General features: G+C 45.8%; 1 protein-coding gene across 1 annotated transcript; it reads right to left on the minus strand.

The window, feature by feature from the left end:
• Positions 1-5,210: 5,210 nt before the first annotated feature.
• Positions 5,211-110,823, minus strand: TBX15 (T-box transcription factor 15). The gene is made up of 8 exons (XM_079960275.1): positions 110,306-110,823; positions 59,953-60,166; positions 40,242-40,343; positions 36,834-37,005; positions 34,723-34,890; positions 32,895-32,959; positions 22,733-22,830; positions 5,211-7,930 (listed from the first exon to the last, which is right to left on the minus strand). The coding sequence occupies exons 1-8, from the start codon at positions 110,508-110,510 to the stop codon at positions 7,146-7,148; spliced, it is 1,809 nt and encodes a 602-aa protein (XP_079816401.1). The 5' UTR covers positions 110,511-110,823; the 3' UTR covers positions 5,211-7,145.
• Positions 110,824-132,972: the final 22,149 nt, after the last annotated feature.

A 132,972-nucleotide genomic window follows, 5' to 3' on the forward strand; every position in this document is an offset into this window, starting at 1 on the left:
AGTATTTCTGGGCATTACACTCAACTTCAACTGAACTGCAACTGAAGATATACACTGACATATACAGTGAGGCTCAATGGAGTCTTTAGTCATGTTGCCTTGTCATGGAACAATTGAAGAGAGACCCCCCCGGCCATTTCCCTGCACATACAGAATTGGTCCCTTGAGAACACTTTCCAGGATTTAGAACAACATAGTTCGAACTCCCCGGTGAAATTCCGAAATTAACTATCCAACAGACTAATAAACTTTGTTGCTATGGGGTTTCCCCCTGGAATTGAGCTTATAGTTGTTCTGCTGATGGGCTCACACATTGGAAGCTGAAATTGACCCTCAGCGACTGCAGTCAACAAGTTTCAGCGATGCCAGCCACACAATTTGTGAAGCCCTGACGATATCCGCATGACGATATCTAGATTGGCAACCAGAGCCTATTCAGCGTTCATCTCTCAGATCGGGGAAATGACATTTGGCTTGCTAACATAACCAATAGTCTTAGGAATTGGTTGCAGCTGTGAGGGTATTGGCGGCAAGCCGTTTGGGCTCGGGTGGCGGTTAGGCATTGGAATATGTCGTTGGTGCTTGGGAGGGCTAGGTGTGGCCATCGCCTACCCTTAAATTTTGGGTATTCTGTTAAAGGAATCCGGCGGTCGTGGATCCTGTCCGATGCCTGTGTGGCGGGGGGGCATGGCACCACCCTTGGTGACATCAGGGGAGAGCTTATACAATGGTGCCCCGCAAGACGAATGCCTCGCAAGACGGAAAACTCGCAAGATGAAAGAGTTTTCCGTTTTGAAGGTGCTTCGCAAAACGAATTTCCTATGGGCTTGCTTCGCAAGACGAAAATGTCTTGCGAGTTCCTGCGGGGTTTTTTTCCTTTTCCCCCCTTTTTCTAAGCCGCTTATCCGCTTATCTGCTAAGCCGCTAAGCCGCTAAAAGCCGCTAAGCCGCTAATAGCACTAATCCGCTAAGCCATCAATGGGCTTGCTTCGCAAGACGAAAAAACCGCTAGACGAAGAGAATCGCAGAACGGATTCTTTTCGTCTTGCGAGGCACCACTGTAGTTGTATTAGCATCAACAGGCTCCCCCGACTGGTGGTTAACCCCTCTTCAGACTCACCCCTCACTGAGTGGGTGGAGTCTAATCTCCGTGGTCCAGTGCCTAAGCCAATACCTTCTCACATGCTGTAATCAATAATGTTGTGGCCTTTTCTTGCCCATTAACCTAATATACTGTGTTCACATGTCTTTATTCCCCAAGTGGGGATCGGGTCATCAAATCACAAGCTGATATTGACACTCAGCCACTGCAGTCAACAAGTTTCAGCGATGCCAGCCACACCATTTGAAGAGCCTGTTTGTTGCTGGAACTAATTTAAGGACTTTCCCCATGGCTGCACTACCCTGCTGTCTGACATTCTGCATTCTTAGAGAATATTGGGTCTCAGTGAAAAATAGAAGACCTGGTTCAGGACTCATAGACTGCAATATCTCAAGGACCGCCTCCCCCCCATATGAACCAACCCGGAACCTATGACCAACATCATCATCATTTGAGTCTGTTCTTTGTGTGCCTCCTCTGCAAGAGGCCTGGAGGGTAGGATCATGAGAATGGGTCTTTTCTGTGGTGGCTCCCTGCTTGTGGAATACTTTCCCCATGAAGGCTCACCTGGCCCCTTCATTGCATATCTTGAGGCGTCAGGCGAAAATGTTTCTCTATAGCCAAGTCTTTGGCTGATGGGCATTCTATGTCCTTTTAAATGTGTTTGTGAGAGGGAGCGTATTGTTTCGTTTTTGTTTTTATTATGCATTTTGTGTTCTCGTTTTGTATTTTTATGGTGCAAACCACCCTGTGATCATTTATTGTTTCATTTTCTCTTTTTGCAAATGCACAATGCTTAGAAATGATTAAGAAGTATAAAAACGTTTTAAAATAAAAAAGGATGGTGTACACCACCCTGCAATGAAGTCTAGTCAGTGTTACCATCCAGGAGCTGGCAGAGAAGTTGCAAGCAGCAGGAGCAGGGGAAGGAACGATTAACCCTTTCCTTGTGGACTTGTTTTTTGCTGCTAAAATCACACAGAGAGAGCAGGTTGATGTGTGTCATTCAAAATCCAGTAAGTCTATTGTTGGGGTGGCAGTATTCCCGTGGCAGTAGCTGCAAGACGTGGTTAGCATTGCAGAGGGCGAAAGGACGACGTGTGTTTGAGTTAGAACATTAGCAGCTGTCCTTTGGGATCCAGTGTCAAGGACCTGTGAGATGAGAAATGTCAAACTGGGATCCAAGCAGGGGCTGACTGGCAGTGACTGGGGTGGCCAGGGCATATGCAGCTGATGAAGACTTTGGGTAACTTAAACATGGCGGCTGTTGCATAGATCGGTTGATTGAATGAATAAGCAGCATGAGAAGGCAGAACTGAATATTAGCACAGAGAAGTTATCTTTATATCCATCCCTTTGTCATGATGAGTTTGTTCACAGCCCTTCTTATGAGCAATGATGCACCAAGTAGCCCCTTGAATTCAGCTACAGTTACTTTGAATAGCAGCTACTTTCGTTTCCATCTACTGTGTGAAGCTACGGTGGGTAGCTCTGTAACAGAGGTTGGGCTTGAAGGATCTCTTTGGGCACTTGCCATTTTATCTCCTAGTTTCGGCTGCGTTGATTCAGCCTTCACTTGGTCTACTTTCTTTTTTGTTGGAATCCCTGTGATCCAATGGCATATTTTAAATAGATGAAGCAGAATGCAGTCTCAATATCTCCAAACAGTCAAAGCATGAGCTAGTAAGTACTGAGTGATACTGATTGGATCAACTAGTTCAGTTAAGGTTCAACTACTCCAGCCTTCTTTGCAAGAATCCCACCAGTACAAGTTCCCCTCCCAAATGGAGAATGATCTAATTTCTTCTCCTCCACCCACCCACCCACCGTCCTAGGTGACACTCACTAAATGCTTCTATGTGGTGCTCTGACATGACATCCACTGAGGTCCAGCTCCAAGGGCCTTCTGGCAGTTCCCTCGCTGTGAGAAGTGAGGTTATGGGGAACCAGGCAGAGGGCCTTCTTGGCAGTGGCGCCCTCCCTGTGGAACACCGTCCCATCAGATGTCAAGGAGATATAGAACTACACAACTTTTAGAAGATATCTGAAGGCATGTCCTGTATCAGGAAGTTTTTAATGTTTGATGTTTTTGTATGTGTTAGAAGCTGTCCAGAGTGGCTGCGACAGATGGGTGACGTATAAATAATAAAAATATTTATTATTATTATTATTATTATTATTATTATTATTATTATTATTTATCCTGTGTAGGTACGGGCTTCATTTAGCTGGTGCAAACACATAGCAAAGGTCACCAGTCTAGATTTCCATTCCAGAATCAGCACCACAACAAGACAGTGTGTGTGTGTCGATTATTTATTTATTTTCACCCTTTTTTCCTAACATTTTTACCCTTCTGTTGCATCCTTCACAGACACAGCTTCCTGGACATGGAATAGATTCCCAAAGAGAGGTCCCTATGGGGCTGGAGACATGTTGTCATAGCACCAAAACCTTCCATTCCTCTCCTTAATTCCTCATGGCTGGATTTGTGTGTGCTGTCTTTTTCACGTTAGCCAGTCATATTCTCGGAACCTCTTGGAAGTGCCACAGCAATCAGAAACCCATTTTGCAACTATTTGGAAGAGGGCCTTTAAGGTGGTGGCACCCACCATGTGGAACAACCTTCCCTTGGAAATATGGAGTGAACTGACTGTTCTGTGCTTTCAGCATATCTGTTTGCTCAAGCATCTCTGGGCCATTTACACTGAATTGGCACAAATCACCAGCTATGGAGGATGCTCTGCTGGAGTGGATATTGTCTTGTTATGCATGTTTGTATTTTGGCTTTATGCTTTTTTAAATGTCATCTGTTGCTTTATGATTTCTGTACACCACTTTGCAATTTTCTAAACAGTATGGATAAGTGCTTTAAAACATATAAAGTGCATGTTATAAACTTAGACCTTATTACCAAGTGCTCGGTCAATTATAATACAGTGGTACCTTGGTTCTTGAACGTAATCCATTCCGGAAGTCCGTTCGACTTCTGAAAAATTTGGAAACCAAGGCACGGTTTCTGATGGGCTGCAGGAGCTTCCTGCACTCAAGTGGAAGCCGCGTTGGACGTTCAGCTTCTGAAAAATGTTCAAAAACCAGAACATTTACTTCTGGGTTTTTAGTGTTCAGGAGCCGATTTGTTTGTCAACTAAGCCGTTCAAGAACCAAGCTTCCACTGTATAGATATTCAAATCCAAATATTCAGCAATCTTCTCTCTTACAAATTATTTCAATTTAGAGGCTGCTCTTATTTCTTTGAAAGCAGTTGCCTTAACTGGTTTCCTGATTGCCGACCCCAACGCCAGCTTTCCTGTACTTTTCCAGACAAATGACTATGAATTTGGCCTATCTGCTTGTCCATCCACCCAGTCATAGGAAGAATAGGTGCACTGTCAGTTGTCCTGTACTGTGAAATTAATAGGAGCTGTGCAACCGCACATCTGCTAACGCACAGCTCCCATTCTTCATGCAGAAGATTGTCCTGAAAGAGAAAATATCATTTTAATGGCCTTTTTCAACCCTTTAAATTGCTCTGATCTGATGTTCTGTTACGAAAATAATTCTGCTTTATGGCTGGAATGGTGGCACTGTGGGTTAAACCACAGAGCCTAGGACTTGTCGATCAGAGGGTCAGCGGTTCGAATCCCTGTGACAGGGTGAACTCCTGTTGCTCAGTCCCTGCTCCTGCCAACCTAGCAGTTCGAAAGCACATCAAAGTACAAGTAGATAAATAGGTACCGCTCCGGCGGGAAGGTAAACGGTGTTTCCGTGCGCTGCTCTGGTTCGCCAGAAGCGGCTTAGTCATGCTGGCCACATGACCCGGAAGCTGTACACCGGCTCCCTCTGCCAATAAAGTGAGATGAGCACCGCAACCCCAGAGTTGGTCACGACTGGACCTAACGGTCAGGGGTACCTTTACCTTTACCTTTTATGCCCAGAGAAGGTCCATTTGAATGGTATGAAACCCACCCAACCATAGAGGTGTTTGACAGCTGTATTTAAAAGCTGCCTTTTTAAAAAATAAAAAGGGGAAAGGAGGATGAATTAGGTAAAACGATCCCAGCACTCTGGAACTGGACGCCTGCATTATTTCCAGACAGACAAAACACAAAAGGAACAAAGGTTTATTTTGCCTTAGTTATGTGCTTGGCACCTACAAACAGAGTCCCCTGCAGAGGGCAAATCTTTATACATTTTCTTTCTTAATATATATTTTACATACCCATTTATTACCCTCTTTAATATTCATAATATTGATTCCCCTCCCTCCCCCACACGCTAGAGACATAAATACATTTATCTACAACACATCAAAACAAATCTCTATACTGCAGTTTCTGTATTCTGTTGCTCGGCGTTTGGACTTCCACACGACTTTCAAACTTCTTAGCACGTGCTCAGCATCCCTTGTTTGCTTACTTTTAAAAGAGCTGAAGGAAAAGTAAAACCAGAAGAGAACAGTACTTTAGAAAGAAAGAATATTGGCCATGACTTGATGGTCCAATTGGCAAGCTGGGCAGGGGAAAAGAAGACTTTCCCCTGATGTTAATAACGAGCTTTCACCACTTCCCTGGTACATGCAAGATGGCTGGGGTTAGGCTGCATACTTTCACAGAACAGGCCTAGCCGCTTACAGAACTTGTCATTCGACATTATCACAGCCTGGAGACTTCCTTCCCTTCCAGTTGACTCCTCTGAGTGATATATATTTTAAGCATGCCTTGCTATGGCTTTGCTAATGTTACTTAGGCTATCAATAGCTCAAAGGCACTGAACGTACGTACAATTACCGTATTTTTCTGTGTATAAGACGGTGCCTATTGCTTTAAAAAAATAGGCAAAAATTGGGTGTCATCTTATACACAAATAGTGAATGCAGAGGGGGGACATGTGATTAATGGCAGCGGCAAGTAGGAGATTGGCAGCAACGAGGGGGCGGGTGATTGATGGCTGCGGCAAGGCCTGCTGGCGATTGGCTGTGGCTGTGGCAATTGGCCAGGCGATTGGCGCCTGCAGCAAGTGGGCGGGTGGACTGTTGGTGGTGGCGAGAGGGCAGAAAATTGGCGGCTGCGGTGAGGTGTGCGATCGGCAGTGGCTGTGGCAAGCGATCGGCAGTGGCGGGGCAGGCAGGTGAGCGATTGGCAGAAGTGACCCCCCGCAAAAGCTAAACAACTTAATTTCTTAATTTTGGGTTAAAAAAAATAGGGGTCGTCTTATACATGGGGGTGTCTTGTACACGGAAAAATACGGTAAACACCGTTTCCCCTTACGCAGCATTTTCAACATGGAATCTTGTGCAGCAGAGATCCTCCTCTTTTTTTGCTACCAACCATGTTTAACAGAAGCCTTTCCCTGCAAAGTTAAAGAAAACCATTTTTAATGGTTTAAATCCTCCCTCGCCCTCTTTTCGATGGCATGCTTTCGTTAGGAAAATTATTGTCATCTAGGGAGAGCGAAAGGCCCCCAACAGCAAGAACACCCAAAAAAATTACTCAAGGAAGAGAATGCCCACTTCAAACACAATGTTCTTTTCCTACAGTGGGCGAGAGAAAGCCGTAGATTCAACGTAATGACTGTAGATGACAAGATAGGGAAAGATGGTGATGTTACAAGAAGGGCCTCTTACTGGCAGTGCAGATCTAGGGAACGAAGTATTGTTGCTTGCAGCTGGGAAACAGAAGGAACAGCACACCCACACTGGACTTCCTCTGTTGTGAACAGTTCACACCAAGTTCAGATAGTTAATGCATATACTATATAGGTCTCCCCACCCCACCCCAGGTTTTCTGCAAACAATGCCATTTTCTTTGTTTATTTTTATTTTTAAAAATCCATTAGAAACAGAAGCCACTCAGTTACATGACGGTCTCGATTCCAGTCTGCTGCTATCAGGTTCTTTGGGATTTAGCTAAGGATGGCTTGTGTTTCCATTCATTGTTCACAAACAAGTCCTTTCTCAAAAGTTGAAAAGCAACAGGGATCTCCAATAGAAATGACGAGATCCTCGCTCCCTGTCGACCAGGATGGTGACTCCAAGCACCAGTTAAACCATGTGCACTGACATTTGTGAAGAGGACCCTGGTACAGCCCCATATTGTCTATTATCGCAAGCGTTGGCTGGGGGTTGGCTGTTGCCAGGAGGGCTGATCACATGCATCCCATGATCCATTCCTGTCGACAGATATGGCCTCTCTCCAAAAGCCCCGTTGGAAGGCGAAGAGCAGAGTAAAGTGCTTTGGGTGTTGGCCAGTTTCTCGGGGCTTCCTGCCAACCTCGGAGAAGCTGGGAAATTGTATCCATACAAGTTGTAAGGGTTGTGAAGGGAAAAGGCGTTGTAGGAGCTCTGTTGCATGTGGCCGCCGCTAAACATATGTGAGGAAGATGAAGCGGAGGCAGGGTTGCCAGCTTGCATGACATACTGGAACTGCGAAGTCGGGAATGACCCCAGTTGGCCACCGTAAGCTTCCATCTTGCCATTGCTGGGCAGCGAAGGAGGAGCCGGCATCCCTGAGATCAAAGATGGAGTCCGCTGAGGCATGAAGTTTTCAGAGGGCTGAGTGGCAGACGCACCACCACTTTGCAGCCGGTTGTATCCACTGTCGCCCAACCCTGGGTAGCTCTGCAGGGCGGCCATGTTGCTTCTTGCGCATGGAGGATAATCAGAGAGGTTTAGGTTGCACAGCTGGCTCTCCCGGCAGCCGACATTGAAAGAGTTGGGGGCCAAGTGGAAGGCAGGCGGCGAGCATGATGGAGAGAGAAGGTGAGAGGATGCAGAAGGGGAAGGTGTCCCTGTGCTGGATGTGGTGGGAGAAGTTCCTGTGCTGCCCCCTGGAAAACAAAAGTGACAACAAACATTTCTGAGGCATAATGCAGAACAACCACTAAGCATCATCATCATGGATAAGGTCCATGAATAATCATAGTTTAGAGGCCCTAAGGAAGTCAGACTATCCTCCACCAGGGCCAGGGCCTTCTCAGTGGTGGCTCCAACCTGGTGGAATGCTCTGTCCCATGAGACCAGGGCCCTGCAGGATTTAACTTCCTTCCGCAGGGCCTGTAAGACAGAGCTATTCTGCCTGGCTTTCAATTTGAACTTAGCCTGATCTTTTATTCCCCTTCCTTCCTTCCCTCCCCCTCCCCTGGGAAAGACAGGTTGGAGTCTTGCCTGTTTGCTCTCGAGCAACCACACCACCACCTGACAGGTTTGATGAGGCCCTAAGCTACTGAAGGCAATGGGGCCCTTTATATGTCCAGCTTTCCTTTGTCAACAACAAATTGTCACTGTTTTTTGTGTTGAATATATGCTATATAGCAATTTATGGACCTCATGGGTATCTAAAGCCATTTGCACTTGTTGCTATGCAACCAGTTCATGCAGAATGTAGGCACCCTATATATAGAAAGGAGCAAACCAGTGATATTTTATGGAGCAGGCTAGCAGGCGGGGCCCATTACTTACATCATAGGAGCCTACACAACACAAAACACTGTTGCTGTATGTAGGTTTTATATATTTTGGAAATGTAATCCAGTATTTTTCCTGTAATTTTTTTGGGGGGGCCCAAGAGAGTGGGGCCCTAAGCTATAGCTTGTTTAGCTTATACATAAATCTGGAACTGTTTCTGTCCTACTTTTGTTTACAGTCTCTGGGGTCTTTTGCCAAATATGTGCTATCTGCAAGTGAAAAACGCCTTTGATTAACAATGGACCCCATGGTTGCTTCCTTGTCACTCAGTTCTTATTAGAAGAAATTCTCACTAAAATGCTGGAGAATTTTCATAAGGATGTAAAAAGGAAAATTCATGAATTGCTCCAGAAATGTGAAGAAGTGGATTTAAGGTTAGAAAAATGGGAGAATGAGAGAACCATAATGGACATATTCTTCATCCCCTACTTCTGACCTCGCTGTAAAATGAAGCAGATGGGTGGAAACAGATGTAGCATTTTAAGCATGAAGGGAATTTTGGACACATCTTTGCTGCCGTGAAAACAAATGCCATGAAGACAATTAATGTGTTCTGAACTACTTCCACCACACTTATAAAGTGACATCTGTCTTCACGTTCCTTCTAGTTATCCCATATGACTTCCTCAAAAAGAACATTGATATAACTTGTCAGTTGACCAGTTCCCCATCGGCTTGTTGCAATAAGGACGCTTTGGGTGCATTCTCGCATTTCCAAGTTGAGTTTCTATGGAAGCTGCTCTCTGCAAGGGGAGGTGTAAATCCGTTAGAAGGGAGCCCAGATTCTGACCACTTTGCAGTGGACCTGTATAGCATTCATACCTGTATCTTCATTATTTCTAATTTTGTAAAACAATAATTTTACAGCAGATAAGAAAAGGGACAGGGGAGATGACAAGGGAAGATAATGCAAATTCATTAGGCATAAACTTATATTAGTTTAACATCAATCTATAAATAGCTGGCACTGAAACTGCTCCCCCGAGGAATAGCCCCACTGATTCTATGCAACCGGTTCAAGTCTGGCTGGCAGACAGAAGTTCTGAATACTCTCCAGAAATTGGGCTTTGCTCCTCAATCCCTTCTAAATTTGGGCCTGGGCCAAGCAAGATCTGTGGTCAGGCAAAGAATCATGGACACACAGAGACAACAGGACTGCTTGAGGCCCCCCGATTATGTAATCGTAGAAAATGAGGGGTATGTTGCGGTCCTGGCAGCATACCTCTATTTTCTCATATCAAGAAACATCAGAAGGGCCTTTGCTCTAGCCAGAAGCTCAGACTTGCGCTCACCGGTTTTGGAAGGAGCATTTGGAAAAGTCCCATATGCTCAGAGACTTTGCGCCTGCCCGTTAGGGGAAATAGGAGACCCCAAACATTTCTTTTTTAGATGTCCCTTTTATGATGAGGTACGCAGATATACCATTGACCCCCAGCTGGTGAGGCTTGCTGACCTTCCGGATAAGTCTAAACTCAATTTTCTCCTCTTAGGCAAAGCCCACAAGACGACCTGGATGGTCGCCAGATTCTTTGCGCAGATTTTCAGGCGCAGACCACCTCCGAAACAAATTAGTCCACTAGGAAAACAGTCAAAATCGGCCTCCAGGGTATCAGGGCCAATTTGTATGGTAGTCCAAATTTTTAGGTCTTTATGTGTATATGCACTTATCTTAGATATTCATCTTTAAGCTGTTGCTGTACACTGCTTTACATGTATATTTTATTCTTGTGAAAGCTGTCCCAGTTGTGCTTTTTGAGCTGGTCTTTGACCGTAATATTCACTGCACGCCACTGATAGGATTCTACTACATGTTTTGTTAGTGACATGTCAATTCCCCCCCCCCCCAGCATATTGATGTTGTATCTGGCTTTTGACATAATGGCAGGGGGAAATTGGCTTCATAATGATGTTTGTTAAAAATATTTTGCAGATGACTCTGGCAGATCAAAGACATGGATGAGAACCAGATTACTGCACAGAGGTAAGTGAAATGTTTGCTGCCTCTAATAAAGTCTCCAGTATATTATCTTGCATACAAGACCCAGCTAGCTTTCTATACAAAACACTTGCACCTTAGATAGTGCTGATACCTCTGAATTTCTGAACCTTGTGACTTGCTGTCCTGTTAACCTGTCAAAAATAAAGAAGAAGAAGAATAGGAGGAGGAGGAGGAGTTTGGATTTGATATCCCGCTTTATCACTACCCGAAGGAGTCTCAAAGCAGCTAACATTCTCCTTTCCCTTCCTCCCCCACAACAAACACTCTGTGAGGTGAGTGGGGCTGAGAGACTTCAAAGAAGTGTGACTAGCCCAAGGTCACCCAGCAGCTGCATGTGGAGGAGCGGGGAATCGAACCCGGTTCACCAGATTACGAGTCCGCCTCTCTTAACCACTACACCACACAGGATTAAGCCCTGAAGAAGCAAATTGAAAATAGGAAATGACATGTCTGTTCAGGAGCATCAAACAATGAATCCATACTAAGGTGCTCTGTGAAGTGTTGGCCACAGATCATTTATTCAGTGAGCAAGGTATTCTGAAAGTTATAGGAAAGACTAAGAGTTACTCATGGTGAAGGATGGAGGAGAAACTTGAATCTGTTCACATTTTAATGTGATCCAATGTAATTCACAGTACCCAAAACAATACTTGAACCAAAAAACAACTGTCCAAGACGTTTTTCAGCTACCTTGCCACAACTCAGTTCTGGCACCTCTCAGCTGGGTGCCATTGTAAGAAAACGAGGAAGGTGGTGAGTTCTGGCACCTCTTTTTCTAGAAAAATAGCCCTGCCGCTATCCTTCCACACTTCTCCAAATTTTGCAATGCAGTCCTCCAACCAAAAAATGCATACAAAAATGAACAGAGGATGGAAAACAGCTTGTATTGTCCAAAATTGCATAGAAAAATGCGTATATTTGGGGAGATATGTACTAATATGCCGACTGTTTTTTCCACAAGGACTTGTTTTGTTGAAATGTGGCAAACTGAGCTTAATATGGGGGGGGGGGGTTGGGGAACTGAAAGAAACCAACATTTTCAGAATGGTCTACTGCATGGGGCATACACTCAAACCACTGTTGCCTGTGTTCACAAGAGTTTGTGGGGTTCAGGGCTGCTGAGCTGCTGGCTTTTTAGCATTTCAAAACATGAAAATTCTATATGGCAGAAGGAAAGCAGGAGTAGAAAAGAAAGAAGCATGTACACCAGGGAGGATGCTGTGTCTGATCATTGTCTACGTCAAGCCTGAGATCCAGGAAAGGGAACTTCACAATGGGGAGTCCCATTCTGGACATTGCTAGAGAACCTCTAAGAAGAGCAAGAGGCAGCGTTTTCCCTGTCCTTCTGCACACCAGTGGAAGTGCAAGAAATTACACTGCAACCATCCATGCCTTTTCCTCTAACCTCATCAAACCCAGCAGGTGCAATCCCATATGACCAGAGGAATCAGCAAGGTTCACAAAAGCAGTAGCTGATGCTTATCACTTCCCTTCAGGCTGACATTCCTCCAGCAATTATCCACAGAATGCTGAGTATTGGATTTGGAAGTCGCTGGCATTCAGCCCCCACATTTCCTGTACACACAGTCCATGGAATTTTCCACCAGATGATTACAGAAGGTCACAAATTGGAGCTATTACACATATAACCTGGGAATTATAAAACACTTGTGAAATACCCATCACTGTGACAGGCACATGTATGTGCAGAAGGATGGCCAGCAATGTGCTTTGGAGAGCCAGAAGGGCAAAAGAATTAGATTTGGCTAAAGATACTTGGCTCCAAGTCCTTGCTCGGCCCAGTATACCTGAAGGAGCATCTCCACCCCTATCATTCAGCCCAGACACTGAGGTCCAGCTCCAAGGGCCTTCTGGCAGTTCCCCCACCGCAAGAAGTGAAGCTACAGGGAGCCAGGCAGAGGGCCTTCTCGGTAGTGGCACCCGCCCTGTGGAATGCCCTCTCATCAGATGTCAAGGAAATAACTATCTGACTTTTAGAAGTAATCTGAAGGCAGCCCTGTTTAGGGAAGTTTTTAGATGTTTTATCGCTTTACTATTATTATTATTATTCTGTTGGGAGCTGCCCAGAGTGGCTGGGGAAACCTAGCCAGATGGGTGGGGTATAAATAATAAATTATCATCATCCTCATTATTGCTTAGTCCATGAAGCCCACAGTGTAAACTTGAGCCAGCCATGGTTTTCTCAGCCTGGACTAGCTCCCAGGGTTGTTGTGAGGATAAAATTTGGGCAAGCCTGAAGGTGCGTTGATTTGGGCTCCTTGGAGGAAGAGCAGGATACAAATGGGAGAGATGAAGATTCCCTGCTGGAGGCAAAACTACCCATTGTCTTGGTCCTACTCCCATCGCAGTGCGAAAAGGGCTCAATGCACTCATGGATGCCACAGCACTGGAGAACTAAACCTGCTTGTCACAAGCTGAGAATTACCTGAGGATAGTAATTTTTCTCAGTCGTTTGTGAAAGCTGGACCATAAAGAAGGCTGATTGCTGAAGAATTGATGCTTTTGAATTCTGGTGCTGGAGGAGACTCTTGAGAGTCCCATGGACTGCAAGAAGATCAAACCTCTCCATTCTGAAGGAAATCAGCCCTGAGTGCTCACTGGAAGGACAGATCCTGACGCTGAGGCTCCAAGACTTTGGCCACCTCATGAGAAGAGAAGACTCCCTGGAAAAGACCCTGATGTTGGGAAAGATGGAGGGCCCAAGGAGAAGGGGACGACAGAGGACGAGATGGTTGGATAGTGTTCTCGAAGCTACCCACATGAGTTTGACCAAACTGCGGGAGGCAGTGGAAGACAGGAGTGCCTGGCGTGCTCTGGTCCAGGGGGTCACGAAGAGGCGGACACGACTAAACCACTAAACAACAACAAGTAATTATTCTCAATCATTTGTGCTTCAAAGTGAAGGATTCTAAACTAGTTGCTACAAATTTGTAAGGCTGGGGCTGGGGTTAATGAGTTTTGGCAAACCCTTTGCCCACAGAGCCATTGTTAGCATCTCCTATCTGTGTTGTTTGAGAAAAAGAATTGTGTCTAGGAGCCAGCAACAGCTTCTGCACTCTTGGAAAATGACATAGTACAGAGTTACTGGAACTCTTCTCCCTCCCTAAATGTTCTTCATTAAAGTCAAGAAGCAGAGCCAAATATTTTTAATAATGAGAATCTGGATCGGGTTCAACTTGGTTTCAAAAATACCCCCAAAACATTTAAAGTGTTTAATAGTTTTTTGGCTCTCCCCAGTCCATAACATCTCATTGCCATGTGCATTTAATTAATCTCAAACCTGCTTCGTCCCAAGCTCAGTGTTGGTGACGTCATTCATAAAGAGTTCAGCTCTTCCAGAGCCCTTATGTTTTGAAGTGTATCTCTATTATTTTGGCTGCTTTTTTTTTAAGCTGGGTAGAGCCTGGTTATTGGTTTAAACCAGCTAGATGCTTCTTTTTCTGTAAAACAAACAGGATTCTACACCTGTCATTTTCCTGATCTCTTTCGGCCAGAGAGATGACAGCTTTCTTAGGAGAAAGTCACAATGTCCTGGTCTGGCGAAATGCCACTTACTTGCTCAGTAATGTTATTGATGAGCAAGCCTTTAAAAATCAAACAAGCAGTCACACACAGAACACGATGTGCTGTTGTACACAAGTTAAAACCATTGCTCAGGGAACCTCAGCGTTCCTTGGAAGGTTTTTAGGGATGCCATAATGAGAATATCATCAAGGAGCTGATTTTACAATCCATTTTAGTACAGGCAGCAATATTTAGCCACGTCCAACTGATGAGCAACCGCCAATGTGGAGGCCCTTTTTGACTGGGAAGAAGACAGAATGGGGGCAGAACAGGGGGCGGAAGGGGGCTGAAAGGGAACCCCTCTGAAAATAGTCCTCTCCTGTAGTCATAGGGAAGGCATATTGGCATCTTAGAAACAAGGTTCTGGTTGTGTTTAGGGTTTAGAAATACTAAGTATTAAGTATTACTTGGTTCTGATTTAGTCCCCTGCTGCAACGACCTTTAATCTATTATCAAATTCCCTGGTTGTCCCAAAGTTATCTCTTTGTTTCAAAAAGTGTGAATAAAATCATTTTAAAAAATAATAATGGACAAGCTATACCCACAGGTCACTTGCTCAGCACTGTCATGCTTCCCTTCCTGTGTACGGCCACTGGAGATGATTAGATACATTCTACATAAGTCACACTCTTATTTCACACAGAGAAACTGTGAGGTCCAATAAATTTTGGCCTTGCTCTGGAAAATCCAAGAATGTCCAGAATCCTCTGCAGTGCTCTGCAGGGTGGGGTTCCACAGTAAGTACAGTGGTGCCCCGCAAGACGAAAAACTCGCAAGACGAAAAACTCGCTAGACGAAAGAGTTTTCCGTTTTTTAGACGAAAGAGTTTTCCGTTTTTGAGGTGCTTTGCAAGATGAATTTCCCTATGGGCTTGCTTCGCAAGACGAAAATGTCTTGCGAGTTCTTGCAAGTTTTTTCCCTTTTTTCCCCTTTTTCTAAGCCACCAAGCCGCTAATAGCCGCTAAGCTGCTAAGCCGCTAATAGCGCTAATCCGCTAAGCCGCTAATAGGCATGCTTTGCAAGACGAAGAAACCGCAAGACGAAGAGACTCGCGGAATGAATTAATTTCGTCTTGCGAGGCACCACTGTACAAGGTAAAGTTAAAGGGCCCCTGGATGGTTAAGTTTAGTCAAAGGCGACTATGGGGTTGTGGGGCTCATCTCGCTTTCAGGCTGAGGGAGCCAGTGTTTGTCCACTGACAACTTTCCGGGTTATGTGGCCAGCATGACTAAACTACTTCTGGCGCAACAAAACACCATGATGGAAACCAGAGCGCATGGAAATGCCGTTTACCTTCCCGCTGCAGTGGTACCTATTTATCTACTTGCACTGGCGTGCTTTCGAACTGCTAGGTTGGCAGGAGCTGGGACAGAGCAACGGGAGCTCACTCTGTCACAGGGATTTGCACCTCCAACCTGCTGATCGGCAAGCCCAAGAGGCTCAGTGGTTTAGACCACAGCGGCACCCGCGCCCCTTTTGGCTCTACAGTATATGGGCCACAACAGATGCACTAAGTCATAGGTGCCAACTTCCTGGGGCCCTGGGTGCCCAGGCACCCACAAAATTCCCCATGAAGGAGCTGGACACCCAAAAATTTAGGCACCAGGGCCATGCACTGGGACTAAGCCTGCATTCAGTCCAACTCTTATTCATCCTGAGGAAAAACCTATATTCTGGCATCTGTCCTTGGTCAATCACTGCCCACATTTTCTCCCCATTTTGCCTTCAGAGGAGATATTAGAATGCCTTTCAAAATGTCTGTTAATATAGCCAGGGAAGTTTTCAGATTTTTAGCTCTCTCCCCCACCCCCACCCCCAGTAACAGATCTGAGTAAGGGGACATTGTGGGTGGAGCTAACTTTTACTCAGAGAAAACCTATTGAAATTAGTAGACCTAATTTAGTCATGGTCGCTAATTTCAGTGGGTATAATCTGAGTAGGCCTAGCATTAATTTTCAGCCCTTTTGTAGTTACCTGTGTTTGCAGGTAACTACAAAAACATGGATGGACAGGAGCAGCACTCCCTGTGAAGGAACAGCAGTGACGTTTTGGGATCCTCCTAGAACTGATCCTGGAATCTCTTCCACCAAAGGGACTTTCTACTGTGTAACACAAATAGCTTTACTGTAGCCCGTTTTAATACGTATCGTTTCTTACGCTTTGCTGCTACAGTAATAGGCTTTAGGAGTTTCACAGCTGTTGCTTTTAAAGTGGCGGTTGTGTTTCTTACTGTTTCAAGAAACTGTTTGCTGAATCTTACAATTACTTTGTCTGCCACTCTGAGCGCTTCTAGAAGATGAGAAAAATATAGACAATGATAAATAAATAAAGGCTTGCGCCGGAGAATTTCTTAGTGAAACGGACGTGCTGAAATCTGTCATCTGGGCTGTGCTTCTCACACTGTTTCACGGCATAATCCTGCTAATGTCCTCCTAAGCCCCTCTAAAAAGAAAGAAGCCAAGTACAAAACATTTATAATGACTGAGATCTTAGTGGACTGGGACTTTCAGTTATGTAAAAAGCACAGAGGAAGTAAGGAAGGAAGGAAGGAAGGAAGGAAGGAAGGAAGGAAGGAAGGAAGGAAGGAAGGAAGATTGTGTTAATCTCATTTATTTATTTTTTTGGCAACAGCTTGCTTGTTTTTGTTTATTGAAATCAGTTTTGACTTTCTGACCTAATTCTCCTAAAGGAAAGTGACATAAATGGAAAACAACAATTATTTACAAGCTATTTGTAGGGATTACACTGGACAACCTCTCCCCATACATTGACCTGGACCCTGTGATCATCACCCCAGGCGTTAAGTGTGCCTCCTCTGCAAGAGGTCTGGAGAGTGACAACATGAGATCGGGCCTTTTCTGTGGTGGCCCCCTGCTTGTGGAATGCTCTCCCCAGAAAGGCTCTCTGGTGCCTTCAGTACATATATTTGGGCACCAGGCAAAAATGTTCCTCTTCTCCCAGGCTTTTGGGCTGATTAAACAACCATTTGTAACTGAAAACCAATGAAACACATTTTATTTTTTTAAATGGCCTGTTAAACTGGGGGAGGGCTATTGTTTTTGATTGCTACCATGTTATGCAATTTTGGGTTTTCATATTGTAAACTGCCCTGTGATCCTTGGGTGAAGGGAAGTATATAAATGTAATTAATAATAATAATTTATATATGTCAAAGAGCCTGTAAAATGCTGGCGAGTCCACAGATCAGCCCTGAACCTCTCTTGTTCAGCAACTCAGAAAGCACTGAGTTCATGTTTTGCACGGTGGTCATAAAATCGTAAGGAAGTTAGTCACAAAGAACATAATCTTCCACACATGAGCAGGAGTCCAGGGGGCAAACATTGTGTTGAGCCTGATTCTAGTTGTTTAGCAATGGGCCACAGGTCTTCAGTCGGTTCCTTATAAGATTCAGATGGTTGTTTCCAGGGCTAGCAACGTGGGCTAGCATAGGCAGCATTATTAAATTGCTCTTAGCTGTTGGTTCTACTGGTTCAATGTTTTAGGCAAAGGTAAAGGGACCCCTGACCACTAGGTCCAGTCGTGACCGACTCTGGGGTTGTGGCACTCATCTCGCTTTACTGGCCGAGGGAGCTGGCGTACAGCTTCCAGGTCATGTGGCCAGCAGGACTAAGCCGCTTCTGGCAAACCAGAGCAATGCACGGAAACGCCGTTTACCTTCCCGCCAGAGCGGTTCCTATTTATCTACTTGCACTTTGACATGCTTTCGAACTGCTAGGTTGGCAGGAGCAGAGACCGAGCAACGGGAGCTCACCCCATTGCAGGGATTTGAACCGCCGACCTTCTGATCGGCAAGTCCTAGGCTCTGTGGTTTAACCCACAGCGCCACCTGCATCAATGTTTTACATAGCTGGAAAAATGCAAAACTGCCTGTCTCTTCCAGGGTGTCAAATCCTTATGCCTTTAAAACTTCCCGTTTTGCTTGAGCTTAGCTATTCTTCAGGGTCTCTTCGGAAAGCTGCACACAAAATGAAGACCATAAAAGCTGTAGGTGTAAAGTCATTTATGACTTTGGCAAATGGGTCCTGAACGAGGGACAAATTTTAGTTGATGCCATCCTGAATGAGCAGCCAAGGCAACAGTTGGTAGTAAGTCCGCAGGGAGCTCACCGGTCACATGGTCTTGGCTTGCTTCCTGGTTTTTCAGCTGCCAAATTGCATTTAAAGAAGCTAAAAATACATGAAATATTTTCCTTTCCTTATATTACTTGACTGTGTCAGCAGTTGCTGCGGCTGATATGAACATGTCATTTGATAGCCACTGGGGCAGAAGGTTATCAGTGCAGCTATGGATTCAAGGCCTACTGGTCCATCTAATCACTGGAGCAGAAAATGCCACACTTGGCCTGATAATCCAAGGATGCTCACATACAAATGTGCGGCTAAAACATGCCCCAGGCTCTGAGTCAAAGCCTTTAGGCACAGGACTACCTTTCAGAGTCTTATAGTAGATAGATGGGATGAGGGAGATGTGTGATCTGATCTCCCAACATTTTATTTTAAAAACAGCTATGGGGCATTCTGAATTTGATCAGAGTAAATATATTGAGGAGGGGTGTCAACTTTTTACTCCCATGCCATTATAAAGTTCTATATTGACACCACCACCCCTCTAGAAAAAGGAAAAAGGAAAAAGGAAAAAAAAAAAGACTGCTATTAGCCTGGCCACACATGTAAGTTGTAGAAAGTACTATTTACTTACAACATTTTGACCAAGGGTATCAATCAAACAGAACAGATATTCCAGTCCTAGGCGGTTGAAATATACTCAGAGTTGAGTTTGAATTTCATGCTCTTTATTCAGCTCGTAGTAGCAATGAATGAAACTTCCCCCAAAACATCTGCTATATATACATTATTTACCCAATGGGCCACGTGTAATTGGCTAATTATGGGCTGCTCATGTAGGCCAATCAGGTTGTGGATTCACTTCCTCCAGAAGCCTGATTGGCTGCTCCTGCAGGCCAATCAGGTTGCTGATTCACTTCCACCTGGAGCTGGATTGGGTAGCTCCTGCGGACCAATCAAACTGCTGCATTCTGAATCCTATTGTTCTATAATTCAGCTCAGTACATAACAGGGGCAAATCACTAAAATCCATGGTCCCTGAGGTCTTTGTATGTAGCATTAATGGAACATAATCAGCAACAGAGATGGTATGCTTTTGGGTTTGGTCTTAAATTCTTGAAAGAGCTTTGGACTGGGTGAGAGAGAATTTTCAGCAGCACCCAGGAAATACCTCTGAAAATTGGATAGGTGCAGTGCTTTTTTCAGGGGGGGGTGTGCAGGGAGACGCCTACCCCTAAACATTTTGTGAATCTTTGCACTATGGTCCATTTACTGTATTTATTTCCCCCGATTTGAACGATAAAATGGAGGTTTTCTTGGGTCAAAATGAGAGTACCCCTAAACATTTTTTAGGGGGGGGAGCACTGGATAGGTCACAAATCTGACAAAACAGAATGATACAGAAGTTTCCTTCTCATACATTTAAATAAACTGTGGACTGAGGAAGCAGTAGTTAAATTATATCAGGACAGTGGGGGCCATGGGACTTAATGAATCTAAGAAGCACTTGCTGGCTCCTCCCAATTTTATCCAAATCGTGAATCACCCTCAGCCTCCAATAGCCTTCGAACACGGGAGCTAAGAAGAGGTCACAAAATGTAATGGTCCCCTCTGCCCACCCAACCCTCACAGTTCAGTCACTATGGATGAAGTGGGGAACTAGCTATTCTACTTATTTATTTCATAAAATCTATACACTGCTTTATTTTATTTTTTTAAAAAAATAATATTTCAAAGCAGTTTACAAAAAGATAAAACAAGAAAATAAGAACAATTTACAAGGGTACTTTAAAACACACAAAAGTAAAAAAAAAAAAAATACTTAAAGAGATTAAAATTACCGGTACCTCAACTTTTTAAGCACCTGGGTAAGGTAAAGGTAAAGGGACCCCTAACCATTAGGTCCAGTCGTGGCCGACTCGGGGGTTGCGGCACTCATCTCGCTTTACTGGCCGAGGGAGCCGGCATACAGCTTCCGGGTCATGTGGCCAGCATGACTAAGCTGCTTCTGGCAAACCAGAGCAGCACATGGAAATGCTGTTTACCTTCCCGCCGGAGCGGTACCTGTTTATCTACTTGCACTTCGTGCTTTCGAACTGCCAGGTTGCAGGAGCAGGGACCGAGCAACAGGAGCTCACCCTGTCACGGGGATTCGAACCACCGACCTTCTGATCAGCAAGCCCTAGGCACTGTGGTTTAACCCACAGTGCCACCCACACCTGGGTAGGCTCGCCTAAACAATAATGTTTTTAGCAGGTGCCAAAAACGCATACAGTGAAGGTGCCTGCTTGTTATCAATAGGCAGGGAGTTCCAAGTGGTTTAATAGCCATTCCTTCTCTCCCAGTAAATTCTTCCAATGAAATTTAGCACAAGAGAGCGGGCTGTTGTTTTTTTAAAAGCATGGTTTCCATTAGGTTTACTGCCACTGTTCGACTTTGGTTGCTGATGTTTATGCTGCTTATTGGTTTTATCTTTCATTTTGTTTTTTTGCTAATGGTTTTTGTGTGATTGTAAGCTGCCCTGCAGGGCAGAAAGGCATGGCATAATATTTTATCTCAACAAACTCTGAGAGGTCTAGTTCCATACAAGGAGCTGTGGCTCTCTTCTAGAGAATTCTTAACACCTCCATCAAACTGCCATTTCTAGGATTTCATTAAGGGAAACCATGATAATTAGGCTGGTATGGAACTGACAGAAGTTTATGGCATAAATGTGCCTTATATTTATTGACAAGGGAAGGCAGCAAAACAGTACAGCTCCTCCTGCTTTCTTGGGCACCTCCCAATCCTTGGCTCTGGGGAAGAACCTCCTGGTGATCCCTCAAAAGACCACCCTTGGGCATAGTTGCCTGGGAGAATGCAAACCACAGTGGTGGTATTGTGACAAGCACACTGGAAATGTTGCCACTTTCCCCAGGAAAAAATAACAGTGGAGGTTTATTTCAGCCCTGGCCTTTGCTAAAGGCAGGGATCGTCTATCAGGGCTCCATGTTCCTTGGCAGTGACGAGATGGAAAAAGCAGTGCAGGAACAGTAAACTTACAAACGAGGAGCTTCATCTCAACTGGCAGATGAACAAGGGAAGAAATAAGGAAGGCAGAAGAGAGCAAGAAGTCACCCACGTACAAGGAAACCCAATGCTGAACTGAAAATGCATTGATGTTCCCACCATTATGTTGACCAGACACCTTTCATTGTAAGTTCATTTAAGTAGGCATCCTCTTTCTCTATCAGAAAGAAACCGTATATTGGTTCAGCCCATGGGCTCCTGCAGCCTAGCATTGTCTGTTCCAGGGATAGGGAACCTATGGCCCTCCAGATATGTCAAGCTACAACTCCCATGTATGGGATGCTAGGGGAGGGGTAGTACCTGATGGGGGACACGTCATGTTCCTTCTCGGGTAGCTTGCCCACCTTTGGTCCCTACCTGCACTCAGCTCTCACCTGTGGCTCCTAAAAGCTGTTGGCATTTGACAGGGGCCACACCCCGGGAAATGGCTTCAACTGGCCGGATAAACCAGATTGAGGGTAGCCAATGGGGCTCAACCGCTCAGCGAGTTAAGGACTTCCTCCTGCATGTGAAGACAGGCTCTGACGGATTGAACGGACAAAACCAATAGTGGGCCCAATGGTCAAGAAGGCAGTTTCTGCACGTGTTGTAGAGGGAAATGGGAGGCAGATGGGGCTCGTCAACCTGAGAAGGTAGCCCATCGAGAAAAAAGGACCCTGAACCTCTGCTACCTTGTGGGATATCTTCAGGAGAAGAAAAGGCTAAGGAGTAAACCCTACACAAATCCAGAGTGGAGTCCCCAGGACGGCTGGAAGGCACCTTGTACACCTCCTTCCAGATACTACTGCAGCCAAGCTGGTACCAAGCGCATTGCTCTGCTTTCCTTTGGACCACATCAGTGAGGCCGAGAGGGAGGTCTTGTCACCTGGGCAGCCCATACACACTGCCCAGGCTTGTGCCCTGGGGAGGCCACTTCAACTTGTCTTCACCCTTTGAGGAGCACTCCATTGTCTCTCAAGACAGATGGACGACAACAACAAAGTGGTGTTGGGGTCCAACAACATCTGGGGGGATCCATATTCCCCCAGCCCTGTCCTACTCCAACTGGCTGCAATTCTCCCAAGTTTTCAGGCAAAGAGGTCTTTCCTAGGCCTTTTGCCTGAAATCTTGCTTACTTAAGTGGGAGGTTCAGCTTGAGATCTTCCAAACTCAAAGCACATGGTGCTGCTCTCTCCCGTACAGTAGGGGTGTTAGCCCAAATATGAACTACCCATACAGAGGGCTTTGCAATGGCTATAAAGTGCCCCTGTTACGAAACCTCCCCTGTTTCTGAAACTAGTAGCTGAACTTTTTCTGGTTTATATCTCTGCACGGCTGTCAAGAGTCCCAGGACTATCAGGGATTCAGCTGGATACCATATGCCCATTAGAGCGGCTCTGCAGTTGCTTCATTGCCACCATTCTGGTGCCCATTATAAAATGGCTCACCTTGCTGTTTTTGCATGGTGGTGAAATCTTCAAAGGTGAGCGTGCGCACGGGAGGCCTCCAGAATGCATATGTTTCCATAATGGCCTCCAGGCCAGTTCTGTGAAATGAAAACAGAGGGGGAGAGACAAGAGAGACAGAGAGAGAAATGTCAGTGAGTATGTATAGCCACTTTAATAAATGAGATTATTTCAGCTTTATTGTTCTCTCTGTCATCAGAAACTTTCTGAATTGCTATGTTGTGCACACCTGTGCTTTTTTATTTTATTTTTAATATCACCCATGCTTTTAACGATACAGGTTTTCCCCTTCATATTTTCTTGTTGGCTTCTAAATCATCCACTCCTTTGTGAGAAGCGGCTTTAGTGATTAATTTGGCACTGCTTCTTTGATCAGAAAAACTGATCTTTCCAAGCTGTGCCTCAGACTCTGAACTGGGAAAACCTCTGGAAGGGACATGAATAAATAAAAATTAAACAGCCCACGCAGAAAGTGAGGCAGAAGGTGATGAGACGGAGGCCAGATTCAAGGCCTGTAGCAGAGCTGGAGTTCAAACTCAGAGTTGGCTTGACAGCCTTCATTATTGTCTGCAAAGCTAAAGGAGAACTGGGGAAAGAAACAGCAAGAGAAGTGAGGAGGAATCAGGGGAGACCAGTTAACCTTCCTCCATTGCTCGCTCTTCCCTCTTTTGTTTTATTTCCTATCGCTGGCCTACTTTCTTATGGCTCATTAAATTTGAGAACCTGCTCATGTTCCATTTCTGCAGCCCTTGGGTCCCTAGAGACTCTTAAGGGAGCTTGTGTTGCTGCAGCTAAAAAGGTTTCCTGAACATGCATGCCATTGCTCAGTTGACTTTCCAAAGTCACCCCGGAAGTCTGGATGTTTAAAATATATAGTGCCTGGCAAAACTCTGTATTGTAATAGCAAGTTTCAGAGATGAGAAGTTGCTGTACTGTGTTTATTAGCTGCTAAGCTGCTGAGTGTAAGAACAGAAGATGTTTCCACCTTGCAGTTTCACAACAGCACAGGCTACAGCACCACAAAAAACCCCAAACCTTTCTGGTTCATGTGAAATCCACAGGAGTCACACAAGGCTCAAGTTGACAAAACAATGTGAACTTGCATTGTTAACGCTAACACAGTCCAGAAAGAAACTTTAAAAAGAGCTGCTTCACGCATTTGAAAACCAGAAATAATGTTTATTAGCAGTGTGGGGAAAATATGGCTTAAGAACCTCCTTCGGATAAGGAGCCTCTTCGCTTTGGATCACTTGAAACAAGCTCCACTTTGCTTCAGATCCAGGGCTTACTTCAGATTTCCAAACCTTAACTATAGCAAGGGAATAAGCATACAGATATAATGTAGTCCAAGAAAACATTTGGACAAGAGCACAAGGTCAGGGAATGTTGGACTGAAACGTCTCCTCTGTTGGAGACAGTAATGTTTCTGGAAATTCCAGAAAGGGATTTTCAGTTGTGCTCAGAACCTATTTGTGAGCATCTAGTTGGCCACTGTGAGAACAGGACGCTGGACTAATGGGCCTGATCCAGCAATGCTCCTCTTTTTGACAACTCACTTCAGACCCTACCACCAAGGGTACTTTAAAGTTAACCTCAGGTACCCATGTTTTCATGGGTTACTCTCAAGCAGTGGTGGACCTTGTGGTGGGATGGAGCAGGGCAAGGGCACATTTGGGGCTGAGTAGATGCACCAGGTCCGTATAGCTAAAGCTATGGTTTTCCCAGTAGTGATGTATGGAAGTGAGAGCTGGGCCATAAAGAAGGCTGATCGCCGAAGAATTGATGCTTTTGAGAGTCCCATGGACTGCAAGAAGATCAAACCTATCCATTCTGAAGGAAATCGGCCCTGAGTGCTCACTGGAAGGACAGATCCTGAAGCTGAGGCTCCAATACTTTGGCCACCTCATGAGAAGAGGAGACTCCCTGGAAAAGACCCTGATGCTGGGGAAAATGGAGCGTACAAGGAGAAGGGGACGACAGAGGATGAGATGGTGGGATAGTGTTCTTGAAGCTACCAGCATGAGTTTGACCAAACTGTGGGAGGCAGTGGAAGACAGGAGTGCCTGGCGTGCTCTGGTCCAGGGGGTCACAACTAAATGACTAAACAACAACAACAGATGCACCAGCAGAACCAACTGGGTGCTTCCACTCAGCCCAGACCTCACTGCTGCCCCACCTTGGCAAGCTCCATGGTCACCGGTCTCAGGAAGATGGCTCCATGGCTCTACCCTGCCAAATGCTACTGCATGGAGAACGAGTTTCACAAGATGATATCAGACTTGGATGAAATGGTTGCAGATTTGAATTCTTAACCAAGACTGAAGCTCTTATGCATGACCTGGTCCAAGTGGCCTGCCTGCCTGTCAGCTCAGGTTTCCTATTCTCTGCCCTCCCCGCAGTCCTATTGCGGACTAATGTTGTCTGTTCAATCACAAACTCTCATTTTTCTTTCTGTCGTTAATGATGGACTGGAAGGAGAAAGAGGGAAACTGTATAGGCTCCATTTCATTTTTAAAAACCTAGCCTCTTTAATAGGTCTTCAGAATTTACTGTCTCTTGTTTGATTTTCTTTTGGGGTTTTAGGGTTTTTTTTAGTGCCATTACATTTTATTAATAGGTAATATATTAAATGACCCCATTGTTCCCCCAAAATGGGAAAAGATGTTCCACGTATCTCTTTGTTTCAGTAACTCTTTCCATATGGGCAGTCTCCCCCCACCGCATCTGCTAGCATACAGTGTTTTTGCTGTCTTCTGAGTGTTCTTGCAAGAAGCCCATTTCTTGGCATCTGGAATATCTTGCTACATTTTCCACCCCACCTAGCTGATCTGTAAAGCTTTCCCCACCCCCAGCGTACACTACCAATCTCAGTTGTCAGAAAGCAACTGCATATCTAAAAGTTTCACTTCTGATTTGAGAACGCCAAACCGTCACTGATGGAAAGTAGCATCTCTCCAAGGCAAAACGGCCATGAGAGCAATCTGCCAAAGATTTGTTACAAAAATTGGGGAGGATTTGTTTTGTTTTGGCATATGTCGTAGAGCGTTTTCCAAATAAATTTGGGATTTTATATGAAATTAAGAATACACTTTGATAAAACACACATAGACTTTGTCCCTTTCAGCTTAACACTTTCAATACCATTTGAATAATCACAATATCCAGCATTCAGCTTAAGCTATGGGTTGGGTCTCACAGAAGCAAGTCAAGGATAGAGAACTGCTGTATTTTTAAGCACTTATAAAGAAAAGTTAGCTGGTGTAATATTTTTCTGCTTTTATTTGCAAAGTATCCCTAATGAGGGAATGGCAACAGTGAGGTGGAGCAAATTAGGGGAGCTGAGCAGGAGTGGGGTTAGAAGATGAACATTGTTAGGGAAGGGGCTAGAAAAGAGCACCCTAACAACTGTATTTTAAAACCAGATAGATGAATGACAACTCTCTGTAAGGATTCATAGCCTTATTTCTTCTGGTCTTTACATTCATCTCTCTAGAGACATTAAACAAAATGCATCGGAGAAAATGAGTGGTGTAAAAATCCCCAAAACAAAAACAAACTCCATTTCTGTTTCTCAAGACACAGACCAAAAAGGGGGGCATTATTGTTTTTGTTATTATCAGTGCTTTTTTCTATAAAAAAATGTTTAGGGGTACTCTAATTTCCCTACTCATATTGAAATACCGCCCCTCAATGAGGCCAAACTTAGATTCACAAAATGTTTAGGGGTATGCGTACCCCTGCGTACCCCCAGAAAAAAAGCACAGATGGTGATGATGATGATTAGGGTATGAAATATTCAAGGCACATTGAATGCATTTTGTAGAATTATTGCCTTACTTACTTATTGCCTTATTTTTCGCCCCATAGGACACACCAAGTTTTTTGGGGGGGAAATAAAGAAAAAAAATTATTCCCCCCCCCAGGCGCTTGTGGGGCCGGCAGCGGGGAGAAGCGCTCTTCTCCCTGCCGCCTGCCTGCAGACCAGATCTGGGGACAGCGGGAAGACGCGCTGCGCCTCCCAGCTGTCCCCAGAGCTTGTGGGGCAGGCAGCGGGGAGAAGCGCTCTTCTCCCCACCGCCCGCCTGCAGACCAGGTCCAGGGACAGCGGGAAGACGCGCTGCACCTCCCAGCTGTCCCCGGAGCTTGCGGGGCTGGCGGCAGGGAGAAGCACGCGTCTCCCCGCCATCAGCCTCCAAACCACATCGGGAGACAGCGGGATGGCGGCGTTCCGCCTCCCCGCTGTCCCCCGACCTTGTGGGGCTGGCTCTGCGGCTCTCCTGAAGCCTGGAGAGCGTGAGGGGTCGGTGCGCATCGACCCCTCTCGCTCTCCAGGCTTCAGCAAAAGCCTGCATTCGCCCCATAGGACGCACACACATTTCCCCTTCATTTTTGGAGGGGAAAAAATGCGTCCTATAGGGCGAAAAATACGATACTCAACAACTGTAACCTGTAGTTCACACTGGCTACCTAGTGCCTCATTATTTTGTAACTACTCATTTAACGAGAACCTGGGTTCAGATTTCTCCCCTAGCATATTAAATCCAGCCAAGCTGTGGCATTATCTATACTAGAGATATCTGGTAGAGATAATACCACAGCTTGGCTGGATTTAATATGCTAGAAGAGAAATCTGAACCTCTGGTTCTCTCTCCCTCCATCTCTCCCTCCCTTCAGGTCAAGCACCCCAGTGAACCACTATAGCACACTAGGTTAAGTTTGTTTTGTGGAGGAATACATTTCGGTTGGTGTTCCCAAGCCACCAATTAATTCAGCCAGGTTTTATAGGGTTGTGCAGGGTTCTACCCAGAAAAAAAGGGGGAGGGTTGAGGGTTGGTAGAATTTATGAGCAAATAAAAACCATGGCTTTAATCCAGTGCGCAGTTAAGCGTGCTTAAGCCCGTTGACACCAGTGGGAACCAGCATGCCTAACTCGGTGCTGGAGCCTGCCCCATAGGTTTCTAAATGGACAGCAAACTATGCTTTTAATTGCAATGTTACACCATGTGAATGCTGCAGTAGCTAATAAAAAGAAACAAAACCAGGAGACTGCGGGGGAGAGAAGGCCTCAATTATCCCAGGATAAAGTGCGAGGGAGAGACACAGTTTCTAAAAGGAAAGGCTTGGTGAAAGAGGATACCAATGTTGTAGTCCTTTTTGATTGTTTGCTACTTGTTTTTCAGCCCTGGAGGAGTTTTGAACAAAAGAAAGTTTGTAATGGAAGGCAAAAGTCATGTGTGCACCCCCAGAGTGGGGAAGGATAGCTGTTGATCCCCCTCAGATGGGACGCAATCCCCAGATTCCGAGCTTGCTTGCTTCAAATAATAATAATAATAATAATAATAATAATAATAATAATAATAATAATAATAATAATAATAGTTTTGCCCTTGTAATTATGGATATTTATTGCCACTTTTCCTTTGTGGTGATTAAGGGGGGACCCATGGTTCTCCACAACCCCATTTTACCCTCACAACAACAACCCCCGTGAGGTAACTTAGCTGATCAAACACTAGAGATTTTAATAGCTAGCATTTTGGTTGTTGAAAAATTGCTTTAGTGTTTGATCAGCTGAAACATTAGTAATAGTAATAAAAAAATATTATTTATACCCCACCCATCTGGCTGGGTTTCCCCAGCCACTCTGGGCGGCTTCCAAAAAAAAAATATTAAAAACACGATAAAACATCAAACATTAAAAACTTCCCTAAACAGGGCTGCCTTCAGATGCCTTCTAGAAGTCAGATACTATAGTTGTTTATTTCCTTGACATCTGGTGGGAGGGTGTTCCACAGGGCGGGCACCACTACCGAGAAGGCCCTCTGCCTGGTTCCCTGTAACCTCACTTCTTGCAGAGAGGGAACCACCAGAAGGACATGAACGATGGGGGTGGAGACGCTCCTTCAGGTATACTGGGCTGAGGCCATTTAGGGCTGTAAAGGTCAGCACCAACACTTTGAATTGTGCTTGGAAACGTACTGGGAGCCACTGTAGGTCTTTCAGGACTGGTGTTATATGTTAACATTCTGCATTTATGTTGCTGTGTTTTATTTATTTTTAATTAATCCAAAGCTTTGCTATGCTTTTGCAAATCATGGGTTGAAAACTGGGAACCCCAAGCAGTAAGAAGGTAGAGAGGGTGACTGCACATCCCTTTCTGCTGTCCACATGACAATATTTCTGGTCACTTTTTTGATAATGTTTACTGACGTTCTAGGGACGTGGGTGGTGCTGTGGGTTAAACCACAGAGCCTAGGACTTGCCAATCAGAAGGTCAGGAGTTCGAATCCCCGCGACGGGGTGAGCTCCCGTTGCTCGGTCCCTGCTCCTGCCAACCTACCAGTTCAAAAGCACGTCAAAGTGCAAGTAGATAAATAGGTACCGCTCCGGCAGGAGGTAAACGGCGTTTCCATGCGCTGCTCTGGTTTGCCAGAAGTGGCTTAGTCATGCTGGCCACATGACCCAGAAGCTGTACACTGGCTCCCTCGGCCAATAAAGTGAGATGAGTGCCGCAACCCCAGAGTCGGCCACGACTGGACCTAATGGTCAGGGGTCCCATTACCTTTACCTTTACTGGTGTTCTGTTTATGTATCTTTCATGTTACTTGTAAACTGCCTTGTGAGGATTTGTATCCAGAAAGGAAGGACATATATAATTACAATGAGGGAGAGAGTGTGTGTACATGTATGTACACACATACATACTAGGGTTGCCATATTTTGAAGAGCAAAAAGGAGGACACATTTGCCAACTTCTGCTTTTGACTATGGATCACTATGACGACTGTCATTTTACATACCCTAATACACACACTGTATGGTGATGGTGAGAAACATATAATAGTAGTAAAAAAAAAAAAAAAATCTGGGTGAATTGAGAATAATCACAGAGCCCTCTGCTGGTTCTGCACAAGGCTAAGTATGACGCTGAAAATTGTGGCGAAAGAAAGAAGACAAGAATAATTCAAAGTACACACTGGGGTTATCTATGCTTGAAATGTATATCAATTTTATAGCAATTAAGCTGTCATGGCTCTCCCACTGCCTCCCAAAATCCTGGGAACTGTAGTATGTCCTCCATTTGAGAGCCTTGCCATGCTCTTGGCTGATTTGATTGACATCCTACGCCCCTTTAAAATGGGGTGGTGGTGGAAGGGGAGCAATGGGTTGCTGTTTTTGGTTTAATTATATATTTTGTGGTTTTATATTTTGGGTTTGTTCTGTGAACGGCCCTGAGACCTCTGGGTATAGGGCGGTATTTAAATTCAATAAATCAAAATAATAAGAATGCTCCTCCCCCTATAGTCCCCCGATTCTACAGGTGAGGGAATGGCTGTTGAACAAAATTAATGTGTATGTAATGCAATAGAAAACCTCTTCAGGACAGCTTTATTCTGCCTTTCCCTTTAGCCCCTCCACCCAACTGCATTCGGTGTGCAATTTCTCCGCAGAAGGCCTCCGAGAATTACAGCATCTCGTTGGCTGAACCCTGCAACAAAATCTTGGCAGGGTCTTCATTAACGCTCACAACTATTTGTGTGGCTTTCCTGCAATAAACCCCCAGGGCAGCTTTCTTAAATGTGTAATACCTTAAAGATTTCAGTTCCGTTTGACGTTAGCAGAAAGCTGCGCTGAGCTCTCCGCAGCCACAGCCGTGTAGCAATTTCCTGCCCTATACCTAATGTTAATGAGCCACAAGTTTCTTGATTCCCAGAGTTTTGTTTTGGGAGGGGGAGTCCAACCGCACCAGGCCAAAACCTTGAGGATGTCTCATTCAGATGCTGGACTTCGGCCCCCCTGCCACATGTTCATGGACCACTCTCATCACTCACAAGCACCTTCAGACCTGCTGAATGCAGTTAATTTATTTACACAAAGTTCCCTGGCCCTTCCCAATTTTTCCCAAACAAGGCTCTTGAATCTATCAGTCCCCCTGAGACCCATGCTTCATCGGGGAAGGGACAAATCCCTCCAGCCCATCCTAGAAATTATTTTCAGAAATGACTAATTTCCCAGATGCGTGGGAAGTTCATCCAAACTCCAAACTGAGTTCAGATTGGACTCCTAGGCTAATAGTGATTATATCATCATCGTACACCAGAACTGTGGGATGTAATCCACTGGGAGCAGTCAAGTACAACATTCCTTGTTTTGCTAGAGTGGACATGCAAGGGAATGTTTGGTCCAGCCAGTCGAAACTTCCTGTTCCTCCTGGCCTGGAACATCCTTCCTTGCATGGGACTAGTGGGTGGGTGTGACCTTTCCAGACCTGGTAAAAGGACAAGTCATGCTGCCACCTTCCTTTCTTCTATCTTCTTTTTTGTTCTGCGAACATCCTGATTCACCTGCCAGCCAGCAGTCCCCCCGGTTATCTCCCATATGGGGTAAACCTGTTTGTACAGGTTTGTAACTTTAAGCCTAAAGGCTGCCTTCGGGGATCACACTGTGCTCTACCTGATCGTGAGTAAACTTACTTTTTATTGCTTATGAATAAGACTGTGGTGTCTTTATTATTTTAGGAGGGATTCAAGGGGTCTTACCAGGAAAATATTAGAACACATTTCAGTCTGGACAAGCCAGACTGAATTGCGTATTGTCTTAAGAAACTCACACGAGTTTGCAACTAGTTTTCTGCCGTGTAAAGGGGAATGGACTCTGCTGAGTAAAGGAACTTGCTAGCGCAAGTTAGGAAGGATACTGATAAACAATATATCCTCTCCTGCCACCCTGAACATTCCCACAAGAGCCAACTGATGAAGCCTTCCTTGGCCTTCAGACTATGACTTTCCTCGACACCACCTCTCATATTGTCTTGCGCTACTGGCTAGAAAGGGAAATGGGTGGCGCTGTGGTCTAAACGACAGAGCCTAGGGCTTGCTGATCAGAAGGTCGGTGGTTCGAATCCCCGCGACGGGGTGAGCTCCTGTTGCTCGGTCCCTGCTCCTGCCAACCTAGCAGTTCAAAAGCACGTCAAAGTGCAAGTAGATAAATAGGTACCGCTCTGGCGGGAAGGTAAACGGCGTTTCCGTGTGCTGCTCTGGTTCGCCAGAAGCGGCTTAGTCATGCTGGCCACATGACCCAGAAGCTGTACGCCGGCTCCCTCGGCCAATAAAGCGAGATGAGCGCCACAACCCCAGAGTCGGCCATGACTGAACCTTTACCTTTACTTGCTAGAAGGCAGCAAGGAGAGCTGCATCCATGGCAATGTGGGTTTCACCTGTACCAAGTCCTGGAGGCCTCTTATGGGCCTGGAGGGTCTGGTCCAGAATTGATCCCTGGGAGACGCTGCCTAAAATTCCAGAGTTGGACCTCCCCCCACAACACACACACTTCAAGAACTTCTAAACCATCCAGACTTGCCCAAATAAGAGAGGAAACCTGGCACCCTCCAGATGTTTGGGTCTGCAGTTCACATCAGTCCCAGTCGGCAGGGCCTATGGGAGTTGTAGTCCAAAATGTCTGAATTTAGGGAAGGGCATCCTCTGGTCTTGATCGCAGAAAGACCACACACATTTATGAGCCTACAAGATTCTGAGCAGCGAGGCTGCAGTCATTCTGCTCCCACTAGTGGGGTGGATGGCATAGCATGGTGAAGAGGAAAGCAATCACTGGGCTAGCAAATCAGTGCCTGTTTCCAAAAGCGTTGTGAAGAATTAGAACTATCAAGCTTGGACAACCTGATCAGAATCACCCACTGAAACCAGGGCAATTAAAGCAGCACGACAGCCTATATCTGTTCTGTACACTGCCCTCCCAAAAGCACATAACCTGGTCCAGCGATTCATGCACATGGCATTGGCTATGAACAAGGATCTGAGAGGGGGATCACCCAGCAGATTTATTTATTTCATAACATTTATATATTGCTTGATTGTAAAAAAGCAGAGCAAAGCAGATGGTAAGTGAAATTAGATTTTATATCAGTCATGTCTTGGGGAAGGGCGAATGTGACTGGTACAAATACAACTGACCACAGCCATGTTTGAAGATGCAAGTGAATCCATCTGCTGCTCCAGATGCTGATTCCAGGGTCTTTTAACTACACAAGGCACCACACTGTGCCTGGGGACCTGCTCCAGCACCGTGGCCAGAGAAGGATGATACAATAAAGGAAATCAGGGGTGATTAAAGGGACTCCTCTTACCTGTTTCTTCCAGAGTCCCTGAACCCTTTTGCAAATGGATTCCGGTCAATTTTTAATCGTGTAATCTGTAACAGAATGTAAATTAACTTAGATTCTATGGAGAATATTTCATTCCTTAACACTTTGCATAACTTTGATCATTCCACGATTACTCTTCTTTTCATTGGTACTTCATGCCATTTCACACTGCCCCCCAGTTAAACAGTTTGCAGTTGAGTTAGGGGCATGCGCAATGAATGATTGCTTCCATAAACGGTAAATTAACAGTTCTATGTCACTGTAAATTCTGGGTTGCGTTCAATTGCATTTTATTCAGAATTAAATTACACACACACCTTGTATTGCATATTGTGTGTGGTGTGTGCGTGTATTTGTTTCTTCAACTTGTAAATCAGCTATCCCTGATCAATACCCCTTGCTCTTCCTAAAATCCCATGTCGCTTATGAGACCTTTAGGAATCCCTGCCACCTTCATCTACAGCACTGTTTCCCAAACTTGGGCCTCCAGCTGTTTTTTGGACTACAAGTCCCATCATCCCTAGCTAGCAGGACCAGTGGTCAGTGATGATGGGAACTGTAGCCCAAAACAGCTGGAAACTCAAGTTTGGGAAACACTGATCTATAGCTAAAATGAAGACTGCATTTGCTCTCACCTAACCAGATTTAACCTTCCCTCCACTCCTTTTATCATTTCTCCTTGAGTTGAAATGCTGTGTCGGCTTTTAGGAGGTTATGATAGCAAATCTCAGAAAAGCATTCTATCTTCAAAGCTGCAATTGGTGTTTCTAGATTTCCATCTCTCTCATATCTTGGTATTTGTTTTTCCAACTACAGTGAGCTCAGGAAAGCAGGAAAGTACACTCAGTCCTTTGCACGTCAGCTGTTTCTGGGAGAATGGCAAAGTTCACAGACGGCAATTCCTACTTTAGCCTGTCCTGTTCAGGAATTTGCTGAACAATGCCCGATGGTGTTAAAACTGGAACCAACATACATTACTTTGTAGGATCTATAGTACAGGGCAAAGAGTTTTGATCTTGTCAGGGGACCGAGTAAAGAAAACAGATTGTGCTTTCATATGCTTTAAGCTACATACTATGTAATGACACTGTGCATCTTACATTGCAGCTGGTTGACCTCACAAGAGAGAGATTTCATGAAGAATTTGGGAGAAGAAAACAGATACCCATTATGAGGAAAGCCTGGTCTCAGCCCTTGAACACTTCTCTGTGTTTTCCTGAGTTCCTAACGCGAACAATTTTTTAATAGCTGTGTAAGTAGCTTAAAGTCATAAAGTTGCAGAAAGGGTTTCTTTGTCTTCTGCAAAATTCAGCGTGTATTTACGATTTTGAGATTTGAAATATACATATGTAGTCGAAACACTGTTGGGCTATCTTGACATTAATGTTAGCTCGGTTCCTACTGGAATTCTTCCAAAGACTTAATATTTCCATATCAACAGCCTGTAAACTCAACTGTCCATGTTGCAAATCTCCTTCTGTTCCTGATTTATGACAAATTCTGTTCCTCTGTGGAATTTGTGTGTGGGGTTTTTTTTCCACAAGTTGGGTTACACCACCTGTCTTTTCCTTCAAAGCTAACTTATGTTGTCATTTTCGCTTGCTCTGCTGACTTATTGCTGAGACCACCACTCTGCTCATGCATTGTAACAGCACTTGGCTTGTTGTGACATTTTTGCTGATAGACTTCTTTATAAATGTATTAATTAGTGGGCCATAGTTTGGCACAGACAGCATAGCTTTCATTTAAGAGCAGATCGAAACCTGTTTGGCGGTTAACAGATGGGCTGCTAGAGCATCTTTTCCATTACCTGCTGGTTTTGGTAAGCAGTGACGGTGGTAAAGACAGTCTCTGGGAAGTTGAAGGTTTTCACCCCATCACCTGTGGGAACTGGCTTCGTGGGAGACAGGTCACTGCTGAAGTCTTTGCGGATAACATGGACGCGGGGCTGATACTTGTGCATTGAGTGCAGGATTATCTTTGGGAAAACAGAGGAAAGGCAAGGGATATTTACCGTATTTTTTGCTCTATAAGACTCACTTTTTCCCTCCTGAAAAGTAAGGGGAAATGTGTGTGCATCTTATGGAGCGAATGCAGGCTGCGCGGCTATCCCAGAAGCTAGAACAGTGAGAGGGATCGATGTGCAGCGCTCCCTCTTGCTGTTCTAGCTTCTGGCTTAGCCCCTCAGTCCCTTCCCCCACCTCCCGGAAAAGCCCCCAAGAGCCGCGCTCCATTTAAAGAGCCGCGCGGAGCATGTGTGCGGCTCTTTGGGGCTTTTCCCCAAGGAAAAAAAGCCTGCAAGCGCTGCACACACGCTCCATGCGGCTTGTGAAAGAGAGCGCTGAGGAGAGCCTGGGATGCATACAGGCTCTGCTCAGCACTTCCTTTAAGGAATATTTTTTTCCTTGCATTTCCCCTCTAAAAAATAGGTGCGTCTTATGGAGCGAAAAATACGGTACTTGAAATGCATCATTCTAAAAATTTCAGAGCTGATATTTGGGGCTGGGTACTGAACAAATGACTCCCAAACTAGTAGCCTGATAAGGATATAATTATATAATAATAATCCCCCCACCCATCTGGCTGGGTTGCCCCAACCACTCTGGGCAGCTTCCAACACATATAAAAACATAGTAAAATATCAAACATTAAAAACTTCCTGATACAGGATGGCCACCTTCAGATGTCTTCTAAATGTCAGATAGTTGTTTATTTGCTTGACATCTGATGGGACGGCGTTCCACAGGGTGGGCGCCACTACCGAGAAGGCCCTCTGTCTTCTTGCAGTGAGAGAACCGCCAGAAGGCCCTCAGAGGTGGACCTCAGCGTCCGGGCTGAATGATGGGGGTGGAGACGCTTTAAAGGTCAGCACCAACACTTGGAATTGTGCTCAGAAACATACTGAGAGGCTGCATAGATCTTTTAGAACCGGTGTTTTATGTTCCCTGCAGTCACTCCCAGTCCCCAGTGGAGCTACAGTGGTACCTCTGGATGCAAACAGGATCCGTTCCGGAGCCCCGTTCGCATCCTGAAGTGAACGTAACACGCGACTGCACGTCTGTGCATGCACGGGTCATGTTTCGCCGCGTCTGCACATGCGCGAGCGGCAAAACCCAGAAGTAACGCATTCCATTTCTTCCAGGTTGCCGTGGAGCGCAACCCGAAAATGCTTAACCTGACATGTATTCATCCCGAGGTATGACTGTAGTCCCTAAACCTTCTTACCATTGGTTGCCAGTGTCCAGGGTGGGACAGCATGCATACACTGGGCAGGGGGACACCAGCCCAGTCCTCACTGCCAGAATGACCCCACCCCCACTGGAGCAAAGCAGGGCTTCCCTGAGCAACCTTCTCACCCATGCGGGGGGAGTCCAACCGGCTGACATAACCCTTGGTGGCTGGAAAGGAGCACTGGGCTAGGCCTGCATGGGGGCACCCCCCACATACACGCACACTGTGCTCCTGCCTTCCTATGGCCCTGCAAGAAGAGCAGAAAGCTGCACCTTGAAGGCAGTGGTAGAGCAAGCTGATCGGGCATCTGGGGTGGTGCATGTACCCACGGGGCTTCCAATGAGCCTGCCTGCCTCCTCCCACTCAGCCGCCCTACAGCTGAGGGAGAGGCAGTGGGGGGACCGTTTGGGGCAGTGCACAGCCTGCGGGCACCCAAGTCACCGCATCACTCCCAGGAGAGACGCATGGCTGGGGCATGCTGCAGGCCCCACGGTAAGTGCCGCCCGGCATTTTGTCATCTCAGTGGTGACACCCGGGGCGACCCGCCCCCACGCACCCCCTTCCTCTGCCCCTGCTTGGAGGAAGGGCTTTGCGCTAAGGAAGACATGTAATATGTGGTGCCCAGAGCTGAAAGGGGCAGGTCTGAAGCAAAAGGCTGGTGAAAAGGGAATGTGCTTCTTAATAACTTACATGGCCTTGGTCGTCTAGCTCGTTGTTGGTCAGTTTGAGTTTATCAAAACTGACAACCTGCCGCATCCAGGTGTCCCCAGATGCCAGCGAGTCGGGGTGAATATAAACCCTTGGAGGCACAGGGGAGTCCGCGTTGCCTGCTACCATCCACTTGGAGCTGTGATACACATACCTGCGAGAAACGAGGATGTGAGAAAGGAGGCTTTATTAGTCAAAGTGCAGACACAGACAACACCTGTAGTCCCCCTCCCGTTAAGAGCTTTCCTTCTGCACTCACCCAACAGCGTTCAGGCTCAGATTATACACACAGGAAGGAAACCGTGTGCTTCATCTTTAATGGAAACCAGATGATACCTGGAACCAGTTCCTCCCTTTTGGATCTCTATTAATCCTCTTTTCCAATTACTGTCCCTAGAAAACTTTGCACATGGGACAGACTAATTGGTTAACCCTACTAATCCACAGATGAAAGCCTTTAGAGATATAATAGGAATATTTCATTACTTGCAGATGACTCTTCTAACACACTCTGCACCTGCAAATGCCATTTGCTTCTCAGTTTACATGGCGGAGGTCCCATGATTTCATCTCTAAAAATCCTTAGTTCAGACTCCATTTCGGTGTGCTGCAACACTGGCCATGAACATTTTTGTGTCCACCCTGTTATCTTGATCGTAATCTGCCTCAACTGTTTTTAATATAGTATATTTAAATTGTTCTAACCCGCCCATAGATCTCAGGGTGAAGGGCGAGTAAAAATATATATAACTGATGAAGAGGATAGCAAGCTGAAAGTTTTCTATTCAGTGAAAGTTACTAACATCAGAATCCGCACCCAAAATCTGCTGGGATGAGAGAGATTGGAATTGGCAGGTCTTGGGCTTTCCCAGCTGAGCCAGAGCTCAGCCAAGCTTACACCAGAGTGAGACCCTCACACCAGTTGTGCTGGAGATAAGGTAAAGGTAAAGGTACCCCTGCCCGTACGGGCCAGTCGTGTCCGACTCTGGGGTTGCGCGCCCATCTCGCTTAAGAGGCCGGGGGTCAGCGCTGTCTGCAGACACTTCCGGGTCACGTGGCCAGCGTGACAAGCTGCATCTGGCGAGCCAGCGCAGCACACGGAAACGCCGTTTACCTTCCCGCTAGTAAGCGGTCCCTATTTATCTACTTGCACCCAGGGGTGCTTTTGAACTGCTAGGTTGGCAGGCGCTGGGACTGAGCAACGGGAGCGCACCCCGCCGCGGGGATTCGAACCGCCGACCTGACGATCGGCAAGCCCTAGGCGCTGAGGTTTTACCCACAGCGCCACCCGCGTCCCGTGCTGGAGATACACTTGTATAAATATACACCTTGGCTGAATGACGACTCAGCCAATGGAACTTAAGGCAACATGACCTATGCTGGTGTAAGTCCCCAAATAGGGGGCGTGGCTGGGATGGGACCAGGAGAAAATTACACCTGTTCCAAAGCCATACTCCTGATCAGAGTATGAAATCAAATCAAATCAAAATCTTTGCCAGCATAAGGTAAAAGCACCTACATACATAAGTAAAGGTAAAGGTAAAGGGACCCATTAGGTCCAGTCGTGACCGACTCTGGGGTTGCGGCACTCATCTCACTTTACTGGCCGAGGGAGCCGGCGTACAGCTTCCGGGTCATGTGGCCAGCAGGACTAAGCCACTTCTGGCGAAGCAGAGCAGCGCACGGAAGCGCCGTTTACCTTCCCGCCAGAGCAGTACCTATTTATCTACTTGCACTTTGATGTACTTTCAAACCGCTAGGTTGGCAGGAGGTGGGAAAGAGCAACGGGAGCTCACCCCGTCGCGGGGATTCGAAATCCTAGGCTCTGTGGTTTAACCCACAGCGCCACCTGAGAGCATGCTAAATAAGCAACAGGGCAACTATAGAGGTAGGGGGTACACATACCCGTTCTCTCAATTATGATAGTCCAGAATAAAATCAAAGCATGTAAGGTACATAAATCAAACAAAATATAATCTTCGTAGCGGTGAACCTTCAGTTGTGTGGCACACACCTTCCTCCGATATATGTCAATCATAGCAGCACAATATCTGGCGACGGGGTCTGTTATATCAGGGTTTACATCTTGGAACAGTAAAGAGATAGAGAACTGCTCTGTGTATCCTGGGAATTTGTGTATTATTGGCAGAATGAAGCTGGCACGTATATTTGTATAATACTGGCAGGTGGGGGGGGGGACATATTCAATTGTTTCTGTTTGCTCAGAGCCACAGGGGAGGAGAATGAATTAGGAGTTACTTGCAGCAAGGCAAGCAGTGCTATTTTCTTTAAAAAAATGTTTAGAGGTACTCTCATTTTCCTACTCATATTGAAATACTGCCCCTCAATGAGGCCAAACTTAGATTCACAAAATGTTTAGGGGTATGCGTACCCCTGTGTCCCCCCAGAAAAAAAGCACTGAAGTGTCAGGGAATGGGCAGAGGAGGAATGGTGGAGGAGGAAAAGGAAGACAGTATAGATTTATAACGGGGGTTTGAAGAAGGTTGCAGCTCAGAGGCAGATGAGGGGGAAAGTTGGGAAATCTTGGGAGAGCCAGAGGAACACCTGGGTGACACCTTGTCATTAGATAGCATCCCAGACCCTCTATCTCCCAGAATCTGGTGAGTCTTAAAAGTAGGAGATCAAAAAGCTCAAAGACAGAGGACAATTAGTGGCACCCGCAGAGGAGCTGATGAGGAAGTGGGAGAGACGGGGTGTGGAGATTCACTCAGGACAACTCCATTATCCAAGAGGCTGGGTTCTATAGCCTCTCTCTGTAAAGATTTAAATAAAAAAGGACTGTAAGAAACTTTCCCTTGTCTTTATACTTTCCCAGGCAACAAGCTGGGAGCTGCTGACGGCATCCTGACAGTAAGTTAGGACAATCTAAGGTCTGCCAGTTCCCTATAGTTAGAATTGTGTGTGTCAGGTCTACATTACTGGACCTAATGCTCCCTTAGGCCCAAATTTATATGGCTGTAAATCTATCTATCCATCTGTTGTTGTTGTTGTTAGTGCTTTTTTCTGGGGAGACGCAGGGGTACACATACCCCTAAACATTTTGTGAATCTAAGTTTGGCCTCATTGAGGGGCAGTATTTCAATATGAGTAGGAAAATGAGAATATCCCTAAACATTTTTAAACAAAAAAGCAGTGATGATGATGATGATTTTATATACGTGTGTGTGAGAGAGAGAGTGTGTGCACACTATTTTTTAACCAGGTGTGTTATGGCACACTCCAATACACATCCAAGCATTTCTCTTCTTTTTTAAAAAGCAATTCTGACCCTTTTGGGTCTGGCGCTGAGCTTTCCCTCTTGCTTGCTCAGGCTCTCTGATTCTCAATGGAGCACTTAGTTAATAGTTCCCATTCTTTAGCAGCTCTTACCTGTACCTCTTGTTATCCACAGGGACTATGTCCATGGCAATGTAATACTGCTGATGGGGGTCCAGTCCGGTAATCTTCACTCTCATTGCAGGAAACATTCTCCTAGAAATATGAAGGTTGAAAAGGAAGGAGGAAAGTCGTCAACGTAATCATCCTGATGAGCCTAAGAGAGCTGCTCTGTTGAGACAGAACTGTCCAGGGGCCTACAGATTATGGCTGGGCTCGGTGACAAAGTATTAGTTTCTATCAGCAACCTGTGAAGTTCATTCCCCGCTATAAAGTGCCTCTTAATTCACACACTTGCTCCATGTGCATTGTCTTTTTGTGTGTGCCCATACTTTGTTGCTGAGAGTTCTGCCTACAGAAAGTGGCAGGAAATCCTCAGAACTGAGACTCTTGACAGTGTTAGGTAAGAAGAGCACTCTACACTTACGGAGGAGGTCCTTAGCTCAGTGATAGAGCACATGTCAGGGAAAATGGAAAAAATCCATTTAAAACTGAATCTATCAAATTCCAAAATACCATGAGACTCTTAATCTCAGCTTTGTGGGTTCAAGTCCCACATTGGGCAAATGATTCCGGCATTGCAGGGGCTTTGACTAGATGACCTTTGTGGTTCCTTCCAACATCAAACATTAAAAACTTCCCTAAACAGGGCTGCCTTCAGATGTCTACTAAAAGTCAGATAGTTGTTCATTTCCTTGACATCTGATGGGAGGGCGTTCCACAGGACGGGTGCCACTACCGAGAAAGCCCTCTGCCTGGTTCCCTATAACCTCACTTCTTGCAGTGAGGGAACCGCCAGAAGGTCCTCAGAGCTGGACCTCAGTGTCCGGGCAGAACGATGGGGGTGGAGACACTCCTTCAGAAATGCAGGGCCAAAGCTGTTTAGGGCTTTAAAGGTCAGCACCAACACTTTGAATTGTGCTTGGAAATGTAAAAAGCATAACAAAACATCAAACATTAAAAGCTTCCTGATACAGGGCTTCCTTCAGATGTCTTCTAATAGTTGTGTAGTTCTTTATCTCCTTGACATCCAATGCTATGATTTCTATGATTCTATAAGACCCAAAACACAGCCATCCTGCAAAAATTCACATTTATCCGAATTTTGTGATGCAGTTCCCCAACCAATCATAGAATTGCAGAGTTGAAAGGGACCCAAAGGATCATCTAGTCATATCCCTTGAAAGGCAGTAATCTCAACTAAGGCACCCATCACAGAAATGCATTTGCTAGGGGGTAAGTGTGCAGAAAAATTAGTACAGTAGTACTTCTGGTTACGTAACCCTCTGGTTACATAACCTTCAGGATGCGAAAGCGGCAAACCCTGTAGTATTTTACCGGGTTTTGCCATGTGCGCATGCGCAGAAGTGGTCTACCACCGTGCGCACATGTGCAGAAGCAGTCCTCAGGTTGCAGAAACCTCGGGATCCGACCGGAGGCACCACTGTATATTGGTGAAAATAGTGCACAAAATTACATCATATCAGAAGAAAATGCTTGCAAAAAAAGTGTACATCAGTCAAAACTGGCAGCAAAAGTGTGTTTATTAGGAGAAATTTGCACTAAAATGCTAAAGAATTTTCATGAGGATTTTTTTAAAAAATCACAAGTTCCTGCAGAAATGTGGAGAGCTGATTAGGAAAACTGAGAACTAAAACCATTTCTAAGCACACGCTTTGCGTGCGAAAGGTCCAAGGTTTACATTCCCTGGAAGTTCAAGGCTCCAGGTAGGGATGGCAGGGTTCCCTGCCTGAAATCTTGAGGAGCTGCTGACAGTTGGTGACAATTATACAAGGCGAGATGGACCAGTGGTCTGAATTGGTATAAAGTAACTATCTAAGAAGGACCATAAAGAAGGCTGATCGCTGAAGAATTGATGCTTTTGAATTCTGGTGCTGGAGGAGACTCTTGAGAGCCCCATGGACTGCAAGAAGATCAAACCTCTCCATTCTGAAGGAAATCAGCACTGAGTGCTCACTGGAAGGACAGATCCTGAAGCTGAGGCTCCAGTACTTTGGCCACCTCAGGAGAAGAGAAGACTCCCTGGAAAAGACCCTGATGTTGGGAAAGATGGAGGGCACAAGGAGAAGGGGACGACAGAGGACGAGAAGGTTGGATAGTGTTCTCGAAGCTACCAGCATGAGTTTGACCAAACTGTGGGAGGCAGTGGAAGGCAGGAGTGCCTGGCGTGCTCTGGTCCAGGGGGTCACGAAGAGTCGGACACGACTAAAGGACTCAACAACAACAACTATCTAAGCTTCTATGTTCTTTATCAACACGACAAAGCGTTTCACTATTTTGGCAATATGCTACCTATCTCTTCAATAACTAAATGTAACTAACCTGAATTTGGAACGGCTAATTTCCTCCTGGAATGTTTTATGTCAAGTTGCACATTTTTTAAAAAGTTCTGCGACACAGAGCCTGAACAAGGTCTTCCACTGTAGATATAAATTTGTAGAAACACCGGCCAATACATTCCGTTTGCTGCACAAATCCTTTCTTAGCTGTGAGTTTATAAATCCACCACATATTAAATAAAAACTATCCATCCCCACATGGTATCAATATAACTCAGACAAGACTAGTCATGCTTTAGTCAAAAGGCAGGAAATTACCTTCATACAGAGCACAACAAACATCAAGAAAGTGAACCACAGGTTTCAGGTCATATCATACATGATACGCTTGTGTGATGATGGAATTGCAAGTGAACCTCTTAGAAAAAAACATGTACCTATTTTAGAGATGGGGGTACATACCACCCAAGCCTGAAATGACAATTCACATGGTTTTATATAGCCTTCTCTATCATGCACAGACAGGCATCATACAATCAGCGATAAAACTCATACACTCTCCTATCAAACGCTGGGGACAAACTGGATGCCTTGTGCACCGACCACTTTTAAGAATGTCAAAGGCATTTGGCTGGCACTGCTACTGAGGCATTTGGAGACATTTTATTGTTCTACAATAATAATAATTTATTATTTATACCCTGCCAATCTGACTGGGTTTCCCCAGCCACTCTGGGCAGCTGCCAATAAAATATTAAAAACATGATAAAACATCAAACATTAAAAACTTCCCTAAACAGGGCTGCCTTCTGGTGTCTTCTAAAAATCAGATATTTGTTTATTTCCTTGACATCCAATGGGAGGGCGTTCCACAGGGAGGGAAGAACACCCCCCCCCCCACGTTTCCCCTAATTCATTGTCTAAATGAATTCATCCTAAATTAACCCTCAGTCCACTCATTTCCTCTGTGCAAATAAGGCACCCCCCATCTCTTTCTCTCCCCCAGGATCATGCCATACACACACACACTCCAGTTGTTGATGAGCCTCTGATTAATATATATTTTATAATAAATATAATATGAGAACATCTGTGTCTGTAACATCAGTTCCACCCCCCCCAATAATTACCCCTGTTCATCAATCACCACCTCATTCCCTCCCCATAAATTAAATTAAATTGAGGCTGCAATCCTTCCTTCCCCACCCACCCAGCACCAATAAAATGTTTAATTTCTCTGAAAAATCAATCTGCACATCATTTAAAGAGGAAGGGGAAAGGCAGGATTGTAAAGATGACAGAGGAAGAAGTCTGCTAAAACGTTGAAAACCGCTGCTCTGTGTCCAGCGTCGAGGGACACAAAGGGACTCTTGGCATAGAAAACTCCTCAAGCAAACATGCCAATAAACTCTCGCCTCCACTCACTCGCTCATTCCAAGTTTTTGCAGAATCTCCAGAATGAAACGGGGAAGCAAAGAAGTGACGCTTTGGGATCTGTTAATGTAGGTGGGTGCTCAGGTCACACCTGTGGCTAGGAATGCATTAGGGCACGCTGAATTTTTCAAAATCAAAAAATGAGGGGTGCTAAGCTAAAATCGTGTAAGAGACTTGGGAATTCAAAAATATTTCGGTTAAATTAATATTGTTTAGTTTTGTTTGATAAGGAAAATGTGTGTAAAATTTCATAGAAATCATTTCAAATGGTTGCCAAGTACTTGCAATTATATTATAGATTAATATTATTTTTATTTATTAATGTTATTTAGAATTGGCCTGACCTTTTCAGAAGGCAAAATTAAAATTCTTTGGTTTTCCGAAAGCAGTTTTTGTGCTTCTTTTTCATATGTAGGCTTACCAAGTTAAATACAAAAAATGATAGCAGATTTGAATCCCGCACACCTAACGACATATTCTCAAGACCCCCCTCACTGAAGAAATTTGCAAAAATTAAGTTTCACTCTCTAAAATGGCACACCCTAATGTCATAATAGACTCTTGAGAGTCCCATGGACTGCAAGAAGATCAAACCTATCCATTCTTAAGGAAATCAGCCCTGAGTGCTCACTGGAAGGACAGATCGTGAAGCTGAGGCTCCAAGACTTTGGCCACCTCATGAGAAGAGAAGACTCCCTGGAAAAGACCCTGATGTTGGGAAAGATGGAGGGCACAAGGAGAAGGGGACGACAGAGGACGAGATGGTGGGACAGTGTTCTCAAAGCTACTAACATGAGTTTGACCAAAGTGCGGGAGGCAGCAGAAGACAGGAGGGCCTGGCGTGCTCTGGTCCAGGGGGTCACAAAGAGTCAGACACGACTAAACAACAACAATGTCATAATACCAGGGACAACTAACATGGTGTTCTCCAGGTGTTGCAAATACAACTCGCCCCCAACCATTGACGAGGACAACTGCCACCCCTCACATATAACCCAGCCTCCTGGTCTCTCCTCTGCCCCCCAGATCTCATCCTCTTTCCATTGGTTAGGACAGGGGTCAGCAACCTTTTCCAGCTGTGGGCCGGTCCACTGTCCCTCAGACCATGTGGTGGGCTGGACTATATTTTTGGGGGGAGGGGGGAATGAGGAAATTCCTATGCCCCACAAATAACCCAGAGTTCCATTTTAAATAAAAGGACACATTCTACTCCTGTAAAAACACACTGATTCCCGGACCATCCGCTGGCCGGATTGAGAAGACGATTGGGCCGGATCCAGCCCCTGGGCCTTAGGTTGCCTACCCCGGGTTAGGAGAATAAATGACACATTCTGTGCACCCTTCTTTTTTCTCTGAAGGACTGATGCGCCCAGTCTAATTCATGCATCAAATTTTCTTCAGTGTGTGTGCCATACCACTGATGGCCACCTGAAACCAATTTCTATTTATAATGTCATTATTTTCCTAGTGCCACCCTGGTATTTTACCAAATGGAGATAGTAGCCCTGTTTTACGAACAAAGAATATTCGCTGCTGGGGTCATCAAAGAGATTATAACTCCTCCTCCGGCCACACTGGAATCCTGCCAATTCAGTGTCGTTATGTAACAGAAGCAAGAAATGATTTTCAGTGGTGGCCGCAATGCCTTCCGCTCAAACATAATAAGAGGGGAAAATACTTCCTATTTATATAGCATTTAGTGTGCTTTACAAAGATTACCTCAGGAATCCTCACTGCACTATTTATATATCTGTGCTGTAAATTGGGAGAGGGACTAAAGAGGAAAATGGCAGCTTACTTGAGGCCACCTGGTGACTTTCTAGCTGAGGTGAGGTTTCAACTACGGCCTTGACTCTTAGCCAGCATTCTCATGCTAGCTAGATGGAACCTCCATATTCAGATGCATTCTACCACCAAATAACAGCTACTCAGGACAAAACCATGTATTGCATTTACACCTTGCTTATAGGCATCCCCAAGGACTATAGTTGGAAACATTAATATTGGATTCAATGGACATTGGGCCCAAATGCAGCAAACCTCTTGTGTTCTTACCAACATTTGGTCAACATGCTTCTATCTTGGGCTATCTTGGGTCATATGAACAACCTCACAGCCATACATCAGAGCAACAAGGTAAATGAACACTCATAGAAGGTAAACCAGTAACCTTATTTCCCTCAGTGTGTTCACAATAGTTATTTCTAATACTGAACAAAAAGAATTAAAATGATGTGAATTCTCCCACCAACCTCTCCGTCTCTTCCTTCACCACACAAAGGCAACAAACAAAATCAGTAGGTGAAAGGAAATTAAAAGCAAAGAAAGAAACCCATACCAACTAAAACAATATCCCCAACCTCAATAAAGCAATCAATAAACAGGCTAAAATCTGACACACAACCACCACAATGGTGGCGCCAGAGCATGCCAATACCCATATCCCTACCCCGACACTCCAACAACCAATAATGTTGTTTAACAACACTGACAACATTGCTTATAAACCTTATACCCAACACAAGAGTCACAAAGGCACTTAACACCATCTCACTGACCATTTCCCTATCACAAATGACAGGCAGGATGTCCTGTTCTTAAACAAGGCCCTCCATGCCAGCTGAGACCCAGGACCAACGGGTTGGAAGCCAGATGGTCCAAATAACCCCAAGCAAACACTTATATAACTACATATAGGCTACTTTCTGTAATCTATCCCCCACTCTTTAACCCAAATCTAATCTAATCCCCCTCTTCTCCCACCCATCACACTTTATGCCAACACAACCAAATAGGTTGGATAGACAATATAAGGTGAGAGACACAGGACAACCCTGACCGGTTGGTAGGGAATCATCCTATAAAGTAGACAAGCAGAATGGCTTGCTTAAAAGCAATTACACTAAACGTGAGGGGGTTGGGTTGGGAAACCCTATCAAAAGAAAATGCATCACCTCGTATATTTGTTGTTGTTGTTTAGTCGTTTAGTCGTGTCCGACTCTTCGTGACCCCATGGACCAGAGAACGCCAGGCACTCCTGTCTTCCACTGCCTCCCGCAGCTTGGTCAGACTCATGCTGGTAACCTCGAAAACACTATCCAATCATCTCGTCCTCTGTCGCCCCCTTCTCCTTGTGCCCTCCATCTTTCCCAACATCAGGGTCTTCTCCAGGGAGTCTTCTCTTCTCATGAGGTGGCCAAAGTACTGGAGCCTCAGCTTCACAATCTGTCCTTCCAGTGAGCACTCAGGGCTGATTTCCTTCAGAATGGAGAGGTTTGATCTTCTTGCAGTCCATGGGACTCTCAAGAGTCTCCTCCAGCACCATAATTCAAAAGCATCAATTCTTCGGCGATCAGCCTTCTTTATGGTCCAGCTCTCACTTCCATACATCACTACTGGGAAAACCATAGCTTTAACTATACGGACCTTTGTTGGCAAGGTGATGTCTCTACTTCTCAAGATGCTGTCTAGGCCTGTCATTGCCCTTCTCCCAAGAAGCAGGTGTCTTTTAATTTCGTGGCTGCTGTCACCATCTGCAGTGATCATGGAGCCCAAGAAAGTAAAATCTCTCACTGCCTCCATTTCTTCCCCTTCTATTTGCCAGGAGGTGATGGGACCAGTAGCCATGATCTTCGTTTTTTTGATGTTGAGCTTCAGACCATATTTTGCACTCTCCTCTTTCACCCTCAATAAAAGGTTCTTTAATTCCTCCTCACTTTCTGCCATCAAGGTTGTGTCATCTGCATATCTGAGGTTGTTGATATTTCTTCCGGCAATCTTAATTCCGGCTAGGGATTCATCCAGCCCAGCCTTTTGCATGATGAATTCTGCATATAAGTTAAATAAGCAGGGAGACAAAATGCAGCCTTGTCGTACTCCTTTCCCAATTTTGAACCAATCAGTTGTTCCATAACCAGTTCTAACTGTAGCTTCTTGTCCCACATAGAGATTTCTCAGGAGACAGATGAGGTGATCAGGCACTCCCATTTCTTTAAGAACTTGCCATAGTTTGCCATGGTCGACACAGTCAAAGGCTTTTGCATAGTCAATGAAGCAGAAGTAAATGTCTTTCTGGAACTCTCTAGCTTTCTCCATAATCCAGCGCATGTTTGCAATTTGGTCTCTGGTTCCTCTGCCTCTTCTAAATCCAGCTTGCACTTCTGGGAGTTCTCGGTCCACATACTGCTTGAGCCTTCCTTGTAGAATTTTAAGCATAACCTTGCTAGCGTGAGAAATTAGTGCAATTGTGCGATAGTTGGAGCATTCTTTGGCACTGCCCTTCTTTGGGATTGGGATGTAGACTGATCTTCTCCAATCTTCTGGCCACTGCTGAGTTTTCCAAACTTGCTGGCATATTGAGTGTAGCACCTTAACAGCATCATCTTTTAAAATTTTAAATAGTTCAGCTGGAATACCATCACTTCCACTGGCCTTGTTATTTGCAGTGCTTTCTAAGGCCCATGAAACCACACATTGCCTTCCTACAAGAAATACACAATTCACCTAAAGGAAGCAAACTCCTGAGCAAACCCAGCTTCAGTCAACAATGGTTTGCACCTGACGCTGGAACGGTTCACGGAGCAGCTATAATACACAGTAGAGACATGAATTTCAAAGCCACAACAGTGCTAAAAGACAAGAGAGGCAGATTCTTTTTCACTAAAGGGATACTAGATGGCAAAACCAAACTGACAATGGAAGCTATGACCAGGAGAAGAACAAATATGGATAAGCAGCGGTTAACATACAGTGAAATTTTAGATTTTATAGGACAGGAACCAAGACTGAGAAATCTCAAGGAATTAAGAAATCTGGTTACGGATTGGCTACAGGTACGTCAGATTAATGAATTCTTTAAGATAGATAGGGGAAATGGCTTTGCAGGACGAAAGTCTCAAAGACTTATTAGATACAAATATAAAAGTAGCATAAAAATGTTCATATTGCTGTTGGAGTGGGAAACTAAAGAGGAATTTGTGAAATCAAGCATGATTAAGTGGGCACAAGATGTAGGTCACAATATTGATTATGAATTATGGGGAAAGTTGTGGAAAAGAAATATGAATTTCACAGCATGTTATGCGATAAAAGAAAATATGATGAAAATGACCCACAGATGGTATTTAACACCCACCAGATTGGTGAAAATGTCTGAAAAAGAAAAAGGTATATGTTGGAAGTGCAATGAAAATGGGGGATCCTTTTTCCACATGTGGTGGTCCTGTAAAGTAATTAAGAAATATTGGGAAATTATATATAATGAATTTAAAAAGATACTTTAAAAAACTTACCCCGAAACACCGCCACCGCAGCTAGAACCTTATTGGCACAAAGCTGGAGAGCAAATATAATACCCACTAAGGAAGAATGGCAGTGTAAAATGTTTGAATATGCTGAACTGGCTGGTCTGACAAACAGGATAAGAGAAAACAAAGATAAGTAATACAAGGAGGAATAGATAATTTTTATTGAATATTTTAAGAACCAGTATAAACAAATACATAGCTTAGCAGGTCTTGAGTAAATCCAGCAGTTGAAACAGATAGAGTTTTTAATAGATAACAAATTGGATGATTAAAAAGATGTGGATTACACAGAGTAGTAGAAAAGCAAAGGAACCAGGACAAGAGTGGGAGTCATGTAGTATATGTATACATGCTGTATTTGCTACGAAGTTGTAAGTGGGACGGGGGGGTAGAGTATGCTTTCTGTTCCTGTTTTTGAAAATGCAAAGAAAAAAAGAAAAAAAGAAATACAAGACAAGCTAGGGGACATCCAAATGCCCTGGCTAACACACCACCAATTACATGCCTTCTTAAACAATCCAGTAGTAAAATCAGCAGCAACTAGGCCCTTGATAACCTTCATAAACTTCCTCCTAACCACAAAGGGACATGTCAAGGGGGTGATATGCACAATATACAAAATACTGTTCCAAAATCCCACAAACCCCATCGACGTAATCAAAAAAAAGGGGGGGAGGATGACATAGGCTATGAAATTAACCCCACCCAATGGATTAGAATGTGGTCCAAACCCCACTTTAAATCCATCTCAGCTAAAAGAAAAGAACTCACCCTGAAACTCACTTACAGATGGTACCTAACACCTCAGAAATTAGCGCTGATATGCCCAGGAGCCTCACCAAAATGCTGGAGAAGATGCATTTACATAGGCACATACCTCCACATGTGGTGGGAATGTCCCAAAATCCAACTCTTCTGGACATCAGTCATACAAGAAAGAAACAAAATAACTAAACAAGTCTTAGAAGTCACCCCAGAACTGGTCCTATTTAACATCTTCCAAGAGAATAATGCCCACTCACATTATAAAGAGTTCATAACCAACCTACTCTCAGCAGCTAGAAGCATAATAGCCAGACACTGGAGAGACCTGTCAGGACTAAACATGGACCAATGGTATCAAATAGTATGGGAAACAGTCTCACTAGAAAAAACTAACCAATAAACTGAAGCTGACATGGGGACAAATAGAAGAAGATGCCTTCACCCCCAGTATGGTTCCCCTTTATCACACACAAAGCCCAACAAGATAACAATAAGAATCCGCCAGCATACAAATCAATATGGCTAACCTGACCCAAAAACCCACCCTCTCACACACTCCGACACATAAACAAATCTCACTACAGCCAACCAAAGACAACCAACCACACCCTAGGCCACCCCCAACCTCTCTCACTGTTATGTACTGAAGTTCAGACCCTGGGCCAGCAGGGGGATACTGTAGATAGTTTTCACTCAGGTCCACATATGCAAATAAGGGATTGAAAGTGATGTTCAGCGATTGGATAGTTACAGAAAATGGTTACTGTTGCGTTCTAGTGGAGCTCTATAAGCAGGCTGGCTAACCCTTCAGTTCAGTTCTGTTCTGGCCTGTGAATAAACAAGAGCTGTTTGAAGAATCGCTGTGTCATTTGATATGTTCACCCACAATTTAACACTCACCACCAAGGAAATATAACAAGCGAATAGAAAGAGAAACTCATACAAGTGACGCTGACACAAAACCCCACACATACAACTAAGCAGAAAAATAGAAGCATTATGTAACTGATCTGTAGAAAACACAACTTGAAAAAGAGACAATGCACATATTTCTGTAAACTAAGAAATCTTTAATTAAAAATATATTTTTTAAAAAAAAATAATGATGTGAATGTTCCCACAAACAACATCAATTTTTTTTTTACTTGTATTAAACTAAACCTTGGGAGATATGTGCAGGAGTTATATTTATGGGGGGGGGGGGTTATAGTCACCTCCCAATGCCACCTTTACCCCAATAGCTGTTTCTCCCATCTTCTTGGCAATGCATACCCTCCTCTCATCCCTTTCTTAGTTCATTTACAGCCTGATTCAGCTCTTTGGTGCCAATGATTTATATCTCATTCATCCTAAAAACAGCAACGTTTTCATATAGCCAGTTGACTTTGACTAGGGCCTGGGGACAAAGATTATGGACAGTAACCTCAAAAGCTTTGTTTGCCTTCTATGGTCCCAGCACCTAGGTAAATCTAACTGGCTACATGAGAACCTCAATCATGGGAGCAAATTCCTAGGGGCCAAAGTCCCTTGGCCCCCCCCTAAAATATTTGAGGGGGCCGGGGAGCCCAAAAATTGATGGGCATTGCCATTCAAATAGTGTGTGTGAGCCACATCACGTGATCAATTATGGGGGTGTGGCTTACTTGCCCCCTCAAAAAAATATTTCATTAAAGTTGGCACGCCTGACCTCAGTTTTTAAAGAGGGAAGATGGCTGGTGGTTTCCAACGCACTGAAGCCATAGCTGACTGGGACAGCAAATAACAGGGAACAGATGCAAAACGCCGTCATAGAATCATAGAATCATAGAATCATAGAGTTGGAAGAGACCACAAGGGCCATCGAGTCCAACCCCCTGCCAAGCAGGAAACACCATCAGAGCACTCCTGACATATGGTTGTCAAGCCTCGGCTTAAAGACCTCCAAAGAAGGAGACTCCACCACACTCCTTGGCAGCAAATTCCACTGTCGAACAGCTCTTACTGTCAGGAAGTTCTTCCTAATGCTTAGGGGGAATCTTCTTTCCACCTAATGTTTAGGTGGAATCTTCTTTCCGTCATCAACAAACCATTTGAGTGGGGTTCAGGAAAAAGTTTGCCACACTCCAAATCTCTTTTGCACCAAGGGTATAGACCCCTGCCCCCCCAATGTTGTGCAGTACTAGTTTTAAAGGACATGATTAAAGGACATAATGATATGTTATGATGTCATTGATCCCAATTTGTTGTTGTTGTTATTTAGTCGTTTAGTCGTGTCCGCCTCTTTGTGACCCCCTGGACCAGAGCACACCAGGCACTCCTGTCTTCCACTGCCTGCCGCAGTTTGGTCAAACTCATGCTGGTAGTTTCGAGAACACTATCCAACCATCTCGTCCTCTGTCGTCTCCTTCTCCTTGTGCCCTCCATTTCCCCAACATCAGGGTCTTTTCCAGGGAGTCTTCTCTTCTCATGAGGTGGCCAAAGTATTCGAGCCTCAGCTTCAGGATCTGTCCTTCCAGTGAGCACTCAGGGCTGATTTCCTTAAGGATGGAGAGGTTTGATCTTCTTGCAGTCCATGGGACTCTCAAGAGTCTCCTCCAGCACCATAATTTCTTCCCATTCTATTGATCACAATAGTCTTTTCTATTGGGCTCTTTAAAAATCGGCTAAAAATGGTTGGTTGTGGGTTGGAAATAAGCACTGTGGAAAAGTTCTTTCCAAACCAGTTCAGAATGGCACAGGAGGAATTGTCCGTGGAACATTTGTGATCTATTGCTCCACCTAGCTGTCGCTTCTTCCATTTCATCACCTTAAAGTCTGCATTTTTTAAGCATGAGGTATCTGGCGGCATTTGCAGCTTACTTGCTTTTTATGCAACCTTCGCAGGAGCACAAGGAAATCTTGCTTTTGCCAGAAAGGCTCTGGGTAGTTAAAGCTAAGAGCATAAAACTGTCGGGGGGGGGGGAGAGAGGAACCCTTCCAAAACCCCATATTGAGGGAGAGGATTTGTCTATTTGATGAGGTTAGCTTCATAGCCGGACACAGTCTTTAGGCAAGATAAATTACTATGGAGTGGCTTGGGGGCCTTGCCTCATTTCCACCACACCGGCTTGTTAAACCTGCCAAGTCAAATGGGTACAGGAAGTTGCAATTTACTGCCAAGGTCTCCCTAATTGGAGAGAGAAGGCTGGGGAACAGCTAAAGGATGTATCAGGTTTCCGGGGCCTGATCCAGAAGTAGCCCTAATAGACAAGGTGAAGCAAGACTGAAGGTGGCAGAGTCAGACAGGTCTCAGCCATGAGAGGCAGCCCAGCTGAAAATTCCCCAGCATTGTAATACAGTGGTACCTCGCAAGACGAAATTAATTCGTTCTGTGAGTTTTTTCGTCTTGCGATTTTTTCGTCTTGCGAAGCACGGATTTTGGAAAAGCTTCAAAAATCACCAAAGTCTTCAAAAACCTCAAAAAAGGCTACCACACCGCGTGCTATGAGTTGCTCCTCGAAGTCAAGTCGCAACTGCACCCCCTAAATGCACGGTTTTAAGAAAAAGGAAACAAACTTGCAAGACAAAGGAAACAAACTTGCAAGACGTTTTCGTCTTGCGAAGCAAGCCCATAGGGAAATTCGTCTTGCGAAGCAACTCAAAAAATGAAAAACTCTTTCGTCTTGCGAATTTTTCGTCTTACAAGGCATTCGTCTTGCGAGGTACCACTGTATATAGACATCATGGCACTGATAGCTTTATTCTCCATTAATGTGCCTTTTGAAGCTGGCCAACTTGGTAGACATAACTATATCTTGCGGCAACGATTTCCATATCTTAACCATGACCTGTTGTGAAGAAGCGCTTCATTTTGTCTCTCCTCAATGTCTCAACATTCAGCTTTATTGAATGACCAACTGCTAGAATTAAGCAAGAGGGAAGATGATGGACTTTTCGGAGCTAGCTGACCTGACTGGAAGAATCCGCAACCAGAAAGGAGTTTCAAGAGGACTGGAGGAAATTCAAGGACTATTTGAATAAATATTGTAATATAAACAATTAGAAATTACATGAAAGAAACACATAGGCCTAGGATTAAATTAAGTTATAATTAAATAAATGGGATTTAGAATGTTAAGAAAAGTGAATAAGATGGACTATAATTGGAAATTGTTTTAGTTTAATAATGATATTGGAAAGCTGTTACCTTTAATTACAAGGAAACTCGGAGGGAGAGATCTGAGGAAGTCAACCAAGATGTTTCAAAGGTTGGATTTGTGAAGAATTAAGTTTGTTGTTATTGTTTATCTGTTTATTGTCCCCCCCTTCCCCCCCCTTTTCCCCCTTTTTTCCTGTTTTTGTGTATCATTTTGCTTTGTGGTTTGTGTTATCACTGTGGAAAATCTAATAAAAATTTATTTTTTAAAAAAAGAATTAAGCAAGAGGGAGAAAAAATTCTCTCTATTCACTTTTTCTTTCTCTCTCTCTCTCTCTTTGCCAATTAATTTTTATTAAGTTTTCTTTAACAAATAATAATAAACAGATTAACAAATTTAGCAAATATCAGATTAACAATTCTAAAATTAAAATAAATTTCCAATTTAATATATCCTTAGAAGTTAACTTCCCACCCTTAGCTCCAGGGTGTTTTTATCTCTACCCATTTTCTCTATACACAGTGATGTGAACAATCTTGCCCTTTATATAAACTGAAAAGCCCAGGGCATTGTAACCTTTTCTCATAGAGGAGTTGTTCCAGCCCCCTTAATAATGTTGGTGGCCCTTTTCTGAACCTTTTACAACTGTCCAATATCCTTGCAGTGGGGCAACTGTAACTGCATTGGATGCCTGCCTACAGGTAGCTCAATGTGTCAAGGAATGGCTCAAAGGCTCCTTCATGGGAGAAGAATTGTTTGCTGACTTCAGACTCAGACTACCTAGGTCAAAGGTAAAGGTGAAGAAACCCTGGACGGTTAAGTCCAGTCGAATTCGAGGGGCACAAGGGAACTGGTGGAAGATGCAACTGCTGCCCAGGTTTGGGGTGGACACTTCAGCAGGTCCTCAGTGGTGTTAGCCCCTAACATTCCCTGATTTTAAAAGGTAAAAGGTAAAGGACCCCTGGAAAGTTAAGTCCAGTCAAAGACGACTATGGGGTTGCAGTGCTCATCTCACTTTCAAGCCGAGGGAGCCAGCATTTGTCCGGAGACAGCTTTCCGGGTCATGTGGCCAGCATGACTAAACTGCTTCTGGCGCAATGGGACACCGTAACGGAAACCAGAGCGCATGGAAACGCCGTTTGCCTCCTGCTGGAGCGGTACCTATTTATCTACTTGCACTTTGACGTGCTTTCGAATTGCTAGGTTGGCAGGTGCTGGGACCGAGCAACAGGAGCTCACCCCGTCGTGGGGATTCGAACTGCCGACCTTCCAATCGGCAAGCCCAGAGGCTCAGTGGTTTAGACCACAGCGCCACCTGCATCCCTGATATTACCTGTGCCAGGATGGTGCACAAGTGTTTCTCCACTGGCCTCCAACAGTGTGAGGGGTTCCTTGGATGCATTTTGCTGGGGCTGGGAGGTTTTCATGAAATTTGTTTTGCCAAAATGAGCACTCCAATCAGTGCTGGATTTATGTATAAGCTAAACAAGCTATAAAGGTAAAGGTACCCCTGCCCGTACGGGCCAGTCGTGTCCGACTCTAGGGTTGTGCGCCCATCTCACTTAAGAGGCCGGGGGCCAGTGCTGTCCGGAGACACTTCCGGGTCACGTGGCCAGCGTGACGAAGCTGCATCTGGTGAGCCAGCACCAGCGCAGCACACGGAAACGCCGTTTACCTTCCCGCTATAAAGCGGTACCTATTTATCTACTTGCACTTAGGGGTGCTTTCGAACTGCTAGGTGGGCAGGAGCTGGGACTGAAAGACGGGAGCTCACCCTGCCGCGGGGATTCGAACCGCCGACCATGCGATTGGCAAGCCCTAGGCACTGAGGTTTTATCCACAACGCCACCCGCGTCCTGAGTAAACAAGCTATAGGGCCCCCCAAAAAATTACAGGGGAAAAACCTGGATGAACATTTCCAAAATAAAAGATAAAAAAACAAATAAAATAAAACCTACATACGGCAACAGTGTTTTGTGTTGTGTAGGCTCCTATTTGTTATGTGCAAATGGCTTTAGATACCTATTAGTTCCATAAATTACCATGTAGCATATATCCAACACAAAAAATAGCGACAATTTGTTGTTGACAATGAACAGCTGGACATATAAAGGGTCCCATTACCTTCAGTTGCTTAGCATGTCATCAAACCTAAATCCGGCCCTGACTCCAATAGTTCATTTCACATGGATGTTTTATCCGAGAAATAAGAAACAGAAATGGCATGTAAGCATAATGGAGTCTTGGGTACCGATTTCCTCTCTTCCTGCGCAGGAGCAGCTCCCCTGCTCAGAGACCTGTGTCTACAAAGCAGCAAGAGATACGAAGTCCTACAAATCCATCAGGCCCGCCTTGCCTGAAAGTGGGTGAGATGCCAAAGAGTTTTGTGGATGCAGAAAGCATCAGGCGTGGGACAGCAAAAGCGGCTGCTAGGAGCCAGCTGGTCCTGGAGCCTGGGATCACCACTCTACAGAATCCCAAGAGACTTTTAAGCACTGCAGTACAGATTTCTGAGGGGAGAACGGAGCCAGCTGCAATCAGAGTTCAAAGGATGGGAAACCAGTAAAAAAAAAACACCTGACCTAAGTGAAGTCATGGGAGATTTGCCATAGATGTCAATTGGTTAAGATTTTCAGGCTAAGACAGGGTAACCTCCATGCAGCCAGTGTGAGCAGTCTACAGAAACAACTGTGCAAGTTCCATGCAAAAGCACAATGGCTTTGCTCCCGGCACACACAAACGCCATTACATTCCAGACTAGCAGCAAGGAACACAGCACAACTATGCAGTTAAAAGAGTTTAAAATAGTAGGGCCTCATACAACCCTACCTGTACTCAAGTATTCTATATATCTCATCTCATTTAGAGACTACTCTTCATTAGAAAAAAAGAAAACCAGAGTAACAAAACAACAACGTACAACAATATCCCAACGACAAACAGGAAAGGACATTAAAATCCCTAAATTGGAATTCTTAATCATAATTAAAAGAACAGCAGCCACTATAACACACTCCCAAATCACCATTCAACAATAACACAGCCTGCTTCTTATATGGAAACATCAGGAGGTCCCCAAGTCTTGGGTGGATAGGTCTTGTGCAACAACTAGCAACTCAATAGAGCGATGTGTAGACACACTCAAAGTTTCATTCAGCTAATTCAACGGAACCTGGATGAGCATCATGAAACTGCATTCAGATGCACTCCCAACACCCACATCCATTGCACACCTGTGCAACAGCTTGCTTTTATGTGTAGATCACACTCATTGGACCAGGAGGTGAAGGTTTTAAAGCCAGACCAAAACGCTGCAACGAATTCCCTAAGCTTAAAGTCACACCATGACGTTTCTGTTCTACCATTTCTGCCATGAGCTCAGAGTGGTGGTATAATGTCAGCCTCTGTCCTCTCTTGTTCCATCTTCACAACAAACCTGTGTGGCTGAGAAATGTCCTGAATGTACCGTCAGTCAATTTATTTGGGGTAAGAGAGGGAGGAGGGAAATTATCTCTCTCTAGATCATACTAATTCATCTTTATATTTAACCAGAAGATACTTTTTTTGCTTCACTGAGCCACTGATGCTCAATTTCATTTTAAAAGAGACCCTGCCCAGTACATACTGTATTTACCGATTTCATAAAAGTTATATATCCCTTGATTGTAAAAAAGTCAAACAAACCTCAAAGTGGTTACTTCTTTACACAACAAGTTAAGAACCTGATGTCCTGCATATAGGCTTCCTAGAGAAATATATAGAATCACGTTTTGTTCTTTTCCATTCCCATTGCTTATATAGGTGTTTGTATTTTTAGGTGTTATTTTTCGTGCTGTTTAAAAAAACCAACATCTTTTTTAAAAGCACAATTGAGAAGTTCCCTGGGGAAAGGGATTGACTGTTAAACCACTCTAGGGATTGTAGCTCTAGGATGGAATAGGGAGTGTCCTAACAGCTCACAGCACCCTTAACAAACTGCCCTGAGTGGAATGGTGCTGATTTAAATGTATATTTCAGATAGCTTGAAGCATCTGCATATCCCATATATACTGCATATACCCCTCTGCCAGCAAACAGGCACAGAGTCACCTCTTAAAGCCTATTTGCAAACCTACAACTGAGTTGAAGGAGTATTTCCTCACTGAATGTGATATGATTCCGTAAACATGAGAACAGTGGCTGCCAAACATCCATTGTTTGTTTCCAGTGATCTGTGTAATTAGGAACCATGTATGGTCTAAAACAAATGACAAACGCTAGATTATTACCTGTACTCATGGGGAAAAGAAGAGCCTTGAGACAGGTAAGAACTGGCTTCTAAGATGTGGATTGTTGAAACTTCTCCAAACCCATTGGGTTCATCTGGAGCAATAGCTCAGTGTCACGTGGACCATAATACAGGCCACAAACATATCTTACACTTGGTTCCTCTTATGAAATTCAGGGAATTAAAGGAGAACAAAGAAAAAAGATAACCGAAATCAAACATTGGAGGGAAAGAGGCTGAATCTCTTCCCCCCAACTTTCCTTCATGTTAAGTGACTGAACACTATTACAGCCTGGTGAGTCCTTTCTCTGTCCAAGGTGCTGATTATTCGCAAAAATGAAAATTAATTGGAATTAAAATGGGAACTGGCTGAAATATGCAATGCCAGTTTAGAAGATAGCAGACCATTGGGTGCCTCTGAGGGTATCATCACCCAATTGCTTTTAATGGATGTATTAATAATATTATTTTAACGCTGAAGTTCTACAAGCTTCCAAATGTCGTGAATTTTTTGGTATTTGCATATATAGATTACCATTGGAAATGCTTTAAAATCAGCACTAAAGGTTTCATGCTGGCCAGTGGTAAGGCACCAGTACTAATAATATATATTTTGGAGGGAGCAGCTTATTGTTTTGCTCTTGTTCTTCTTCTTATTTTCTGTTTTTATCTTGTGTTTTTAGACTGTGAACTGCCCTGAGATCTACAGATGGCGGGCAGTATACAAAATAATAATAAATTATTATTATGATGTGTTATTCTTTTTAACGATCACCCTTCTGAATGAAAATACACATACGTATACATGCATACACACCTAAACATGTACCCATACGGCAACAGTTGCTTAGGTATGGCCAAAGCTAGGATTAAGAGATGAAATATGAAAGGTTTTATGTACAACGATGGCTCATATTTCCTACGTACAGTCAAACCTCAGTTCTCGAACAGCTCCATTTTGGAAACCTGGAAGTAAATGCTCCGGTTTTCAAACATTTTTAGGAACCCGAATGTCCGATGTGGCTTCCATTTAAAGCAGGCATAGGCAAACTTGGCCCTTCAGATGTTTTTGGGACTACAACTCCCATAATCCCTAGCTAACAGGACCAGTGGTCAGGGATGATGGGAGTTGTGGTCCCAAAACATCTGGAGGGCCGAGTTTTCCTATGCCTGGTTTAGAGTTTCCCTGTTGATTGAGGCTTCCGCTTTCAGTTTTCAAACATTTCGGAAGTCAAACAGTCTTCCAGAACGGATTACGTTCGAAAACCGAGGTTCCACTGTATCTCTGTTGTGAAACATACTGGCAGGCAGGGCTGCCTCCAGAGCAGCATGGATGTAAAGCTAAGGCATGGATATTACGGTAAGGGAAAAGTCCCGTTCCAAGCCTCAACCCTTGTCAGTCTTGGGGAATGAGTTTGTGACAAAGCACGGACGATACCGTGACAACCTTTCTATTTCATCAAGTCGATTTCACATTGAAACTCAGAGTCTCGTGCTGAGGGGATGCCTTCGTCTTACCTGCCTGCTTTAGTGATGATCATTTCTGTGCCAATATCATGGAACCTTTTCCAGAGGTCAGCACACTGCAATTCCACCTGGATCTCCTCCATGGATGAGGTAGGAGGTGGTTGAGAGATGGGGCCGCTGGATGTGAGGTCAGAGTGTGTGTCAAAGGAGCAGGATGTCCTCTCAGCCAATGCTTCAGTGTCTGAACCCGTACTCTGCTCTGAATCTAAACAAATGAGAGAGCACACCAGATCAAACTATCAGTTTCTAAAATTCCCCACAGAAGGAAGGCATAAAGAAAAGTCAGCATAAGGATTATTTTTTGAAAAAATAAAATAAAGAAAGACGAGTGAAACGGCATCTCTTTTATTATATGCATGCTATTGTTGTGATTTACAATCTGGTTTCTGGTTTTCTGTTCCTAACATGACATCTGGAATTTTCGTTAAGTTTTAAAGCAGCTGTATGAAATTGCCCACAATATAAAATATAAATAGCAAGAAATGTATTCAGGATGCACAATAATGGAGCACTCCAACTGGAGATGGGAGGAAAAGAAAGAAAGAAAATTCACTCAACACCAGAGAAATAATGTTCTGGTTACTCATATGTCCTGCCACATATGTTGCTCTTGCAGTTAGGTATTTTTAGACAAAACGCTTGTTTTCCTTCTTTTTAGTATCTCAGAAATAATGGGTGTTGCTTTTGGTTTTGGGTTTTTTTTGGCAGAGCTTTCTTTGCAAATATATGTTATTTGTTCCTCTATTATAATTTCTGGAACAATGATTTTTTTTCCCCTTGAGAAAATAACCACATTGCACTAAAGCTGCAGAAGGAAGGATGGCGAACATATGGGAAGAATTATTGGGAAAGTAATTGTTATTTCAAGGGACACCTAAGTTTTTGCAGGGGTCTTGGGATATAAAAGTCTGGCTAACAAAGGAGGGGGAAACAGAACGATGGGGCTGAACGAAAGAAATGGCTTGCGCCAAACCATTTTCAAAAACTGCTCTGCAAACACTGAATGTTTGTGGAGGCCATGGCCATGTTGTGAATATTTCCATGGCCTTCTGAGGTTTGGTGAGCTGGAAGGCAGCACAGGGCCCTCTTGGTCATGGCCCCCTGGTTGGTAAATCCCTTTTCTAGAGATGCCCAGCTGCTTCCCTCTATTAAGGCTTCCAAGTGAGCCATAAGAGCTAGTTACATTTTGCCAAGCATTTGGCATGATGTGACTCTCTCTCTCCACAATGTTATTGGATTCCATTATAGTGCTATTTGCTACTTCTTGATCTGATCTTTTCCACATTTGTCTTGCAGTTTCATTTTTTATTATTGTGAGTTGCCTTGTGAACCGAAAGGTACATGTTTCTATACTTGTAAACCACCATGAAAGTATTATTGGATGGTATACAAGTATAATAAATAAATATAGGATATATAAGCAATATCACTGGTCCCTCCCTAGGATTTTCATTTTGGTAAAACGTTAAGCCTCCAGTCCTTTTACTTATAAATAAAAACAGGCAAGCAGTATTCAGTTTTCTTTCCTTTTATTGGTTGTTTGCACAGATAGGAAGTGAAAACTCCAGCAATGTATTGCTAGTGCAAGGAAATGATTTTGCACCAGCCTAGAGAATTTGTACACATTAAACAAAAATCTGATTTATCAAGGACACCAATATGAAATGACACATCCCATATTGCATGCCTAATATGTTTCATTAACTTAACTATTGATCGTGTTGAAAAACATGAGAACAAACCATCTAACAAGCATTATCTGTGTAACTATAACAAGAATACAAGCAACCAAAATGTATGACTCTCATACAGAATATATTGGAGTGGCAAGTGCAGGAAATGTAAGCAGTTCATACCAATTGAAAGATGTCCCAGGGATTAGAGAATATTACTTGGCTTTTATATAGAGTGTTCAAAACACTTCACAAAGAATGCAAAAAAGGAGAAGCTAGTTTTCAAAAGTGAAATTGACATGTTTAATCAGAGAAAAGTAATTTTCTTTAACATTTGTTAAAGACTGGAAAGCTCACATAGACTTTTTGCATGAAAAAGAAAAAGAAATGATGATATATGGATTTGAGGATTGAAGATAATGTTTGTTTATAGAAAGTGAATATTGTTTTTATATAGTGGACAAATGAAGAATAGGAAGTTCTTTATTTTCCCAATCGTATTTTTCTATGTTTCTCTTTTAACCTCTTTTCTACTCTTCATTCTTTCTTCCTCTTTCTCTATTTTTTCTCTCCCTCCCTCCCTCCCTCCCTTTTTGAGTATTTATTGTATCTAGATAAAAATCTTGGTTTGGTTTTTAAAAAGGGGAAAGATATTAAGTTTTGTATTTTTCTCTATAAACCTTAATTTTTTAAAAAATATTTTTTTTATTTAAAAAAAAGGAAGATGTCCCAAGGATTAGAGTAGGCCTTACTTCCAAAGAATAGTACTTGTCTTTTATATAGAGCAGGGATGTCCAACCAGTAGATTGCGATCTACCAGTAGATCCCCAGCTGATCCTGGTAGATTGCGGGATCGTTATCATGTACAAAAAGTTATGGGGGGGGAAGCTAAAAAAAAAACCTCTGTGCAGTCCTCCCCTCAAAAAAGCTCAACAACACAATCCACCCACCCCATGCACACTCCTCCCCCCTCCAAAGACAATGGGTAGATCACGGCCAGTTTTTTTATACTGGGAGTAGATCACAGTCTCTTGGGAGTTGGACATGCCTGATATAGAGCATTCAAAATACTTCACAAAGAATGCAAAAAGGTAGAAGCTAGTTCTCAAAAGTGACACCTGTTAATGTTTATTGTAGCTCAACACTGTGCTGGTCCGGGGGGGGGGGGTGGAGGTTACCGTGGGGCGAGGTCCAGGACCTGAGTTGAGGGTCAGCAGACGGTCCTCCTTGGGCGAAGTGGGGTCCACAGCGGGAAGCCGGGCAAGGACAGGAACTCTGGGGGAAACAGGACTGGATGCTGGCCGAAACAGCTCATCAACGACGTTGCTCCCGCAACCTGGGACTGGGCTGACTGGCCTTTATCTTCTCTGAGGCCAGGGGCGGTCCCGGCCCCCAGGAGACCCGCCTCTCTTGGCCTTAAGGCGAGCACTCCTCCTGGGAGAAACCAGTTCCCTTCGCCTCTCTGCCCTGAGCCTCTGCAGTTCAGGAGAGGCTGAAGGGTTACTGGGCCCAGGGGGAGACTCATCTGGAGCCAGAGTGGATTCACCTGGTTCCTGCTCCTGAGGATCCGGCACAGGTGCAGGCACTTCAGAATCAAGGCCCTGCCCCAGTTCAGCCGGCCCTGGAGGCGGGGACTCCTGTGCAGGCTGGGATTCCTCCAGTTCAGCCTCTGAATCGGATTCCCAGGCCATCACAAACACATGTCAGAACTGAAGTTTCTTCCTGAAGAGCAAGCCTACACTTTCTTTCTCTTTTTTTAATATATTTTTTATTAATTTTTACATAAAATTTTCCCCAAAAAACATACAACATATTTTTTCATCTTATTCAATGTTTTGGACTTCCATCAACCACATCTGAAGATTTTTCAACCTTTATCACTTAATCTGCATTTCATTAATTTCACTATTGCTTTTACTAATAGTTCACTAATACTTCTCTTCATACTTTCCTCTGTGATATTTCACATAGTCCTCCTTACAAAACTTCTTGCAATCCTACTAGCGTGATCTGTTGATTACAATTGCTTTTCAGATAGCTCACATATTTACTCCAGTCCTCTGAGAATCTCTGATCCTGCAGGTTTCAAATCCTTCCTGTCATCTTGTCTAATTCTGCACAGTCCATAAGCCTAGACTTTCTGAAGCAGATCACACAAACTCTGCATGTTGCCCATCTGGCTCCAAAAGGAACCTGCTTCAGAAACTCAAAGTCTGCATTTGAAGAAAGAAACCTACAATAAACCTCCATCTCTGGGACTTTTGAGAAAATGGTTGCTCTCTTTTTGCATTCTGTTGGGTTTCTGTTCCTCCCACCTGACTTGTTTGGATTGTCAAAACACTTCAGATAGCTTATAAGGCCATAACCTTTGCAATAGCTCAGACTGGTAGGTCAGGATTATTGTGAATGGAGACTAAGACGGAGAGGTTATAGCCTGCCTAATGCCAGCCTTACAAGTTCATGGGAGAATGAATGGAGTTTCCGCTGGGGATTCCCTCATTTGTAGCTTAATCTCTTAGGCACTATGCCAGCGCAGCTATAATGTGCTCAAGACTGCCATGATTCAGCCACATCTAATTTATCAAATAGTTTTCATTTATAACAGCAGCTTTCCGTAGTAAACCTATGATCAGAGAAGACTGAATGAGAGACAGGCAGACATGGGTGTGACTGAAATATACTACACAGTTGTTTGCTTAAAAACTGCTATCAAAAGCTGTTTTCAAGTCATGGGGTTCGAGAAGGCAAAATGAATATTTTTGTCATTTGACAGAAAATGTTCTGCTGATGAAACATCACCTAATTATTCTGGATTTTTAAGCAACCTCTCTGCCTAAGAAAGAATGGACTCCAATATTGTTTCTCATGAGAAAATTATTTCTGTCAGTTGGGTCAAAGACATAGATTTCCCTCTATATAGGCTGTTCTAATGTTTACATAATGCATTCTAACACTTTTGGGCTCCTATAGATGCATGAACCCGTGCAGTATTAGGGCAAAGCCCATGGCACTTCATGTGTTAAATTTACACTGAATTCCCAATGCAAACCTGCATCCAAAATAAGGGCACAAGCCCTCCACACAGAATTAAATGCACACAGATGTCAATCCCCATAGGAAGTCAACTGAGCCTTTCCCACCCTCCCACTTTGCCAGCCCTCAGCTGGGCACATATGTTGAGCACACTGCAATATGCCTCACAACAGGTGTCCAGTGGCACAGAGCGTGTTTCTCCCTTGCCAAAAGTCCCTTTTGGGGGAAGGGTGGTTTCAAAGTCTTCAGTGGAACTCAAGACATCTCTTCGGAGAGACTTTGCAGCGTGCCATTTACAGCTGCCAAAAACCAGTTCAATCAATAAGTGAAAACTTAAGAAAAGCAAAAACCCTACAGATGAACTGAAAGTTGGCTCCAGCACTTTGGTATCTGTCCTATCAACCAACCCCTGGCTCTACCAATAGGTCAGCCTTCCACCAACCTGGTTTCTTCCAGATCTTTTGGACTACAGTTCCCATCAGCCTCAGCCAGCACAGTCATGTTGGTTGGGGCTGGTGGAAGCTGTAGTTCAAAGCATTTGGAAGAGACTACGTTGTGGAAGGTTGATCGCTTCTCCTGCTTCCACCTCCATCATCTGCCAAAGACAAGGATGGAGATAAGATTAATTCTGTGGCCTGGCATTTGGCAACTTAATGTTTCCATAAAGGAAATGAGGGAACTTCCCTCAACTTGTCATTATTTTCCACTCTTATGATGGTTTGACAGATGCCAACAATTCCAGCAGCAATTATATATATATATTTTTAATATAATATTTATTGAAATTTTCCATATAATAGCAAAACAAAAAGCAAAAGTTTAAAAACACAAAAAGTATCCAAAAAAGAAAAACAATTAAAAAACACAAAATATTTAGAGAACCTTATCTTCTTTCACCTTATTTCTCCGACCTCCTCCCCCCTCCCCTTCTTGCATTCCAATTTATGTTGTCTGCTCAACAAGTTCTTATCATTTTTCTCAACCTTAGTTTAATGATTTCTTTATTCATACTAGTTATTTTCCTTTCCTTCTTTCTTCCATTTCTCAATTAATTTTAAGAGCCTTATTTCTAATTAATTTAAAAAACCCAATTTTATCTTAATCTTAAACCTTTTTCTTAAAGTCGACCCAAATTTCCCTTCCACGATTTCCCCACATTCCATAAAAATCACAAAAGTTATAAAAAGAAAAAAGAACTTAACAAACTATATTTTAACACCCTTTGGATTCCCAAATCCCACCCTCCCTTTCCCGGTTTCCAGCAGCAATTATAAAGGTTCCATAATGGTAAGGAGGAAAGCCTACTGAAAGCATTACAACTGCACACAACTTTAATTTCCCATTACTTCCTGTTTCCCATTATCCCTTCCTGTGCTCTCCTGCATCTCATCTTTGCTTAGATAGTCAGCCTTCGGGCAAGGGCTTTTTATTAATTGATTTTAGGATTTATCTTTTGCTTTTCAGCTCAAATGAGCATTCAAAGTGGATAATAATATGGCCAACAAGGAGAAAAACCAAACCCCATTAAAACAGCCCAAAGCAAAAGGCAAATGGAATCAGCAGCATTATCGTAACAGCAGGAAGAATGATGCAAATCCAGCAGAACTCTCAAAATTATGAAGGCTAAAAGCCTGGCTCAAAAGAAAAAATCTTAGTAAATGATTCAAGAATCTGAAAATCTAGAAGATCTTGAGTGGGAATGAATCCTATCAATGCAGGACCAAAACAGAAAATGGCTCTATGGTTGAGGGCGATCTGGCTTCTGCAAAAGGAGGGAGCGGCTGCATGTCTCTCCACCAGGTGCTAGCCAGCCAGTCTTTTCCACTCAGGTACTTAAAGCAAGTCCCTCAGTGATGCGCCAGGTTTGAGTAATACAGAAGAGCACAGGAGCCTCTCGTTCTCCAACTCTGCCAGATGTCAAGGAGCTGTCAAGTGAGCCCAGGTCAAGCACAGGGCAGGGAAGCATGGGAGACATGGAACACAATTAGCTTTTTATTAACAGAAAATAACAGCATAATAGGTCCTCTTTTGGGACGCAGGTGGCGCTGTGGGTTAAAGCCTCAGCGCCTAGGGCTTGCCGATCGAAAGGTTGGCGGTTCGAATCCCTGCGGCGGGGTGCGCTCCCGCTGCTCGGTCCCAGTGCCTGCCAACCTAGCAGTTCAAAAGCACCTCCGGGTGCAAGTAGATAAATAGGGACCGCTTACCAGCGGGAAGGTAAACGGCGTTTCCGTGTGCGGCTCTGGCTCGCCAGAGCAGCGATGTCACGCTGGCCACGTGACCCGGAAGTGTCTCCGGACAGCGCTGGCCCCTGGCCTCTTGAGTGAGATGGACGCACAACCCCAGAGTCTGTCAAGACTGGCCCGTATGGGCAGGGGTACCTTTACCTTTACCTTTTAGGTCCTCTTTTGATTCCTCCCAAGTGTACAAAGGCTGCATTGAGGGGGTAAGCTCTGGGCCTGTATGGGCCATTGCTCAGCAACGTTCAGGACTTTCCTTGAGTGTCAGAGGGAAAGGAGAGCCAGCAGGACTGGGATTGTCCTGCTACTGTGTAGCAGGGTCAACTTCTGACTTCCGTCTCAGTCTTCACTCACACTGTGACTCTCAGCCTCTAACCCTGTCCTGGAAGACCACCTCCTCTTGACCCTGCTTGACTGCTCAACCCCCCTGCTTCTAGCACCTCCCAGCTCGCCCCTTCCCCAGACTGCTCTTCTGTGTCCCACCACCATGATCCAGTCTCTAAGCCATCATCTTCTGTGCCCTCCCTGAGGGGATCATCTTCTGTGCCCTCCCTGAGTGGCTCCCACCAGTCTTCCTCATCCAACCAGCCCCTGTATCAGAAATTTGTTGTTTAGTCGTCTTAGTCGTGCTCGACTCTCCATGACCCCATGAAGCAGAGCATAACTCTCACTTTCTTCCCAAAGCTTCTCCTTTTTTATGTCCATGGAGTTTTCTTGGCAAAATACTGGAGTGGTTTGCCAGTTCCTTCTCCAGATGGATCACATTTAGTCTAGACGTCAGAAATGGAAGAGTGTTAAAAGGCTGCTTCTGCTATGAAGAACCTTCCTTGGGACATTCTGTTTTTTTCATGCTGTTGAAAATCCTGCTGCCAAAAGAAGGTACCTTTCATCATATGTGGTGGACTTGTAAGGTAATAAAAGCATTCTGGGAGATGGTATATAATGAAATGAAATTTTTTTGCTTAAAATAACCTTTGTTAAGAAACCGGAAGCTATTCTATTAGGAATTACAGGTACCAACATCCCAAAGGAACAGAAAAGACTTTTTATGTACAGAACAACAGCCGCCCAGATGTTACTTGCCCAGAGATGGAAAGAAGACAAAGTCCCTACCAGAGAGGAATGGCAAACCACGCTGATGGACTATGCGGAGATGGCAAAACTGACTGGAAAACTCAGAAATCAAGAGGATAATAACTAAAAGAATGGGGATATTTTTACAAGTTGTTTAGGAGACCACTGTAAGTAGATGGAAACATTAGCAGGATTTTGATCTCACTTGTGATGTAACAATTACCATGGATGATATGATTTGATATAAAAATTGGAGTATGGAAGAATACGCAGTAATAAATGTTTAAAAGGCGACTCCATGGAGGGGATGGGAGTAAGTCTGGAGATTCGAAAGAATCTCTTTATATGGATATGTTTTTTGTTTTTTATTTGTGTATAACTTTGTATATGTAAAACCAAAGAAAAATGATTTAGAAAAAAGAAAAAGAAAATCCTGCTGCCATTTTATGTGGTTTTGATTGTTGTCTTTTATGTATCATACTTTCATTGTGTGTTTCTTTTGTATTAATATTGATGTTGTTCACCACTTTTGGGGAAACCTTCAGGCTAAAAAGCAGTTTAAGTTGTACCATACCATAGCTGGATGTCACAGATCTACACATGGGAGGCGATGAGCCTTCAGCCATCCTGGGCTCAGGCCAGTCAAGGCTTTGCAAGTAAAAACCAGCACCACAAAAGAAATTGGTAACCAATGAAGCTCCTACAGTATAACTGTTAAGATACTGCTTGGAGCTGATTTTTTAAAGTCTACATACTTTATTTTAACCTGTGTGCATATAATACATAGCAAAATTAAAATGACCTTTAAAAAAAGGAGCAAACCATTGAGTGGCGCCCCCCCCCCCAGTGGACACATGACACAATTATTTAAGGTTAATGGGCTAAATATGGCCACAACTTTATTGGTTACAGGTGATTAGCAGTATTGGCTTAGGCATTGGTCCTAACAGACTATCCGGCTTCAGCCTGTCCGCTTGAAGTCTGGGAAGGGTTAACCACCAGTAGGGGGAGTCCTGCTGATGCACATCAACTAGGAACTCCTCCGGGGTCACCGCTAGGGGGTGTGCCTTAGGCCCTCACCTCCATAGGCCATGCCCCCTGGAATCCTTTATCGGACTACCCTTCAATATGCAGAGGAGGTAATGGCACTTCCTCCCCCCTTCCATCTACAAAACAATACCAATACCAATGCCTAACCGCCAATACTAAGAAAGTTGTGACGATTTGCTACGACCTGCCAACCTAGCAGTTCGAAAGCACCTCCGGGTGCAAGTAGATAAATAGGGACCGCTTACCAGCGGGAAGATAAACGGCGTTTCCGTGTGCGGCTCTGGCTCTGGCTCTGGCTCTGGCCAGAGCAGCGATGTCACGCTGGCCACGTGACCCGGAAGTGGCTCCGGAGAGCGCTGGCTCTTAAGTGAGATGGGCGCACAACCCCAGAGTCTGTCAAGACTGGCCCGTACGGGCAGGGGTACCTTTACCTTTGCCTTAGGTGAAAACCAAGTGGCTGGTGCCAATTTGCCAAGTGGAAAAATTCATACGAGAATAGAGGGAGATCCTTGGCCGCGCCTGCATTTAAATCAGGCGGGCCACGCCCCCCAAGCCAGCCGATTGGCTGGCCAGGGGGTGATGCAGCCGGGGATTCCCCCAATCGCGCGGGGGTTGGGCTCCAGCCTCCGCACAGGTGGTGGGGCTGTGACGCCCGCAATCCCGCCTCCTCTGCAGGGTGGAAGTGGCTTTGAAACATGACACTTCCTTCATCTTCACTGAATTTGTCCAGCTTTCTCTGCTGCCACAGCAGGATTGCAGCTACAACCAGGGTAATTTAAAGGGGGGTGGGTTGCTCTGAAAGTGTTGCATCTGTAGCCTGAACCCACAACTCACATGCTGACAAGACAATTGTGACAAGGCTCATTCACCTCAACTACCAGTACCTTCCCACCACACACACATGCCATAAGCACAAAGGGATGCGCTCCCCACTCAGAGCACAACTTGGTGTTTGTTGCTTTGCAAGTTATATTTGCAAAGATATTAGCCCCTACAGTTGCATTTCACATCACGGGGACATTAAAGGTAAAGGTAAAGGTACCCCTGCCCGTACGGGCCAGTCTTGACAGACTCTAGGGTTGTGCGCCCATCTCACTTAAGAGGCCAGGGGCCAGCGCTGTCCAGAGACACTTCCGGGTCACGTGGCCAGCGTGACATCGCTGCTCTGGCCAGAGCCAGAGCCAGAGCCAGAGCCGCACACGGAAACGCCGTTTACCTTCCCGCTGGTAAGTGGTCCCTATTTATCTACTTGCACCCGGAGGTGCTTTCGAACTGCTAGGTTGGCAGGCGCTGGGACCGAGCAGCGGGAGCGCACCCCGCCGCAGGGATTCGAACCGCCGACCTTTCAATCGGCAAGTCCTAGGCGCTGAGGCTTTAACCCACAGCGCCACCTGCGTCCCACCACGGGGACATTACCATCTTACAAATCTAGCTGTTTCTCTCATGTCACACACAACAGTGTATTAACAATGCCCTTGCATGACCTTCTGCAAAATAATGCAATGCCTTGGAAGAGTTTCAAATTGCAGTCACAACAAGCTCCCTTTCAACTGTTCGACACAATGTTGTGTTTGTAAAGATATGTATAAAAAAATTGCCCCTAGGGGAGTATCGAGATTCTGGACAACTGTTCTGAGCAACTACTGTTGGGAAGTTTTCTAACATTGAATCTGCGTGCGTTAACACTTCTGTCGCATTCTGGATTCTCACCCACACCCCAAGTTAAAAGTTCATCCTCAATATGATTCTTCAGAGCCATCTTTTCTACAAGCTTGCCAGGAGATCAACGCAGTCCAGGAAAAGGCTTGCTGCAAAAGGCACAGGCGTGAGCCAGCTGAAAAACACATCTGCTCTGTTCTCTTACAAAGCTTCCTTTCCCCAACCATGAAATCTCAATGGAACTGAACATACCTCGCAGGACAGGCTTTGCAGCACGCTGTGAGCAATTTACAGCTGCCAAATCCATATCAATCAAATCCCAGGGGAGATTCTTCCTTCTTCAAACCAAGCAAGTTAAAAGAAGGGTGGGGTGAAGGAAACTGCCATCAAACTCAAACACACACACACATACACACACACACACACACACACACACACACACCCCAAGTAAATTTCATAGAATCATAGAATCATAGAATCATAGAATCATAGAATCATAGAGTTGGAAGAGACCACAAGGGCCATCAAGTCCAACTCCCTGCCAAGCAGGAAACACCATCAGAGCACTCCTGACATATGGTTGTCAAGCCTCTGCTTAAAGACCTCCAAAGAAGGAGACTCCACCACACTCCTTGGCAGCAGATTCCACTGTCGAACAGCTCTTACTGTCAGGAAGTTCTTCCTAATGTTTAGGTGGAATCTTCTTTCTTGTAGTTTGGAGCCATTGCTCCGTGTCCGCTTCTCTGGAGCAGCAGAAAACAACCTTTCTCCCTCCTCTATGTGACATCCTTTTATATATTTGAACATGGCTATCATATCACCCCTTAACCTCCTCTTCTCCAGGCTAAACATGCCCAGCTCCCTTAGCCGTTCCTCATAAGGTATCGTTTCCAGGCCTTTGACCATTTTGGTTGCCCTCCTCTGGACACGTTCCAGTTTGTCAGTGTCCTTCTTGAACTGTGGTGCCCAGAACTGGACACAGTACTCCAGGTGAGGTCTGACCAGAGCAGAATACAGTGGCACTATTACTTCCCTTGATCTAGATGCTATACTCCTATTGATGCAGCCCAGAATTGCATTGGCTTTTTTAGCTGCCGCGTCACACTGTTGGCTCATGTCAAGTTTGTGGTCAACCAAGACTCCTAGATCCTTTTCACATGTACTGCTCTCAAGCCAGGTGTCACCCATCTTGCATTTGTACCTCTTTTTTTATTTATTTTTATTTTTATTTTTATTTATTTTTTTGCCCAAGTGCAATACTTTACATTTCTCCCTGTTAAAATTCATCTTGTTTGTTTTGGCCCAGTTCTCTAATCTGTCAAGGTCGTTTTGAAGTGTGATCCTGTCCTCTGGGGTGTTAGCCACCCCTCCCAGTTTGGTGTCATCTGCAAATTTGATCAGGATGCCCTTGAGTCCATCATCCAAGTCGTTGATAAAGATGTTGAATAAGACCGGGCCCAAGACAGAACCCTGTGGCACCCCACTAGTCACTCTTCTCCAGGATGAAGAGGAACCATCGATGAGCACCCTTTGGGTTCGGTCAGTCAGCCAGTTACAAATTTCTACAGCTGGAACAACTTCATATGCTACCCTTAAAAATTCCAAGCTATCAAACACATAGTGGGCAAAATTTCAACACAAACGACTGGAAGTCCCTTAAGGTATCCCTCAGTTTGCCATTGGCTGCACTGTTTTGATTTGTATAGCTGCCATGACTGCAAGCTCTAGCACTGCAGAATGTCAGCGAGAGGTGGGTGTGGGAATTAAACTGGCCACAACTTTATCGGATACTTAATACTGCTATGAATGCTAAAACTGGGACCAAGGTGGAACCAAGTTGTTTGTCTCTGCTTGGAATTACCAAGGGGAACAGCTCAGCTATCCAACAGCAAAGGTCCATTGGGTGCCATGGCCATCTTACTATGATGGAGGCTTGTGCCTTATTAAAGGTAAAGGATCCCTGGATGGTTAAGTCCAGTCAAAGGTGACTATGGGGTGCGGCACACATCTCTGCTTTCAGGCTGAGGAAGCTGCCGTTTGTCCACAGACAGATTTCTGGGTCATGTAATCAGCATGACTAAACCGCTTCTGGCACAACAGAACGCTGTGACGGAAGCCAGAGCACACGGAAATGCCATTTACCTTCCCGCCGGAGCAGTACCTATTTATCTACTTGCACTGGTGTGCTTTCAAACTGCTAGGTTGGCAGGAGCTGGGACAGAGCAAGAGGAGCTCACTCTGTCGCAGGGATTCGAACCACTGACCTTCCGATCAGCAAGCCCAAGAGGCTCAGTGGTTTAGACCACAGCGCCACCCCTGTCCCTTTTACCCTTTCAGCTTTCACCGTGCCTTACTACAGGCTTCCCAACCTGGTGCCCTCCAGCATGGCTGTGCTGGCTGGGGCTGAGAGTTGCCATTCCAAACATCTGGAGGGCTTAAATATAGAAGAAGAGTCTGCTAGAATAGGCCAGCAGGCCAGCCTTCTTCTCTTACAATGGCCAATGCCCATGGGAAGCTTGCAAGAAGGACCTGAGTGCAACAGCACTTTTTCTACTTGCGATTCTCAGCAAGTGGTGGTCAGGGACATACTACCTCCTAAGGTGGAGGTAGCACCTATCCATTGTGGGTAGAAGCCATTGGCAGCCTTATCCCCCATGAATTTGTCTAGGTAAAGGTAAAGGGACCCCTGACCATTAGGTCCAGTCGTGACCAACTCGGGTTGCGGCGCTCATTTCGCTTTATTGGCCGAGGGAGCCGGCGTACAGCTTCTGGGTCATGTGACCAGCATGACTAAGCCGCTTCTGGCGAACCAGAGCAGCGCACAGAAACACCGTTTACCTTCCCGCCGGAGTGGTACCTATTTATCTACTTGCACTTCGTGCTTTCAAACTGCTAGGTTGGCAGGAACTGGGAGCTCACCCCATCGCGGGGATTCATACCGCCGACCTTCTGATCAGCAAGTCCTAGGCTCTGTGGTTTAACCCACAGCGCCACTCGCGTCCCCAATCCTCTTGTCTAATCCTCTTTTAAAGCCATTAAACTTGGCGGCCACCACTGCCCCCTGGTGGAATCACACAATCTGTCAATGCCCAAAGTGGAGGCTATTTTTAAAAGTCTTGCAAAGACTTTTGAAAGAGGAAGACTATGGCTTATAGGTGATCTATATACATATACAGTAGCTGCTTGCTTTTCAGAAGGTTCCTCCACTCCTGGACATCAGGAACAATGGTGACTTAGGCAGTGAGAAGTATATTATTTATATTTTTTCACACAAAGGCGTTGGGTGGCAATTTATTTAAGTTATTCTGAGTGGCAAGTTGTTTAAAGTATAGCTGTTGGGACCACTGGAAAACATTTCTCTCAATTAAAGGGCTTTTGACCTGGTGAAAAATCTGCGGCACAAGCCTATTTTTGCTTACATGAAAGTATATATGGCCTGCTAGACGGAGTGGGTCTTTTACCAAGGTAAGTTTATGCAAGGTGGCAGCCTTAAAGAAGCAAAAGCAGGCTTCTAGACTGCCCTTCATCTACAGAGATACCCCTGCAGCATGCAAAGGTGAAGAAAAACGAAACAAACAAATCCAATATAAGACCACTGGGGGGGGGGGAGCACCATCCATGAAAACTACAGAGGCCATTACAAAGCACAAAAGCAGAACAGACGAGAGCATATTAGATTAGATGAGATATTAGATGAAATGAGATTAGATTAGAGCAGAGTCTGATCAATTTTGGATTTTAAAATGCCTGGGGAAATAAATGTGTGTTGTCCTGCTGCTTACATGCTTGTTTTGTTGGCTCCAGTCACACATGCCCCTAATGGAAAGGTCTCCTACAGAGGCGGTGCCACCCCAGAGAAGACTCTGTCCCACATTGTCACCTAATGAAGTTTACCCAACTAGAAGCCTCCTCTGAAGAACTTAAGACACAGGCAAGCTAGTCTAGGAAGAAGCACTCCTACCAGGGGTGCCAACTTGAATAAAATATTGGGGGACCCAGGTAAGCAACACCTTGCATAATCGATTACAAGACATTCCACATGCACACCATTGGAATGGCAATGCCCATCAACTTTGAGGGGGGCAGCCCCCTAAAATATTTTATTGGGGGGGGGCTAAAGGAACCTTGGGCCCTAGGAGTTGTCTCCTGTGACTCCTACAGGTATTGGGGTCCCCAAACTGATTAAAGTGTTGGTGGAATCAATAAAATTGCGTTATAAGAATTCTAAGGTCTCAGATATAAAATACATGTTCATAAATTTACAAGGCAAACACATATACACTGTAAGTATATAAACCATGTGTTGAAATAGTACAGGAGAACAGTCCTGAAGCTGTTTTGACTCTCCCAAGGACCTCAAATATTCCTCTTCAGTGAGGAAGGAAATGGGAAAGACTCCCCATTGTCTCTTTACTCACAAATCCTCTCTTAAGGGCATATTTGTGCATGAATAGGAGGAGTCTGTGACCTGGATTCAGGAACTAAAGTATTAACCATCACAAAAGAATGGCCAGGCTGCCCAGGTAAAGACAATCAGTGACCATTATCAGGTATCCTGGCAGACAGGATTTCTGCTGTAGACCGCCTCCTTCTGTGATGTGCGTATGATGTTTTGGGGGGTGGTCTTGAGCTACAGGGTGGGCAATTTCAAAAGTCTATATAAGGGCTTGCGCACCACTGTTCTGGGTTCTCCTCCCTCCCTGCGTGTGGTGAGTGAGGTCCCTGTTGCAACAGATCAATAAAGATCAGGCTTACTAGCCGCTTTGCTTCTCAATATTCTCTGGTTGGCCTCTGTTATTTTCTCCTACCAATAGGGAACCCACTTAAGGACTCTATACAAGTTCTTGGGTACCCCATAAGGGAAATGAGTAGTTTTTTCTTATAACAACTGCAAAACAAATAATGTTATTAATGGGGGAGGGAGCAGTGCTTAAATTTTTATTCTGTTTTCTATAGGCAGGAGATTTTTGACTTTGCACTCAGCTGTGGGTTTTGGCTGCTTTGTCAGTTTGTTTTATATTTCCGCGAGAAGTGGGTCCTTCTCTTGCCCGCGTTGCCCTGTCTTCCTCCTCCTCCTCCTCCTCCTCCTCCTCCTCCTCCTCCTCCTCCGGCAGGCACAGATGGAAAGACCAGGGGAAACGCAGCAGGGCACTTGGCTTCTCTGCATCTTGCAGTGTTTATAGGCTTGACGTGACTTTTCCAGCAAAAGTTGACGTGGGCACACACACCACATTCCCCCCCCCCCCATGCACTCGCCCACCTCCCTTTTCCCTTTCATCCAAACCGTACACCAGAAGTTTCTGCTTTCAATATCCTTGTGCATATTTTTTTTGAATGGGCTCACGGGGGTGGGGGGTGGAAAAAATCATACACAGGGAAGTAACGCCAACCCAATAGGAGATGCGGAGTTTCCCTATTAAATTACCAGCTTCAGACTCTGGCAATCAGAAGTGATTTCCTCTTTGAAGCCTGCAGCAGAGGAGTTCCTGCCACTTTCGAGAACATTTCTTCCCACCGAGACTCAGGCTCTGAACCTCAAAGGGCTTCTCCCAAAGTATCCCCTATTCCTGCCACTTGGGAATGTGGAGTTCTTGGAGGATATGACTCTTAGCAGCAAGCAGCAAGTTTCCTGCCTGTGCAACAGATCTCTGCCTCATGCTTCTCTCCCTCCCTCCCTCCCTCCCTCTCTCTCTCTCTCTGCATGGTGCCTTCCTTGACCTGACAGGAAAAAGAGATGGTGGAAGTCCTACAGCAGTGCTCAGAAAACACCTCCCTTTGCTCTTTTACCCAGAGAGCCATGTGGGGCATGTGCAGAGCACCCAAACCCTTTGCAGTGGAAACCAAGATCCTTTATCTGATCAACAGCACCTGGCCAGGCCCAGTTTTTAGGCTTTGATGTTGACCCAAGTGGAACAGCAAGAGTTACATGATCCCATGAGTGCATTGTGAAGACTTATTTTTATTATTTTACCAAGGAAGAAAGCATCTAGCAGGGACCACTTATTTTCTCCTGCCGAAGCCGCACTGGAAGGAACGGCAACTGCATAAGGATACAGAAGCGGAGCCACAAGATTTAGATGCCACTGCTGCCCCCCCCCAAAAAAAAAGAAAAGAAAAGAAAGCTGAACAGTGATTATTAATAGGCTTGTGCAAAACTGAAAGAACAGCTATAGTGTCCCTAAATCTCAAAGGCCCTAATTCAAGGAGGAAAAGAATATCAGTGTCTGCTAGGCATGATGGCCATATTGGCTTGCATACTGTCTGCGAGATGGGAGTGGCAGCTGGAACCAGCATTGAGGTCTGTTTTTGGGGGGACACCCCATGGATCCAGAGAGCAGGTATGAACTTCAATAATATGGTGTCCTGAGCAAGGACAAAATTGCTCAAAATTGCCCCTCTTATTTTCACAATAATTCCTTTCGTTACAGCTGCTTTTTTATGAATGTTCTCAAAATTATTATTATTATTACGGGGCCCTTCCACTCAGCACTGTAGAGAGATCCATAGATCCAGACAGAACAGGCACAGCTACTACTCATGTGCAGTGGGGGGGTGGGTCCCCAAGACCTTCCTAAATCTTTGGGGGGGGCCCAAACATTTGTACCTTCCTCTCTAACTCTCAGGGTTAAAGGATTTCCACAGCAGTCTAAAACTAACGTCACAAACATCTCATGAAAACAATGAAACAGCAGAGCAATTTGTGACAACGCCGATGTTAAACCCACTTAAAATCTCTACCAATAAAATAAACGGTATCGAAACACCTGAGCAAATCAAAAGGATTGACGTGGCACCGAAAAGACAACAGTCTCCTGGGACACATAGGGAAGTCCAGCATGAACCATCAGTGGAGGCCAGCCCATTTAGGGCAAGTGGGGCACTGTCCCAACAACCTCCAAACCCACCGGCCTCCTTTCTGACAACCAGTCCAGAAAGCTGCCCTGGCAATCTGCCTCCTCTTCAGTCTCAGTTTTGCCCTTGCAAAACTCAGCAGGGAGGAGGATGGGGGCAAAAACAGAATTAGCTGGATCCACCAGTCCTTTGCATTGGCTCCTCCTACGGTTGAGCTCCTCGGCTTCCACCCAGCCAGTTATTTATTTATGAGATATATTGCCTCCCCTTCACCCAAAGGTTTGTTGTTGTTGTTTAGTCATTTAGTTGTGTCTGACTCTTTGTGACCCCCTGGACCAGAGCACGCCAGGCACTCCTGTCTTCCACTGCCTCCCGCAGTTTGGTCAAACTCATGCTGGTAGCTTTGAGAACACTGTCTAACCATCTCATCCTCTGTCGTCCCCTTCTCCTTGTGCCCTCCATATTTTTCTTTACAGCATTGGACTTTCCTTTCGTTTCCAGGCATATCCGCAACTGAGCGTCCTTTCGGCTTTGGCCCAGCCGCTTCATCAGCTCTGAATCTACTTGTACTTGTCCTCCACTCTTCCTCAGTAGCATGTTGGACGCCTTCCGACCTGAGGGGCTCATCTTCCAGTGTCATAACTTTTATATGCCTGTTGTCTTTGTCCATGGAGTTTTCTTGGCAGGGATACTGGAGTGGCTTGCCGGTTCCTGCTCCAGGTGGATCACGTTTGGTCAAAACTCTCCACTATGACCTGTCCATCTTGGGTGCCCTGCACGGCATAGCTCATAGCTTCTCTGAGTTATTCAAGCCCCTTCGCCACAACAAGGCAGTGATCCATGAAGGGGTCACCCAAAGGTAGGGATGCCATATTTCAAGAAGTGACCGTTCCTTTTTTCTTTTTGCTAGGGTTGTTGAGCTTCTTTTGCAACAAACAAACAAACAAAGTTTTTGAGCTATTTATTAGGAAATTCACCATATCCATATGCCCGTGTTTCCCTGGACAGTTTTGCCGATTTTCAGAAATTACGCATGGACGCTATTTCTGACGGACGGATCACATATGTCTGCAAAAAATTCCAGACGTATGGCAGCCCTACCCAAAGGCCCCAGGGCAGTGTAAAAAGGAGAATGAAACCACAATGAAATCACTAGACAGATTACCCCTGAGAGATAGCTCAGTTGGTAGAGAATGAGACTCTTAATCTTGGGGTTGTGGGTTCGAGTTCCACGTTGGACGAAAGATTCCTGCTTTGCAGGTAGTTGGACTAAATGACCCTCATGGTCCCTTCCAACTCAACAATTCTATGATTCTATGATCACCAGGGCCTTGTAGAGACATCACCTTGCCAACAAAGGTCCGTATAGTCAAAGCTATGGTTTTCCCAGTAGTGATGTATGGAAGTGAGAGTTGGACCATCACCGAAGAATGGATGCTTTTGAATTATGGTGCTGGAGGAGACTCTGGAGAGGCCCATGGACTGCAAGAAGAACAAACCTCTCCATTCTGAAGGAAATCAGCCCTGAGTGCTCACTGGAAGGACAGATCCTGAAGCTGAGGCTCCAAGACTTTGGCCACCTCATGAGAAGAGAAGACTCCCTGGAAAACTCCCTGATGTTGGGAAAGATGGAGGGCACAAGGAGAAGGAGATGACAGAGGATGAGATGGTTGGATAGTGTTATCGAAGCTACCAGCATGAGTTTGACCAAGCTGCGGGAGGCAGTGGAAGACAGGAGTGACTGGCGTGCTCTGGTCCAGGGGGTCACGAAGAGTCGGACACGACTAAACGACTAAACAACATGATCACCAGCATTGAAATATATATATAGTAGCCATGTGCCATCTGAAAAGCATTTGTCAAGAGGCTTGCAGATCTTTGTTTGGAGAAGAAAAAGCCAAGATGGAGAGGGAGTTTATTTACCGTATTTTTTGCTCTATAAGACTCACTTTTTCCCTCCTAAAAAGTAAGGGGAAATGTGTGTGAGTCTTATGGAGTGAATGCAGGCTGCGCAGCTATCCCAGAAGCCAGAACAGCAAGAGGGATTGCAGCGATCCCTCTTGCTGTTCTGGCTTCTGAGATTCAGAATATTTTCTTCTTGTTTTCCTCCTCCAAAAACTAGGTGCGTCTTGTGGTCTGGTGCATCTTATAGAGTGAAAAATACGGTGCTTCATGTATTAATGCAAGCCTCCCTAATTTGTGCTTCAAACATAAAATAGTTCATCACTTACACAAAGGAGCCATTTTTCCTTGGAGGTACAGCCCAAATTAAAAAATTACCGTATACATTTAACACAGGGCAGTGACATTAAATTTCAGGTGCTTTCAGCCTGACTGGGCGAACAGGTGCAAAGTCTGTTGTCTGAAATCTGCCAGGCAGTATATTCTCATAACAATTCCAACTGCAGCCTCCAGAAACTGGTTTTGGCTCAGGTTTTAAAAAAGGAGCAGCAGCAGGGGTTAGCCATAACATGCAATAAAAAGTGGGTAAACATAGATGACACTTCAAAGTACTGAGCTGGGAGGCTGCTCAGCGGGAAGAGGAAAGGAAAAAGTCTATAAATATCAGTTGCACTGGACACTCGAAAGAGGAAATTGTGATTCGGCTCCAGCCAATAGAAAATACACACACCCTGGGGTCACTTGGATAAGTGAGAATCACATGCGGAATGGACAAAAGGGAAACAGGAGAATTTTGAATCCTTGTCCTAAAAGGCCCAGGAGGTTTAATAAAGCCTAATCTGACTGCCTCATTTAAGGAGCACAAGATGAATTTCCTGTCCTAGAAGGGCAAGACATATTTCCAATGGCCTGGCCTCTCAGTGGCTGGGAGAGAGCCTCCATTTTCCAGCTTGTTATATTTTAGAGAGTAGAAACTCTGGATACATTGGGGGAACCTGAATCAGGGCCAGCCCAAGAACTTGGGCACCTGAGGCGAACCACAAAATAGCACACACATCCTGCCAGGGAAGAAGGGGTGACTGAAGACCTACATTAGGAGCAAGGGAGTGGGATAAAGACAGGGACGGATATAGGTTTGATGAGGCCCTAAACTACTGAAGGTAATGGAGCCCTTTATATATGTCCAGCTGTCTTTTGTCAACAACAAATTGTCACTTTTTTGTGTTGAATACACTGGTACCTTGGGTTAAGTACTTAATTCGTTCCAGAGGTCCGTACTTAACCTGAAACTGTTCTTAACCTGAAGCATCACTTTAGCTAATGGGGCCTCCTGCTGCCGCCATGCCGCCGGAGCATGATTCTGTTCTCATCCTGAAGCAAAGTTCTTAACCTGAAGCACTATTTCTGGGTTAGCGGAGTCTGTAACCTGAAGCGTATTTAACCTGAAGCGTATGTAACCCGAGGTACCACTGTATATGCTATATGGTAATTTATGGACCAAATAGGTATCTAAAGCCATTTGCACATGTTGCCGTGCAACCAGTCCATGTAGAATGTAGGCACCCTATGCATCCCATTTGCGGACGGGATCTGTTCCAGAGCTCGGGTCAGATCCTGAGGTTTCTGCAACCGGAGGGACAGTTTCTGTGCATGCGTGCACAGTGGTAGACCGCTTCTGAGCATGTGTACACGACGAAACCCAGAAAAATACTTCCAGGTTTGCCGTGTACGTATCCCGTAGGATACATAACCGGAGGTGAACATAAGTAGAGGTACCACTGTATCTAGAAATGAGCATTACTTACATTATAGGAGCCTACAAAACACTGTTGCTGTATGTAGGTTTTATTTTATTTGTTTTTTATCTTATATTTTGGAAATGTACATCCAGGTTTTAAATTTGGGGGGGGGGGCAAGAGAGTGGGGCCCTAAGCTATAGCTTGTTTAGCTTATATGTAAATCCGGCACTGGATAAAGATCTACATAGGGAACAAGGGAGGGAATCAAAGGTCATCACAGGGGAGGGGAGGGGCCCACTCTGAATCACGCACACCCTGGGACCCCTCAATTTTAGGGGCAACCTGGCGCCTCTGCTTCAGGGTGGTGGCTCTGGAGGGTAATAGACAGGGATGTGTTGAGATATAAGAGAGGAGAGATAAGGGAGAACTAGCAAAATAATAACAGGGCAATCAGAGAGGAAGGCATGGGCAAACTCAACTGGCTTGGTACATTTTTGCACATTTTTGCATAGCTGACCCCTTGGCGTGGGGTTTAAATACGTCCTTCAGCATTTTCTTCTTAAAATGCTTCAGGTACGTTAGCTAAATGGAGGTTAATTCTATTAAAAACATTTTAAGGCCACAGTGTAATTTTAACTGCTTATAGTGGTACACCCGGTATAAATTTAACCTTGAAAACAAACATTTTAATATGGGAATCTGTGACTCATGATGGCTTTTGCACACACGTGAGCCCATGCCAGGAGCACGCAAGGAGCACAGGAAACACTCCCCAAGGTCTCATGCTGTTGCTTCGCCAACAAATTATCGTTGAGATTCTCAGAGTCCCATGAGCTTTGCTGCAGCCCAAAAGCAGGAATGTTGGTGCCTGGGCATAAAAGCCAAATGGCAGAAAATGCCTGCAGTGATAAATATATACAGTATATATAATAAATTGATAATGTATCACTCCTTAAAGGTAAAGGGACCCCGATCATTAGGTCCAGTCGCGGACAACTCTGGGGATACAGCGCTCGTCGCACTTTACTGGCCAAGGGAGCCGGCGTACAGCTTCCGGGTCATGTGGCCAGCATGACTCAGCCGCTTCTGGCGAACCAGAGCAGTGCATGGAAATGCTGTTTACCTTCCCGCTGGAGTGGTACCTATTTATCTACTTGCACTTTGATGTGCTTTTGAACTGCTAGGTGGGCAGGAGCAGGGACCGAGCAACGGGAGCTCACCCTGTCGTGGGGATTCGAACCGCCGACCTTCTGATCGGCAAGCTCTGTGATTTAGACAGCTGCACCACTGCCTGAGCCAAGCCACTTCCTCCTGCCTAAGGGAAAAGCCAACTCATAAAGCTACATGAGGCAAGACTGTGCGCCAAAAATACCTGCAGGAGCCAAGACAATGCTAGAAGCAGCTTTGAGCTTTGGCGGGGAAGGTGCTTAACAAGGTGAAATCTCCAGCTATGCAAACTCTTTCTGGGCCTTCAGGTCTCTTTACATTGCATGCTTCTGCTGTTGTGTCAATGGGAAGTATTGGATAGAATTCGCTATATCCCTCAGCCTATCAGGAGGATAAATCTCTGATCAATTACTTTTCTATAAAACTGGTTTAATTATTATTATTATTATTATTATTATTATTATTATTATTATTATTATTCTTTTGGAACTAATGGAACTGCCCCATTATTGCAATATTTTTTTTTACCCATCCTTCAATTAGCTGTTGCCCAGAAGAAGAAAAATACTTTAAAAGTGCTAGAACAGCTTGTTGCTTTCATAATAGCTGGCAGAATTTACATTCCTCTCTTAGTCATTCTGATATTGCCTGCTGTTGAACTGCATAGTTAAATAGTAGATTTGGGAATTCAAAGTCATTCGCTGCCTGCTTAGGTTTTCTAGTACATTTGGTTGAATGTTTGGTCATCTGTCCCTTGGGCAAAAGGATTCCCAAATCCTTTGCCACTGTAGGGCTCGTCTACACTTCTGTTTGTGCCACGCTTAGAAAGCATGAGTCCGAGCAGTTTTCCCCTTGCCCTGCTCCTTTCCAAGGGAAACCCCTTGGAAGAAATGGCAATCTGGGGAAACCCAAATCACTCTTTTCTCTGGCTGCAGATAGGTAGCCGTGTTGGTCTGCCATAGTCAAAACAAAATAAAAAAATTCTCATACCAAGAACTAACTTAGTTGGTCTTTAAGGTGCTACTGGAAGGAATTTTTTTATTTTGTTTTTTCTCTGGCTGAGCACTGAAGAGCAGTTTCCCCAGGCAGGGGAAGCAGTGAGACAAAAGGAAGTGTGGATAAGGCCTTGGTTAAAATGTTGACCCCAAGGAATTCAGGAACTTGCCCTCTCTGTGGGAACCACCACTGAGAAGGCCCTCTACCGGGTTCCCTGTAGCCTCACTTCTCGCAGGGAGGGAACTGCCAGAAGGCCCTCGGCGCTGGACCTCAGTGTCCGGGCAGAACAATGGGGGTGGAGACGCTCCTTCAGGTATACTGGACCGAGGCCGTTTAGGGCTTTAAAGGTCAGCGCCAATACTTTGAACTGTGCTCGGAAATGAGCGAAGATCAGAAAAAGAAACAAATCCAGTTCAAAAAGACATCTCTTCATTGATTCATTCATTTACTTATGTGCTTAAAATGTTTTTATGTCACCTCTCACTGAATGGAGCAATGGCAGAGGTCCCAAGGCAGAGTACAATTAATACAGTTACAACAGGTTTTTTATTTCAAAGAAGCCGGTAAAAAATAATCCACAAGTACCAAAATTCAATGCATATGTACAACAAAAAAAACATCAGAACACAGCTCAGTAACAAGCAGACACCATCCTCACATCAGCCCAAACCTCCAGTCGAGTTTCCCAAGCTGTTTCATGTAGAAGGGAGACAGAAAGGAATCTGGAGAGCAACAGCACCACATTCTGAGACTTCAAATCCTCAAAAACTGGAACCAGGACTCATCCAGGCAACTGCTCTGGAGAGATACTAGGCTTGGTGATACTGAAAACCACTGAGAAGCCCAGGAGAATTAGCAGGGTGGCACTCTCCCAAATCCATTCCACTGGGCTAGTTATTCATCAGGGTGGCCGAGGCTGTTTCCATCCCAAAACCAGGCATGAAGCTGAACTGGAATGGATCAAAACCACCTGCAACATCACAGACTACCTGGAGCTGAGAAGAACCACATACTCCAAGAGCTTGCCCCCAAATGCTGGGGTAGTTATCAGAAACCAGGAGATAGGAATTAAGTTTCTTCAAGCTATCGGGGTTCATACCTTCACTCCCAGAGACATTAGCCACCTTCAAGGTCCAAATGTCCAGTCCTACCTGATTTTACAAACTGTAATGGACAAGATTCCACCACCTTAGTTCCAGCCTATTTCTAGCACTGATGTGAATAGCCCTGGTTTATTTTTGGATAATTTCCTTTGCACATACTCTCTTTTAGAAATGGAATGGTAATTTCCCACTTGCATTGCAAAATATATCCTGGACTCTTCTTCTTATTCAGTACAATCTGATATATTTGGTGTTGAGATTGGGATATGGTGCGATCCTACCAGAATCAAGGACCAGCAAGTTCAGCTCACTTGGGACTTGCTCCTAAGTAAGTTACTACAATTTCCCCTAGGACTAAGTCTGAATGAAGTCAATGGGACATACTTCTGAGTAGACATTTATAGGATTGCCCGATCAGTCTTATCAAATCCCACTGGGTGTTAGGATAATGTGAAGCTTCTCGCTTACAGTCCAGCTGCTCATGTGTCCGAGCATCAGATCAGAGAATCCAGAATAGGAAAGAAATGTTTCCCAAATTACAGAAAGACCTCACTGGAAATATTTTTAGCAAAAATTCATAGCAAGACGCATCTTCCTCAACATTTCCAGCTCATAATTTTGTGAAAAATCTAACCATTTTAAGACCAAAACCTTACATAGAGATGTTTTAACCTTCCTGGATCCTATTTCCTGAAGACTCATATTAACCATGCACATTTTACAGTGTTATTCTGGTTGTTGTTTTTCTTTTAATGCAAGCCAATCATGCAATTGGGGTAAATCTGGGTTGGTGATGCTGTTTATGTTTGTACCGTCCTCTTATGCTGCTCTGATCCATTTCAACAGTATGAATGAGTACGATCAGCCAGGAAGTTCTCCTGTGCAAACAAACAAAATCCATCGAAAATGAACAGTAGTCGGGCAAGAGCTTCTTGGTGGATTGGGCCCCTTGTCTCTTGTTTATTTCATAGAGGAGGGGAGGGGTGAGCTTCCAAATGGGCAGTGGAGTCAAAAGCAGCAAGAGGAGTGCAAAGAAGCAAACATGGATCTTCTGGTTGCAAAAAGATTAATATGTTTTCCATACGCTTCACTCCCTAGCCGTATTTTCCACATGTGTTAAAGATCAGTGCCAGCATCTCTCTCTCTGCTGCCGAAATGGCACGCCACATAAAATAGCTACAACTGCTAGGACAGAAAAGAACCCTAGGAGCCAAAATTGATGGCTTGCTGCCATTCAAATCTCGTCGTCATTTAACCTTTCCCTGTTCCTAACCTGGAGAGAGATGCAGAACACATCATAACTTCCTTTCAGTTCTCTGTTGTTCGTACATTAAATGGTGGTGCAGGTGGGGGCGGGGAGCAGGGGGAGAGACCAAAAGGAAATTTCCTGGGTTCTTCAGAAGACCACAAGCTTTGTTGCGTTTCCTCCTGTCCATGGGATCCAGCACAGTCTGAAGAAGTTTTATGCAAATGCAGACCTTTTTGGATTCAGTGACACCACAGGTTCCAAACACTGTTAAAATGTGCAGCTTTTCATAGAGCTGTGGAATGGGAAGTGATTCCAAGGGTCGTCTAGTCCAACCTCCTGCAACGAAATGTTACTGCAGACTTTTTGTCCGAGAATAACTTAGTGTGACGGCTACTGTAGTATTATAAAAGCAGCAGAGACAGGAAGCATCAAAGTAGGCAAGATTAAAGGTAAAGGGACCCCTGACCATTAGGCCCAGTCGTGACCGACTCTGGGGTTGCGGCGCTTATCTCACTTTATTGGGAGCCGGCGTACAGCTTCCGGGTCATGTGGCCAGCATGACTAAGCCGCTTCTGGCGAACCAGAGCAACGCACGGAAACGCCGTTTACCTTCCCGCCGGAGCGGTACCTATTCATCTATTTGCACTTTGACATGCTTTCGAACTGCTGACCTTCTGATCGGCAAGTCCTAGGCTCTGTGGTTTAACCCACAGCGCCACACGTGTCCCTTAGGCAAGATTATGTGCCTCCTATTGGGTGGGTGGGTTGAGTTAACTGTAGTCTTATGAGGCAGGTTGGACTGGGCTGCAGAAAGATGGATTTAACTCTTTCCTGATCTAAGTGGATCCCACAGCTGCTATTTGCCCAGTGGGGAAAAACTTAAAGGTGTCAGAAGGGTCAAGAGTTTGCTCTAACATAACTATTTTAAAAACTGCTTTCTCACAAAAGAAACATATTTTTACAACCCTGTGTTTTCTAACTATTAGTTAGTGCCCTTCCAGACTCATCCTCCATGGCCTATCTGAATGTGAAACACTTTCACAAGCAATTAGAAAAGGCACACAGATGATTATCTTTTCATTTGTACTGCCATCAGCCACACTGGCAAAACCATTTTTTGAACGATCTTGCGAAGTTGTCCGGCAAGGGAGAACCGGTGGCAGCAAAAAAGACCAAAATCAGCAGGTGGCACGTTCTGCTTTGCAAATTGTATGGAAATAGCAAGGTTTTTGCACAGGGCCCACTCATTTGAATGAGTCGAGGAAATGAGAAATTCTCACTGGGCTCCTTGTGCCCAAAACCTTGTTACAGCTTTATTAAAAGGCTGGCCATTCAAAGACTCCCCGCTACACACACACACACACACACACACACACACACACACACACTCTGCACAAAACTGAAGCACATTCCTAAATATATATTTGGAAGGCTGACTGGATCAGATTAGATATTCTTGTGACTGTGAAGGGTCACACACACACACACAAAAACAGTGTTAGGCAGAGCTGTAGCTGGGGGGGGGGGGGCTGGCTGGTCGGGATTTTTGCCCAGGATTTGTGTGTGTCAGACCCTCAAAGTGTGCCTATTTTCCAGAGACGTCCCTTATTTAGAGAATTGATACAACACATTGTATAAATTACTTACATAACTTCAAATTCATGACTAATCACTAAATTAGAGAAACATATTAGCGACTATAGCTTAAAAAGCTGAGTGCTGAGTTTGTAACTAAAATGGGTTATTCAAGCCTTTATTTGGAAACCTGTGCAATCTGTTACCTTCTAACTTTTGTTTATTATTATTATTATTTTATTATGTTTTATTACAGAATTGTACATGGAGATGAGTTAGGAAGCCAGACTTCCTACCACCCACTCAGAATTTTATAAGCATTATAAAGACCAGTCCTGTTGAACCCAGAGAAGAAAAGAACTCTGAAGAGTGAAACAACAGAGGTACGACTGGGAGGAAAGAAGCCAATGTTATGTACTGAGTCGAATAGGATCCAAACTGCAGCAGTCTGATTGGTCCTAGAACAATAGGATCCAAAAGGCAGCAGTCTGATTGGTCCTAGAACAATAGGATCCAAAAGGCAGCAGTCTGACTGGTCCTAGAACAATGCAGCAGTATGATTGGTTGGCAGGAACCACCCAATCATGCTCCAGATAGAAGTGAATCCACAACCTGATTGGCTTACAGTAGAATTCCAGAATTAGCCAATCATGTGCAGCCCATTGTGTAAATAATGTATATAAAGTAGATACTTTGAGGGGACTTTCATTCATTCCTCCTCACCACTATGAGCTGAATAAAGAGCATGAAATCACTTTGCGACTCTGAGTATATTTCAGCCAAGCTGTTTGACGCCAAACAGAAAATAATTCTTTTGCATATACTGGAAAGACCAGCACAAAGAAAATCCCTACCCCGAAACCTATTTTTACTTATAGGATGAAATAAAAGTGCTTTAAGAATTCAGACCCATGTGTTGTTTTAATGACTTATTTTAATAGTTTTCCAGATCTCTCAGACACATAGGCATGGACTATTTCATTTCTTACTTTAATAGCACTTGCGAGTAAAACTCTAGTTATTGTGCCTGTTTAAAATATGGCGAAGCTTCACTGTAATAAAACTGGTGCTGGAGAGCTCAGTGCGGCACATGCACCTTAACTGCCATGCTAAAGACACATAGAGAATGAGAAATGAGTTACCGTATTTTTTGCTCTATAAGACTCACTTTTTCCCTCCTAAAAAATAAGTGGAAATGTGTGTGCGTCTTATGGAGTGAATGCAGGCTGCACAGCTATCACAGAAGCCAGAACAGCAAGAGGGATTGCTGCCTTCACTGCGCAGCAATCCCTCTTGCTGTTCTGGCTTCTGAGATTCAGAATATTTTTTTTCTTGTTTTCCTCTTCCAAAAACTAGGTGCATCTTGTGGTCTGGTGCTTCTTATAGAACGAAAAATATGGTATGCAGTTCAACCAGGGCACATTGGAGTCAGTCCTGCAAATAGATGGGGATCAGGTCCAGTGGGGTGCTGGGTGTCAGTGTGAGGCAAAAGAGGGGAGAAGTGAGGTCAAGTGCAGGCACAGATCAAGTAACCAGTGGTGTAACATGGGAGGGCCACAAGGCAGTTGCCCCGGGCACAAAACTGTTAGGGGCACAAAATTTCAACACCCTGTGCTGCCTCAATACAGCTGCATATTTCTGTCACTGAGCTCTGCTGAAAACAGCTTCTCCATGTGAACCAGGAAGTGACCTCTCCATACAATGGAACGACTCTTCTTTTCTTATCTCTGCAGCTGCAAACTCCTGGGTGACATGGACACTGTTAGGCACTTGCATGCATATGCATATTCCATCTGTTTCCCTCCCTCCCCCTCTCCGCACGGCCCCGGGCACTGGCAACCCATGCTAGGCCACTGCAAGTAACAGCATCCTATCCAAGTTAGACAGCCAAGTGATCAAATTCCAAAAGTGGACAATAGTAGCAGCTGCTGGACTTCCGGGTTGGCGCCATCGCCGAATGGCGGACTCCTTCCGAGCTCCGGAGGGAGCCTGCTCGGCAGGGGCTGGGTTCTACCGTGTCGGCGTCGCGGGGACCCTCAAAAACCATGGGCGCTGAAACCCATGGGCATGGTGACTCGGCGGGCACCGTTTGCGCCCCCCCGACTCACGAAGGAGCCTTTTTAAAGGCTGTGGAGTGGGTGCCGGGGGGGTGTGGTGCTATGAGTCCTCCGCTTCCCCTGCCGAGCGAAGCCGCATGCCATTTGGCGGAGAGCGCTGACTTCTTCTATTGAAAATTCGGATTAAAAGAACAACCCGTGAGTAATTGGAAACTGGACTTAAAAAGGGAAAAGATTTTAAATTTTAAATTCGGAGCGAGCGGGGGAGGTGCAAAAAGGAAGTCAGCCTCCCCCCTGTCGTAGAGGAGTTAAAGCAAAGGATCTAACAACTAAGATCGAGTGCTACCTAAGTTTGATAAAGTTATTAATTTCACGATGGAAAATTATAAGACTGGGCTGGAGGAGAAAAGTAGAACCTGAGCTAAAATGCAACCCCCCCCCCCCGGGAACCGGGAGCGGACCGTGAGAGTGCCGGGAGAGGAGAAACAGAGGCTTTGACAGCTGTCAAAGGAGCTGTCAAAGCTGAAGAATAAAAAAAAAGAGAACTTTGTCACGAGGACTTTGCCGGTTACATTTATTACAAATTAGATATAAATTGTTTAAAACAAGGAATAACAAGCTATTTTGACTGTTGGGTGTGATCTGGAAGGAAACTGAGTTATTATAATCCCTCTAGAGGGGCTGTGGGACATTACAAGCATTGCTGGTATGGAATTTGAATTGGACTTTTTATCTCCTGGGAAACTGCAGAAATGGAACACTATTTTGTCTACAGAGGTCTCTACACTAAAGGAGACAATAGACTTATCTATTGAAGAATGGAAGGGACTTGACGTAAAGTTTTGTTCCTGAATAACAAAGCCTCTGTAGGGGATTTAGAAGCTTTTGGAATTGGAACATTTTTGCAGGAGAGCAGGAAAAGAAATTGGAGAAAAGTGAGGAGAGAGAATAATAAGAATAATATGAACAACAAGAATTGGATAAAGCTGGAAGTGGGAACATTTGGGACATCCAGATTTGAAAGGTCTAAAGAAACAAAATTGGAGTTTTTACTCTTAAATATAGAGATCTGGATGGAAGAAATGGTCCTTTTTGAGATAAATTCTTTCCAAGATTGGACGTTTGAAACTAAAGATGATCTAAAAGATGGCAAAGACTATTAAAAAGACGGCAAAGTGGACTTGGCAAGGATCTCGGCCTAGATGTGGGATCTCCAGGATGACAGCAGGCATTGATGGACATTGGGGAACGCAATCGGAAAAGGGGGGAGGGAAATTTGGAATCCAAAGGGTGTTAAATTATACTTTATTCTTTTTTCTATTTTCTTTTAATTTAATTTGTTCTGCATATTTAAAAGGGGAACTCGTGGAAGAGAGCGAGGTCGATTTTTAGGGGAGGGAAAAACATTTTTAACATTGGGTTAATTGTAATAAGTTTAAAATTTGGGGTAAGAACTTGTTGAATTTATTTGAAGGAATTGGAATACAAGAGGGGGTGGGGAGGGGAAGTCCTGGAAGGATGTTAATGAAAATAAGGATATAAAACTTCTTTCTTTTTTCTTTTTTTTCATTTTTCTGTTATGTTTGAAAATGTTCAATAAATATTATTTAAAAAAAATATAGTAGCAGCTGCTGCAGGAGGTGGGGTCGGGGCTCAGGAGTTTGCAGAACAACTACTCTGCTTAATAGGTTGCTCAGCTTGAAGACCCAAGGCTGAGGAGAGCGCCAGAGACCCCACTGGCTCCCTAGATAACCTGATTTGGGTTGTATACAAGCTGTAGTACACCTTCCAGCCATTATCAGGGTGATGCTGTGGGCATGAAAGGATGTAGATGGCTTGTGAGCTGCCATGTTACCAGGTTCCATGGCTCCAGGCTGTTGGTACCTTATGAATGATACAGACGGTGGTAACAGTATAAAACCAGACCTCTTCATCAAGGTCTTCCAGCTAATCAATGTCAAGAAATGTGTTCATCACGAAAATGCCAAAAATGAACACATTTCTTCACATTGATTAGCAGCTGCGGACAGCAAGTTTCTGGCTCCTCTGGAAGAGCTTGATGAAGAGGTCTGGTTTTATACCATTTTCGGCTTATATAAAAAAATCAATGCAAAGAACTGGACTCACTAGCAGGTTTTGAGTAACCATTTACAATTGACAAAAATTATATAATTGAAAAGTTAAAACATAAAAAAGGACTGAAAAAGGAATACGCAGCAATTGAGACTATTTGCAATAAACCAGAGAAGGAGGTTGAGAGAAGTCCGAGGGGAATGGGGAAATTTTGGAATTATGTATTATGTTATATGTTATGAAGCAATATTGGGGGGAAATGGAAAATGTAATAATTTTTAAATAAAAAAATAAAAAATAGAACCAGGGAAAAAAGAAATGTGTTCATCACAAGTGAGATCCCCAAACCCAACATGTTACAATCCTTGTGAACCATTCGCAGATATAGCCGTACAGTTTTCTGTTTCAAATTTGATTGTCTTGGCCATGAAAAGCACCACAAAAACAAAGTATGTAAACAAAAAGTGAAAACTGTCAAAGAGTAAAATATCTAACGTTCAGCTTAGAGTCCGGGAATACCTGGACATGTCCTCTTTTGTGGGACCAAAATTTCCATCCAGGTGGATTTTTACATTTTAAAGGAAATGTCCGGGTTGGGGGGGCTCAGGCGACTTGGGCTTGGGCTGCTCTGCACGCCGCAGCTGCTGCCAGCCCAAGCTGGGAAATGAGGCTCGTGGGTGCAGTGGCCCCACATGCCCATGCACTTCTTCCCCCAGCTCAGGCTAGCAGAGGCTTGGGCTGTCCTCTATTTGCTCTTCAAGATATGGCAAGTCTAGCTTACACAGCTAATAGATCAGAGTCAGTATCATTTTCATGTCTGTTTTCTGTCAGCAACCAAAAACCGGCCACTTTCCAAGTTGCCCTTATTAGTCTTAGCTAGCAGGAGATTAAAGGACATGGGTGGCGCTGTGGGTTAAACCACAGAGCCTAGGACTTGCCAAACAGAAGGTCGGCGGTTCGAATCCCCGCGACGGGGTGAGCTCCCGTTGCTCGGTTCCTGCTCCTGCCAACCTAGCAGTTCAAAAGCACGTCAAAGTGCAAGTAGATAAATAGGTACTGCTCCAGCGGGAAGGTAAACGGTGTTTCCATGAACTGCTCTTGTTCGCCAGAAGCGGCTTAGTCATGCTGGCCACATGACCCGGAAGCTGTACGCCGGCTCCCTCGGCCAATAAAGCGAGATGAGCGCCGCAACCCCAGAGTTGGCCATGACTGGACCTAATGGTCAGGGGTCCCTTTACCTTTATTAGCAGGAGATTGGCTAAAGCAATCACATTATGGGCAGTGGCTAATTACACACAGTCCCGAACCAGTTTCAGTTTTACCTTTTAGGATCCACACTGTTAATTAGAAACGGTCAGAGAAAACCTTCTCCCCACTCAGCGAGCCAGTAGAGTTGAAACCAACATTCAGAAACAGCCAACAGACTTATTTGCATGGTTTATTATGTTGATGACATTCCTAGCTTTGCTGAATGAAAGTGGACTCCAGTGCGAAAACTGAATGTGAAAACGGCATGGAATACTCAACTCTACCTCTCCCGCAGCAAAGAACAGTCTCCTCACCAATCAACAAGCAAGAACACCAGCAAGACCAGGGATGAACAGGCTCAGAGTATATTAATCAGACGCTCCCAGCGGTTCTCAACCTGGGGGTCCCCAGATGTTGTTGGACTACAACTCCCATCATCCCTGAGCTCTTGCCTTGCTAGCTGGGGTGATGGGAGTTGTAGTTCAACATCATCTGGGGACCCACAGGTTAAGCAAGGCTGCTACTCCCTTCCCCTCAGTTCTCTTCAAAACTATAAAACTCTTAATACCTGCTTCTCTCTCCAGACTTGTTAATGCCTAGTTCTCCCTGAGGTAGCCCACCTGCATCTAGCCTGCACAACTACATGGGGGAGCTTCACACAGAAGCAGAGAACAGTGGGGTTGGAAGGGATCCCACGGGGTCATGTAGCTCCACCCCCTACAATTAAAATATCCCTGACAAATGGCCACCCAACCCATTTTAAAACCTACAATGAAAACCCTCACCTTCCAAGGAAGCTGATGCCACTACTAGACACGATGTTCTTCCCTTTGGAGCAAGAGAAAACAAGCTTGCTCCATCTTCCATGTGACAGCCCTTCAGATATTGGAAGATGGCTTTCATATCAACTATTCTCCAGACTAAACATGCCCAACTCCCTCAACCGTTCCTCATAAGGCCTGGTTTTCAGACCCTTTATCATCCTCTGCACACATTCCAGCTTATCAATATCCTTTTCTGTACAGTGAAAACTTGCGTGGCAGGAGAAAAGAGACCTCTCCTTCTCTCTAAGCTAGGAAAAGGTTTTTTCTGTGCCAGTAGAATAGTCTCCCTCTAGAGATAAGTCATGTGCCAGCATACAGTTCCAGTGCATGCAAAACAATAACAATAACAGCAGCAACAACAATAACAATAACAGCAACAGCAACAACTTCAAGAACAGCCTTTGCTGGCTATTGACAACAGGCATTGCAGACATTCACTGACTGCTTCTTTGTTTATCTGTATTGTGTTTTTAAATGCAACTGTGTTTTGTATTGTATTTTAATGACATTGGTGTATGCCACCTTGAGATGCCTGCATAGCAGGCAGTATATAATTATTTTAATTTATAAACAAATAAGGGGATAGTTTTCTATGTGCAGGGAACATTTTGTCTGGATGAGCAATCCAGACAAGAGATAAATGCATTTAAACCAATTGTCTACTACACAAGTCGGCAACCTAAGGCCCATGGGCCACAAAAAGTCCATTGGGGTCGTTTAACAGGCCCCCGAGCCGCCCGCTCGGTGAGTCCCCACCTGCTGCGCTAAACCCGCGCAGTGCAGCGCAAGGGCTCGCTTCCACGGCACCAGAAATCGCATCTGTGCATCCACAGCACCAGAAATCGTGTCTGTGCATACGCAGATGCCAGAAATTGCGAGCATGTGTGCTCATACACACACGATCCAGCCCACGGAAGGATCTCCACTGGAGTGAACCAGCCCAAGCGAGGTAAACCTTGCTGACCCCTGCTCTACTAGATAACCCTGTTAATAATTAAATAAAGAGAAGGCTTAGGAGCTGAAGGAGCAGAGCAATGCAGAAATTGGGAGGGAATTAAGAATCTATGTCGCCCATTTTTTCTTCATGAGGCAAGCACCCAGTTGGTTTACAAGTTGTGGTAGCTAGGAAAAAATGTCTCCATATTAAAGGTGAACATTTGCTTATAAATAACCAGAGCTCACATTGGTCCACTCCTGGTTTTATCTAGAAATTTATTCTAGAAATAATTTTATAGTTATAATTGGCAGGATGTTGAGGGAGGGAAGAAACTCTACACACAAACACACTTTGCACTTCTCCGTCAGGGATGTTGGTTAGGTTTTGTCATTCTACGCCGCAATGCAGTCTTCACCTCCACACAAAGACCCGCCCATAGGCGCTGACTCCATGGGGCCTGAGGGGGCCCGAGCCCCCTCAAAAATTCGTTTGGGGGGGCTCTGCCCCCCCAATAATTTAAAAAAAACAAAGCCACTCCCGATCTAGAGAGGCGGTGGGGTTGCGGGCTCTTGACCCATCAACAATCTCGCGGGGCTGGCGTCAGCCCCGCGAGAAGCGGGGATTCCCCCTAGCTCATTAATATTCACCGCCCACGGCGGCAGCCAATCGGCTGCCGCAAAGGGCGGGCCCTCACAGGTTCACTTAAGGTCGGGGCAGCCCGGGGCTCGCCCCTTTCATTCCCCCAGCAGCAGCGGTTTGGAGGTCTTGGCCCCCCCCAATATTTTTTATAAGTCGGTATGGGCCCCCCGCCCCCCCAATATTTTTTATAAGTCGGCGCCCCTGGACCCGCCACATAGTAATGAAAGGCAGGCAAGCAGTTGTAGCAATTTAGAAGAAAGGGACGATTATTTTGAAAGGATAAAAGTTCCTTGGAAGAGCTTTGTTAAAAATGCAAAAAAAAGAGGTGCATTTTGGTTGGCTGAGGAAGGGCATTGAAGCATCTTCACTCAGAAGAAAGCACCACCGAGTCCAACACAGCTTATGCCAGCTAAATATGCTTACAGGCCCAGAATCTAGATTCATTATAAGTTCTGATTAAAAAGAAATAAACCCAAATGTAGCTTTTCCAGACTCCATGGGCAGAGAGTTTCAGTGATCAAGTCTGGAAAAACTGCATCTGTGGGCTGCACCCAGGCTTCCTATGAGTGAAGTTCCAGTAACAGGATACTGGAGGAAGGGAGAGATTATTGTTGCAGAATCCACCTTCCCTCTGCAAAAGCAACTTCAGAGTGTTATGGGGAGCTTCTGGAACATCCTGGGGGTGGGACAGCACTGGAGGCTGCGGGAGAGGAAAAGGAAAACTGCAAAAATGATGCCCCCCCCCCCAGCAGGAGGAGCTTATGATGAATCAGAGACTCTTCCAGAGACCCGTGAAAACGTATGCCATAAAACACTGTACTGTCAGACTGCTTGAAAAAGCGATCATTCTTCCAGTAAAAAATTAATTGGGTAGGAAATTAAATAGGCATTTTATTGGCCAGAACCCAGAATGTTGGGTTTCGTTCCCAGAAAATAATATAAATGTTGCTTAATTATTATTATTATCTTAGGAAGGCAATGTATAGTTTCGTAGTGTTTACATACAAGGCGATGTGTTTTCTTTTGATTGGGTTTCCCAACCCCTCATGTTTAGTGAATTGTCTTCTAATTGTTATTCTAATGTCCTTCGGGTTATCTATTATTTTCTATTATTATCTTAAGGCAATATAAAGCATAGCATTGTTGCTTCTAATAGCGAACTCAGGTGGTGAATGCTGACAGGATGGAAGCCAAAAAGGACCACAATGATGCTTGACACAATTTGTGGACCATTGACTGAAAAGCAGCACACAGGTATTTTTTATCTTGCAGCATTCATAAGTTGCAAGCTGACTGTGAAATCCCTTTCCTACAACTGCAAAGTGATCAATCCACCAATAAGTTATCCTTATGTCTATACTTAAGTTCTGCTATCTGCCAAAACCCTTGGAAAGTAGCATGCTACAAATTTAAGCAACTGAAAAAAAGGATGATATGAGACAGGCAACCTGTCTGGGGCTAATTCACACACAACCCAGTAATGGTTTATGAGAACACAGTTGCATGCAATAGGGGTATCCGATTGCCCCTCAGAGACACTATTCGTAAGTGCATGCGATGGTGGGTCCTTTATTTTTTTTCTACTCACCTCACAGACTTCTAGAAACTGTTTGCTCCATCTTGTGGCCAGATTAATTTCCATGCAATTGCACAAATTCATAAAATCACAACTCCCATCATATGCTAAACATTGGTTTGGTTGTGAGATGGAGACATTTATTTTATTATTAGGTGATTATTATTTTTTTAAAACCCCAGCTTTCATCAAGTAGCTATTAGGATGGTGCACAAAATAAAATAAAAAGTTTGGATGCTTTAGTGCATGGCCAGAATTTGGATTTAATTGTGTGCTTAGGGTTGGATCTACCTGAGAACCACGGAAATTAATACACTTAAGTAAGTTGTCCATTGATTTCAATGGGTCTGTACTGAATATGATGGGCACAATCTGCACTATACATTTAAAGAGGTATTATACCGGTTTAAATAGTCATGGCTTCCCCTGAAGAATCCTGGGAAATGGAGTTTGTTAAGTCCACTGAGTTGTTAGGTGACCCTTATTCCAAGAACTACAGTCAACCCTTGTTCCCAGGTAAATCTGAGATCTGTGTGAGGGAAATAGGGGTCTCCTAACAGCTCTCAGTGTCCTTGACAAACTACAATTCCCAGGAATCTTCGGAGAAAGTCATGATAATTGTTTAAATATAAAGTGTGGATGGGGCCTAAGCTGGAGACAACTCTTGGGACTGATTTTTTTTTATCATGTGAATTGGCTTAACGTAAATTCATGTACTTTGAGTTAATTGCTAGGTCCCAAGGAATATAGATACAACATAATTTATGTATTTAATGTGCCAGCTTGTTGACTACCATATGTTCTATTATTCTGTAAACGCATGTCTTGTTTGATTAAGGATAGCAGTCCAAAGGCCATATTCTCTCTGCAGCCATTTGAGTGGGGTCAAGAAATGACACGAATTCATGATCCAATTCAAATCACAAATTCAAATTCACAATCGGTGTACTTATCTGACTTACATTAAAAAATAAACTCCAGAATGCAATCTGCACTAAAAACATTTTATTTTATTATTATCATTTTAAAAAATCCATTTTGGATACTAATGGAACCGGTCCTTTCCTTTGCACTGTGGCAACTTCCAAAATATTTGCTAGCGTTAGAAAAACTTAATTGGTATAGTTCGATATATTCTAGCGCAAGACCCCTTATGCATGCATATACACAGACAAAATGAAAAAAAAATGTGAATCGACTTAAATTCATCTCAATCTGTAGTTTTTGCAGCTTAAGAGATAACCCAGCACAAATTCCACAGCAACCTATGGAAGCAGGCCTATATTGGAAAACTTGCAACTGAAAACAAGTAGTGATAATTGTTTTACATTGTAAGCTGTTTCAAACCCTTAGAAATATGAATACAATCAAGCAGCATAAACTTTCTAATGCAGACCAGAAACCTGTAAACATAAGATGAGGACAGAGAAATGTTACTATCCTAAAAACTAAAATATAAATCCTAAAGAGCCGAACTCTTCAAACTCCTAATGCAATAAATTCTTACTCACTCAAACCAGTGCTTTAGGGGGCTTCAGGAACAGGCTGCAAAGTAATAAAGCATTTTGTGGCGTTTTTGAGGCTGTCCCCTCCTTTTCTCCCTCCCAGCTTTTCCATCTGAAAAAAACATCAGTTTCGCCAAAGACAGATATGAATAGGGCCGGGTGCCGCTTCTCGAAGAGGCCAAGTTGTGTTGATATTTGATATAATAACTCCAGCCCAAGTGGGGAAAGGGAGCCGTGATAGATGATTTGTAAGTCAATCTTTGACTTTTGCTTGTAATCAAACCTCTTTGGACTTGCTTAGAAATCACAGTCCAGACAGGAATGTCTTCTGAATCCCACTTCTTCCTGCTCCTACAGATGTAATAAAATTATATTGTGCGGAAACCGGGGGGGGGGGGGGTATTTAAAATGCATGTAATCTTTCTAAATGAAGACATCAGTTGACACCTCTTGCAGCCTTGAGTGCATTTGTAGGATTCTCCCACACACACAAAAAAAAAACCTATTACTTGTATCCTTATGGCAATCCAAAAATCTACAGAATGAGGTAACAGAAAAATGGACTGCAGGTGGAGAGGGGTGGATCACAATTTTTAACGCTTCACTACGATAAAGAAATAAAACCTCGCTGCAAATAGAAATCTGGTATTTAGCAAGCAAAATCCTGGGCTACGCCAGTGTATTATCACTATTTATAGTTTTTTTTTAAGCAGGGAAAGTGGTCCCCCTCAGGGTGGTGTTGCTGGAAGCATTCTACAACCACATTCTCACCTGCTTGACACCTCATTCTGCTACAGGCGCAGCCTCTGCCTAGTTCTCCTCCATATAAAAGGAATTTCAGAGGCCTAGAAGTGCGGATTCCCCAAGACAATGAGATGCAGATTCTTTTGGAGACACACAACAAAAACCCACCCCCTCCCCACGCTTCCTCCATTCTCAAGACTCAGAGGTCAAAGTTGAATGAACCTGACCAAATCCAGGGCGCATGCCTAGGCTGCTACACCGATTCACATCTGGGCAGCTCCAGATGTGTTTATCTGCCATGTAATTTTGTAGCAGCCACAGTTTCTGCCCAATCTACCTCTGTGGGTTGCTGTGAAAATCAAGCAGGAAGAAAAAGCTTAGAGAAAGGACAGGGCACACAAGCCATAAACGAACTAATACTTAGGGGATAATTTGGCCAAATTTAAATACTTTCCGTTTCCAGTTATTTCAATGGGACAGAAAATGATTTGCTTGTGTCCTTAGTTAGCTAACATTTAGGGAAATACTTCCTGTAGTTGGTGCTGACAGTCCTTTCAATAACCATGGGATGTCGGCTGGTAGTATTTGCAACAGAAAATGTTTGCTTCCATATATACAATGTAGCCTCAGAAAGCCGAGGTTTCATTTTAATTTCCAACGGGCAGACCTTTCCCTATTTGATAGTCTAACCAGGTTCAGATAATCAAATGCATTAGGTTAATGAACAAGAATAGATCAGATTAATGACAAACCTTTAGAGATATAAAATATATTTTAGAAGTCTGGAAGGGCCTGGCTGATTTTAAAAGAAAAGACATTGGCTAATATTACTGAACAAATGAACTTTGAAAATATCAGTAGCAAGTAGGAAATGGAACTATTACAGGGAGTTGAAGTGGCAAAAGGCACACTCCCCAGGCATTTTCTCCTAAGCATCTCACTTTAAAATGAGCAGGGCTTGCACTAAGAACATCACTGTTCTTTTCCACAACCTTTATTAATTTCAGGGGGATTTGTGCATGAGAACTCAGCTAGGGATCATGCCCAGAGCATTGGAGTTAATGTGTTCAGATCCTTTCAATGACACTTGGTTGCTTCTTAGGCAGTTCTGCATGAGAAATAAGCATATGAATCCTACTATTGAATGTTGGGCTTCATAATGACATAGTTGATCACATACTGTATTAATTAGAGGTGTGCTTGCACTTCAGAAAAACCCCAGACCAAAGTGTGCCACAACGAAAAGATACAGGATTTATGTGAACTGAAATGAATGTCTTTCAAAGGATTCCAGGGCAAATTGGGTTGTTCCTGGAGCTTTGGGACAGATTTAGAGGGACTCTGAAACACAGAAAGTGAGTCTGTATAAACTGATACACACACCAAGATCCACATATTAGTAGCATGACATGACAGGAGAGGGGAAACGGAAAATAAGGTGTGCAGTTTTGTGGCTAAGAGCTTGAGTTTTCAACCAGTGAATAATTTTATCAGGACTCCACTTTCTGCTTCTAATCATTCCGCTGCCTCTCCAGGGTCCTCTCAGCATATATCAGGCGCTGGTGGTCTCTTTCACCCTAGGGAGGAAATGACAGGAGTTGCCCTCTGGGGTCTCCTGGGCTCTGTCCCCACCCAGCATTATTCAAAGCTAGGCCCCTTTCTCCCCTGAGACAGCCTTTGATTCCCACTTCAGCTGTAGGGTAAGAGTGATTTTATTTCCTCCTCCTTGTTCCCAGTGTAGCTATTTATTCCCCCCCCCCATTCCTGATGTAGATCTTTAAATACAAATTGCCCCTCCCAAAGTGGGGGAAACAAATTTCTTTTTCCCCAAATGACTCCCCCTTGCACATAATCCTCTGTAGCTATCTGTCTGAAACTTGCCAGTCTTCACTCCCTCAGGAAGAGAAACTGTGCCTGAAAATATAATCCAGTTCTGCTAAGGAATTAAAAAGTTATAGGGTTGCCTTTTAAATATAACTATATTAATGGTAAAGGTAAAGGGACCCTTGACCATTAGGTCCAGTCGCGGATGACTCTGGGGTTGCGGCGCTCATCTCGCTTTATTGGCCGAGGGAGCCGGCGTACAGCTTCCGGGTCATGTGGCCAGCATGACTAAGCCGCTTCTGGTGAACCAGAGCAGCGCACGGAAACGCTGTTTACCTTCCCGCCGGAGCGGTACCTATTTATCTGCTTGCACTTGGACGTGCTTTCGAACTGCTAGGTTGGCAGGAGCAGGGACCGATCAATGGGAGCTCACCCCGTTGCAGGGATTCGAACTGCCGACCATCTGATTGGCAAGTCCTACCTAGTCTATAAATCCCTGTCTGAGACTCAATAGGCTTCTTACCCACAGAAAGGGCTACTTTGCCTTCAAATTTCATTCAATTCTGACAAAGAGAGGTCTGACCAGAGCAATATTTTAAACTCCTATATGACTTTATGGTCAGATTATTATTTTTCCAGATTCTTATTTTGATACTACACATACATGTTCAGCTGTGTGGCGGTTGTACAAACCCCGAACAAAGCTCCTTATACGTCCCAGACTATTAAATGTTTCTTTAGAAAATAAAAAGCTAACTCGCTCAGCCTTCCTTGGGTTTATTTCCAGAATGGGTCACCAAAAAAATAATAATTTAAAAAGCAAAGCTGTTCAAAATAAGAAGCCGCCAAAGTTATGTGAATCAGCCCTACTTTGAGTGAATCATTTAACTAGATGTGCATCTCAATGCACATGAGGGGTATTTAATTCATATTAAGCGTCTAATACAACTTCATTTAAAACCTAATAAATGATTATTACAATCTCCTCATAAGTTTGATGTTTACCAAACAAAAAACCCTTTGGAAAAATCAGCCAAACATACTTGAGACCAAGGAAGTCAAATAGATTCCTTATAATGTCATCAGCGCTAACTAATCATCATGGGAGACAGTCCAGTTAAAACATGTCATCCTTGATCTGCAGTTCATGAGTTAATTGGCTAATCTGCTGATTAATTGAATTAGTGCTTTCAACTCCGATTCCTCTACAGCCTCCCAAAATGGGTATTGGTGTGCAATGGAGCGAGAGGGGGAGGAGAACTGTGCTGAGGGAAACTTGACTTCCCAGATCAAATGTGCTGGAGATTCTTCCTTGTTTCCCTTCCCCATGGGAGCAATAAACAAACAGACAAATAGGCTCTGAGCACTGTTCGGCAGCCACCCTAACCACCTGCTATGCCTCAAACAGCCTCCAGCCTGGGATCAGGGGGAAGAGTCAGAGGCCAAGCAGAATGGCAGTCAACTTTATAAATATCCCTCCCACAGCTGCTGAAGCTGAGGTGTCAGGCTGAAGAGCAAGGGAGATTAATTTGGGCACATCTTGTAGTATTATGAGGATTGCTTAGACAGTCGTCTAGGGTTACACACAAGCGCACACACACACTTTTATATTACAACTCCCACACAGGGCCGAGAAGGCTTTGAAAGGTTGAAGGGAGGCAATCTGACAGAGAGAGCAGTTATATATTAATTACACTGAAATAAAACTGGCTGCTTTTCGGGATTGGACTGCATGTCAAACAGGGACCCTAGATAATCAAATCTTTGGGCAAGTTCGTTGTTTCAACGATTTGAGGATGACATCTGCAGAAACAGGAGCAATGATGTGAGCTAAGCTAAAAGCTACTCAGCCTTCACAAGCTATTCCTGGGTTTGGCAGAGGAAAGGGAGTGGTCTGACCCTCCTATCTCTGAGAGTGCTCAAACCAGAGGTTTCTTTCCCCCAATTACGATGCTGTGGCTTGGGGTTTGATTGAGACCAAACGGCTGGAAATCTCACTAAATAAATTCCTAACAACTTTGCCTGGAACACCCACAGCATGTATTGGAGAAGAAGTGAGACTTACGCCGATAAAATGGTGTGCTTTTAAGTCTTTCTATATATGTTATTTTAAACTTTTCTGGAACAAAGCAGTGATATTAGCAGCAGTTACTGGAAAGTCAAATAGGGAAAGGGGGCATTAAAATTAGGGGCACTGGGCATTAACCCCCCAGAATTTAAGATACTGAAGCCTAGATCAATCAAAACGTTGGTTACATAAGAGATTAAAGCATTTTCTCCCTAGTTTAGATATGGAGTCGAGTCAAACCACAGCATTTTCACTATACCCTCACCCTGCAAAACCTAGTCATGCTTTAGAAAGTTATTTTCATAAAATCATAGAATTGCAGAGTTGGGAGAGACCACGAGGGTCATTTAGTCAAACGCTCTGCAATGCAGGAATCTTTTGCCCAGCGTACAATCGGGTCAGTGACTGAAATAAACCGATTCATTCATTCATTTGCCCAGTGTGGGGCTCAAACCAACAATCCAGAGATTAAGAGTCTCATTCATTACCTACTGAGTCCCTTTATTAATTTGCCATCTTAGATTGACCCTGCTATTAGACAGCCTCGGACACAGCTGATGACCGTGGGGGTGGAGACGTTGTTGTTGTTGTTATTTCACTTTTCCCAAGAAATTCAAAGCAAAAAGGCAGCAAGTTGTTCATTACTTATTTTTTATTCTTGTATTTTTACTGCTAGAATGGCAGAGAGGTATCTGTGGAACTTTCCTGCCTCGTGTCCAGAATACCTTGGTTAGCCTTGCTGTATATTGCACCTCGCCTTGAGGAGAGGGGTGCCATTGTTGCTCTGCTTCCAGCTGTGGGGGCTGGTGTCCATTGGGAGTGATAGGGCAGAAGGCAGGGAGTAGGTGTCAGCAGTAGGTGGCGCAAGAGCCAGTGACGAGAGCAAGCTCAGCCAATGAGAGGCAGAGCCACCTAGTTCTAGCTTTGACTCCTGTCTCTTTCCTGTTGAGGGCAACACCGAGACTAACCAGGAGGAAGCTGGTGGGAAGGCCATGCTCTAGGACAGCTGTAAGTAAGAAGGCAGTTAGGTGAGGGCTGGCTGAAGGCAGATTAAGGTTGGTGGCCCCATTCACCATAGTGGACCAGCATCCACTGGCTTCAGGTACCAATTCAGGCACCATTCAGGCTCCAAGTAATGGCTTAACAGTGTTCTGATCACTGTTCTTGGAAAATTCCAGTTGAACAACATATACCTGAAGGAGCATCTCCACCCCCATCGCTGAGATCCAGCTCCGAGGGCCTTCTCATGGTTCCCTCACCACGAGAAGTAAGGTTACAGGGAAGCAGGCAGAGGGCCTTCTCAGTAGTGGCACCCGCCCTGTGGAACAGCCTCCCATCAGGTGTTAAGTAAATAAACATCTATCTGACTTTTAGAAGATATCTGAATGCAGCCCTGTTTAGGGAAGTTTTTAATGTTTTATGTTTTATCATGTTTTAATATTCTGTTGGGAGCTGCCCAGAGTGGCTGGGGAAACCCAGCCAGATGGGTGGGGTATAAATATATTATTACTATTATTATTATTATTATTATTATTATTATTATGCATCTGTGGGGCCAATGAAATTTCATTATGTTTCATTATGTATTCCATTGCACCATCTCTATTGAACCTGAAGACCTTAGCTAATTTTTTTTTCATTTTACAAAGATTGAGGGTTTTTTAAATAAAAAATAAAATCAGGAGAAATGTGCCACAAAGCGAATCTCAAAATTTGCAATGGCTGCTCAGAAATTGAGGCCAAAAAAAAAAAGCCTCCATATTCTTGCTAGACTGCAGACACATTCATTTGAACCATACTTCCTTTGTTTGACATTTTATCATTATGACCTTTTGGTTAAACTATAAAATTAAACTTGACCTACAGCTCTCTCAGGAGAACCATTATGCCACAGAGAAATGCTGCCCAGCAATAAGACCTCTTCATTGAACAACTTCACAATGAAGTTGAGAAATGCAAGTAGAACATTAAAGAAACCAAAAAAAATAAGGTGAACTCACAATGAATAAATAAGTAAAACCTTTGTTGAGCAAAGAAGAGGAAGTTTAATTTTCTTCTGTTCTTTCTGATTATTGGACCTAAAAGTACAACTACTAAAACTATATTAACAAAAACAGATGGACTAGTTGGTAGTTCTCTGGTTTATGTAAACCCCCTCTCTGAGTTATCATCAACATAAAAGAGATAAAAGGGAACCATATTGGAAGAAAATCTTCCCGTTTGCCTTGCCCTGACCTCTAGGGGGGTTATTTTAATGCACACTGTGACGGCCAGCACCATTTACACAGTCCACATTTTATGATGGACAGCTGTGCATAACAAACTCACAGCCTGCTCTGCAACCCAGATAAACTGAAGCTTCTTGGGCTGCGGCTGATTAAGATGTGATCCTAGGCAAAGGCGCTAGGAAGCAAGACCCACTAAAAACACGGGGACCCGATAACCATAAATATGGATAGGATCGACTATAGGTCGTAGCTGGCAACTTTGACCCCCAACATATAACTGGTGAGCACAGCCAGCTAACTCCAACTGAGTTTATTCCAAAACGGCGTGGTGAAGGTTGTGGGAGTATAATTCTGCTCAAATTTTGGCACTTTTGCCGGGCTCAGAAACAGGTTAGCAAACAGTTACTTGGCACAGAAAGCAGTAACTATCCACCCAGTTAAGGAAACATGCTTAGATTCAAGTTTTGTGCCTCTGACCTAAACGTGTTTAGGGGCACAAAGACCAGAGAGGGATACTTCCAAGTCAGCGGGCCAAGCACGAAGCCATACCTTCATTGAGCTTAATGAAAATAAACACAGCATTTGGGAATTTGTTTGAAATCCCACCAATTTCCATTCCAGCAGCCTGATAATTTGCATGCGTCTGGAAGAAAATCTCGTTGATTTCAATGAAACTTTCGGGATAATTATGGGGAGGATTGCACAACTATAAAGCATCTAAACTGCTCACCTGGAGGGGGTTGGAGTTTGGGCTGTGTTGCCACAGATTCATCGGAGGCGATCCCAAACTAAGGGGCAGGTTTCTCTCTGAGAAAGAAAATCTGGGAACGGGGTAGGATCTTGAGGTGTGCGTGGAGACCTCCTGCTGTCACAATTCAAAAGGGCTAAATTCTCTCCCGAAGAGGACCCCCACTGGCTGACCCTGGAGGGGGGCTGTTCCTCCACTTGCCCCGCCATCCCAGTCTGACTTGGGAAGAACGTCTCCTTCCTTTTCACAAACTTTTCCCCTGCGCGCCCACTTTTAGAAGGGGCCGACGACACCCTGTTCTACTCAATTTTCTACTGCCACTGTCAGATCGGTGTCCCCAAACCCACCCAGATCGTTGCATACACCAGTCGAGGGCATAAACTATGTGTGGAAAATCTCTGCACCCAGGACACGTGTGCGGCGCTGAGGGCGGGAGGAGGATGAGGAGAAGGTCGTAAGCCCATCGGGAGAAAACACACCATCACATAGGTGGCATGTGGCTGAGAGATTAATAGAAAGTGGAATCGCTGTGAAAAACGGTACCCACCCTCCCACCATCACTACCCCGAAAAATGCAAGGAAGGACACGCAAGATCCTACATAGTTTTGCTTCCAGGTTTGTTTGTTTTCTGAAAAGACTTCTGAATCCTTAGTTTGTGCTGGCATCTCGTTTTGCACTGTCGACTGTGTACAGAACGACTAGGGAGATGCTTAGCGCGTCAGAATCTTTAAAAATGTCTCGATATTTTTTTAAAAAATATCCCTCCAGACTCTCCAGTGTTATTTTATTTTTAAGGAAAAAGACCCCGAGAAGCAAGAACAATTTTCTCTTTTTCCAAGGCTGTGCCTCGGATTAACCGAATGGCGCATCCAACCCGAAAGGGTTTCTGCTTCAGCTAAACTAGTCGCTTTCACCGGGGCGACATTGGCAGACTGGGTTAGGCAGAAATCCAGACGAGGAGCCAGCCAAACTTCTTCCAAACTGGACTCGCCCTTTTAGGTAAGGAGGATCATCCGCCGTACCAGTGTGCCCCCCCCCCCCGCCACACACACACACACACACAGAGAGAGAGAGAGAGAGAGAGAGAGAGAGAGAGAGAGAGAGAGAGAGAGAGAGAGAGAGGTTCTCGGCCGGTTCAAGTTTGGCGCAAACGCCCCGCGCGTTTTGCAGCGGCAAAAGCCGGGAAACAGAGGACTTGTCAGGTTTACGGGTCGAGGGAAAAGCCCACGCGGGAGGAGAAATACATATTATGACGGGGAGTAGCGGGAGAAGAGACGGGGTGCGAAGTTAGAGCCGTGTTTTACGTTTCTTCCAGGACGCGTTTCGGTTGGGCAGCTCGGCAACAGCACCAAAGCTCTTGAAGAACGTTTACCTATGATCCGGTGTTTTAGAGGACGGCTGCAAATATAAGGAACGCTGAATGTGAGGCCCGGCGCAGAGCGCAGATCGTGGCCCGCTGCGTAGAGACAAGAGGAAACCAGCCACGCTTCTTGTGTATAGAGCGGGTTTCGTTAAAAGGTAACAGCCAGCCTTGTGCTTTTTATCGTTGCAGCGAGATCCCCGCCACACACCCCATTCTTGGTTTAAGTAAGCAAGTATTGTACTTCCCTCCCGCCGCCCACATTGTTGGCGTCAGAAATAAATGTCCATAATGATCGCGATAATCTCGGGATCTAGGCGGCTGTTGCAATGGGCTCTTTCCCCTAACGATTTGCCTTTTGTGATTTTTTTTTTTTTTTTTTGTAACTATTATCTTCTTGCCGCAGCCAGTCCCTGTTTCTGTTCTGGTTTGGTGCTTTGCGCAAAAGCCCCTCGCCTCGACCTCGCGTTTCCCTTCGCAATTCTCCTTTTCCGACCCTCAGCCCGGGGGATTCCTTCGAAACGAATCCGCTGGGAGCGGGGGTGGAGCAGGGATCGCCGTCGGTTCTGCTAAGTTGAAAAACATCTCGCTTCTACGGGACTGCAAACAGTTGAACAATGTGCGCCCTCCTCCGAGAGGTGTGAGGGGGAGTAAAGCGGTGTGGGGGTTTTGGGAGGTGTGGGGAAGGAATCCCCCAGATAGATCTCTCTATATTCTTTACTTTGTGTAAGAACTTTCGAAACCCAAGTCTGGATTCCCGGATTCGCGGCCCCTCCAGAAAATCAGTTTTCGCCTCCGGTATCTCAAACGCCTTTCTTCGCAAGGTCTCTTTCCGACGGTTCCTAGAAGCGCTTATCGAAGGGCTATTAAATGCTGTTCCAGGAGACTTGGAAGGCTATAACGAGGGGCAAGAAAGTTGCTGTCCCGCCCGCACCCGTTATTCTCTAATTATTTTCGAGACAGAGCATAATTAAGACATTTGTAATTAAGACGGGCCCTCCAATTTATTTTTTAAAAAATCACCCCACTTGAAGTAGAAGTAATAAGAGAGGGAAGGAGTTCGATTCACAGCAGAGGGGGCCCTCGGGAAACAGGGAGACGGGCCTTGTGCTACTGAGTTAAAATAATTCACCCGTGAGGCAAAGTGGGAAAGGCCGGCGGACTGCAAATCGGACTGAAAGCCACTATATTTCAGAGACTGATTGACCGGGCGGTTCTCCTGCGCAAACCTCCAGTGACTGCTCGAGGAAGTGGCTGGAAAACGTCCCAAGGAATTGCGCTTTTCCGAGACTGGACGGCAAAATCCCAAAATCATGCCGAATCCGAGCGAGTTGCGACTCGCTGTCCCCCGACGGGGCTTCGGCTACAGCGGAGAGGTCAGAATAGGGATTTTGTTTTGTTTTTTAATCATCATCGCATTGATGGGAAGTGTAGGAAGCGGGAAAAGGACTTGCAAAAGGACTTCGATCCTTGGCTACGTGGAAATCTAAGCCCCGCTGGAGGCTCGACGGCACTTTGAAGCGGGCGCTCGCTCGATCCTCCCAGCAAGGGACTGACTTCGAGCGGGCAACTTCATTAAAGAATCCACCGGTAATTCTGGCCTGTATTTATACTCCTAGGCGCACGAATTGACTTAAGGTTTTAACCCAAAGAAAAGAGATTTCGCTTTTACTGCAACAGGAAAAAATCACGTTTTGGAAAATTACAGATTTTCAGCTCTTTGCTACTTCTGAAGTCCTTATTTTTTAAAAAAATAATATTTACAGTAATTAAACAACCGTCGTTCGAATTATAACTGAAGTGATTTGACACATACAGCCAAACAAAGGGAAAAAATGGATTTCCATTTAATGGCGTTTTTAAACCCTTTCTCGCAATAGTGTCATGGGAAGACACAATATAATTTACAGGAAGCACTGCTTAAAACGGAAAACGGTTAAAAAGCTGAAAATTCAAAAGGATCACCTGGGATGTCAGGAATTATTTGTGGAGGCTGCGATCCCACGCATACACATAAGGTCCCATGAACAACATGGGACTTACTGTACTTCTGAGTAAGGCTGCTTAGGCTCATATATATACGGATCACAAATACTGTACAGCTATAGATACAGCTATAAATAAATATAGTAGATATATGGCATGCGTCCTGAAAGACCAGGATGAGGAAGAGGAACCGATGTGAAAAGTAGATAAGTGTTTGCTAACACTACACCGAACCCCCTGGAGCCGTGGGGAAGGAGGGGGGGCACGGTCCTCGCAAGAGCCGGGTCCGTCCATCCTCGCTGCCGGGCTCCGCGGCCCAAGGACTCTGGAGAGGAGCCGCTTGAACGAAAATAGTCTCCAAGCTGGGTTGCCAATCGCGGCGCCTTTTTCCGGCAGGACCCGCAGCCCAGCTCCCGCCCGTGGGCCCAAGGCCTGATCCTGTTGCGTCCCTGAGTGAACTTCCCCGGACTTCTCCGCGCTCGGAGTCCCGAGTCTCCATCCCGGGATATGTTCGCGGTAGGAGCGCGCGAGGCGGCGCCCCTTTCCCAGATCTCTCCCAGGCCCGGCAGTGGCGAGCTGGCAAGGAGCGTGCGTCGCCCACCCAGCGCCGCTTGGCCCTTCGGGGGGCGCTCTTTCGATGCCAGGCGAGGCTTGCCTTGATGCCTTTGGCTATTAATAGCCATCAGCCGGTCTATTCCTGTCCTGGAGGGGCGAAGGGGCTGCCTGGCACCAAGAGGAAGGCAAGGCAAGGGGTGGGAAGGCCGAGTCCCTGGGGACGCCCGGGCCAGGGTTCAAGAGATAGTTTCCCCGACGGCTATTAAAAACCACGAGCAACATTGAGGCGATTCCTGCATTTCAGGGGGTCGGACGAGACGGCCCTGTGGGTCGCTTCCAACGCTACCATTCTGCGGGGAGCCTGTGCTAAATTAACCTTTCCGAAAGATGTCTCGGTCGGCTGCAGCCTGAACGGTTTCCACCAGGAACCTCCAAAAATCCAGCCATTATTCCGGGCCCCCTGCAGCAACACCTGTCGGCGGAAGGTCAAGCCTCCGCAGGCCACAACGAACGCCTGTCTCGTTGGACGGGCTCTGGCCTCGCACTTGGCCACGGCTTCCGCGTGCCAAGAGGACTCTCCAGCCGCCCCAAGGCGCGTCCGCGGACCCTTTCCTTCCTCCTTTCTCCCCCTCCCCAAATCCAACCCCGTCCAGGCCACTCACCGTTGGCGTTGAGGTCCAGGCACTGGGCGGGGTCGTCGGCGTCCGGCAGCTGCCCGTCGGGGCTGAGGCTGTCCATAGACAAATCCAGGCCTTTGTCGTCCCAGTCGCGGAGCTTCCTCTTCTTGTGCGAGCCGATGAGGGCCTCCACGGAGAAGGCGTGCGCTCGCGAGCTGAGGGCCACTGCCGAGCGCCTCCTCTCGCTCATTTTAGCCGCCCGACGGGGTGAGTGCGTGCCTGGCGAGTCCCGCGGCCCGAGGGGCAGGCACGCCGCCAGCTGCCCAAGCGCTGGCCGGAGGGAGGGCGACGCTGGCTAGCTGGCTGGTTCACGAGGCTGGGCCCCAGCAAGAGGCAAGCGGAGAGGCCGCCTCGACGTGAGAGCGTCCAGCGGCCGCCTGGACGCTACATGGATCCGCGGAGCAGGGCAGACGACCCACCGACCGCCCGGATCGCCGGCGCCGCTCAGAGTCGCGGCGCTTGCAGGCTGCGCTTCATTCTTTCCTTTCTCTCACCCCCCCTCCTTTCCCTCCCTCTGATTGATCCAAACTTCTGGGGAACTTTCTTCTCCCCCCCCCCCAACACCCCCGACGACACCGCCAGGCTGTGCGCGCCTGTCAGGAGAGAGCCGCAAAGCCCCTGCCCAATGGAAAGGCGCGCAGGCCAGGGACCTCGGCGCCCCGGAGCCAATGAGGAGGGGGCGGGCCAAGCGCCCGGGCTGCTTCTCCCAGCTTGGCTCCTCCTGGGCAGCTGCGCGCAGAATTAACCCTTTGCTTGACACAAGCCGAGAAGCACTCCTCCCCCCCTCCGCCAGCACGCAGCCACTCTCCCTTCTCCCCCTCCAAAAACAAGCCGAGATGGCGCCCAGCCCCCCACCCTGCCCCAGATGCTAGCCCCCACCTACCCACCCTCATCCCTGGCATCTTGCATAAGATTCTCCCCCACCCGATCCCCCCAAATATGCGAAGCTGCTCGGAGAAAAATCGACAACGCCGCCGACTGCACGCAGGAGGGATCGTTTTCCACTTCTGCAAATGCTACCTTTTCCTTCAAGCGACTTACGGCCGCGAGGGTTGGGGGAGCAGCAGCGAGGTTTCTAAAATGTACTAACCAATTTATATACATATCTCCTGGAAAATGAAGTCCGTTATGAGGGTCTGGCAGTTCCGCGGCGAAGTCCTGTTTAAGCAGCCTGATCCGGAATTCCGCCCGAGTGCAAAGTTGTGTGAGCGCGCGAATTGCTTCTTTGGGCGTTATTGGATGAGATTGAAACTGGTTTCAGTCCAGTCAAACTTCGATGTTGGTAGGTTGATGGGTGGACGGGAGGAGGGACTGTCCGTAAAAACCTTCGGCCTTAGAAAACTCTTTCAGGTTTGCGTCCAAAATGCATAATCACAACGACCGAATCAAAAATCAACAGAGGTACAATATATTTCTATATCACGGTATGACGGCCACGACTATTCGATGTTTCCTATCCTATATCCTATCCTAAACATATTTCCTACGCCTCTTTACATCTAATAATGTATGGCATGTATTGACCATACTAATAACCCAGGCCACATTCCCACGGACTCAAAGAGGTTTACTGGGGATGGGGAGAAAGAGCACTGTAAACAGCAACAAAAAGGTGGATGCGGTAAAAGACGTGGGCAGGATCTAGCCCAAGGTAACAGCCACTTTTAAGTTGACCTCAGAGTGAAGGCTGTCGTGAAGGCTGCGATTCTAAACTCTCTAGCTTGGGAATGCCTCCCGACGAAATCAGCGCCCAGGAGCCGGCAGTAAAAATCTGTCCCGGTGAAATCAAGGCAGGCAGCGATCCTGTGCATTTCCCCTCGAATTAAACCCTAATTATTCCCGCAGAATTTACTTGCCAGAAAAGCATGTAGAGGCTGCCTGGTTTTTGGGTTTCGGCTGGAATCGGCCTCTTTATGGAGAGGATATTTTATTTTATTTTAACCAAATTTCCCAGTTCATAAATCCGGGCAAAAGCGAAGTGGAGACGTCATTTTTTAATAAAATGTCCAACTCTGTTTTCTTACTACATTTCATTCGCCCTACACGCCCTTCTATGTTGAGACACAGAAACAGAGGAACAAACTGCCCAATAATCCCACAGCGTTGAGAGAGAGAGAGAGAGAGAGAGACGCAGGGAGCGCAGGCAGGCAGCCGCGCGCTCGAATCGTACACCAAGCCTCTCCTGCATCCATAGCAGACCAAAGCGAAGTTGTCATAACCGACGCTCGCAGGCTGCTGCTCTGGACAGCAGAAAGGACGCGGGGACATCCAGGCAGCCAGCTACCTAGAGAGCCACGTCGGGGCTAGCTAGGCAGCGTCTCATTGCGGTCCTTTGGCACGGCTGAACCAGACTTTTGCTGGGGCCAAAGGCAGCCTAAGCCACAAACCTCCTTCTTCGCATGGATTTCAGGTCGTCTGAGACCGAAGAACCGACGGGGAGGGGGCTGGGAAAACCTGGCGAAGATCAGGTAAGGTATCCCGCGGGCGGGCGCGGTGCGTCGCGGTGGCTTGGACAGGCTGCTCCGCTCGGAGATGACAGCGACAAATAACGCGCGGGCGCGCACCAAACTCTCACTCTCGCCGTCTTTTTCTTTCGATTAGATTTCCCCCGACTATGGTGACCCACCGTGCCAAGAAAGCGGGGCTTCTTCGTCAGCTTTTGCGCTCATATCCTCTCTTTCGCCAGCCTTGGAATCGCACGAAATTTGCAGGAGGCTGAATTCCGGCAAAGCAGCCGGAGGAGAGCGAAAGCTCGGGTCCTCCACGCAAAAGCAACCGTGGTGCGTCGGGCAAGGAATGGCGGGCGTCAGAGTGCGCGATTCTCTCAGTGTTTGGGCGGACTCTGCAATTCAAAGGCTCTTTCGGAGAGGAATAGATGCTTGGGGAGGGCAGGAAGGCAAATAGGTGAGGGGCTCATTTTTGTATTAAAACAAAAACGAAGGAAAATAGGAGCTACCTGGGGAAAGCAGATGAATAATTTTTTAACGTTTTGACTAGCTTTTTTTTTTTAAGCCGCTCATTCGTATCCTAGGAGACCCTTTCTAAAACAAAAATCCTGGCTTAAAAATAGACAGAATTATCTACTCACCTTTAATCCTTGTAAAGCCGGCGGATTTTTATAGTGTTTATGTAACAGAAAGCTTTGTGAGGAAAATTTAAGCGCTCTCAGAAGAGGCAGTGACACTTTGCCAATTTTTTTTTTTTTTTAATCTTGGGTGCAAGTTCTTTCGATTTCCATGACACTTCAATGCTGCAACCCTAAGAACATTTACTCGAGAGTAAAGGCTCACTGGAGCCAATTATATTTGCGTGAGCATGCTCTGCACGCACATGGGTCCAGTCAATTCAATGGTAGTCACCCGGACTGATTTGCTAGTAAATAAACAGGGTTCGAGTGGAAGGGGGGCGCTGAGTGGGACTCCTTAATTGCCCCCCCATCCAAAGCACACTGATGTGGACGCAAGTTACGTGGAAACCAACGGGACTGAGTTCCTATCCATTTAATGACTGGTGATAAACCCAGCACAGAAATGAAAATGAATTTAACCAAATCTCAGTTACTCTTGCATGCTGCTTTATGGCCTGTGCGCTTCATTCGCCCACATCACGGTCCCAGAACAAGTGGCCTGCAAGGTACCTGGCCCTCGGGAATCTGTGCCACGGACGTCCAGCTAAGTGCAAATAGTGTGGGCGTATTTTGTTTTAATAATAATAATCTGCACGCAGTGTTTCGAAAAGATAAAAAGATAAGCGACTATGGCTACTCTGCGCCTCTTTCAGTCTGATTTGGCGACGCCAAAAGCGCGCTGAATTCCTTTGGTGTTTCTCCGCAGTTTGGAAAACATATTTAAGTCGATTTTTCCTTAGGGCTCCAGAGGTGACAAATATTTACTCGACCTCCACTGCCCGCATTACTTCCTCGCGCGCTTCAGAAATTAATCCGAAATTAAGTGGTCCGACGACGCAGTCAAAATCCACCAGCCAAACGCGGAGGGAAAAGGCGGGCCGCAGTGATTGCGGGCAAATCTGGAGCTAATAGGAAAATCCGGGGGCGAACAGCTCTTCTACTCGGAAGTAAATCCCATAGAATTAAATGGGATTTGATGGCAAGTTAATGTGCGTGAGATAGCTACGATTCCGAGCCCATCTATGTCCTTCCTTCGGGTTTTTCTGTCTATTGTTTAACTTCCGAAAGATCCGCCTCCACTCCGAAGCACATTTACCCGGGAGTGAGAGTAAGAGCTGCGTGGCACCTAACACGTTTATTATGGCATAAATTAGCCTTGAGACCGCCACGAGGTTGCGCGGCATCCTACGAGCGGGGCTGCCTCCTGAAAGTCTTGGCGAGGACCGAGGTCAGTTCCAGGACATTGGGAGGACCCCAGAGGTCGTCCCCCCGCCCCACAAGTTTTAGGTGGTAGCCTAAACACCGCCGTCGGTCATTTCGGATTAATTAGCTGTTTACTGACAATCGCTCTCATCTCCCCACCTGAATCCTTTGCTGTATGGGATTTTCTATTTCTTCTTCCTTGCAAAAGGAGAAACATCTATCACAGCGCCCCTCACTCGCTTCACAAACACCCCAGACCGATTAGATGAGCGATTATATCTGATGAGAGCCTTTATCTCCCTCTTCACGTTCTCCGGAGTGATAATGCCTTTAGATTTTGAAACCTGGAAACCCCAGTCCAGAGTTGCAGTCTTGCTCCCCCTTAGGCCCGTTTCGCCCTGAGATGGTAAGCCTGAGTCTGGACTGTACCAACTCAGAGACCCCAGGAATTGATTCATTTGCCCGGGTGCTTCTCCCGAGTCCCACAAAAAAACAAAGCAGGAAGAAAACGCTGCACGCATAATGAGCTTCACTTGGCATGCTGTGGGTACATAGCATTTTTATTTTATTTGGTGCGAAGGATAATTCCATCAGATTGGCCTCCACCTGCGATCTGAGGGGCCGCAGCACAGATCCAGCTTTCCCATCTCAACCTTGTGCCCAGCAGGGTTTACTTCAGAGTAGACCCTGCAGGGGCTGCCCCCGGAAACGCTGCGTCCTCTACCTAACCAAGCTGAAGCGGCGAAGCGCACCGTTCAATAAATGTACAGTACTGCAAAAACCACGGATGGGAGAAGAGGGTTTTGCGCTAAAACCGGTTAAAACGCTTATAAGTAGTAGCACCGTCAACTACTCCATCCCCACGAAGGGGAGGGTTAGTTCGCCCATTTCGGAGAAGGGGGGGAGAACTTTTTGAGGGCACACACCCCCCCGCTTTGTACCAGGCTCGGCTAAGTAAGGGGTCTTTGCGCAATAGCTGCAGAGCGCTCAGCCGGGCCGGCCGGCGGGGTGGGCTGGCGTTCTTATGATTTATGGTCCTTTACTGCCTTATTAGATGGTCTTTAAAAGGGGGTGGAGGAGCCGGGCCCGGCGCTAGTTTAAGAGGCGAGATTAATTTCAGCCCAATTGCTCTGGTTGCCCTCGGAATGTCAAGCACGTTGATATCCCCGCGCCGGCTGGCAAAGGGGAGCATTTATGAGGACTGTAAAGAGCAGGCCTCCGACTGCAGTTTTATGGGACACCCCCAAGCCCAGTGCCTCCTTCCTATTAGCTAATTATGATGGAGGTTCTCTCGCCCTCTTCCTTCCCTCCCAACTTGCAGGGAAGAAGAATGCTGCATTTATTTGCGTCGCGCCTTCGGGTTGTTCAAAGGGCGTCGCAGATATGATTTTGTGGCAGTCCTCCTTATAAGAGCCCCGTAAAAGTAGATCACATCCATTATGCCCGGTGGGGAGAGGATGGGGTGGGGATCGAGAAATAGCTTCCCTTAAGGACAGCTAGCGAGTGAGATTTTAAGAAGTTGTGGGTGGGAGGCGTTGACTGGCCTTTCCATCTGCTGCAGGAGCCTGAGCTTCTTCAGGGTAGCTTACTCCCAAGTAGACCGTATTGGTCAATAGCCCGCGCCCCGCTCCACCACACCAGCTCAAGAGCACTCTGGGCAGCTCCGCGAGGCGTGCGCAAGAGAACTTCCCAAAGGATTCTTGCTAACCCTCCCCCCCTTTTTTTGTTAACTGAGCAAATAGGGTTTGGGGATAGTGGGAACGTGTTTTGACGAGGCTTCGCTTGCTTTTTTGCTCCGAATTAAAACACACACCGGCATTAAGAGTTTGGAACCAACGCCATGCCAGCCTCCTTAAACCCGCCAGATGTTTGCAATAAAATGTCAGCTTTTGCCTTTGGGGATTCGAAATAAAATTTAACGGCCTTCCCCTGTAATTATTCTCTTAGCTATCCCTTCATAAATTTATCTGTTTTTCTCCAGGAAAGGGGGAACTTCGATTGAGTGCGTTGCTAGAAACGGGGGTTGGCGTGGGGGACGCTTAGAAAAACCGAGCCACCAGGTTCCCTTTTGATTTTATCACCCTCCGCCTCTGGTTTAACAGCAGGCGTCGGTGAGGACTTGGCCCGGGTTTGTTTTGTCTTTCCGCTTTTGTGGACAAACATAATTGTCTGAAATGGGAGACGGGGGGGGGGAGAGATGTTTGGGGGCTTCCTCTGTTTCCACAGACCCAAAACAGAATCTCCCCATATTTTCCCCAAAAGATAGATTGCAGCATTAATTCGGTCTCCGTCAGCCCAAAGGTTAAAAAGCCTACCAAGCTGCGATGAGTTTCATCGGATTTCGAGGCAACCAGACAGCCTGCCTTTTCTTGTTCCCCTCCCCCCCTCCACTTCCTCCTTAACTGGACAGCCAGAATCAAAGCCTGGGTCGACTCCGGCCAATTAGTTACATGGACCTGGCTGGGACCGAGTCGCCTTACATGCAGCTGCTTTCGCTTAAAACTGCTTGCAAATTGGAGCAGCTTGTGCGTCCGATTCTCGCGTCTCTCCGCCTGCAGTCAAAGCAGCCGAGACACCCTGAAAGGATAGTGCGCTGCGACCGGACCCGAATAGGTTTCGTGGGCATGACCCATTTCATCAAGGTCTCCCGAGGTACCCAAGGTGCCACAGGGCCTTGGTTGCTTTTCTTAGGCTAGAGCGCTTGCCCTTTTGGACCCTGTGCCTGGGCGTGTGGGGAAGGGGCTCTGAATCCTCACCCGCAGGCAGCTGACCTCTTGGCAAGCTCCCCGGCAGCCCTATTCAAGCTTAGGGCACCTTTGGGTAAGGGGATTGCGCAGAAGAGTAAAAAGCGCAGAGGGGAGATCAGCCGCAGGCCATTTTGTTGTCAGCAGCCCCACCTCCTAACTCCAAAGCGGTGAGGGAGGTGGGTTGTTTAAACAAAGGCCAGGGAACTGCCGCCCTTTTGGGCAGTTTTCTACCCCCCTGCACGCACCCCTCCCGAGGGAGGGGGCTGTTTCTAGGTTGAACTTTGCTCTCTAGCTGTGTTGAGCTCCCCATCGGCACCACGGCTGGAAATCCGCGCCATCTGCAGAGCCATCCCAAAGGCTCTCTCTGCTTTGTGCCGTGGCGAGAGAAGATGCCACACAGCAGGATGGCACCCAGGGTGCGCGGGCAGGTGCGCCTGCTTTCCGAGGAGGCAGGAGCGGGTGTCCGGCGTGGTCGAAACCGAAGGCCGGTGGAAGCAGCTGGCGAAAGGCAAGCGGCCCCTCTTTGTCACCCTCTGAGAGCTGGGCAAGACGCGGGTGAGGATGGGTTTGGAAGGAGGCAGAGCAAGGCGAGAGGCCAGGGTGGAGTGCAAAAGGGCTGCTTCGTTCGGAGGGCCTAGCGCACAGGCTAAAGCTCCGTGATCCACAAGTGGCGCGCAAGAGACGCGCAGAGTGCGAACGGAGGCTTCGCCAGCGCGCTTTCGAAACTTTTCCGCTATAGACCAGATCAAATGCAACGACGGCTCCCTCTTCTTCAGGCTGCCTTAGTGAGAAATCTCGACGGCGTTCCCCTCAGGCTTTCATTCCTTCCCCGCAGTAAAGTTTTAGAGGTTTTCGAGCGGAAAGCCGCGCAGTGGAAAGTCTCCCCGGCGTCTTTCATGGAAAGGGGCGTTGGGGAGAGGAGAGACCAGGCCAGCGTCGCGCAGAGCGAGAAAGGGCAGCGGGGGGCTGGACTCTGGTTTAGGGGATCTGGAAGAAGGAATTAAGCTGCGTACAAGAGAAAGTGGCAGAAGCACCCTTGCCCCTCGGTGCCTTTGAGTAACCGACGTTCGTTTCTATGGGGTTGGCTCAGGAGAAGTTCCCAGAGGCTGGCGCCTGCAACGCCTTTGCTAAGAGTTCGGCTGAGATAGTGGCTGGATAACTGGGCATCCAGGACCCTGAGGCTGAATTTTTGCGGGCAAATAATTTCTCTTTTAGACAAAGCGCTGCATTCTTAAGAATAAAGGGAGAAGGCAGAGGTCGAACTGGTTTCTTTTCCGTTGTTTTAAAACAAATGATGGGATGTCCTCCTTGCTTTTGGGAGGGCGAAGAAAGCTCGTGTAAGGGGCGGGGACAGCAATGTATAATTTCATCTTTGGTTTCAATGGTTGCGACGGTCTTCTTCGCCCTTCTGGTGGTGATCAGGTTGATTTCACAAACGCAGGTGCTGGATCTCTCAATTCTCCCACGTCCTTCTTTCCCTAGGGTGTTCAGACAAAGGCTACGATCCCAGGAAGCCCTGCTAAAACCAGTGGGATTTTCTTCTGGGTAAACCATTAGATCCAGACATTCACTGCCTTTCCTTGCTTTTGCACTGAAGTACCGCCCAAGTGGGCCCGTTATGACCGAGTGTTTCTGAGAATGTTGCAGCTGATGAATGCTGCTCCGTGGCGGGAAGCACAGCGCAGCATTTGCACAAAATCTCTTGGCACAGAGATCCCTCTTCCGTGCATTCTCTCCCCTGCACCCCACATTGCCCCGTCTCCCTGCACATCTCGGTTTTATTAAAATAACCATTAACTTCTGACACCGTCTGGATAGCAGCAGCACCCTTCCCTGCACGCTTAAGCCTGTAGCAAAGATTTGAACACTGCGTTTTTCAGTGAACGACCCGCAACCGTATTGACACTTTTTATTTTTAGTTAGACTGGCTTCCAAAGCACCTGCTGTCAAAGCCTGAGGCTGAATGCCATCATGCTTTCTTGGGTAATCTGTCTTTGAAGGATCATGGTTAAGTAGCCATGAGAAAAAGTTTTTTTTGTTTTTGTTCTTTGGCCAAGTTTATGGTCCACCAAAAATTCCCCTTTACTGTTGTGGGATTCAAGAGTCACAAAAGTCAAACGAGTATCACCTGCAATTTGGCCCCCAGATGTTCCAAGGCTCCTGCTATGCTATTCAGTCAACTAATTCTAAGTGGTATCCAGTTTCTTGAAATACTCAATATACAGACATTCCCACATTCATTTCATTATGTGACATCATCAGAGCAAAAGGGGACTATCAGCTGGATTCTATGCATGCTTATAGGAATTGCACTGCCATGCACAAAATGGGGCTTATTTTTGAGTTGACATGCATAAGACTGCTGCCCTTCATTTGTTGCTGTCAAAAGATTATTTCAAATTCTGAAAGTACTATTTCATTTCTGTTTTTAATTCGAGTTTGAGATTTCATTCCATATTTCAGATTAAGCAGATGCTGTAGCTGATTTGGGCACTTTTGTCCTGAAGTAAGAAACCTCACCATTCCACGTAAACAGCAGCATTGTATGTCAACAGACCAGAGTGACAGAGCAGGCCATTTTCTAAAATATATTTACCAGTAACATTTTTGCTTTGAAAGGGCCAGGCGACTAACAGTTGTTACTGTTAAGTCCACTGAAAACTATTTCTAAATGCATTTTTTAAAGCCACCATGATCTTCCCAAGGCAGTTATATCTGACCTCCATCCAATGACCTACAAGCTGCATAGGCAGAAACCTATGCAAAACACGCATGATGGTGTCACATTGCAAGCCTTTGCACATGTTGCACAAGCTTCCAGGCTCTGAAAATGGTCCACGTTGTAGAGCTTCTGCAGATTCAGACCATTCCCATCCTGAGTAACCATTCATTGGAATCATGAAAATTAATCCTATTCTGAAAAACCTGCCAGCATAAAAGTAGTAATTATTGAGCATAGCAATTGAAAACAACTGATGTGGGTCAAACAGTGTAGGGCCCAGTTTGTTATCATGAAGATTTTATCCTTGTGAGAAGCTGTAGAAATTTGTGAGGAAGCACACTCTTTCCCTCCACCTCAAGTGATTTTAAAGATCAGATTCAGATGCTCACTTTAGTAATTAAACTCCTTTAATAAAAGATTGGGGCTGTAACACTAAGCATTTTTACTAGCAGGCAAATCCCACTGAGTATAGTGGGATTTACTTCTGAGTTAAAACACTTAGGTTTGCACTGTTGGAATTCCTGCACCACTCGTCTTCTCCACTTTATTTTTTAGCTCTTCTGACCTCCCTGAAGTTAGACTACATTTCCACTCTCACCACTCTATACCTACTATAGACCAGAAAATGGAAAAGACCTATATTTCTCTAGTAAAGTGTATGATTAGCTAAATCAGGTGGTATCCTGTCCAGATCTCAGTTGGACTGCCATGCAGCTGAGCTATAGGAGAACACGCAATTATAACTGACAGCTTCAGAGTAGGTGTATAAACAAAAGTTATTGATGTTGAAATCAAAACGCCTAAATGACACATTTTCCTCCACGGTCCACCCTCCCTGTAGCTCTCCCACTTAAAATTTCCTAGAGTTGTGCAGAAGATAGGATGGCAGAGGAGAGTTGACCCCTTTGAGCCCATGGAGAGCTGTGACGCGATTCTAGCCTTAAATGGCTGTTTTCCTGTAATGTCAATAAAGTATATATTTCCCCTGGAATGCATCATCACCTGCAAAAGTTGGGCATCTTCAGAACTGCAAACTTCAACACATTTTCTAAAGGGGGGGGGGGAACCCTGTTGAACTTAAGACTCACCTCTGAGTAAATTCACAAAGAATTGTGCTGTAACACATTTTCAGACCCTTGAAGAGCGCTTCTCTCACTCTAGTTTCACCAGTTATGAAAATGTGAGATTGAAAGCCAAGGAAGAGAAACTCAAAATTCAGTCTTCTGACCAGTGTTTGCTTTTTACCTTACAATATCAATTTGGGGGGGAAACCAATTTAAATCTCAGGCGTGCAAATGCCGTCTGTGATGACATTGGATAAATGTTAATCTAGAAAAGGGGATATATATTTTTTTTAAGAAAGAAAAGATGTGCAAGTTTTCGGTTCTCATTTAAAAAAAAAAGAGGAAGGAAGGAAAAGCGGATTTCGAGTGTCACCATAACAAACTCCATAGAGCTTTAAATGGCAAAATATCCCCACGGAGGGCGCTTTCAAACTGCCATCCTGGATATGAATCCGTCTCCTCTCCGGCGACTCCGGACTCGCCCTTTCCACGTCCCGTCCACCAAAAACGGAGAATTTCCAGCACCGCTTTTCCCCCTCGAAGGCCGAGCTCCGAGGGGACTTTCCCGGCCTGCCGAGCCGGACACTCCCGGAGCTCAATTGCAGGCAACGCCGCCGCCCAGGGAGGCCCGAGATTGGCGCTGCGGCCCTTCGCCCAACCAAGGCCGACCCGGCCTCCCGTCAGGCAGCGGCCCGGTCCCAGCCCGGGAGGCCGAGGCGGCGAGGAGGCCTGCCTGGGGTTCCCGAGAGGCGGCTTGTTGTGCCTGCCCTTCGGAGAGGCCCAGGCGGTGGAGGAGGCCGGAGGCGCCAAAGCGGCAAGGAGGAGGCCTCCGGGGAGGGCGCGCGGGAAATGGCGGAGGCCTGAGGAGAATGCGGGGAGCAGGCAAAATGGCGGCGCGGGCGAGGAGGAGGAGGAGGAGGAGGAGGAAGAAGCGGCCCGCGCGGCCTCTGCTCCCGGCCTTTCCCGCCTTGCTAGGCCGGCGGCTCTTGGCGGACTCTCGGCGAGGCCACCGGGGATGGTGGACACTGAGGGGGGCGCCGGAGTCAGGCGCCATGTTGGGCTGCACCGCCGAGGTGTCCGGCCTCCAGACTACCTCACGGAGCCATTTTCTGGCTCACGGACCCGGCGGCCCAGGATTGGCATCATTCTTCCCCCCCAAAAAAAATTATATTAGTTTTCACAATATTATAAACAAACAAACCCACAAGACAAACAAACACAAATCCTAGCCTTTTTGAAAACTACACTTATTAACTTCTTTTCCCACCTTGGGACAGGTCCTCCACATATGACAAAAGGTTCCTTCCTTTTCCTTACATTTCCAACATATATTGTTACAATTATGATATATCTTTGCTAATTTTACCATCTATACATCATTTTCATTATATTTTCCTTTGACAAAGTGCATGCTTGACCCCTTTCTTCCACAATCTTCCCCAGTCCTCAAACATTATAATATGCCCTACATCTCTTGGATTGGCATCCTTTTTAAAAAGGGCCGTGGGCGCATCTTCCATTCTGGAGCTGCTGCTTCCGACTGCAATAATCTTGAGGGCAAAGGGGTGACATGGACATCTGAGGGGGAGAAGAATATCTTGCCAAGTGACCCAGACATCTGGGAGCCTGGAGGTCCTTGCACAGCCTTTCTTTCTGGCTGGTAGGAGCAAGAAGGAAAGCATAACCTGGATATCCACCTGGTGGTGGTTGGCATTTGCAAAAAAAACGCACACAGCAAATTTCAGCATTTATGAAGGTTTATTTAAATCTCAGTTACAGATAGGTAGCCGTGTTGGTCTGCCATAGTCAAAACAAAATAAAAAAAATTCCTTCCAGTAGCACCTTAAAGACCAACTAAGTTAGTTCTTGGTATGAGCTTTCGTGTGCATGCACACTGTGTATCTGAAGAAGTGTGCATGCACACGAAAGCTCATACCAAGAACTAACTTAGTTGGTCTTTAAGGTGCTACTGGAAGGATTTTTTTTATTTTATTTAAATCTCTTCATTCACCAAGGGAAAGTAACTGGAGGGAGTGAGCTAGGAGACACTACTGTAGATGGATTCCCGACAAAAAATACCATTATTTACATCATAATGTGCCAAGTTCTTAGACAAACCCCCTTGGCATCTTCCACTGAAATGGCACCTGGCGACGTCTAGGCAAAGGTGCAAGTGCAGAAATAGCGGCTATAATATAGAAATGCAATGGGAAACGTCTGAATGCTGCTAAGTGCCCACGGGCAACTTTCAAGGCTCTGGCGCTTTCCCTTTCCCTGGTTCCTTGTTTTGGGGCTGGAGTCCCTAAGGCGCCTTGGAGACGCCGCCTTCCAGCACCTCCTGCAGCCAAGCTGGTGCCAAAGCTGGTGCCTTTGGACCCCATCGGAGAGGCTGAATTGTCTTCCGGGCAGCCCAGGATACACACGATACACACCGCCCAGGCTTGCTCCAGGTCACTTCGCTGCAAGCAAACGCGGGAGGCAGCAGTTGCATCTTGGTCTCTGCAGCCACAACAGGCGCTGTGATTCTCCAGCAGTTCTTCTTGGAGTTTTGGAGGCGCATTCCGTTGTCTCCGGAGAAGAAGGATGCCAAGAACAGTTTGGGCTGGGCAGCCCTCAAAATAAGGCACCCTCAAAAGAGAGGGTTGCACTCCTGAAAAGCCTGTCGCAACAACAGAGGGCCGTCTTCTCTAAAGCATGGCCACGCCGCACCACAGAGCCGGCCCTCCCATTAGGAAGGGGCCTTGGGCAGCTGGTTTGGGATGTCATAAAATGATCGCGGAACTGTTATTTTGTTATCGTTGCGCTTTTATTTTATTTTTATATAGCAGCCAGAGAGGTGAAAAGGCGGTTGTGAGGTGTGTGCGTGCGTTTTACTGCAGGTGTTGTGTTCCTAGAGGATAGGATCGAGTGTGAGTGTGTGTGCGCGCGCCCTACTTGTTCTGCCTCGGGCAGCAAAAAGCATTGGACCAGCCCTACAGGCTCAATTAATAGACTTAAGCTCCGACCCTTTGATCTCCCCTACCCAGTAAGTTAATAAATGCCACCTACTCCGATTGGCTGCGGGAGCAGCTAGCTTGCCAGGACTCGCAGGGGCAGAGGTCCCTTCGCCCCCCGGCCAATAAAATATTTGAGGGGTCCAGCCCCCCCCCAGTTGATGGGCATTGCCATTCAAGTGGTATATGTGTGTGCCTCCTCTTGTGATCGAGGTCGGGGTGGGGCCTACCTGCCCCCCTCCCCATATTTTATTCAAGCTGGCACCCTTGCCAGGGAGATCAGCCTCGCCATGTCCCTGTGAGCTCTCCGCGCCCTGCGCGGGAGGAGCAAGAGGCGCAGAGAGCTCCGCCGCCTCCTAGCTGCTGGAGAGATTGCTTCCCCCTTTGCGTCCTAGGGCGCGCAAAAGGGCGCTGCCTTGCTCTCCGCGTCCGCGCCTGTTCCGCAACTGCAGAAGAAGGATGCCTGCGTGCGCGGGGGCAGAAATGGAGCCGGTCGCCCAGCAAGGAGGCCGCCCCGACGAGAGAAAGCGGCAGCTGGTGGCCGCGTCCGCGCAGCCCTGTTTGGCCGCGGGCGCGCAACAACTTCCAGGGAATGTCTCGCTTCTGCGCTGCTTCCCCCGAAACACTCCTTCGCCTGCAGAGGCATCGCAGTGAAACAGTTTCTCCAGGGGCTTTGGCTGCCGCTCGCCTTTGATGCGCTCCTCTAAGGACGCTTGTGCCACACTTGTGTCTTTTCTTTCGGTGCTTCCCTTTCACCCTGTTCTAGCCATCTCTCCATCCATGCACTATCTTTGAAGCACATTCTTCCCCTCAAAGAATTCTGGGTTCTGTAGTTTGTTCAGGGTTGCTGCGAAAGGTAACGGGGGACGACAGTGGCCAGAATTCTTTGAGGGGAAGAAAGCGCTTCGGGATGTGCTTTAGAGGTGTATTATGAGCACAGCCATGGTCCCCTCAAAGCGCAATGCTACGCGCAATTACTCCGAAATCAGTCCCAATGGACTAGGGTACAAGTCTAGGGTAGAATTGCGCAGCTAATTTTGCCCCTTTCTTGCCTAAGTAAATGCACAGACTGGGGAGACCATCCGGGAGGAGGTTCTCCTGCGCAGGTTCCCCGAAGTGCCCAGGAGTCGCTTCTTCTTTTGCTCCGTTCCCACCCATTTTCATAGGGCTTCCCTACGGAGCCTGTGTCTACCTGTAACTGCTGGTTTTTTCCGAGACCAAAGCGCGTGCGGCAGAAAGACGCGTGTCTTTGTCCTGTCTTCGGCACATTGCTTCAAGGCAGCGGGATGAAAATATACCTCAGCGCCTAGATTCCTTAATCTGTGCCGAGCAACCAAAATTGGATTAAAAAATAAATAAACCGATGCTTACGTTACTCGCGATCTAAAGTTGATTTCAATGAAACAATGGGATTTAAAAGCGTTTGAAACCTAATCCCTGGAGTTTGGCCGTTGCCTACAGTCTAGCAATTTATCACACTCTTTAAAGTAACAGTCCTTTAAACGGCCAGTGAAAGAATCAGGCGAGGTTCGGGCTAGTTTTGAGCATCATCCAGTTCACTCGAAGTTTTTAGATTTGGAACCGTGTGTAGTACGAACTAAGCACGCTCGCTTTAATCTCTTGCTTCCAGGCCAATTAAATTTAGGAAGTCTTCAGTGCGCCACGAAGTTCAACGAGACACAAACTGCAGGTTTGTTTGTTGCCGCCTTACTCAAAGATGCGCTGTGTTCCTGAGACTAGGATTGCGTGTTTAGTCTCGAGCGTGAACAGGATCGTTGCGGGGTAACTGAGTTTATGACAGCCCATGTTGCCAATAAACCTAAAGTCCCCATCCTTTAAATCCAATCCGCGCCCTGCAGAGCGCATTGCAGGCGAAAGAACGAGAGAATCCTGCCCTCCAACAACACAAATCCACGCTTTTAGTAGCGAGAAACAGCGACTAGTCGTACGGATTGTGGTGTTAGGAAAGGCTGTCTAGAACAAAACAAGGTTTTTCTTCCCCACTTTTCTGGTTTAGTGGAATCTTGCATCGCCCCCTACATTTCCCTGGCGCACGTAGCTGGTAACACCCTCGAGGTGCCCCCCCTCCAGCCATTTTCGTTAAGAAAAAGCCGGAATGGCACAAATTTAAGAGCTGGTGATTCCAGGATCGGATCATTTCGGACCTACAGGAAGGAGTGCAAAGCCCATCTTAGTGTCGAAGTGTAAAAAAAAAAAAAAGTTCAGTCAATATGCAGTTGCGCAGGAAGAGAGAATAAAAATGGGAAATAGAAGCAGCGGCTAGAATTGGGTTGTGGAGAGCCCTGTTAGAATTGCCGCGGAGGCTGACTGCGGAAAAACTTGGGTGGTGGAAGAGAGAAAATACCAGTATGTGGCCCTAAACCCCTGGGAGAAAGGGCGGAATAATACGTTTGTGTGATAAATTGAAGGAACCTTCCCCCTGCAAACCGAGGCCTGGGCTGCAGCTTTCTCCGAAGCCCAGAGGTCAGGCAATCGCCTCGCCTTGCTTTGTCTGCCGCGTTTAACCCGCCAGCGCCGCAGATCCCACCGGGAGGCGCCCAGGGCGCACAGGACAACTTCGCCGCAGCCCGGAAGGCGCGCTGCGGTTGAAGTGATCAAACCAAGCTCTGCCGCGCGGCGAGCAAGTTATAAAGGTTCGGTTCCTCCGCCTTTGATGGTGAAAACCTTTGGGGGGGGGAATGAGTTGCAATGGGAGTAGATAATTTTAGACTCTAGACTTAATGGAGTCCCCACCCTTGAGATGGTAAATATTCAAAATTGGAGGTTCGGCTTGGCTGCGGTGGTGGTGTGCACGTCTGCTTCCCATTCTGACGTGCAGGGTTCTGCTTGGGCATCTGCCCTGAGGGTACCTCAGGGATGCGATATGAAAGCCCTTCCTGGCTGGGAATATCTATTCATCAGGGCCGCCCAAGACATTTTGGCACCTGGAGGGAACCACAAAACGGCACCCCCTCCTCCTCTCCACTAGGGGAGAAGAGGTGAGTGAAGATCTACATTGAGATCTGTGGATTCTGCCGCCTGAGCCAGTCTCCCCACTTGGCCTCATGGGTGAGCCGGCCCTTTCTCTGGCTCTCGCTTGAGATGAGTTCGCTTGCCCCATCCTGTGCATGGCTTAGGGACTCCATGGGGTTTTCTCCCGCACAGACAGAGGTTGGTACTGTCACGTCGGTATCTGCAGAGCTGAGTTTTCCATTTGTTAAGGCGAAAGTTTGTATACTCATATAGCAGTCTAAGCACGCAGAGCTCATGGAAGTGATCCAAGGCTTAGTTACTAGGACACTGGGTTAAAGATGGGCATTGAAATATAACCATGAAATACGATAATTCGATTCAGACGTGCAGATCCTCATGGCAGCTGAGCGTTTTTCTTTATTAGTTCGCATGTGCAATTTATTTTTTAGCCAGCATTCGTGGCTGGCATTTTAAACTGAACTTGTTATTTAACTTATCACACTTGTGGTTAAGGATTTATAATATCCAATGTGCTCCAATGAATTTTGCTTGGTGGTGTCCTCAAATAACTTTCCTAAACGTTGTAAGAAATAAAGAAGTTTTAATCGAGATAACTCGGAACTCTCCCCAATAGCTATTCAAATTAAAACAAACCAAATAAATCAATGAAAGACTCCATCCGGAAATGGCGCCACTTCCGCCGGAACAAGTTGCTCTTGAGCGCCTCCTAGCGGACCCGGGTGCGCTTGGGAATACTGTACAGTACCCCACTTTCTGTACAGTATCCCACTTTTATGGGACGCAGGTGGTGCATGGGACGCAGGTGGCGCTGTGGGTTAAAGCCTCAGCGCCTAGGGCTTGCCGATGGAAGGTCGGCGGTTCGAATCCCTGCGGCGGGGTGCGCTCCCGCTGCTCGGTCCCAGCGCCTGCCAACCTAGCAGTTCGAAAGCACCTCCGGGTGCAAGTAGATAAATAGGGACCGCTTACCAGCGGGAAGGTAAACGGCGTTTCCGTGTGCGGCTCTGGCTCTGGCCAGAGCAGCGATGTCACGCTGGCCACGTGACCCGGAAGTGTCTCCGGACAGCGCTGGCCCCTGGCCTCTTAAGTGAGATGGGCGCACAACCCCAGAGTCTGTCAAGACTGGCCCGTACGGGCAGGGGTACCTTTACCTTTACCTTTTACCCCACTTTCACCAGTTAAATCACAAATCAAGCTTTGGCAAGCTCTATTGGCAGGAGGCTAGAGCAGGGGGAAATTCCTGCTTTCTTTTATGAAGTTTCTATACCTATTTTAAAAAATCTCGATTACGATATACGCAGATTGATGGATTTATTTTAACTCCAGCAAAAATGATTTTTTTGACAGTTTGGGCAAGAGTGGACGCGGAGAAGCTGGCCGTCTTGGTGGTTTTCTTCCTTTCCAGGCAGGCAGAAAAATCTGCTCCAGCCTCCAGCAGAAGCCAGAGGTCAGAGCTGGCAGAAAAGGCAGCGAGGAGCAGGAAACTTCGTTCGGGGTTCTTCCTTAGGAGAAGATTTGCTCAATCCAAAACTCCTCGCTTAGATTCTTTTCTCCCCACCGTTCTGCCCATCACTTGCATCTGAGTCTCAATGCTTTGGGTCTGCTGCTCGGGGTGGGGTGAGTGACAGCAGGCTAGAAGGTTAAGCGAACTCTGATGAACTAGGTAAAATTCCTGCTGCACCCCGACCTGTCCAGTCCACCCCACCCTCCACAGAGCCCCCCCCCCTCTGGCTCCATGGGCGTGGCCAGGATTTATGTTGGGGGAGACAGGCTTCATGTGGGGGGGGGGCAGAATCTCAGTTAAGTATTTTTATTGATTTACTTGATTTGGGGGGGCAGCTGCTACCCACCCTGGCTACGCCCATGCTGGGCTCCCCTCCCAGCTCTCTGCCCCCCTTCCCCCTCCACAATGACCTCATCCCCCTGCATGGTTGCTATTATGCTCTCAGTTACGCAATCACGTTTCTCCCCCCCACCCCACCCCAAATGAAACGAAACGAATGAATGAATTGCTGCTTTCCGAGATCAAAGCAACGATCTCTCTCCGTGCATCTGGAGACCCAAGCCGAGTGGGGAAAGAACTGGAGCTGCAACAGTTGTAGGGGGGGACTTCAAAGTGATGCCCCCCCGCCTCTCCTTTTTCTCTCCCACTCCCCAACCCATCAAGCATCCTTTGCAGACAATGGATTTGGTGGCTGCCCTCCAAAGAAATAACCTGCCTTGTAGAGAGAGGCGGGGGGGACCTCTGTGCGCGCGCGCGTTTCCTTTCTGCTTTGCATCCGAGCAAGCTAAAAACAGCGGGGAGAAAAAGTCTCGGGGAGCTGAGAGCAGCTGGGGGGAGGGATCGCAGACACGCAGCTGCCCCCCCCCCCAGTTCACTTCTGGCAAGCAAGCTCGGTGGGTTCTTGCGCTTGCCTTCGTCTTCCCTGCGCGCCCCGTCGCTCCTAATGCGCTTTTTCCCTCGATCTTGCTCCGCATTCAAGGATTTGAGGCAGAAGCCGAGGCGCTTCCGTGGTGAAGTCCAGGGAGCCAAGGACGTCGAGAAGGCGGGGAGCGACAGGCCAGGTTGCGCGCCCTCGAGAGGCATCGTCTAGCACGTCTACTATTTTATTCGCGTTCCCAAGTTCTGCGCCCTGACGGGTGGGGACATCAATCAATCACTCAATCGATTGTTGACAGTATAATAAAAACAAAGAAATGGGCTCGACGTGCCGGGTGGGCGTAGTGTTGTTGTTTAGTCGTTTAGTCGTGTCCAGCTCTTGGTGACCCCCTGGACCAGAGCACGCCAGGCCCTCCTGTCTTCCGCCGCCTCCCGCAGTTGGGTCAAACTCATGCTGGTAGCTTCGAGAACACTGTCCAACCATCTCGTCCTCTGTCATCCCCTCCTCATTGTGCCCTCCATCTTTCCCACCATCAGGGTCTTCTCCAGGGAGTCTTCTCTTCTCATGAGGTGGCCAAAGTACTGGAGCCTCAGCTTCACAATCTGTCCTTCCAGTGAGCACTCAGGGCTGATTTCCTTCAGAATGGAGAGGTTTGATCTTCTTGCAGTCCATGGGACTCAAGAGTCTCCTCCAGCACCAGAATTCAAAAGCATCCATTCTTCAGCGATCAGCCTTCTTTATGGTCCGGCTCTAGGGCCCCCAGTCCTCAGTCCTGCAGGTTGAAAGTGTCATTTCGAAGCCCATTAAGAGCGGCAGCTCTCGCTCCGAAATGTTGAGAGGCAGCCTCTGGCTTGGAAGATGAGGCTGCAGACCAGGGGTCCAACTTGAATAAGATATTGGTGGGAGGGGACAGGTAAGCCCCGCCCTGCATAATCAATCACATGGCCTGGTACACCCCCCCCATTGAATAGCAATGTTCATTAACTTGGGGGGCCCTCAAATATTTTCTTTGAGGAGGCCACAAGGGTCATCTAGTCCAACTCCATGCAAGGCAGGAATCTTTCTCCCGATGTGAGGCTCGAACCCACAGCCCTGAGATTAAGGGGTCTCATGCTTTACCAGTTGAGCTACCTGTATGACAGAAGAAAGACCCAGTAACTAGAAATGTAATTAGAGAAGAGACTTCGGTTCTGGGCATTCACCTCAAATTAAATACCATGTGCTGAAATCTGTGGGGCATTCCAGGGTCCGGTTTCCCTCCCGTCTTCCCAATCCCCAGATGTGTCCAGATGTGTCCAGAGAGACTTGCTTGTTGGGATCCGTATAAAGTCCTTGGGAGATGTCCCAAACCTGACACCAGCAAACCTGGGTCTGGATCATTTAAAAAATGCAATGTTGCATTGAACTGTATCCCTTTCAAATGGTTTTTCTTTGCAAGATTTCGCTGCTCACTTACTCGCTATTAAGTTGATATCGTCCTGAAACGAACAGCGTTTGTATCAAGTGGGTTTTGTTTGTTTGTTTGTTTGTTTGCTTTTGCTTTAACCGAAAAGGGGGGGGGAGCAACAGAAAGGAACCAAAGGAACAATATTTCTCCCCTTTTGCTGCCCCCTCCTCTCTCTGCTTTGTGAAAGTTCCTAATCTAGAGATGCTATTGTTATGTTTACAAAACCCCAAGTAACAAGTGGGAATGTGACGACGACAACAACATCATGAGGGAAGGTGGGGGAACCCAAGACACAAACCACCTTTTCCCTAGATCAGGGACGTCTAACTCCCAATAGACTGTGATCTACTCACAGTATAAAAAAACTGCAGTGGTCTACTCGTTGTCATAATAAGACTGGCAGTGATCTACCCAAAGTTGTGGAGCTTTTTTTTTTAGGAAGCCAGAGTTGTGGAGTTTGAGCTTTCTTTTAGTGAGCCAAAGTTGGTTTTTTGTTTTTGCTTTTTTGTAAGGAGATCGCTGAGGGGCCAGAGATCAACCAGGATCTACCAGAAACACCCTGATCTACCTGTTGGGCCTGCCTGCCCTAGATGTCCCTGTTTGACTTCTCTGGTTCTAAAAATGTCTTTTGTATTAAAATCTAAATGTCAGCATTGGTGTCTTGCTCCAAATGTGGGGGTGCAGCAAACCTAGAGGCACAGATTAGGGTGCCTTTAGGGGCTGATTACTTGGCTTAGGGGCTGCTTCAGACATTACACTGTCCAGGCGTACACCCCAAAATGGAACGTGTCAAGCAGTGCTTTGAAAATATGCCTCTTATACGGTGCACCAGGTTTGGTTTATTTTCTTTATATAATATTTTGTATTGCAGCTACCCGTCGAGTGTATGCTCAGTGGCAATCCCATGCTTGTTGCTGTCTAATGTGTGAAACAGTGCCCAAACCTGAGCGATTATGCACCATTCCAGAGCTGTCAGTGATTTCTCCATTTCCCCATGTGTTATGGTGACTTTTCAGAAAGCTCCGCGTTTTAGACTATACTACCCCCTGGTGGCCACCTCAAGCAGCACTTCACCCCCAGCTGCGCTGCAACCAAGACCTCTTTCTTGCAGCCAAATTCATATTGTAAGGTTGACGAAGCTGTACCTTTGTACGCTGGAAACTTTGCAGAGGCAGGGAAGAAGAGGAGTTTCCCTTCTCATCTCTTCATCAACAGCCATCATTACAGGGATGCTGTGCCAGAGCACTGTCCTAGTTATGGTAATACTTTTTGGTACCTATAGAATTTCAGTACGTGAAAGTAGAGGCATTCCAGCACAATAGGTAAAGATAAAGGGACCCCTGACCATTAGCGGCGCTCATCTTGCTTTATTGGCCGAGGGAGCCGGTGTACAGCTTCTGGTGAACCAGAACAGCGCACGGAAATGCTGTTTACCTTCCCGCTGGAGCGGTACCTATTTATCTACTTGCACTCTGATGTGCTTTCGAACTGCTAGGTTGGCAGGAGCAGGGACTGCGCAACGGGAGCTCACCCCGTCATGGGGATTCGAACCTCCGACCTTCTGATCAGCAAGTCCTAGGCTCTGTGGTTTAACCCACAGCGCCACCTGCGTCCAGCACAATGCTAGGCAGTAAATCAGGGGTGGGGAAGCTGCAGTCCTCTAGAGGCCAGAGCCATAGCCACGAGGGGGTCTAGCCTGGTGTTTTGCCCCAAGTGAAGCCTCCAAAAACATGCCATTGAGGCTCTCAGTCTGTGTACTCAAATGCACAAGGGCGTGTGTGTGTGTGTGTCAAAATGGGTCTTTGCCCCTGGGGAAATAAAGCCTAGTTTCACACCAGCTAGAGGCTACTGGATTCCATCTCCCATAAGCCCTAACCAGCATGGTCGATGGTCAGGAAAGATGGGAGCTCACAGAGGGCCAGAGTTTATCCTTGTTGTTGTTGGCATCTTGTGTGTGTGGATAAGACAACGGAGTGC

This window comes from Podarcis cretensis (assembly GCF_951804945.1).
Source record: "Podarcis cretensis genome assembly, chromosome: 17".
Classification (NCBI taxonomy): domain Eukaryota; kingdom Metazoa; phylum Chordata; class Lepidosauria; order Squamata; family Lacertidae; genus Podarcis; species Podarcis cretensis.

What these genes read in the sequence shown, in the direction of transcription:
- TBX15 (XM_079960275.1), bottom strand. Translation starts at nt 110,510, where the DNA reads ATGAGCGAGAGGAGGCGCTCGGCAGTGGCCCTCAGCTCGCGAGCGCAC. An exon ending in GTGGATAACAAGAGGTACAG is followed by an intron (nt 37,006 to 40,241) that starts GTAAGAGCTGCT and finishes CGTTTCTCGCAG; the next exon opens with GTATGTGTATCACAGCTCCA. An exon ending in AGGGACTCTGGAAGAAACAG is followed by an intron (nt 22,831 to 32,894) that starts GTAAGAGGAGTC and finishes TTCATTTCACAG; the next exon opens with AACTGGCCTGGAGGCCATTA.